This window comes from Malurus melanocephalus, unplaced genomic scaffold (genome assembly GCF_030028575.1).
Source record: "Malurus melanocephalus ecotype Western Australia unplaced genomic scaffold, MMel_1.1 scaffold_140, whole genome shotgun sequence".
NCBI classification, from domain to species: Eukaryota; Metazoa; Chordata; class Aves; order Passeriformes; family Maluridae; genus Malurus; species Malurus melanocephalus.
The window spans coordinates 991,028-1,115,723 of record NW_026623372.1 but is presented as its reverse complement, the minus strand read 5'-3'; the positions used below and the strand labels follow the sequence as shown (position 1 = coordinate 1,115,723).

The 124,696-nt window shown below is 38.1% G+C and overlaps 2 protein-coding genes across 3 annotated transcripts; one reads left to right on the top strand and one right to left on the bottom strand.

The window, feature by feature from the left end:
* Positions 1-4,888: 4,888 nt before the first annotated feature.
* LMBR1 (limb development membrane protein 1) lies at positions 4,889-74,004 on the top strand. 2 transcript variants are annotated; one of them, XM_057371074.1, is made up of 17 exons: positions 4,889-5,192; positions 20,013-20,085; positions 22,606-22,645; positions 24,453-24,592; positions 29,649-29,752; positions 47,192-47,318; positions 47,536-47,604; positions 49,903-49,967; positions 51,024-51,096; positions 56,539-56,619; positions 57,427-57,503; positions 57,736-57,813; positions 58,295-58,368; positions 58,602-58,692; positions 60,151-60,217; positions 64,362-64,523; positions 66,485-74,004. In XM_057371074.1, the coding sequence occupies exons 1-17, from the start codon at positions 5,130-5,132 to the stop codon at positions 66,565-66,567; spliced, it is 1,467 nt and encodes a 488-aa protein (XP_057227057.1). In that variant the 5' UTR covers positions 4,889-5,129; the 3' UTR covers positions 66,568-74,004. The 2 variants fall into 2 exon arrangements, with proteins under 2 accessions (XP_057227057.1, XP_057227059.1); XM_057371076.1 differs by lacking the exons at positions 4,889-5,192; positions 20,013-20,085; positions 24,453-24,592.
* A 5,798-nt stretch (positions 74,005-79,802) lies between these two features.
* Positions 79,803-87,008, bottom strand: RNF32 (ring finger protein 32). The gene is given in 7 exon segments (XM_057371088.1): positions 79,803-79,969; positions 80,172-80,276; positions 82,355-82,564; positions 85,503-85,533; positions 86,765-86,832; positions 86,834-86,886; positions 86,889-87,008. Coding segments are annotated over 7 exon segments (741 nt in total). The 3' UTR covers positions 79,803-79,815.
* Positions 87,009-124,696: the final 37,688 nt, after the last annotated feature.

Genomic DNA, 124,696 nt, shown 5'->3' with positions numbered 1-124,696 from the left:
AATCAGCCAAAACAGCCATGGGTAAGAGCATGGAGCAGATGACCCTGGGCTGGTTCATAYCTACAGAGCAATCTACAGAGCAGGTGAACTTTGACTTAGAGATGCAGCTGCAAATCCTTGAATATTTCCTTTCATTTTATTCCTAATCAGGTTTAGGCTGCAATGTAGTGTGAGTTTGGTTTTGTTTTGATTTGAGGACTGCTTTGAATGTTCCCAGTGGGACATGAAAGACAYATTAAGGGTGAATGGGAGTTTTTAGTCACTTCATGCTGCCTAGATATGGAAGAGAAAATGTTCCAGCTTCATGATGTGACTTATGCTTCCTTTACCTGACAGCACTGAACTCCTGCAGAGTTTATGCCTCTGACTGTAATAAAGTCTGCAGGTTTTCTGACTCCAGGCTCCTACCAGTGAAGGAAACCAGTAAGGATCAGAAGAGGTTTTATTCATCATCAAATTCAGTTTGTWGTTATTGAAAGCAATCTCACTAAACTTTTAAAGAGTGGACCAAGCTTTAAGTTAGAAGTAGAGCAGACTTTTTACTCAAATGTTAATTTTAAAAGCTCGTTGAAAACTGTAATATTTTGAATATTCTTTTTTCTTTTTTTTGGGGGGAAGTAAATATTCATCCACATATTTATAGAGATAAATACATCTCTTTAGATAAAATCCAGCACATATCCGTGTGATTCTATACTGAACTAGTTTATATGTCTTTTTTTTTCATGCCAGCATTGTAATTTTTAATTTAAATTGTTTTCCCTTGGCTGTTTCAAAAAATTAAAATATATCTATTGTGCCATAATACAATAAATAGCATTTAGCTGAGGAGTTATTTTTACTGGGTTTACACAAGGTAAATACAGGCTGGAAGTATTTGGGGAAAATAAAAACAACTCTACTTTTTTTTTGTTCTAAAAAAGTAAAGAAACAAAACGTATAAGTTATTAATAGAAATGAATTGTTAGTCAGCCATATTTTGAGTTGGATCCAGATCCAAGACTGATTGATCTGGATTTCTRAAGTTATAATGCAATTCCTGCTAGTTTAGCTTACCAAATACAAAACACTGAAAAAATCACCCAGTAAATAAACTTAATGTATATAATTATGATAGTAAAACATTTATTTTATACATGATCAAGGTATTTTAACTTTTCAATATTTCTTCTGGTATTCCATAATTGGCTTTGGAGGACATAAAGTGCTGGGTGTCATCTGAGGCATATGTTTACCCAAAGTTCTCTTTAGAGTCTGTGGTCATTCTTGGCACCATACTAAAGTGGGTTTGGGCTTCAACCTGACCAATTCTTATGCAATATCTTGAATATATATATGCAAGTAGTCATGTTAACTGAGAGAATAACTTCCTATTTTCTGTTTAGTCCAATCTGCATTTGGCTGAAGGACGATTTGAAAAGAAGGTATCACCTCTTTAAATGCTGTGAGATAAATTTAGATTTAAAGGCATTGTGCCAATTTTGCATTTACAGTTAAAGAATGCTTTAAAAGCCATTGGCAAATTCTGATGGAACTTTCCTGGTGAAACAGTTCCAACTTTAGAAACTTCCATTTTAGGCAATTCAAATGAATTTTATTAGCCTGAATATCCCAACATTTTTTTTTTTTTTCTGGAAAATCTCAGATAAAACSTTGTGCACATAAAACCCTCCTTGGGAATTCAGCATACCAGATAGTTACTGGGTCATCCTGAAGCTGGGAAATGATGTTAAAACTACACTGAAAARGAACAAACAGAGCAAAAATCTCATAAATCTCAACTTTTTTTGCTGAGGGGTTAAGCATCACCAAATGTAAGTTTAAAAGAAGTTGTTTTTTATTACAGCTTTTGTGTGCATATACATGTACATTACTTGTGTGAGAAAGTTTTCTATTTACACCTAAATCACATATAAGTTACAGCTGAATCACATATAACTTATACCTACACCAGGTCCCTTAGGATTACTGAGGAGGTCCTAAGAAAGGCTGAGGGCAATCCCTCTAACACTATCTTGTTTTGTCTGGGATATGGATGAAAAACATCTAGAGGTCTTTTAACCACTCTCTGGTGCAAAGTAGCGCAGACTTGCTTTGGTAGTTTTACTTCTGGTATGCTTCAAGCTATTGTTTTCTACTCCCATCAGATCAATGCATGCATCTGTCAGCCTTCTTATCAATTTGCAAGAGCTTCCTACTTTAGACTGARTTTCCTTTGGTATAAACAGATTTTGCTGCGATGGCTACTGTGACCTTCCTTTGTGATGTAGACACATCAGAACTGAGCAATAACTTCTGCTCAAGAAAGGATCGAAGTTTTTCCACCTCTCCCCTGCCTTTCCACCCCTCCCCTGCCTTTTCAGCAAATATAAATGTGTATCATGTTTCTGATGATTCATCTGCTAGAATTGGAAGAAAGAACTTGACAGTTCACAATATGAGACAAATTATGTACTATATTTCCTCCTTAAGTTTACTTCAAATTTGGTAGATTAAAAAGAAAACATGTAGCCCAAGTGGAAGTGGAAGCTTCAATCTTCTAAATCTTAATTTTAATCTCTAGCAGATAMAAAACTGCACTTAATTTTCCTTACAATCTTCCAGTGTTTAATATGTCTTCAGATAAAGTTAGAAATGCTTGAAATGCTGTTCCTGACAGTGGGTGAGTCATTYCCCAGGTAGCTCAGACACTAACCCTCACCTCAGGATTAGACTGCTGACTGAATCTCTGGTTGYTCCCACTTTTCCTCTTTGATTGGGCCATCTGGTCTCCCTAGCTCTTAGAATGGGGTTGTTCTGGTGACAACATTTCTCTCTTCATCACAAACCCAGTGAAGGCCTAACACGAGGTTCCTTTCAGCCTGRCTACCACACCATTTTCATTTATTTTGTGTGTCTTTTATATGAGGTAAAGAAAGCTGGGAACCTGTCTGCTCTATATCAAGATTTCTATAGGCAGCTCTAAGGTTTCACTGGGGTCAGGTTTGCACATACCAGACAGTTGTCTGCTCTTGCCAGCTGTGTTTGCTATAAGATATTGTGTCTACCTATAAACCTCGCCTTCAGTTACACTGTTCAGTCTGGAYCAGCTCCTGAGCATAGAAAAGCACCAGCTGCTCTCACAAGCTTAATTCTATGTCAAATTCATCTTGGAAACTAGTTTTCACCACYTTCAGCATCTGAAGAAGAAAAAGAGATTGAAGATAAATGGGAATAGGCAAAGAAAAAGATCCCAGAGGTACTGTCTATCAGACAGAATCAAATGCTGTGCAGAAAACAGCWGTGAAGTGGGACAGCTTCTCCCAAGAAGCAGCTCAAAAACTGTGCTCCCTGCTCCTTCAGCTCTGCTTTTAATGATCTTCTGTTCCTACAGCCTCAGTGAACACCTAAAGTCTCCCTCCTTGAGCAGTGGGCTTCAAGAGGAGAGAGCATGATGTTTCTGGCCTGTCACATGCAGGTTGTGATTGTGCCTACAAAMACCCTGTCTGTATCTTCACAAGTGTCAAAAGAACAAGTGTGGAACTGTGGCCATACTGAAGTTGCAGGATGTTCTGCATACATTCAGGACTACAATAAATACATCAGTCAAAGATCACTTTTTCTAACTCTAAAATTTCATAAATACTTTACCATCTGCTTTTAACCAAGAAAATGGACCAGAGGCTGGGGAATGAATACAAACATGATTATAATTCGCATTGAAAACATGAATAATGTACGAATAGTTGTAAATAAGCAGAAAATTTTTGAAATTTCTTTATACTAATGATACATATTTGGATTGAAATAAGGGTTTTATTTGCTAAACCACATTCTATAATTTATGGTGTATCCTAGATTAATAGTCTTCTCTGTATATTTAGACAATGGATCTACTCGCAAACTCAGAAACAAAGAATAGTGCCCGTGTGTGTAGAAGGGACATAGAACAACTTGGAGATGGTGCCTTCTCACCACAGCACTCAGGCAAAAACCAACGAAGCTGAAATCACTCAGAGGCAAAAACTTGCTCATGGGAAGTGGAACACAAACCGTGACTGAAGTTTTAAGCACAGTCTTTCAAACTAGARATTCTGATGCATTTACATTGTTGAGTTTGAGGAGTCTCAGCTAGAGCTGAACACCCCCGGCTGCCTCATGTTGCCCTCACGAGTTCAGTGACACTGGTGGCTGTCCTGSTCCCCGAGGGGGGACCTGAGCCCCTGTCCATGCCCATCACTGCCTGCTGCCCTGCTCCCCTCCCTGTCCCCCCGCTCAGGGTCTCTTCTGCCATGTCACCCACTCCCTGTCCCTCAGGACACACAGGGGGCTCCCTCTGTCCCCGCCAGCCCCCACACGGGCACAAACAGGTGACCTGTTTCCAGCAGGATAAGAGGATACACAGTCTTAAACTGAGCCAGGGGAAGTTCAGGTTGRACATTAAGAAGAAATTCTTCACAGAAAGGGTGAGTAGATATTGGAATGTGCTGCCCCGGGAGGTGCTGGAGTCACCGTTCCTGCAAGTGTTTAAGGAAAGACGACGTGGTACTTAGTGCCATGGTCTAGTTGCCATGGTGGTGTTCGGTCATGGGCTGGACTCGGTGATCTCGGAAGTCTTTCCGTGCCTGAACAATTCCGCGATTCTGTGAAACCCACCTGGCTGCTAAATCCAGCCCCGCCCCCTGGCTCATCCAGCCCCGCCTGTCCCACTCGCCTGCCTGCTCTGGCCCCGGTCCGCAATGACCACGCTCCCCCCGCTCCTCCACTCTCCTCCCGCCTCTCCCGCCTCTCCACGCTCCTCCCTTTAGCCCCGCCCCTGGGCGTGGTGTCAAACCCCTGGTTACCGCTAAGCCACGCCCCCCGCGTGACCCCGCCCCCATCCTTCTCCCGCCCCTCCCAGGGTCGCTGCGCGGTGACGCAGCAGGAGGAGCTGAGGCGGCGCTTCCCGCCCTTCCTCCTCCTCCTCCTCCTCCTCCGCTCCCGCCGGACGGGGACAGAGCGGCGGAGCCGGGGTCCCTCAGCTGCCGCCGGGGCCTGGGGGAACAGCCGGGCTGCCTCCGGCCATGGTGGCCCGCTCGCCGGCGGAGGGGCAGGAGCAGGCAGGGCGGCGGCGGCCGCCATTGCTCGCGGGGGCCGCGGTACTATGAAGGATGGAAGCGGACGAGGTGACGATCCGGGAGCAGAACTTCCACAGCCAAGTGCGGGAGTACACGGTAAGGTGCCGCCGTCCCCCTCGGACCTCCTCGACCTGTCACTGCTCTCCACCCCAGCCCCGTCCCCGGGTACCTGGGGGTTGTCCCGCTCCCTCCCTCTGTCYTTGCCTGCCCCTCGCCCCAGTGCCCGAAGGGACTCGGGGACTTGTCCCGGGTGGGCACAGMGGTGCGTGCACCTCCCCTGAGGTRCCACGGGGGCTGGAGGATCCCAGCGCTGAGCTCCTGGAGGGCTTTCCTCTCCTTGTGCCTTCAGCGAAAAGGGGAGATGCTGTGTGTGCTTGCGGGGCATGGGTGTGCTCCATAGGGGTGCTTTCGGAACAGGTACTGGTGCACCAACCTCGTGGGCAGTGCTCAACTTCGGTAAGAGATGACTGAGAGCGGATATMGTTAATGTGTATAAGTATCTAAAAAGGAGATGTCACGAGGATGCACCAGTCTTTGCTCCGTGGTGCCAGCCACCAGGACATGAGGCATTAGAGAAACTGATGCACAGGAAGCTCCACCTGAACCTGAGGCAGAGTTTCTTTRCTGTGCAGTTGATAATGSACTAGAACAGATTGCCCAGAGAGGGAGTCTCCCATACTGAACGTATTCAAGAACGTCTGGATGCAATCCTGTCCCATGTGCTCTGGGATGACCCTGTTTRAKCAGGGGGAKCGGACCAGGTGACCCACTGTGGTCCCTTCTAACTGTAAGCCATTGTKGGATTATGTAAACACCTCAGCTTCAGGTGCAGCCTTGTTCTCTAGGTGTGCATGGAATTTTGTTGTATGTCATACCCGTTGTCATACTGGGGTCCTCCTACCTTTTTGGTGCTATTTGCAGTGGCTGTGTGTAACCTATGTGTTTTCCCTGACTCTACCACTCTCCCAGTGGAGCACATGGCAGTGTCTGTGCTGTCCCAGCTCCCTCAGTGCTCCATAGGCAGGTGCAGCACAACACCCTGYGTGCAGACAGAGCAGTTGCAGTTTCCTCTCTGACAGCCTCATAATTGTTTTCAGGACTATTCAAAGCTGATGAAGGTGTTTTGAATGGGGCTTAGTCTCTCCTACTTCAATTCCAGGAAGGAAATACATGCTGCACATGGGAGACATGCAGCAYTTGTGTCCTGTGGACATGCTGTCCCAGCTCAGCCAGGGAATCGTGTTTTCTTTGCTGTCACTGTTGTCTGAGAACAAAATGGATTTCTCTAATTAAAATTTGATTTCATAATTTAGCTTTAAGTATTTTTCAAACTTATTGGGAGACTCTAAAATACCACTGTTAACTGATTTATGTAGGGCTGTGGCTAGGTCACTTGATAGCAGAGACTTACTTGGAATGTGTTAATTCCTCTTCTATATTTTRTGAATCCATGTTAAGACCTTTCTTGTGGTGAGATACTCTACTTCTGGGATGGTTTTTTTTCTGAAGAGTGTAAAACAAGCTTGTATGAAGAGAACAGTTGCTTTAAGAGATTTTTTGGAATGGATGTAGTTTATGTCCTGGGAGCCATGACTAGTGGAGGAGAGCAAAAAGTAAAATACTTTTTTTGTAAAGAAGGCTCAAAGTGTTATCTTAATCACCTTTGGTGTATGTACAAATCTTTTCTCTTTTCCCTCATGTCTGTTTTTCCATTTGTATTTCATTGTGTGCTAATCATCTACTTATTTTTACCAGTCTTGTTCTGATAAATCGGATGCCACCTATTGTGGTTTCATTCAGGAGGAAGCACAGATTTTTGAGTCTGAAGGAAAGGCTGTGCACAGACTCTCTGGTTACTGTTACAGATAGTGAAGGTCTATTAAAGTCTTAAAGAAGTAACTCATCTGTACTGCAGCTATTCCTCTAAAGTTAGAGGGACTTTTTCAGTTGCTCTAGAACACTTGATAAGTCTTTCTATTGGTGTAGTCATGTAAGAAATCACATAGGACATCMGTAACTCATAGAGGTGCAGTGTTGTTTTGTTTGCACAGTGAAGGCAGAATATTCTTGCACTTGAAACTTGGCTTTGATCTTAACATGGATCACAAGCTACCTTTATTATTGTTTAATCAGTGGGAATAATAATAACAATGTTGCCTTTAAAATCATACATCGGTAGAGTTGTGATGGTGTCTTTAATTTATGTTGGAACACCACAGGTCTTTATGAGTGCATAAAGGGCAGCTGCTTTATTCAGCACCAGCTGAGTGTACAGCCTCCCGTGGCTCCCACGTGGCTGCAGGAGAATACTGCAAGCATGAGTACTTGCACTTGTGGTTAGTCTGAGCATGCTGGAGCGCACAGAGTATGTTGCTTAGATGTGCAATTATGTTAACATCCTCTCCTTACCATTCCTGTTCTTGCTGCTCATGARGTTACATGGTGAATAGAATTTCTTAAAATATGCAAATAAACAGTTGTTGTGGGGGCAGTGGGTATAGTCATCAGCCCCTCAGCTGGAGCAGGGAACGTATTCCACTCTGACACATGCATGAAACCTTGCTTCCAGCTGCAGGTGGGCTGGGGGCAGTGGAGCAGTTAATAGAAGCATTTGATATTACAAGAGRTGGTGGCTTTAAACTGGGATAGTCTAGGTTTAGATTAGTTATTTGGAAAAAAATACTTTACTGTGAGGGCAGTGAGGCACTGGCGCAGGTTGTCCAGAGAAGCTGTGGATGCCCCATTCCTGTCAGTGTTCAAGGACAGGCTGGATGGAGCTTTGAGCAACCTGGTCTGGTGAAAGGTGTCCCTGACTATGGCTGGGGTTTRGAGCTAGATGATCTTTAAGGTCYYTTCCTACCCAAACCATTCCATTCCAATTTRTTGTGGAATATTACAGTGGAAGAGACCTCTGTGCCTGCAAGGAGCAGGAGAAATTTATGTTTTCTGTTAGAAGTATCTTTGGAGAGCTRGTTGCATGGCACAGTCTTTACTGGAAGCTAAAATGATACGTTCATGAGCAAAGAGAAATAAAAGTAAGCTGATGTAGTTGAAAAGAAAATCCTTTTCACTTTTCTCTTACAAATTTTCTTTGAATACATACAGAATTTCTATATTGTGCTTTCTGATGGGATTCTAAGGGCACACTGAGTTTAGCTTCAGTGTAATGCATCATTTCTGTTTCATCTGTTCTCCGAACTGGCATGCTACAAAGTTTTCCATAAAGTTGTGTCACATAAAAAAAATTCAAGGCTTGTTATGCTTTTGCTGGTGGTGCCTGTCTCTTTCTGCAGGTGCCAACTTCTGCTAATTCCACCTTCAAAAGACAAGTATTTCTGACACATGTTTATAGATTGAGCAAGGGTAGTAAAAGATTATTTTTTTAAAAAGAAATCCTTCATCTSCTTTTGAGGTGACTCAGTGGTTTAATGCTTAATTTAACTCAGGCCCGTTTGGTCTTGACCTCATTTGGAGTATCTGTATGGCACCTTGTTTTTCAAAAGGGTGCCTGTTTGCAACAAAATCATCTGCCTTGGATTTTGTTGCTTCATGAGGATAATCTTTGCTGCTTGAAGGTGGTTAACTCCCTAGTTAGGCATGGCTATAATTTTGGCATGGCTCTTCAAACATGAATCTGCTCTACAGAGTATCTGTTGTTCTGAACATTTGTTGAAAACACCCAGACTCAGACTGGTCTGAACTTTAAAATTCAGATGGAGTGAAGTAAATGTGGAGACTGTGAACTGGTGACCCAGTGTAAGAAGTGTGGCACAGAAGTTTGCTTGAAGTCATGAGATCCTTAACTTCAACAAAGCCAGAGTCATCTTCAGTTCTGGMTGAAAGGGGCATGTTTCTGAAAAGCAGCTTTAGTTGATTGCAAAATACAGAAAAGKGTTTGTGTTCTGTACTTGATCAGTATTCATGTGAAAGGGTTGTAAAGGCAGGACAATGTTCTGTTAGTTTGCCTTTCTTGGTCCTTTAGATAATTTACAGTTTGCTGAGATCTTGCACATCCATGGAAGATATTTGAGCTTTTAGGGAACTTCTTTTCCCTTGTGTCCGGTTATTGTGTCTGTTTATAAAGTGTTCCATGTTCCTCTGGTATTGTTGTGAACTGTTAATTTCAAATGGAAATGGAGCAAGTGCAATGGTTCAGTCTCTTTGTGGTCCCCTGGGTTTACTTTTTAGAATATTGTTACCTTCCCTTTTTTTTCCAGTTTGGGTCTTCTATTCTGCAGTATTAGCTTGTATTTTTAAAAGTTAAACCTACATATTTTGTTATTTTTCTACTTAAGAACTGTAGGATTTTGAGTATGTAAAAATATGCATGTATACTTGGTTATGAGGGTTCCTTGGCAAAATAATTATGCTGTGCTTGCATTTGTAGTGTGGGAAAAACTGTGGAAGAAAACAATAGAACTACTAGAGTGTATTATTAGAACCACAGAACTATTAGTTAGGAGCTTAAGAATAAATATAGTATATTTGGAGATAGGTTTATTATATTAAATATGTAATTAAAAAATCAGTCCTGGTAAAATAAGTTTAAATACAAATTGCTATTATAACTTTTAAGTGTTTCATGCAAGTTCTGGCAGATATTGAAACTGGTGTAATATGGAGTTTTATGTTAAATGTGATATGCTTCCAGTTGAACGACTAAATATTTCAGGGGTGCTGATGCTACATATTCTGAGAAACTTAGTTTCTCTACTTCTATTAATTCCCTCTACAAAAAGGCTTTTTCTTTAACCATACAACTTCAAAATATTAAGTTCTTTTTTTTGAGGGGGTCAGGTGGTTATTTTGTGTATGTAATTCTGAATCTAATTTTCAGCAAATTAGGAAGGTGTTTTTAGGTAGCTATAACTGTCTCATGTCTTTGGTTTTATTTTTTTTTTTTGTGGTTTTTTTTTTTCCCAATTTCACACTAATACATCTGGCTTTGTTTTCTTAGCTGATTTCTTTTTGTACCTTTGGTCCTCTCATTCTGTTTCAGAGTAGCTGATGTTCAGGATTCTTGTATRTGAACTAGTTCAGTGTGGCTGCTGCTGGCATTTGTCCTCTGTGAAGCTGTAAAATGAGGGAGCTGGTTTGAGCACTTCTGTTGGTAGCGGGCTCTTGTTCATGACCAGTTCTGCTTCCTTAAAAAACGGTAATCTTCACAGGTCCTTTCTTATGCCAGCAATGATGATATTCTGATGGTGGGCCAGGAAGAAATGCTGATTAGAAGCGTGGGTGATTTGTGAGAACAAACTTATTACAAAGACTGAAATGTTTTTGTTTGAATGCTTATGCAAGATTATCTCTTATTAAAAACAAGATGCCTTTCAATTTTTTTTTTTTTACCTGTACACTGAATGCTTGAGGACTACCTTAGATCTTAAATGGCTTCTTGTATTTAAAAAAAATGTCTTTGCCTGTGTTTCTCGGTATTGCTTCTTTTTCTTTTTTCTCTTGAATATTTTGGGAAAGATTTGTAACTGAATAAAGGAGTATTTGTAGTGGTGATGTGAGACAAAGCTGAGAGATGGGTGCACATTTAACATAATTAAATATATAAACTGTTGGCATAATTCTGTCATGTTAAAAGTATACTTTTACTTGTAAACATGGGTGCTGTACTGAACTTTAAGAAGTGATGAGTCACMTTCTGGCTGTTGGTCCTGGGGATCAGCACTGTAGATCCATCTGGAGTCAATAGGCATCACAAAATACTTGGCATAGGCAAGTGGAGAGAGAGATACTTATTCCCAAAACAGAAACAGCTTTTGGAGAGTTCCACTATTTCTGTTTATGTAAAATAAGCAGGGAAGGCTAAGGTGTAAAAATTTGCAATTAGTTAAAATTTGCAAAAATTCCTTTTGAGTTACTGATCTGTTTCTTTTGGGGAGCAGTTGACCAGAAAGGCAACACACTTCATGGAAATTACAGACATATGTTTAAGAAAATTTTGTATGAAGGTGTAATTAGATTTGAGACAATGTAGTGAAAAGCGAAAGAACCGACAGCAAAYAAAATCAGCTTTTCATTACACAACYAAAACCAAGCATATCCATGCTGGGTTTTGTTTGAGTAGCTGGGTGCAGAGTAGAGAGCTGGATAAAACGTCAGGGTGTAACTGGGAGATTGGAGGGKTGTAATAACAACTCAGTCTTTGCTGTGAGGAGGTTGCTGTGTGTTACTGAGTTTATTAGCACAAGATCCTCTGGGAAGAAGTGTTTTCAGAGATGTTTCAGAGGCGGGTTGGAGAGAGAACCTGAAGCATGTTGCCAGTGACATTATGATAAGAAATTCCAAGTTCATTTCTGGTGACACAGATGGAAATTTGGGTTAAGGAAGACTATCTAAAGAAAACATTCCATTCATTATACATTTCCTGCTTGTATTTGAAGATTATGCAAGTGATTTTTTTCTTCTTACTTGTAGACTGAAGTGCTTTCTCCTTTCCTGTCTTTTAGCCTTCCATATTTAACTTGGTATTTATCCTCATTTAGAAGGGCAGGGATAACTCTTGTTCAGAAAGTCTTAGCTTCTGCATCACTCTCTACTCCCACGCTCTCCYGCTTACCTTGAAAACCACAGACGCTTTCCTATAACCATGTGCTGTCAAATAACTYGGGGCACTGCCTTCTTAGGAACAATCATGTACAAGAATTTATATCACTTATAACACAGGAAGAGGAGAGACTTTGAAAGTCACGACTGGAGTTTGTTTTTATGCATCTAATGATGARCAACCCTTATTGTTGCATCACTCTGCAGGGTAGAGCCAGGTAGAGATGATCTGGAACAAGCTGCTGCTCTAACCCCCTGATTAGGCATTCATGTGACAGGTGAGATTGCTTCAGACTTTCAGCAGCTTTGACCTATGTTCTTTGGGGCCCAATTGACTCTCATAAAGATGGTTTCAAAATCATGTTGCTGTTTTATCAGCYGGCTGTTGAATATTCATATATATTAGTGTTGCTCAGCTGCTTCCCACATGTTTCTAGTGGTTTCTAGTTTTTTGATTAGCCGGGTATGTTAAAAGTTGTTTCTGACTACCATCAAGGTGGTTTCAAGAGAGAGCCCTATGCTTTGTACTGTTTTAATATTTGAATACTTAAATAATTTTTGAAAATTTTAGCTAACTGGAAAATACAGAACTGTTTCAATTTCTCTATTTCCAAATCATGTGTGCTCTCTGCAGAAGGTAGTAAGTGTATGGATGGCACTGAAGTCTGCATATGGCTGAGTTTAATATACAGAGGATAGAAGCAGTGTATGCATGTGATATTATTTCCTTATTTACCTTCTTGTCCTACAATATGTTTCCAGGATAGGCTTCACAACTGTCATCAAAACACAGTGCTTCACAGTTTTACTGTTGATATTAAGTGCCTGTTTATCCCTTGAGTATCCCATTGTTTATCTAACTATAATTTCTGTTCTTGGTATATTTATGGGAACAATTGATGCTGATGMGTTTTAGTTGAATTTGATGATAGGAACATGTCTAAAATATTTGCTGAGTTTCAGACTGTGGTAACTGATATCCAGTAGAGTCTGCATAATTGGTGACAACTATGAAAACATAAAGGTATTTCAGTTAAAATCTTCAAATTCAGTTTGTGTTTTTAGAGTGGGGGTGCCACTTAAAAATGCTRCAGGATATATGTGTGAGAAGACAAGGAAGAATATTTTTATGTGTTAGGGTGAGAAAGTTCATTAGTTCTGTCTTCTAAGATCTTCTGCATCTTGCCCTGAAAATTATTATTAGCCAAAGAAGCTGTCTTAAATAAATCTTTTACCAAGTCTGTATTATTGAGAATTTTGAGGGTTTTTTTTTTTAGAAATGAATTTTTAATGGTATGACTCTGAACTTTTAATATAACCAGTTACTGCAGCCTGACTTTCCAGTATTGAATAATGCTTTCATTCAGGGACAAGAATGTTAGCATGGTCTAGGTTGGTGCTATTGGAGTTAATTTTAGAGAGTGTTTTCAAATCTTGCACTAATGCTGACATTCTTCACTAAAGGACTGTAGGAGCTGGTTTTTATCTTCACCAGAATTTCTAGTACACAGAATATATTTTTGGATGTTTTGTACTTTGTTTTGGATCCTGGAAGTTTTTTCTAGATAAGCAAGCCTAGGCACCTGCCTCTAAAACACTTCTAATTTCTTCACGACTTAGGAAYCAAAAAAAGTGGGTCAGCCTCTAGCACATGTTTTTAAGTCAGGGAGGAGTCCTGAGAAGAGACCATACAAGTSGGGAAATCGTAAGTATGGAGGGCAGTGTTAATGAGCAAAATTAATGTCTGTAGCCATAGACCGTAATGGGACATATTTGATATTTTCTCATAAGATTAAATTTAGTGGGTATGCCAAGAGTATGAGTCTGACTGGTTTAGTGTGAACTTAATSTAATCAGAGAGTGCAGAGTTAATGTCTCATTTTGAGAAAAATGAGATTTCCAGACCAGATGATACAATGAATGCCAAGGTTCGACTAAAAGCAGTGTTACAATTTTTAGTTTTCTTTAGTGTGCRTAGTTTGTTGTAGGTCACTTACTGTTGACACATCCAAAACAGGTGGAACGCCTTGTTTGCTTTATAGATGTTAGTGGGATAATTGAGTTATTAGAAATAGACCAAGCAGAACTGCTTGTCTCCACCTGTGTTTTCTTGCTGTTTATTCCTTCCATCTTTTTTTATGAGTAAACAAAAGCGTTTGCCAAATGGGACAGTAGGAGGAAGCTTTTTAGTTGCTGTGTGGTATTTTAATGCACATTAAAATACTTTAGCAGCATTAGAGCAGGAAGATACGGATGTATAATGCTGTGTTTGTTGTTTTCTCTTACAGAAATTAAAACCCAGAAGTGCAACACTATTATTTTTTGCAGATAGTAATCACAGGCAAAATACTGTTTCATTTTCAACACTTAGACATGTAAATAGACATACTCTACATGGTGATGTTACTCAGAGTGATCTCTGCCTTYTCTCTGTACTATTTTTTCTGTTTAGGGAAAAGGACTCATTTTGTAAAGTAACAGCTAGAAGTGGAGATGTCCTTTGTTACGTCTGTTGCCCTTTTTTGTGTATCATTTGCATACAAATGCTTGCAGATGTGATAGCATGAACTTTTTTTTTTTTTTTAAATACTGACACAGCCACTTCATTTCAAAGTTATTTCCTTTCTTCCCTTACTTTTTGAAGCTTCTTGATCTTTCATTTTATACATGGMCTAGTAAAATGCTGTTTGCTGCTTGTCTGTTTTGCTCCTCCAGATTTTCCCTGTTCTAGATGCTASTATGCAGTCAAGTTGGAGGAAACCATCACTTATCTGCTTTGATGCTTTTCAAGTGCAAATGAACCTGTGTTGAACCTGTATTTCGTGCTTGGAACTGTGTTAGGTTAAAAAWCATTCCTAAGGTCTGTGACTTCTCTCTGTGAAGGAGTTCTGTGGTGGTTCATTGCTGCTGAAAGTTGTTGCTCTGCAAGATGTTTGGTTCCTTCGCAGTGGGAGGATATCCCTCACACAGTCCCACAGGGGCCTGTGCTTTCACTAATACTTTCAAACACATTCATAAATGACCTGGAGAAGTGTATAAATTATGAGTTGACTAAGTTTGTAATGGTGCTTATTTAGTCAGGATAGTAGAAAAATAAGGYTGAGTGGACTCCAGGCTCCTTCTCAGGGGAGGGTCAGCTATGGTATCAGACTAGGTTACTTYGGACTGAAAAACCTCCAGGAATGGAAATAGTACAGTCTTGCTGGGCAACTGGTTTCACTGCATGGCTCTCCTCAGGAAGGGGATTTCTTCTTACCTCCACTCTCATCCTTCCACTGACACCACAGTCAAGAGCTCTGCTGTCTTGTTAATGCCTTCCCCATAGATACTGGCAAGCTGCTCTCAGGTCCTCCTGAAGCCTTGTTGTTCCCAGGCTGAGCACACTGAGGTCCTTCAGCTGTCTGCACCAGGCCAGTGTTCCAACCTCCTGACCATCTTGTCCTTATCTCTTGATCATCCTTTCTGCAATTACCAACATCTTTCCTGTGCTGGTGGCTCAAAACTAGATACAGTAACTACACGTGACAGGATGAATGCTGCTTGGAGAGAGATAATTACTTCCTATGATTATTGGCTTCGCATCAGGTAATGCAGCCTGGGATGCTGTTTAAGGTGTGTGCTATCAGGGCACACTGGCTGAAAACTATTGAACCATTACTGGACAAGGCACCTGCATGCTTTCTTCCTTGTGTAATCTACAGCTGTMGCTTCCCCACAACATTTGGGAATAATTTCATGCTCTGTAAATARAATCTTGTGTGTAAAAATGGAGCTTTTAATTTGCACGCACACAAATTGCAGTTGTAAAAGATGGTTGAATCTTGTTTGTAAGAGGAGAAAAAGAGCAACTTTCACATTTTGAGCATAGTCTTTCTTATCATGAAAGTGTAGCTCTAACGCTTGCATCAGAAGATGACACTTTACCAATCTGAGGCACGAATTTCAGTGCCGGAGTTTTAAAGATCATCCACACGGACAAATTAGTGTCAGCTGATCTTTAGTAATTATCAGTGGAATAAGTACAATGTAATTTGACCTAGTTCTGACCTAGTTTAGTTCTGCTTGTSTTTAATGCCAGACCCTTCAATGCTGGCCCCTTAGAGGAACATGGCATGCTGGTGATCTCCAGCTTCATTCTCAGAGGAACTGAGAGCTTGTGGTACAGATCCAAAAGTGTGATATGGATCATACTTGAATGACTTTGGATGAGAGATCCAAATGCATGACTCTGTGGAAGAGCTGCGTACAAGGTACCTAAGAATGTAGTGCTGTGTGTCTCCAGAAGCAGCCTCTTCTGGTGTGTCYGGTGTGTAATCTAAGCAGGAGCAATAGGGCACTTCCTTTCCCAAATGAAGATTAAGGGCTCCAGGGGAAGACAGGTTTCTTTTGCTTGTCCTGTCAGAGGTTTTACTTAGTCCATGGGAAGACGTGAATGAATTATATGCTTGAGGTTTGAAGACTTCTTAATGTGCCACCTCTTAAAAAGGAGCCCCTGGATGAGGTGCAGAATCCATATGCCTTGTTTTCAATTACTGAGTGGTGTGGAGGAGACACACACACAAAAACATTAAAAATTACTAAGAATTGCTTTGGTTGACTGTTTGGCTATAATATAGTCAAATCTTGGGCCCCTCATGATATCCTTTATATTTTGATCCATTTGGTCAAACATGGACTGAGTGTATTTCCTCTGTAAGGTCAGAATGTGCTATGGATATGTTTAAAGTAGCTTCCTGATCTAACTGTGGCAACAGATCCACAACTACTTACCCTCAAATTTGGAATGAATTTAAGGAAATAAAATTTAAGTTTGAAAGGTATTATTTCTTGTGAAGTGGGGAACATCAGAAATCCCTACTCATCACAGTTGGGTACATCTCTGCACAGTGTCTTGACTTCTATAAGTCAAACCTAGAGAAGCTTCATTTGAACTCCAGTGAAAAACTCCTTGCAGAGAACTTGGGTATCTGAGGAATACAGCTTGTCCTAGTTTTTCTGTATTTCCAGCATCCTTAATTTTTGTCAGCTGTTATTGTAGAGRTGGGTGATGGCATAAACCACTGCTTTTTGGTTGGAAATAACTTGCAATATAATTTGGATTCAACATTGTATTCCATTGTTGCCTCCAATGACACATACAGTAGTTTTCAAAAAGAAAGATGAAATTTGCAGAATACAGGCTCTTTTAATTATTTTTTTAAAACTGAATATATCAATGTAGTTTTGTGTATGGTGTTTTTTGTGAGTAGTGCCCTATTTCAGTATGACTACCTGTGCTTTTTAGTAAGTGATTAGAAATAGAATTGACAGATGATTGTATGTAGAGTGACATTGAGGTGTGGTTTAAAAGAAAAGAAAAAGACATGGTGACAAACTTGAACCCTAAAACCAAGTTTCTACTGAAACTTGAGAACTACTCAGTTGTAAGCAATTGGGGAGGGCAGTGCTGATGGATTCAGTGACCAGAGGGTAATGCTGAATTACCAGTATAATTCTCAGGTGAGCGTGGAGAAGCATTTTCAGTGCAGCAAGAAGAGCTTAGTGCTGCTACATACAGCTGTGAGATTGTACCTGGTATGCTGCACACAAGCCCACTTTATACTTGAGAAGCATAAAGTGAAACTACAGCAAATACTAACAAAGCTCATATTTTCTTTTTCTAATGCAAACATGTCCTGAAACAAACAGGAGTATGGAGAATAAGAACCCAGGATTGCAGTGTGACAGGGCAGTGGAACCTATTCTTTGGCTATCACAGGCAACACATTCCTTTTCCCCAGCTTAACTAAGTTCCCCTCTAAAAATAGGTAGGATGCTGACTTGAGCTGTTTCCTTTAGACAGCTATTCAGAATGCATGGCTAGAAACAGTWCAGGATCAGAGGTTTCACTGAGTGTAAATTGAGACTGCAGTAATATTTCTGAGTTTGCTGTTTGACTTGTTTTGGTCAATATGAAGGAAKTAATTGTATGAAGTAATTTAACTTTTTTTTTAAGATCATAAAGCTTTCACTTAGTAGCATGTACTTATTTTCTTGGCAAGAAATCATTTCAAGATTTTGTGAATTTTCAGTAATAAGCAAGTTTATCAAGCATTTATGAAGTTTGATTCTCAAATCTGACAGAAGTAGAGGTAGAATTCTACCAAATTGTAGAGTTGCCCTTTATTGCTGGGTTGCAGAGTAGCTGTTACCTAAAACCAGAAAGAAAGCATTTGACAGTTTGTTTACTGGACAGCTTTCATCTGCCGTGCCCTTAAAATATCTTAGTTATCTCACTGGTACCTTGTAAGTACAGACCCATATTTATTTGTAACCTTGCTATCACAGATAGAATAGAGGTCATCTGTTTGAAGRTGTAAACAAGATTGCAGTAATTTTTATTCTTGTTTTAAATAAAATTAAACAAAAAATGAGCTCAACTGTATTTTTCTTTTACATGGATTATACCATGTTATTTGCATCTGACAGATTTTTATAATTTTTATAATTTAATAAAATTAAACCAAAAATGAGCTTTTTTTTTTTATATTTTACATGGGTTATACCATGTTATTTGCATCTGACAGATATTTCAAGAATTCACTTACCGTGTATATGTGATACCTGATTTTCAAAAGTGGATGTCTAAAATTAGATGTGTCTGGCTGTAACCTTGGTCTAGTTTTCAGAGGAACTGGAAGCTCAGAGAAGGATTCTCTTTCAGCACTGGCAATGCGTTTTCTGACAGTGACAGGACGAGCTGTGTCAGAGTACTCTGAAAACCCAAGGCWGTTCTCAGTTTCTTTTGTTCCTCTGGATTAAAAAATATACCAACTTTTAAAATTAAATCTTAATAACATTATTTATAATTAGAATTATTTATTTAAAGGACTGAATTCTTTATCAAAACCTTTTCCTCAGGAAAGTTTGAGTAGTAAGCTCTATTCAGATTAAAGATTGGAATTCAGAGATCTGGTTATGAAAYGTAATTTTCAGTGGCTGTATTTTGGGTGTTGCTACTGTTGGGTTGCCACTTTGAGACTTACCGCACTCTTGTACTTCTGGGAGACACCTGGAAGTCGTAAGCACCTGAATCGCATGCTCAGACACTTGTTATTTTTTAAATCTAAAATGTCTGACTGCAACAGAAAAATAATCCTCTGAGTTTGTATTTATCAGTATTTCTTAGAAAGTCTGTCTTTCATGAATAATAYATTCTTCAACACTGTGATTTGCTGATTTAGATCCAATATTAKTATTTAGATGCAGATTTATCAGAGTTATCATCACTACCTTCRCTTTCACTTTTCCCTTTCTCTCAGGGTAGCTTTTTCACTCTTAAGAACAGTGAGTTCTTAAAGGCAACAAATCTACAAGTGACTGATTACGGAAATAGATCAGYTGTTACCCAGTGAAGTAGTTTTGCAGCACAGAATGGCATGCCTCCTTGTCACATTTCTGACTCACTCACGTTCTTAATAGGCATCACCACCCAGGATTAAGGAAGCAGAGTTGAGCCACTGATGCCTCCTTCAGGAGCAAGTAAAATATGTAGGGATTTTTTGTGGGTTTTTTTTTTTTACCCTACAAAGGCTTGGAGGGTTAAAACTTTTCTGCTGTTCAATCCCTTTCCTCTAAGATTTCCAACATTTTTGTGTTTTAATCTTGTCTTACTGTATGGAAATTCTAGTGCTAAATCTTGTAAACAGCTTTATCCAAGTCACTCTGGGCTGAAGGTACATCTGGCCTAAATAAAYCACCAACCGTATGAGAAGGGAAGTTGTGCCCTTGGCTTCTGACTGTAAAGGAAATAACATGCTTGATGAGCTCATGCTTGGACATGCACTGTAGGCACATGAGCCTCTCTTGTGTGTGTTGTCACCTGGAATTTGTTTGTTTGAGACATAACACAAGTAGTAAACATGTTTTTTTTTCTAAGTGTGTTGATAGCTTAGTCTAAAATAGATCCTCGAGAGCTCATTATATAAAATACAATTAAACTTAGGTTAAACGTGAAGGGGATATAAGGCCTGATAACTTTTGCAACTCAAGTGGATTCAAACTTCAAAAAACAGCCCACTCCACTCACCCCTTCCTCAAACAAAAAAATCACACTGTAGATARGACTTCTTTCTTAATTTTGGAGTARAACTTGCTGTCCATGTAATTGATGCAATACCTGTTTCTCTAGCCTAACTGTTCTTATGGATTTAACTTTCTGTTAATAAGATATAAAACATAAGTCTTAAAATTTACATAGAATACACTGTTATTGATCTGAATTAAAGTTTAAATTGTTGAGACTAGATTTACTGTTTCTTATAATCCAGGTATTTCACCATGAGCTCATGAGCTAATAAATGCAATTTTTTTTTCCAGATCTGTTTTCTCCTGTTTGCTGTTCTCTACATTGTTTCTTATTTTATAATCACAAGATACAAAAGGAAAGCAGGTAAGCATAGAATTTTTAATTTATCAAAAAAAATTGTTTTCAAATAAATAGATGTTTCTTTTCCTCTCCATCTCCACAAGGAGAGTGGAAGAAGCAAAACTGTTTGTTAGGCTGCTGGTATGTGGCAGCCTGGACTGACCTGATTCTGTACACTGCTGTCTTGTCCTCTCTCTGCTCCCTTTGTCTCTGAGCCATGAGTTCTCAGAACGTCCCTTGTGCCTRCTCTGGCACCTCTCAGGCCCTTCATGGTGCCTGCTGATATCACCAGCCAAGGCAGGAGTGCGCTGGAGCATCTTGGGAAAGGATCAGGGAGTGCTGACACTGTCACTCTGCTACTGARGGCCACAGCCCCCTCTTCTGTTGTGGCCTTGTGACAAGCCTGAGTGTGAGCTTCTTCTGTTGTGACCCTGTTCTGCTGAGTGTCCCTGAGTGGGAGGGAGGAAAGGAGTTAATGTCAAGTAGATGCTTCTGCCTCTCTTGCCTTTAGATCCTGTTTTCCTTTCACATCTGCTTTTCCTGAATAAGTATCTTCAGCTGTGTTTTAGCAGCAAAATCAGGTTCAGGTCTTTTGCTGGTGAAGTCAAAGGTTGCTAGTACTAGAGGATGGAAGTGCTATTGTTTTTAAAAGTCTTGCTCTACCCAGGTACAGTTATTTCAGTGGTCTTAACCTGTTTCTTATGACTTTACCACTGAAGTTTAGATAATACCTTGAGACAGTACTGTATTTTTTTTCCCTTTAGAAACATTGCCTAATTTCCGTTCTGAAACTATAGGAAGCCCTGTCATTTTCTTCTATATTTTTTCTAAAGACAAATAGCATCAAACTCTGTATAAAATGGCAGAATTTTTGACTCYTGACAGCTTATCTGGGACCTTGGTGCTTGATAATAGTCAGGATATAGGAACATTCTCGTTTATGGTGATCTTGGTTCTTTGAACTTTATTGGAAACTTTTATTGAGCTGTAGTGACCTGTATTATAATAGAGCTGCTTTTGTAAATGGATTCATGTTTTTAGAAGTAAACATTTTGTAGAATTTAATTCTTTAAAAGAAAGGTACATCCTTTTAAACATAGGAAGTAAGACAAATACTATTTCTGAYCCTGAAGATATTTTGGATACTTCAAAGCTGCTGCCATTTGGAGATGGAAAAGAGCAGGAAGGGGAAACTGGTTTGGCAAACATWGTGGATGCAAAGACACTTTTATTACCTTTTTTTGGCAGTTGATCTCCTCAGCTCGGGAGAGGAACTGCTCTGCAGCTGTCCTGACCTTATGAAAGCATTGTGAGCACATAGTTAGGCTACRATCTTCTTGATGAGAGATGTTTGAAGAGTTAACACATCTGGAACTCTTTCAGGACAAATTGTTCAYTGCTTCTCCAAAGAAGCTCTTCAGCCAAAATGATTCATAAGAGACCTTGACTTAGGCTTTCAAAACATCATGAGGTTTCCATCAAAAAAAACAACTCCATGTCTTTTCACAGAAGAATTTCAAAATAGCATGATGTTATTGGCTATGTGTTTATTTCAACTGTGTGGATGGACTCTTAAGAACTTAAATTTATTTTAAAATCTAATGTCAGGTGTTTTATCTCCTGTGGAAAATAGGAGAAACTTTAGAATGCTGAGTGTAAAATTATTTCAAATTCAGAAGTTTTTATTTCAGAATGGTTACATTATTTCAAAATGCTTACATTATTTCAAATTTAGAAATGCTTACATTACAATGCTTACTGATGTGCATAGAGAAGGCTGTAAAGAAGAAATGAAATAYACATTAGTGATTCATCTCTGAGTTAAATGTTGATACTGTTTCAAAACTATTTTAGTGAKGTATTCAGTGGGGAATAAGTGAAATAAAAATGGTTTAAAATGTGAAATATGAGAAGGGAGTCGTGTTATCTTAAATCCAAAACAAGTAGTGGGAGTAACACCTCTGCTCCTACCTCCCCTTCCTCAGATCCTCAGGAGATGGGAAGAGGGGTAGGTAAAGGGAAGCTACTGAGCAGTCATCACTGTTGTTCTGGATATGCTTTCTTGTTTTAAAAAGACATTAATACTGAAATGATTTCTAACAGAAGTTAGTATGGACTCTGAGAATATCCTGTAGCTTGCCTGCTCTCTGTGTTTCCAGAGAAGCCAAAGGAAGTTTCTAGCAGCAGCCATGGCTGTAGGAATTTGAAAGCATGTTTGCCATAGAGCCCTCTGGAAGATGTCTCCACGAAGTTTTGATCTGCATATTTAAGTAGAATGAAATAACTTCTGTTGTTACATTGATTGAGAAGAGTTTCACTAGCCTAAAAAAAAAAAGAGGCAAGTATTAATTTTTGGAAGGAACCTTCTTAAAATATTGATGCTGATAAATTCATCAGTATCGGTATGTCTGATTAYAATTAAAATTATTTAATAATATTAAATTAAAAATTAAAATTATTAATGTTATTCCTATGTATATACCTTTTAGCCTGAGGAAAGATATTGTGACTATTGAATATAACCTGCTGTAATTTAATTTTCAGATGAGCAAGAGGATGAAGATGCCATCGTTAACAGAATATCGTATGTATAGCTCTTCTTGGCTGAACTTCTTTTTTGGAATATATTGTTATGATAGGAATCTTCTATASTCCCAAACAAGCAAAAGTCTATTTYAAATGTGACAGCAAATAGAGTGCTGGACAGCCAGGGCAAAAGACTTGGTTGTGTTTTGAAAAATGTTACAAAAGTTTGGTCTAGGGCCTTTTTCACCTGATGCATGATGTTGGCCAGAATATTGCATGAGGACCTGATGCAAGAGGTGGAATTGAGTGTAAGACCTGCATTTAGGTCTCTAAATCTAGATGTTTAGATGGGAGGTGCTGTAAATCCCACAGCAGTCAATGGAAGCCCTGTCACGTGAGGCAGTGGATCCTGGGAAGAAAGTTAGCTCCCTCTGAAGAAGACACCTTTGTCTGATCATTGTAAAAGAGCTTCAGAAAGGTGATAAGAGGAAGACAAGCACTTGCCAGATCACTGGCCTGCTAGCAAGTCTCTCCTCATCCTATTTCTTTATAAATCGACATGTTAGTATCTCCTGTTTGAATATGCCTCAGGGTGTACAGAACCTCCATGGGCTGTTGCTGCCCTCTCGATTACATGATTGGCTGAACTCTGTGAATTGGTYCCTTGTGTGTTACAGGGTTCTTGACTCTTCCTTGGTGATGCTGTCATCCCCTTGGAAGGAGACCTTGTAGAAAAGTGTTGTTGTAAATATAAAATGTTCTTTTCTTTCAGCCTAAGCTTCTTTACGTGTGCATGGTTTTTTCCTAAAAGCAGTAACTCTCAAACATAGGTAGATAGCTTTTTCTTCAAATGGCATAATTATCAAGCCGTGAGATGTGGAGGGAGGAGAAGACAAAGCCAAACTGCTGTAGCATTTTGCTGTTGTTAGTTAGGTTTCACAATTCTGGCTTAGAATATTTAAACATCCTTAAAGAAAAGAAAAAACTCTCGGAAGCCAACAACAATAACTTAAGAATATTTTCAAAGATAAAATCAGTCACTCTTTCTTTCTTTAAGTTTATTGTGTGAATGAAAAATGACTTTGTAGACTGTTGAGGAAAAGCAAAATTTCTGTAAGCAGCTTACTTATTCCTTGTAGGAATATTCGATCTATTTTTTTTTGTCATGCAATTTTGAGAGTTATTTCTAATTTTTTATAGCATTAGATTAGTTCTGTAAGAATGTTTTGTTGATCTTATTTAAGAACACAGTTCTTCTTAATGCCACAAGATGGCATTTGGTACAAGTTGTATTTGGGATCTTAAAAGAATAAGCTTAAATATTTTAAATATTTCTGACAATTTCTGTCTATTGACTTTACAGGTATGAGATGATAACCCAAATAACTGTGAATAAAACCATTTTTTTCAGTTTGGTGTTAAAATATTTATGTATAATTTTACTGACTCTTTAGTTGTTAGAAGGTTGCTCTGCTTTTAAAAATTGTACTAACAGTATAAAAATTGAATCTTTTTTTCTCGTGTATGTGTCTATCTGTGTCTATCTGAGAAATTAAAACTGGAAGAGGAGACTTGTGGAAAGATATTTAATGAAAGTTTAACCTTTGTATTACATTGKAATTGAATGCATGTGCCAAGAGAATAATTATGGTAGTTGGTAAAAACGAAATAGTTTTATTGGGTTCTGTAAACTATTTTAAATTTGCTTTTCGGAAGTCAAATGTTGTGGAAATCACAGTTTCCCCTGCSCATTTACAATGTAAGAATGTGTTGCCTTTAGACACTGATTAACAGGTAGTTTAATTACTTTGTTCCCTGCTGTTCAGAGCWTGTTGGTAACAGTGGTACATTTCTTTAAATTTCAGGCTGTTCTTGAGCACCTTCACTCTAGCAGTTTCAGCTGGTGCAGTCCTGCTTCTACCTTTCTCAATAATCAGCAATGAGATCCTGCTTTCTTTTCCACAAAACTACTATATTCAGTGGTTAAATGGCTCACTAATTCATGGTTAGTACTCAGCATAATGTAATTAAAATGGATGTCTTCATTATACGTGCACAGATAAGTTCTGATTTTCAAACTCATAACTCATTTTCATTTAATATGCTAATTGTTAATGTGCTGTTGGCTAGTTGGTTTTGCTGCTGTGTGAGATAGCACAAAAGTCTGTCTTAAGTGTTCTGGGTTTTTTTTAAGGATTATGCAGACTTGATGGAATTAAACCAAATTCACTGCTTTCAATATTAATGTAAATAAGAGCTACTAGAAGCTAACTTGTAACATGCTGCTCAGACTTCTTCCTCATGTTGATGCAATATTCATATACCTTTCTTTTTTGATGATTCTTATAAATTTATTCTCAAAATGAAAACATGTTTTTAGAAACTTGCTAGCTATGGGCAGTTCGGACTAGATAGTTAAATTCAGCTATTAGTGATCTGTTTGTAAACAAGGAAAATTATGGAACATAAATATTGTGGTAAAGATTTGCTAGGTTAGTCTGGAAGAAAGTATGTTCACTATGTCAAATGACTTGCTAAATCTGGTACAGATAATTTTACAGTGTAACTGATGTCCTTTTTAGTCTTGTGAAGAGATAGTAATTTGGCTTTGGAGGATTTTTCTCTGGAAAGTGTATGCTTTTTGCTAAATGTGTAATAATACTCGCATGTAGCAAAGTCAAGAATCTCCAGGTCCCTAACTTGCAGCGATGTGGTTTTTTTTTTTTTTTTTTTTTTTTTTTTTTTTTTTTTTTTGTTTTGTTTGTTTTGTTTTGTTTTTTGTGAGGTGAGAGGCAAGAAGTGATGTTTGTAGGACATAAAGGGATAATTCTTCTGTGGGGGTGGTTGAGCATTGGAAAAGGTTGTCCAGAGACACTAGGAGACCTTGAAAGTTTTCCAAAATTCAAAACCCTGGGCAGCCTGATGGCACCTGCAGTTTGTCTGTTTTAAGGGCAGATCAGGCTGTGTGACTTTACAGGTTCTTTCTAGTTGAGTTATTCTATGATCTGTTTTGTGACACTTTGTGGGGTATTGCCAAGTTGGTATGTGTTGTCCATGGGAGGAAAAACTCAAGTAAAGTCTCATTTTTCACGTGGATGTAACTGCTCTGACATTTATATTCTTTACTGCCAAACATGAAAAAAGTAATGGAAAATAATCCTTCCTTTTGCGTTTGAATTGTCTTCGGAAAAAGGACTAAAAATACGTCAGATGCTGAAAATTACATAATAACCTCTTCAGAAATTTTTACTCTGTCAATTGTTATTTCAGATAATTTGTGTTAGTAAGAAATCTGCTGGAATAGTTGCCGTTAAATAGGAAAGCTTTGAAATTGCCAGTGACAGTCTTTTGATTTAATGTTTGAAAGCATCACTTTATGGATACACAGTATAATTTATATTTTGTAGTAGTTATCAAGGAGGTGGTAAATTCGGCACGTCGGTGTTTCCAGGTGTGTGTATGGCAAAGGGGGGGTGTGACCGCAGTAACCCTTGGGTGAGTTSAGGCGGTGCGAGCGCTCCGGGAGCCCCGGGAGCTTTCGGCTCGGGCTGGGCCGGGCTTTGGCCGCCAGGGCCGATCCCTGGGGCAGGGGCTCCCCCGCGTGGCACTGCCCGGGATCGCCCCGCTCCGGGAATCCCGCTCCGTTCCCGCCGGGACCCGGCACAGTGAGCGCGGCAAAGCTGCGCGGCTGTGGGAGCTCACAAACACTCAGAAAAGCTCACATCCCCCTAATGCTCTGCCTAGCACAGCCTTCACCTGTGGTTTGTGTACTGCTTTGCAAATGTTATCAAATGGAAGCGTTTGTGTTGCTTTAAAGCAACACATTTTTTTCGGTATACAGCTATAATTTGAGGTACTTGAACCTGACTCCGAGGAGTTTTATGCTATAGGTTGTTGCATTACTTTTAGCAAATAAAAAAGCAGAAAATATATGCCTCCAATTTTGGAAACTAGGCAGAAAGGCCAAACCTGGATCCAGTATAAACACTCTTACCTAATTAAACGTGCTGAACTAATCCCAGAACCAGTTCTGACAACGGTGCTCCCTTGTGCTGCTGTTTAGTACAACCACCAGGTGGGGGTAAAAGGTAATGAAACTGCYGTGAATAAGAAAAATGGGAAATTGCTCAGGGGCTAATCTGTTTGCCAAAGACTGAGAAATTTTTAATTTTTATGTTTTATTAACTTGTTTTATGGGGGACAGTCTTAGGTCACTACAAAGGCAAAGGAAAAAAATCTAATTGRCTGCTTAAAGCTTTTCTTTATGTTGATGTTCTGCAAGTGCCTTATGCAATTTTTTTATGCAGTCAGTGTGGTAGAAAATAATTCTTTTTTCTGGGTCTATTTAAATTTGATTTCTGAACTACCAAATTAGGGTAAGAAATACAGAGGACCCTTACTTTGAGGAATGTGCACGTGTCTGTCAGCAGCAGAACAGCACTGGCCTTGCCTCTCCTAACTGTATGTGCATATTGTAGCTCTGTAAATGTGATTTCTGKATGTTACTAATATATTAATTTCTGGATTCTAACTTTTAAAAAAATCATCCTGGATGTGCACCACCCTTTCATTCCTTAAAATGCTTTATGTACTCTGCTGTTCCTAAGCATTGTTTTATGTTGTAAGATACATGTGTAATAGAGCTGCTGAAATTGGGACAAGCAGGTATTCAACTCTGCATTAGATAACTGAATGCACTCTGTCTTCAGTTAGAGAAAACTGCTGAAATAAGACTCCTACCCCCATCTAGCTGTATTTCTACTCTTCCTCTGGTGTCTTTCCTCTTTTTGGGAAAAAAAAAAGGCTTACTGCTCGAGTTAATGTCCCCTCATAAGGRCTGTTAATGACATTCTTGCTGATGTTGCTATGCCTGAATGTTTCTCGAATGGTAACAGGAGCTTCCTGGCAAAGCAAATTCAAAAGGAAAAATCCCCCTCTTTGTTAAGTGGAGTTTAGCCACCTTTAGGCGGTCTGTTTTCTTTAGCAAATGAGTGTTATATTTCACGCATCTTCTGGAATTTTCTTGTGTTGTTTTCTGTAGTCTATTTGGTTAAGTTTGGTTGCTGGTGTCCTGCTGCTGTTAATTGATGTTCTCTTGGCCCCCTGTCCCCTCCTCCCCTCTAGCTTTTATTTCTCCTTTAAGTTTGAATCCTATCATTTAAGGAAAAAGGGAGTATATGGTAGAAGGATTTTTTGAGGGTGTATAGGCAAAGATCACTGCTAACTATTTTGCATTTGGATCTAACTACAGAAATGTGTCTTGATAATGAATGCCCTAGACATCCAGTAAATATCTCTTTACTTTCCTTTTCTTTCCAAAATGGACAATATTTAAGAAAAGRAACAAGCCTCTACATGACAAGAAGGAAACAAAGCTCTTAGTTCAAATTTTCTTATCATAGGGTATTTTTTTTTGAGTGATATTCATGTAATATAACATAGTTCTGCAGAATTGTGTAAATGTGTGTGCTTTGGGGAGGGTGGGAAACTAAGCCTGTTTTTCTCTACAGACTATTTTTTTTAGGATGCAGAACATGTGATAGTAGTTAGACCTGTTGGCTACTGAATTGCAGATAAGCTTCTGCTTTTATAAAGAAGAAATGTYGCATCCTGCACAACTACTGATAGGATGATTGATGATGGATTCATGTTTAGGCACCAGAAACCGGTTCAGAAAATATTCAGCTTAGAAAATCTTAATAAAGCAGATACCCTAATGGAGATTAGCAATCAMTTCAGGTAGTTTTCTAAATCCTTTTTCTTCCTGCAGATGTCACATGTGTCTTACAGATGTCCTTGTTGTAGTCAGTTGTTGATTTTTCACATAGATCACAGAGTGACTGAGGTTGAAAGGACTTCTGGAAATAACCTTCTCCGAACRGGGTCAGTCAGAGAAGGCTGCTCAAGGCACTCCAATTTTAGATTTGAGTATGTTGAAGGATGGACATTACAAAACCTGTGGGCAACCTGTTGCACTGCTTGAGTGCAGTGACAGTGAAAAATGTTTGGGATTTTTTTGTTTGGGTTTTTTCCTTTCCTTTTATGAGTAAGTAGATCTTCCAGTTTTCCAATTACGCTCATTGCCTCTCCTCAGTTCAGTGGATACCACTGTGAAGATTTGACTGTTTTCCTTTCTCCCTCCCTCTTCAGATATTTATATACATGCAAAAAATCCTCCTAAGTCCTCTCTTCTCTATTCTCTGTCCATTTGTTTGGCCTGTTGAGGTTCATCAGAGTTGCAGGACACTGCTCCTCCTCATCCTRTCTCTTGAGCAGATTTGCTGAGGATGTGGCCTTTCCCATCGCCCAGGTCATTAATGAAGGTGTTTAACCCACCAGCAACCCCTTGGGGTGTAGATAGCTGGTGAGTGGCTTCCAGCCTGGCTTTGTCCTGCTGGTCACAACCCTGGGAGCCAAGAGGCTCAGCCAGAGTTCAGTCTGTTTCAGTCTGCTTACCTTGCCCACCCCTCATTAATTAGACTATGAGGGGCTTCATGGGAGATGATGTGGGAAGCCTTGCRAAGTTGAGATAAATATCTACTGCTCTCCTCTTGCCAACTGAGCCAGTTATCCCATTTTGGATGGCTGCTGTTACCGTGATATCTTGTGATTTGGAGGCCATGATGGCATTTGTTTACTGCTCGTGTTAAAATCCATGGTTTGCTGAAGTTTCTCTTGAAAAAAATATGGGAGGTAGGTAGTATACAGAGCTGGATTTTGTGAGATTAACTGAGTGTAGTAAAGTCCTGAAAACTTCTACAGTGGTTCTCTAAAAACCTTCAATGGGGTATTGTGGAAGTAGTCCACCTGAGCTTGCAGGGGTTTCACCTTTTCAGGAGCTCCCAAGGTTTCACACATTTGCTGCTGGGTAAGTTGGTATCCAGTTTTTATTTGAACATCATTACTCAGAGAAATGGGTATTTTTCAGCAATGACCTGTAAATGACTAAACCCCTGGCTCTTGTACATATATTGCATTGTTCAATGTAAGGGAGGAAAATGTCATCTTTACTTGTTAAAGCTTAGAAATTTATCATGTAAACTTTTTCTTGTTTGTTGCAGGTTTGTGGAATCTTGCTTCTCTTTTTTCAAATCTATGTTTGTTTGTGTTGATGCCCTTTGCGTTTTTCTTCCTGGAATCAGAAGGTTTTGCTGGCTTAAAAAAGGTAGGAAAACACTATCAAATACAGACTAATTGCACTGYATATGTCATTTGCAGCTCTTGTTTCTGATGAAACTAAAATTGTAGATTGGGGAGGATTTGGTCTGGGAATGTGAGTGGTTACATGAGGGTGTATATGCAGCTGCACACTCTGACACAGGCCAGGTATTTGGGGGAAAAAGGACTCCTTAAAACCCACATGCACTRAGATAAAAAACATAATCTTTTAAATTTTTTTTTAATGAAATGATTCAATCAAAATTTTATTTTTTGGAAAAGAATTTCATTGGGGTGTTAAAAGGAGAGAAGGTTCAACGAAAGCACTAGAAATAAAATAATAGGAAAAGAAGGACAGGTTTTTTCCTAATGGGAAGGGTGATTAAATAACAGATGACCCTAAGCAAACAAGCTTGGTTTGTGAATTTTGAAGATCCCAAAAAAGGTTCAAATGTGTTCAGTGTTAACAATAATGTGTCAAGAAAACATCTTARAATAATTTGAAATGGTTTTAAAATAATTCAGCTTAGCTGAATGCTGAGCTGAATTTTCAGGTTGAGAGGACCAAGTATTTCAGTGAAGCYGGGAATCTGGCAAAGCAGTTTTTGAACAATAAGATAATAACGATTGTGTTAATATRTGAATTAAAGAAATACAATGAAAAATTACTATAATGGGATGCATGTCAAAATTAATTTCAAATCGTAAGTATCAACTAGATTAAACTGGAWTGATCGTCTGGGGACCAATTGTAGCACGTTTCCATTAATCTTTATCATCCAAATGATTACACTTTTGTTTTTAATGATACTACACTTGAGGGAATTCTGCTCCCTTTGGATGACAGTTGTCAGAAAGCARAAAGTATTGGAAAGTGATCTTGAAATCTGGAGAACGAAATGAATTAAAGATGGGTGCAAAAGACTATGAGTCATTGATGCATGCCATGTAATGTAAAGCCACAAGGGGATGATTGTGTTTGAAGGGAAAGCATCATTCCTGGTTGCATTGACAGGAACTGGCATGGGGACAATGAAGTTGCCATTTTGGTTCTTGGTAGGATTAGGGAAAACTCAACTGAAGTGACTCATTCAAGTTGGGATTTTAGTGTTCTCTTAAGAGTGAAAACAGGACAGCAAAACAAAACAAAAAACAACTTAAGAATTATTGTGTGAAGGAAAATTTTAATTTACAGAGAATAATGTGGAGAAACAGAGAATATATTCCATAGCAGAAGGTACTGGGGGATTACAGCAATATAGCTGTGTCAGAAAACGACTGCAGAGCCTGGCCCAGGTGGTGTGTAAATTTGTCTGGTGTTGCCTGTGCTGAACTGATGCTGCTGCAGTGTTGCTGTGCATTGACCGAACTGCAGAAGTATCCAGCTCACTTCAGTTATGAGTTCAAGTGACCAAACCAATGCATTCAGCTTCCAAGGAGTTTGCTGATAGGCTGCTGTGTTTAACTCTACTTGTCCATCTTGGCTGRAAAACACTTCCTTCTTCCTTCACTTAAGGTATTTACAGGGCAGAGAGCTTTTAGCAACTCCATTTGTCCTTACAGTTTTCATGTGAAGGCCACTCCATTTTCCTTCTGACACTTAAGTATTTACTCATAGCTAATATTTATCTTTTCTTCTAAAAACTAAATTAACTGATTTCAGTGAGCTTTGTGTCCTGCAATCCAGCAAAACCAAGGATTCTCTTCATTAGCATACTGGGTAAGGTACTTTGCTTGTAGAGTTCTGTTGGGTCCAACACATACTTTGTGTATTCCAGCTACATGAAACTTGCACTTTACATGAAACTTTTAGTAGTTAAAGTGTAACTYAGGGTAGTGGCTGTCTATAAGTCCCATTCAAGATAAATAATATCACCATTACACATTTATGCTTGAAAGCAATTGTGATATGAGATGGTKAAGACAGAACTATAGTCTTCTGCAGAATGCTAGGGAAAAGATGATTGTTAGTGCTTTAGAGTAGTTTTGCTTTTTCATGGGGGGCAAATGAGATGAGATTTTAGTATCAAAACCCACTTATTGGAGGGGAAGGAATTCCATTTTGGAAATTTTTTTTTAAACTTTTAATTCTGGATGTTTTTGGAACATCCCAGAAGCCAAGTGTGGTTCCTGGTACAAATACTCAAAGGCAATGTCTGTTCTACTTCMCTGCTCTATTTAAAAGTATCCAAAATGGATGGAATTATTTTGCCTGTTTTGTGTGAGCCTTGAAGCTGCTGGTGAAGATTCAGGAATTGTGGTCAGTTGTGATATGAACATACCTTGTCTTTGATTGCTTTTCTTGGAAAATAAGTGGCAGATGGCACTTCTGGCCTAAGTTGATAGTTAAAATTAAATGTGCTGTTCTGTTCAGATACAGATGTGGATAAATGATATTGTCATAATTGCTATATGTTTAAAGAATTACATCACGTAATTGGTTGATTAGAATCTGGGAAAATCCATGATTAATCAAATGCAGGATTTCATCTAAGCTTTTCAGTTTTAGCATCTGTGAAGGAAGGGTGTTTCCCATCAGTTTTTACTTTCTGTAGATTCTTGTCATGTTTCTTACCTCTTTTCTGAGGCGATTTTGAGACCATGATTACTTTGTAGAATTCTGGCATTTGAATAAATTATAGTTAAAAAATTATTTTAATTTTTTTAGAAAGTCTTATTTTGTCATTCATCCCATCAGACTAATGGACCAGAGAGATGAAACATCGTTCAAATGCTATTACTGTTCACTGGAAAAATCAGATTTTAGTGACCTCTATTTAAAAGAACACTTCATACATTTAGCAAAACTTGGAGCTTTTAAGAGAAAACATTCAGTAAGGAGGTTTGGCATGGTTATGTAATCTTTAATCTTTCAGTTTGGGAAGGCATTTKATTCTAGATACCGAGTCAGATCAAAATTTGGATAGGAAGACTGTTCCAGTGGAAGCTTTTATGCAGATCATCTTGAATAGGTCACTTGGGATAGATGTGTAGAGTGAGGATGTCTATTTGAACATGTTCATATATGAATTACTTGTTGGACTTTAATAAAAGTTCTGAAAATGCATAATGAAAAGAGTTCCATTCCTGAAATTGAAATGATTTTTWAATTTTTAATGGATGTCTTTGTTCAGATTAAAGAGCAACAGTAATTTTAGTCATTATCACATATGTGTCTAACTCCTGAAGATTTTAGCCATCTGTTTGTTTATCACAAACTGTGCTGTAAAAGTTGATTTTGTGTATTGAGTGTAATGTGACTTTTTGCAAGCTCTCATACTTTAAATGGCTCATAGGTTACTGTTACGAGCTTTGTATAACTTTACTTTCCATGTTCCTRAATGGTAGGATTGCTCCCTTAACTGTACTGAGCCAGAATGGGTTTGATTAACCATCTTCCAGTTTACTATGACTCTTTTCCCTGGCTGCTAAATGGCACATGGCCCCTCTTACAGACTCACTTGGATTCCCCAGGGCAGCAGYTTAAAACAACCAAAGACTTGCATATTGTGCAGAGGAAAGAAATAACGGAAATGAGGCACTGGCCATGGATGGATGCAGTGCTGCACTGGAATTCAGGCTGATTCTTTGCCTAGCTTTTCATTAAAATTTGATATGTGAATTCAAAAAGGTCATTTTGGGCCTAAAAGGGTTGATCATGGTATTTTTAAAGAGTTTAAGTGCTGCTTTTTGCTCTTGTTCATTTCYGTTTAATGGCACTTGAAGAATTTTGATGTCAGGGTTGTAATAATAATAATACAACCAATACTGGAGTTATATAGTAYACATATSCAYATATATGTATGTCTGTGTATAGGCCCTGTGTGTGTTTATGCACACATGTATTTCTGTGCACACATGTKAATTGAATTTTTCAGGACTTTGAAGTAACCATTGTTATACACTGCACTTCAGCCAGTGCTGTTAACAGAGCTTTGGAGTACCAGATATCACTTTAATCTCTTGCATCAGTATTAAAAACTGTTTTACATCTTTCCCTGTTCTTCTTGTCTTCCTTTGTAGAGTCTGTGCATACGTGTGTTTAGATAATCTTTTAATTCTTTGTCACTAATATGCTCAGATTCTATAGTGGTTATGAAACAAAGTTGTCAACCATGTTTCTTAATGTCAGAATTAACCTCATTCTTTATCATTCTCTCCAAAAAGAAAAACTGCTATTTGCAGCTGAGGATCTGTAAGTCACAGTGCATGGTAACAGACTGCACAGAAAATTACATATGTGCTGCTGTGTGAAAGAGGCAAATACTTTTGAGGAGATAATTGCCATACCTTTTCTTGGCTTTTAAAATATGCTTTCTCTTGAAGTAACTGCAATGAAAATTTGTATTTATTTGAAGTTGACAAAGAGAAAGATGTTTAGGGTAATTTCCTTKTAAGAAAATACAAAGAGTGCAATTTACCACTGTGAGAAACTGGAAAAACTAGGTATTGCATAATCACAAGTGTAGAGTTTTAAAAAGGCTTTATGAAGTATTTTACCTTAATACTGATCTTTGAACTTGAAGTCATAGCATAAAGTTTAACATGAGCGACAGCAACATCCTGACCAATTATCCAAATTATCCAGACATCCCAAAAYGTTCAGAACACAACACACAGAGTCTGTGGATTAAGAGGTTAACTCCTGGAACATCAAAAGAAGTGCATGMTAATAAAAACAAATAGTACAAAAATTTGAGGTAACTTCCTTGCTTAATTAATTAGGTAGACCAGGTGGAAGCGAAGAGGCCAGAGCTGGTGCTCAGAATGTCTATAAAGCTGAGCAACATGACAGCACAATGGAGGAGGAACAAAGATTTTTTTAATATACTTCTATCCTGTGTCACAGTTTGAAATTGTCCTGGTTTATGTCCCTTTTGGCAAACTTACATAAAAGTGACCCTGTACTGTATTTTATGACCAGATGACTTTTTTCCCAGTGGCTAATTTGTATCAGACCCCCATCTTAAAGAGACACAGAAATGAGTAGGAAGTCCAAGCCGGTTTGTCTCAATGAGCTTTCATTGCATGCTTTCATTATTTTTGCTCGTTTTTGCCACTGATCATCCATAAATTGTTGGAAATGAGTGATTAAGGAAGTGCTGCTTAGTGTTAGTGGCACATGCACATTCTTGGTATGTTTTTTGTGGGTGAGAGGAAATCGCGTACTGCACAAACAAAAAGGAAGACTCCTGCTGGGAACCTTTCAAGGAAATTTAACTTGCRTAATGTTTTGATCTTGGCGTTTATTACAGAAAATAAGAGTAATATTTCACCAGCTATTGTTATGTGTCAGCCAGTCTCTCCATCTGCTTGCCTTTCCTTCGGCAGCTCTTCCCAAATTCTCAGTTTATTTTAATAAAAACACCACTTAAAAATGTAGCAGTTTATTCATATGCTGAAGGCAGGTGAGCTGGGCCAGTGTTCAGAACATTTATTGTGTTGTACTTGCTACTGTATAAAGATTTGGCTGTTGTGGCTGCAGAGCCCTGCCTGTGTTAGCAGCTGCAGCTTAACCCGTGCAAATAAAATGTGGGATGTAGGTTCCTTTCCARATAGTGAAAAGAAGGGGTTTCTGCTCTTAAAGATTCTTTCCTTCATTTCTTTCACTGAAGCATKGATTTTAAAAATACGTTTTGTAAGTAAAATTACTTATTTGGGGAGAGGGTGAAAGATTGAAATTTTGCAAAAATATTGTCATTAACATTTTTTTTGAAACTACTTCTGGTTTTGCTATGCACTGTTGTTATCTTGCTGAACAACTACAGTGTGTGTCTTCCATCGCCTCAGTATTTGATTTGATCCACTTTATAAATAGCAATGCCTTTTCCTAGTCATGTCACTATGAAATCGGACTGAACTTAGCTTTAGTTTCTGATGTATTGTGTTGCAATACATTCTATTTGCAAATTCCAAGTAGCTAAACACAGTAATAAATATAGTGAAAAGTGAACCTGCTGCTTTTTTATTTCTTGTTGGGTATGGAAATTCTAATTTCTGTGTTTTTCCATGTGGAAAATCTGTACACCCCAGGTTTGCTGTTTGTACCAGTAGAAATCTGGTGCAACTGTAGGTGTAGATCACTGTAAAAGACATTTTCAGTGTATGATGACAATGGAGGAAGTRTTCAAAGTTAGCTTTAGAAACTTTTTCACTGATCTCAAGACAGATTTCCATGGAAAGAAATTGTTCTTATATGGCAAATAAATGGCTTTGAAATATTTACCAATATTAAATCATCTCTAATTAAAATCAGTTTTAAAATTTGCCTTGATTTTTTTCTGTAAAAGGGAGAGTTCAGGAATCTTGGTTGCAAACAGCATTTGACTGTGCTTTWTGCTTGCATGTACCGCAGACTTCAATAGCCGCAGGCCACTGTGTGCCATGGATCACCAAATAGTCTTGAGGTTCCCTGTTAACAGTGGATGTTTATTTGGCATTTAAGCTCATATTTATTTGTCTATAAAATCATTCAGCATGAACTGAGACTTGAGTGCTCTGATCTCTATGAAATGTTTACTAGTATGTAACTGAATTATTGTATATTRTATTGCAACCCATTTACTCATTCCATTAGTAATACCAGAGACAAAAGTTGTTTAATCATTTACATCAAAGGCAGCTGTTTGGGTTTGTATTTTTGACATAARCTGACATGTTCAGTTATGAAGACTATTTTTTAAACTGGAGTCCTTTAAAATGACACCATCTCAAACTTTTGATTTGACAAGTAGCTTGATCATGGTTTTTCCTTCTCCCTGTTAAAATAAAAGTWTACTTAGCTGACAATAATCTGTAGRATGTAAGGTGCAGAGTTAAGGACTGTATTTAACTGTAAATCTTGCACTAAGGATGATGTGTGTCTGGAACCTTTGTGTGGTTCMTGCTTCTACCAAAGTGTCAGAAACAGCTTGTACATGGCTAAATGTACAGTGTGTAATTTGTAATGTAGAGGACAGTCCCATCTAAGTGTTTGAAGAACTTTTAAAATGTCTGGAAAGGGAAGATGAGAAGATTTAGTATAACTTGTTAAAATGTCATATTGACAAATGTTACACTCAGTTGTGAAAATGTGTTAAAGTTTCAGCTTTACACTACCAGGTCCTTCATTTGCAGTTCTGTAGAGGAAAGAAAAATATTCTTATCTTGCAGGTATATATATCAGCAAATTAGTGTGTAAAGAACTTGGTGAGTGTATGGCCTGCTTTCATGAATCTGGGACTGAAATGTGTAACTCTACTGTAGATTAATGTGACATGAAAATACCTTTGTATGTAAAAGTATTGTAGTGATGTCTGTTTGCTGTCCTTTCACAATGACTGTTACAATGAAAATTACTACACGTAGGTCAAAAGAGGATGTGAATCCTGGTTGTATTATTTTTTTGCATTTCAAAACTTTGACTTCAGCATACAGGCATTTAGGCCAAAAAAAATTGTAGTTAGGCATTTAGGATCAAAGGCTAGGCAGGACAGGTGAATAACATGGATGTATTTGTCAGCTKAAGGCCCCACCATGTTTCACTGAGAGTAAGATAAAAAGGAAATTCAAGAATCAGCAGCCAGGAAAGAAACTTGCGTAAGACGAGAAATAAGGGTTCAATGTAAATTTGGTTTTGTAGATATATAAAATATTCTATCAGGTTTTCATAATACTTCTTGCTTAAGTCAGTTGGGGACATTATATGCAAAAATCTGTCTTTTTATGTTGGCATARGATCTGTGGTTTGTTGAATATAAGTAACAGTTCAGTATCTGGAGACAGCTGAGGGGGAAACAAGGGAATGTTGGTTGTTGCACACATTGGATCAAGATGTGATGAGATGTGATCTGTGCTCCGTTTCATTGAAGTAGTTAAATGTCAGTTGGTTGCTTCCRTAAATTAGGTGGTACTTCGTTTAAAGAGGCCTCAGTGTAAGGTACAAAAAAATAGGCTACCAGGAGATAAGGTGAGGGTAGAGTTTATTTGGCACAGCTTTTCTGCACTGACTGCCTCACTGCCACTTTGTTATCTGAGCAGTGCTTCAGCCTTTCTGCAGCAGTGTATGGGATTGAGGTTCTAATTACTTTTTTGACCAACTCTGTAATACAGATAGAAAACCAAAATGTATCAGGTTACTTTATGTTCTTGCAGCATTTTAATATATTTGTGCTATGGAAATTTGTAGAGTAATGAGATGAACCAAGTGTTGTTAGTAATATTGGGATGAAAATACTGCACAAAGAAAAGGGGTTATTTGGAGGTGTGGTTTCCTGTGACTTCTCTTGCAYGCCATGAGAATCTGCATTAGGTGACACAATATGAGTAGGTAGAGGCATCTGTACAGCTACTCAGTTTTGGAAGCTATCACTGGAGCTTTAGTTATTCCACCTCACCCCGCCAGGAATAGGCTGCRTTGTTGAACTTTTGTGCTTTCCCCACGCCTACGTTGCCCTGAACTTGCACATTTGTGCTGTATGTAGCACGCCTATGTAGACTTTCCACAGTTTTTGCTAAAAGCTGTAACACGTAGCTGGAAGCCTGCAAATGGAATAAGATGAGAATATTTTCCTTTGCTACTCTCTTAGTGGATAAACTGAGGGTTTTTTTTAACATTACAGTTTTTATTTGGTTTTAGGATAATTTATGGAGTTCTGCATGAGCAAAAATAAACATGTTAAATACTTTTATACTTGTAAAGTGTAGAGATTGCACAGCTACCAATGCTTAGCTTGAATCTCTGAGTTTATCATTGATGTAAACTTAAGCACTGGGTTCTCAAATATTTTTTTCTGAAGGTGCTTATTTTTAGGTAGAAATAAGTAGCTTTTATATTTTGTTTGGTTGGAGCATTCTCAATACCCTCTGTAGACCCTTTTATTTCTGGTAGATGATTTTTTGTGTATCTAAAAACGCTGAGATGTATTTCTTTTTTCTTTTTTTTTTGGTTGCCAGTTTATAATAAAATTCATATAACAATGTAATTTAAAACTGAAATGTTTCATGGAAAAATTTGCCATCCTTTGGGAAGTGTTCACACATGGACGATACCWGAAATGGCTGTGACTCAGTCCCCCTTCTTAGTCAGTGGAAAAAGGTAGATGCCTCTAAGAATTTGGCATGTCTGAGTAAGAGGCTTCAGGAGGCAATGTGATCATCTTCCCATCTCAGTGTTTGGATTTATTTCATTAAATGGTCAGAAACATTAAGTGGATTTGCTCTTAGTTTTATTTGGAGGATATGATTTGTTTTATAAAAAAGGCTGGCTTATGCATGAGTAATGTCTTACTAAGATTTGAATATTTTCACATCAGTCAGTGTCTTCATTTGAGTCTCCATTGACATCAAATAGTGACTGTTCAGGATGAGCAGAAACTTAGTCTATTTATGCACTTTYGTTACTTTATATTAAAATTGATAAATACTTTATAGATGTACTGTAATTGTAATTTTAATTCACAGAGAAGAAACTTCCATATAATTTTATATTGGTAGTGGAAAGTTTTAACATAATTGTTTTAATAATAGAAAGGCAATGAATGTTTTTCTAATAGATTTTAATTTATTAAATTAAACTTTACTAGGCAAACACCATTTTCATTTCTTCTCTGAAGACAATGGTTTTTTGATACTGATAACCATATGATATTTAAATCTTTATATTACCTAGTTAGTATTACTAGAATTACTTCACATTAAGGATTGCTTTCTATTAAGAGTCACTTAYTCTGAACTGACATCTCAAGGAAGGAGGTTACACATCTGTATTGGCAATTTGTGAGGCAGTCAACACTTTATTTACAAAGGACAGGAGGATGGAGAACCAGAGTTTCTCTCACCCATGTCCTTTTTTTTTTTTTCTTTTTTCTTTTTTTGGTAGCTTATTAAGAGGAACTTCCAGCATTGTGGTRCTTTGACTAGTTTCTAGACCTGTGCTTTCTTCTTGGTCTTATTCACCCTTTCAGGGGGTTAGTAATGGACATGACTTCGGGGGATTTACTTATTTTGGAACTTTGAAARTGACCTGTGTGCTTGTAACTGTCATTTGTTTTTGGTAACTGTCTTCAGGGTTTCTTTCTGCCAGAAACACAATTACAAATTCCAAGTTTTTCTTTATACTTTTGCATTACTTATCTTAATGCTCTGCCAAGCTACAAAGAAGTTGGAAAAAATCTATTTATCTTCCTATCAGTCTAGTCTAGCAGGAAAGAGTCTTTCTGATCCAAAAGTAAATGATTAGAGGRATACTCATAGTGTCAGAAATCCCACAGCTCCCATGTTGTTGTTGCAGGTGGCTTTGGAAAGTCTGGGAATCTTGGTAGATGGAGGGAGTGGAGCATCTGAGTGTTAATTAGTAAGGGCAGGGCTGGTGAATGGAACAACAGAGCAAACTTGTGGGGAAAGGGGTGACACTAGGACAGTTACCATTCTACTGTGATTATCCTTTCATTGCTCATTTCCCTTCTTCCCAGAATGTTTGGGCTGTATGTCCTAAGATCTGCACCCGTCCCTTTTAGGGTAGGAGGCAGCAGGGTAGTTGTGCACATCTGACAGCTATAGGCTGTAATTATTTTATTCCAGCTCTGCTATTCTGTCTAGCTTTTCCTCATTTTAAGAAATTTGTATGTATTCTCTATTCTGGTATGTATTCTGGTACAGAATTTGGTCGGAATAGTGTTTCTAATATACTGTTTCTGTGTTAAATCTATAAGACTGGTACCTGATATGGAAGAATTAGTGGTATGCTCTTTGAGTAATTTGAATCCATGTATTTGAAACAATACCTTAACTGCTAAACAATAAATAAATCCCACATTATCATTCTCACTGGAGTCCATCTTGTGTTGGATAATTAAATAATCCCAGGGAAAAAAAGTGAGAGCAGTTTTTTTATCTCAGTCATGAGGACTCAAGCCTGCAAGGAGTCCATGCTGGTTCTTATGTTATTTCGCTGAGTTATTTGTGTGCAGGATTGTTTGATTGTATGCTATAGCGTTGTGGTTTGGATACTCCTCTGGGACTCTGAAGAAGGGAGGAGTCACTCCAGTGGGTGTACTGTATCCTGGATAGATGTCCTTCTCACCAGGCTRTTAAGTAAAGACATTTTTTTCTTGATCTCTAGTTGAGGGATTTTGGTCCTTCACTTCCAATTTGGCAGGCATAACTCGAATGCTTATTGTTAAGCATCTTTAGCCAGTACCCAAAGAAAYTTTTTTCCTCATCAAAACTTTCATTTGTTTTTTCTCTGTCCAATTCTTTGCTTCTTTTTGAATTTTCTGGTTTTTTTTTTTACTAATCCGGTGTAGCCATTGAACTGTTGAGTTCTTATGGTTAAGTGATTTCAGCCGCCTCATCTTGCTCCATTGGCAGCATGGTAACAACTGTGAAACCATTTGAGRAAAGGTACTAACAGAAAAATCAGCTGAAAGTTGCTGGGAATGTTTCATGAATGAATTTTTTAATGGTTGTATTGTGTGGAAAATAAATATAAACTTCAAAATATACTTGTGATGAAAAGTGCTCCTTTTAATCTTACAATCCCCAYGGGCTGGGAAGATTCTGTGAGGGAAGAAGTGGGAGAAGACACAGTCAGTGCTGGTCACAGTCTGAAGTATTTGGTACTTTTATGAGCAAGGAAATTTTTTTTTTTTGATTATTTGAATCTGATGCCTGAATATATTACTTCTTGATTAAAATTTTCTTAGCTTGCTTCATGAGGGTTCTGAGTCATTAGCAGCTCCATTTTTAAAATGAAGTGAGTTTTCCTTTAACTACAACAACTATTTTTGACAGTAACTACAGCAACTCTTTTTTTAATTTGTGTAGTCTCATAAGGYAATGATTCTTTGCCTAAATATCAGTGTGTTAAATGTGATATGTGTTTTAATGTTGCCTGATGCAAAATGGTTCTCCTTTACCTGTTAAAAAACTTGTTTGTGCACTGCCTTGAATAGGTCACGACAAGGATTATTCCAAGTCTAATCATAGAAATGGATTAAATGCTCACCTCTTCACTACTACTCCCAAATTGAGAAAGAGGGGTGTCATGCTAAAAATGTAATTTGGGTTAATATATAACATCCCCARCCTCATACCCAGTGTAATTCTCCCTTTTCAGTGCCTCCACTTTTCCTGCAGATGTTATCATGTGTGTTTGTTGCCATCAGTCCCTCACTGAGCAAATCTTGAGGTAACTAAGACTCCTTTCTGTCATGTGAAGACAATGGGCGTCATGTGTACTTTAAATGTGCCATGATTGCAGAAATGTTTCCCAGGCTTTCCCCATGGGTCAGGGCATGGTCTATAAAGTGATGTTTACCTACCTCGCAAGAGGTCAAGATGTCCAAGCAGAACTCTGTTCAAATATTCAGCACCATAGAAACTTAGTTARCACTCTTTGGTTTTGTGTGTAATGTGTAATTTTTATGTCATTGATGATAGGGTGTTTTATTTTTTTTTCTGTGCAATTTGCAACCAAATTAAAATGTGGAATTAACAAAAGCCATTCCATGGCCCTGATCAGCAATGTAGTTCCAAAAATACTCATCTTCTAAAGTAAAACCAATCTCTAGGTGTTAACTGTGAACATACATAGCAGGAAATGTGTCTTAATGTGTTGTAACTGGCATAAATAGTCATCTCTCAACATGAATGTATTGTAGGGAMGAGGTGGTTTCCTTGGTAATTATGCTTTCTGAGTTGTGTGACATCTGTTATCCCTTCAGTACTGTTGTTGCCATTTGTACTTCACTGGGTTTTTCAGATGAAGAATTACGTTTTTTTGGCCATGTGCTGTTTTTTAAYATCTTTTGGCTATTTGTCATCCAGGATGACTTATCTGTGTTAATTGTAATAGAAAAGAAACATGGTAATATTTGGATGATRCCTTCCAGAGTAGCAATTAAAAATTTGTCAGAACACTTATAAAATAATTAAAACCTTTCCTGTTAAAATTAGGCTYTTCTGGAAACATGAACCCTTAGGCCTGGTGCTCCAGGCAGCAGAAGTAGCTGAGGATTAAGCTGTAAAAACTTCTGAATGTCTTGACAATTGAATTTTCAAGAATTAGAAGTCTAAGAGTCAGATATCTCTAAAGCTGTACAAACCACAAGATCCTTAGAATGTGTCTGTAGGACAGCTTTTATTTGTAGGCAGGCCTTGAGAGCTTCAAATGGTCTTTTTTTTTTTCCACTCTCCCCATTAGTGCACAGAGAAGATGACAGATACTACTGGGCTTCTGGCAAGTTGCAGTCTGCTGGGATTGATGTGTTAAATATCTTTCCTTTAATAAAATACCTCACTTGGTTAAGTGCTCATGTTAAAGAACTAGGAGGATTTTGAAAATATGCTGTGAGTAAAAGTGTAGGTGAGCTGTGGACTTGTGAGATGTGAAACTTTGAAGTTTTTTCAAAAAAAAAGAAGGTGGGGGTTTGAGGGTATAATCTGTCARTCCTTTTCCCCAATTTTCTTGGTAAACAGTTTAATTTCAGTTTCAATGGGATTATAGTAATTTGCTTCCAAAAGTTTTTGTTGATATTTTTTTCATCTTCCACAAGAGATTCCTTTAATGTGTCAGTCAGCCTGTAAGATGTCAGACTTCTGCTTGGGGACAGTCGGGAGCCACACAGGGAACTGACTCTCAGGAGTGGCTATCCATTGCTTTATGGATAACCTAAAACTAAACTGGAGGAATTTGTAAGGTGTTGGGTGTGTTTTGTTTTCCTGTTCAGCACTTACCCAAGGTATTGTTGTGTGATTGTGGTGCAGTGACAGTTGATGCTCTGGTCTAGAYACCTTCATAGCAAAATACTAAAATGGAGAGCTACTGAAATGAAAATCACTGTTGAGAAAGAGAAGTACCACCTTCCTTCAAACTGTGGAGGGTGTTCATGCTTCCCAAACAACAATCCTGAGTCCATTTCAGGAACATCCTTCTCATTCATTGACATGCAGAGAAGTTTATATATGAAATCAAGACCACCGATGAGACTCTTCAACACTTCCGCCTTTCTTTTTAGCTTTCCTTTTCCTTTTTGCCCTTCGTGTTCTAGTTTCTCTGTTTCTCCTTAGTGTTTGCAGCCTTCCCTCTTCTCTGGATATCSCTGGAGCAAACCCCAACATGTACAAAAGTGAGGGTTCTTTATGAGCCCCTTCTCTATAATAAAAAAAGCTGTTCATGTCAGTCTTGTTTTTTTTCTGATACCTTCAGGGAGTTTCTGAAGAACCAGCCATGCTTTATGTTGCTTCATCTGTTTCCTTTGATGAAAATGTGTCTTGTTTACAGATTCAAGTTTTCTAATCTTTGGCAAATAGCCTTTCTAATCCTAGTCTTTGTTCTATGTTAGGTTTTTTTTTTTTTTGAAGGAATATATTTTTGCTTCCCGTATTTCTTTCCCACTCCTTTCTCCTCATGTCCACAAGTGTAACCTGAAATCATAGCAATATTGTTAGTGTATAGGAATGAGTGTGTGAAAGCCCACTACTTTAACATGCATTTCAATTGTCCACTTAATTTTATAATTCAAGCTTAATTATGTTTTGTTAAATTGAAGCCAGTGTATTTTGTACATTTTTAATTTATTTCTTAATGCTATGGTTGTGTTCATCTCTTAAGTCTATAGCATGGGATGCTACTTAAGGCTGTGAAGTTAATGCTAAACTTAAATCTGAGTTCGATTTTTTTTTACTCGCTAGTGGTGTTGAGGTAGTTCTCTTTACACCCATCCTTAATAAACTATATAGATATTTGTAGTCTATTTCAGTCTGCATCTTGTGTTTGAATTCTTCTTTAAGTACCAGAATCCAGGGCAGCTGCAAACCAGCATTTTTTCCTCACTGGAGGCATCCTAGTGTTTTGCTGTGATACTTATGCTCGGTTTGGAGTATGTGTCCTTTAAGGATGAAATAGTGTTTGTGTAACCAAATGCAGTTTTGAAAGATGAGATCTAGAACCACTTTCTGAAAATCCTGATGCAATCTGGTTGGTTGTTTACTGTTGTGTAGACTGTTTGTCCTTTTGCTTAGAATGCGGATTGGAAGTAATTTTCATGTTTTCTTGTACTACACTGATTTGTTAGTTCTGTGCTCAAGGTAGAATCAATGGTGTAGACTGAGCATGAGAAATAGATGTTCTCTACAAGCTAATTTCAAATCTCCAGTCTTGGATGGGATTGTTGCTGGTTTGGAAGGTGTCAGGCTTTAATGCTCCTTTTCACATACACCAGAAAAAATGAGAAGAGTAAATGGATTCAAAAAGTGCAACAGGTAATTTGTGAAATAGAAGTGGCAATGTCTTCTGTGCCGGGATGTTTGATTCATCTAAGAAATTTGAGTAATATRATGGTACTGTGGGAGAGAAGTTAAGTGACTCAAAGAAGAAATGTTAAGTCAAAATCAAAATGCCACAGAAGGTTTTTGTTCAGGAAAAAAAAAAAAAACCAACAAAACACTGAACTTCAAGGTTTATTTGGATAGTTTGCTTAATTGAAATAAAGTGAAATGTTTCTTGCATGTATCTGTATCTTTCTCGAAGTCAGCAGTACAGATTTTTGCCCAATGTTTGAATTACTTGTGCTACTACTGATAATGTTCAAGCTTTCTATTTTTCACCTGAATTAACAAAACTACCCTCAGCAAAAATAAGAAGTACTAAGTGTTTCTAAGGGCTCATTTCTTACTACTTTTTACTGTGAGGATGCCTGAGCACTGGCAGAGGCTGTCCAGAGAGGTTTTGGAGTCTCCAAGCTTGGAGATGCTCAAAAGATGCTTGGACATGGTTCTGGCAACCAGCTCTAGGTGTCTGCTTAAGAAGGGGATGGACCAGGTGGCCTCTGGAGGTTCTTGCCAACCTCAGTCGTTCCATGATTCTCCAGAGGTTTTTTTTGTGTGCATGGGGGAAAAATTCTGTACCTTTCATTCCTTTCAAATAKCAGCTATTTGGCAGGTACTCTAATGTATATAAGTATGAACTAATGTACCTAGAACATTAATGTTTTGATAGGGCACAGTCTTATGGGTGCCTAATTGAGATTAAGTAGTTACCTATGAGTTTTAAGTGTATTAATTTATTTTTTTATCCTGGACTTTTACCAAATATTCATTAGTGTCTATGACAGAATATTTCTATCCAGTCCCTTCACCAAAGCTCTTAAAAATATTRTTTCACTATCTTAAATGATCATCAGAGTGTGAATCCTAGTGTGTGTGTGCTGWCCAATATAAAAATGGTTCTACCCTGAGGAGAATGGAGTGAGTTGYCAGTGGTAACCTTACTGTTCTGCAGAGGATTGGTGCACAAGAGGAACTGGTGTGCTAGAAGAGATCACTGCGTATGGTTAGGACGCCTGATGTCCCCATTCATGGTTGGATGCAGTGATTATGTACAGAGGATAATTTTCAGGATAAATGCCATATAAAKATTACCTTTAAGTAATCCCCTAGTTAAGTAATGAGGAAAGAGGTGATAAAAATGGAAAAAAAATACTAAGTAAATAAAATTTTTTGCTTTTAACTATCAAGTAGTCTTTGCAGTGAAAAATCCCCAAGTTGGGGTGAACCTGTGTGAGAAACAAGAGTTGGGTTTGGTTGTGGAGCAAGCAAAGAAAATAAGTAAAATTTTTATTTCAATGTCCGTTTGATTGTCCCTTAATGGCCTGTATGCCTGATGAAGGGGTCCCAGTTACACTGTTGCTCAGAGTTAAATTAGTGATGAAAGCACCAGTAAAAAGTAAATGAGTTTTTGCRTGTTATTTGGTATATTTATATGTGCGAATCCATCACTCAGCTGTTGGAGCGTTGTTTCGTGTTCAGACTGGAGCRGATGCTCTGTGACAGACGCGTGGTTTGTGTGTTCGGAGGGGCCGGGACGGGCGGGGTGGGAGCGGTGCTGCAGCCGSAGCGGGGAGCGGCAGTTCCGCTGCCGTGCGCTGGAGGGCTCCGCAGACTGACGGCTGCGCCTGCCCCAGGGATTTTAAGGGAATTGCTGCATTGTACCTGCGCAGGGTTTAATGCTTGCCGGGCCATTTGGCTATTTGCCATAATTGGCTTTCCATTCCCTTGATTGGAATCATAGATAAAAATTTGCTAATCCACTTTCTTTGCTGAAAGTATTAGAAAAGTAATCCATCTTTTAAAAATGCTCGAACAAAATCGTGTRGTATAAAGAGTACTTTATGGAATAATGAGATTAATGAGAACTGTAAGGCATATGCAATTTAAAACGTTTTTCTATGGGTTTAAGGGGAAAAATGCAATCTGGGCACTATAAAGCCCATAAGTACTTCCTTTTTTTAGGCACTACATTTTAAATGTGCATTACATGTTATGCTTTTGTCTACATGATAAAATGTGGATATATATTTTGRAAGAAGGATCTGCTATTTATTTGTAATTTAAAAAATGTTTGAAAATACCTGATTCAAACTTCTTGGCTGTGTTTTTTCATCCCTTTCCCCTCTTCTGCCCACAGGGCATCAGAGCACGCATTTTGGAAACCCTTGTAATGCTTATTCTTCTTGCACTGCTTATCCTTGGAATTGTATGGGTGGCTTCAGCACTCATAGACAATGATGCTGCCAGTATGGAGTCTTTATATGGTATGGAATGCAAAAGAACCTTCACACCAGTTTCATTGTAAATACAGAAATGGATTTTTTCCAGTTAAGTGTATTTCTAGTACATGCTAATGTGAGCATTGCACAGGTTGTGAAGAAGATTTATTAGTTCAGTCAGCACCATTTTTTCTGTTAAATTCTATAACGTGAGTAGTCTGCTTGGAATAAGCTAAACCTGTGCTCAATGTTTTCTTTGCAGACCTCTGGGAATTCTACCTCCCGTATTTATATTCCTGTATATCACTGATGGGATGCTTGTTACTTCTGTGTAAGTATTTTCCTCATTATTCCAAGAGATGAATGGTTTTATGGTGGAGGTAGTTTTTTGTGTCTAGTTTTAATTTTTTTTATGTTTAAAAGAAACGTTTTTATGAAAATTGAGTGTGATTTTTTTTCTGATAAAATTTAAATTCAGATGTAAATTTGTTAAGTTTGGGTTCTGAAGTTTATGGTACCTTACATTTTCCAGTTTTGAAAAACTTCACACCTCACCAAAACCAATTTCAACTTCTAACTTGTTAAAGCAGGTAGTTGAAAAATAGCGACTCCATTCTGCAAARAAAAGCACAGTTTTTAAATGAAATATCTGCAGGAGGTTGGTAGTATGGTGAGAAAATTATTTTGGAACATTTTGTCCTRTATTCAGTAAACTACCATTCTGCCTTTTGTAATTGAAATTGTTGCTGTATAGGCAGGAGTTGGAAGACAGTGCAGTCAGCTTTTGTAATCACTCAGCTGGTCTCTGGCCAGTCTGCAGATCAGTTATACAATTGCATTTGGAACAAATGCAGTAAAAACCCAACCTTGCACCAGCTAGACCTAACCAGAGTTTGGTCATCTGTGTTCAGGAGAATGGAAAGCTCCAAATCCCATTTATAATCCCAGTCCCATCCTTGATAATTTCTAGAAAATTGCTGAGAGGGACAGAACATCTCCCTTTCCAGACTATTATGGTTTCATCTCTTCTCCAGGCTTGACAGATTCAAAGCTTACATGGGGCTGTCACTGTGGAGAAAGGGTGGGGAGTGGTAATTTGTAGTATCCTTACTGTCTCTGAAATTCAGAGACCTGTGRGTCTCCTCAGGTTCTCTGTATGTTCAAATTCTTAAATCTACTTTGAGGTAAGGTGGGAGAACTAAACAATATGCTTCTCAATGTCTGGAGCAGGCTGTTCCAGAGTGGGATTCACAGAGGTGCTGAATACTATAATGGGAAGTTGGTTTACCAGACTTCTACATCTGCTCTGCAGTTTGTTTCAGYAGASCTGAAAACACAGTCTCTGTTCTGGGTCTRTTGTAAACCAGTTCACCAAAAGCATTGCAGCTAAATGCCCATTTCTGGAAATGTAACTTAGATGAGCAAATCACTGAGGTTAAAGCCCTCCAGGCTGTTAGATCTGTGTAGCTGAAAGGGCAGCATACAGCAGTAGGGCAGCTGCTAGGAGTAGAGCTTCTTTAGATCTTCAGCTGGTTTAATTCTGAAGCAGTGTTTAAGTGAAGCCTGTTGTAGTGGTGTTTGGGGCATCATTTCCTTTCTCTTTCCTCCTTTTCCTGCAGGCTTCCTCTGCAGTAAAGAAAGACTGTCTTAAGTTAGATTTTTGAATACTTCTGTATTTTTCCTGTAATACATAGTAGCTATGGTGAAACACTAGTTAATAAAAATAAATGTAATCCTCACTATAAAATCWTGTCTCCTTATTTTGGCAACACTGTTTATACATGCTCATCCCTATTATAAATTTCTTCATCTCCTACATGTTTCAGTATTTGAAGGCTGTTTTCCCTAAACCATTGTTTCCTACTAATAATTTTYTGTTGTCATGATTGAGCCTTTCTCTCAAGAAGCATGTATGTACCATTCCTGAAAACCATCATAGCCTAGGATCAGAAAGGCCTGTTGTTGTTTTATAGAAAATAACTAAAAACTGGTGGCTGAGCCTACTATCAATGGAARTTGAAGGATAACTTTCAGAGCAAAGCTGCTTCAGGATCTCTTGGCCTTGCAGCKACACCTGTGCTAAAAGACAAAACAYGCCTGATATGTTCTCCAGTGCTGTTGCCAGACAATGTCATCCCATCCAGGATATTGCAGTTGGCAGGTTGTGCACATGCTGCCTTGTGATAATAGTTCCTGGGCTCCATGAACTCCAGAACTGCACAGAGGATCTTTTGAGAAAGTGCTAACTGGCCCAGGGCAAATCATGCCAGGAATAGTTCTAACAATTTACTGGTGTAGGCAATCCAATCTTAAAGCCCAGGAATGCATCCTGGCACTGTTGAATTTACTAGTGTAGACATAGCCTCTGGTGCCACATGCTTTGAATGAATAATTAAATAATTGAGATACCTGATTATATGGTGTTCCWTGTTGACAAAAAAAATCACAGAGTCTTGTTCAAAATTCATGTGATTGCAATGTGCTTAAAAGTTCATATTGGAGCTTTAAGCTCTTGCTGTTTTTTTTAAAACCAAAAAATGRTTAAATGTGGTCTAGCACACTGAGCATCCAAATAAAAAGCTGATCTTTGACTTACAAATGACTGCCTTGCATACTCTTCCTTCTGCAGTGTGCACGCCAGTGGGACTCTCACGGATGTTTACAGTAATGGGTCAGTTGCTGGTGAAGCCGACAGTAAGTGCTACACAGTTCTGTCCTCCTATGCTACCTGTGAGAAGGTAGAATGGTATTTGGGTGCTTTCTTTTAGAATGCTTATTACATTTCTGTAGAAACTCTTCAGTTCACCAGAGTTCCTATAGCCATTATTCATGTACTAATATAAAATTTTTCATATAGCACAAAAGCCTGTTTTTTTCCACAGACAGTTTTTCTTATAACAATACACATTTCCTCTGATTTTTCAGTTTATGTCAATGTTATTAGTATTATTTATTGCCCATGTTTCTTGCTGTGTTTTACCAATGCCTTGTTCTGAGTTCAGGATCAAAGCATACTAGAGCAAACAAAGTCTGTATAACAAGAATGGTACCTCTGGGGTACACAGAGATGGATGAAATCTGGGTTTTTATCATCTTTAAGAGCATGTTATACACAGATRCTCTTTGCTTCATGTTCTGAGTGCTGTGAGGGAAGGGAGAAGTTTGTACCATATACAAGTGCTCTAGTGACTTGGGTGCACATTTCCTAGTTGGTATTTATTAAATTTRGGAGCACTTAGATCTTGCATTCTTTTTTATTAGCCAGTTCAACTCTGGAAATACAAAGAAAATGTGTACTATTTCTTATCTGTAAGCTTTAGTCTCAAAGCAGTTGACAGCAAGGTAGACAGATTCATTCATTTGGTTTTAGCTTCCAATAGCAATTATTTGCATGAAATACTGGCTTATATSAAAAGTTACTTTTTAATACTATTTTTCAAAATCTGCAGTTATTGTTGCATAAATTGAGTGTGAAGGTTGACATGATTTGAATGTAGGTCAGACATACTGTTCTGTCTCTTTGGATTGAAACTGAACATAAAAACCTTAACTTGAAATAAAAGCAGTGACTTTTCTTACAGCTGTGTAACAATGAAATAACCTTCTCTGAAGTTCTTATTAGGGGCAGTATTGTGAAGTTGTAGACTGTATATTTAAWGTACAGGTTACTGGAGCTAAGTGAACGTGGTTACATAAGTGCAGTTAGGAAAACAAGTATCTGATAGTTTGTGTTTCTTTTTCCAAATACAGATCCTGGAAGACCTAGATGAGCAGATGTATATCATCACTCTAGAGGAAGAAGCAATTCAGAGGAAGCTTAATGGTATGTGTGGTATACCTGTAATGATACTGCTTCAGATCCAGTATTTAGAGTAGAGTGATTTTGATTGGACGTATTGGTCTCACTGTTGTGCAGCCTCTTCTCTCAAAACGGAAAATTTCAACATCGTAGCATGAAACAAATGTTACAAGGGTGCATTTGCTTGCTCACTAGGTATTTCAAGATTGKCTCTTGTGTGKGGGGGGTTTGCTTYGGTTTTGTTTYTTGATTGTTCATCAGCTCTAATGTGAGAATATTCTGAGGCTGAGAGRGCAATTGAGTAGCTGTCCAAAACAGCCTGGATTGGTAAATGACTCTGTTTCAGAGTTCTTGTTTGAAGGGCAATGAACTTACATTAGTAGGAGGATTGACTTCCTGCGGTATGAGTTTTGTTTTTAATTTGGAGGATTTTTTTGTGTTTCAGTTCATTATTATTTAGAATCTTAGGTAACAGACCATTAAACGTCAGAGCATTCCTTTATATTCTAGGAGCTATTTGGTGGATTTAATAATTAAAAAACATTCTATTGTAAGTGTAAGTAAATGTAAATTAATAATTACAATAATGTTTTWRRMYTWWTYYWWTTWAWYYTACAATWYTGCATTTCTTRATAAGGTGTTTCTGTTATGAAGTATTTAAAAAACAATATAAAGCTTTAGCTTATAAGAGAAAGRAGTATTGCAGTATGGCAGGGCACCAATTTTGGAAAACGTATTGGTTCTATAAACCTGGCAGTATGTTRTACTTGCTTTTAACTGCATGGATAAGCCATCCATCCATAATTTATCCAATTACTTCAGTTTGGAAAACCAAAGAATATCTGTGTCATGACACATTCATTGTTTTGCTGTCTTAGGACTTACTTTGGCTTTAATTTTTAAAACTTCCTGCTGCTTCTCTCTTACTTTTCAGTCTTCTGTCATATATCTCAATCTTYCCTTCTCTGAGGTCTCATTAAGTCCTTTCAAAGTTGCTTGGTTGGGGAAGTACCTTTGATAGCAGAGATCACAGTGGTCATCTTTATTCCAGTGTTCAGTATTTGTGGAGGAGCAGTGACTTCTTTGTGCTAGAATGAGCCATCATTTTAGTTTAAAAGTTACTTTCACCTTTTCTGTATTGAAGGCTCAGGTGTTTAACAGTGACACACATGTGTATATGTCTTCATACACAGTCACACAAAAAAAGGTGCATGCAGTGAGTGTCTTTGAAGCTGTGATGGGGTGATTATAATCATTCTGGGTGTTTGATGTTAGCTGGGAACTGTAAAATACTTGTTACTGAATATTTTATGTTGTCATGGTGTTTTTGCTTGTGTGCAACACAGAGAAATGACCCAACAGTTWTTCAGGAATCTACAGGAAGTAGAGAGGGTAGTGCAGAGAGGGTTCTGCTGTTCAGATGGGCAATGGGATTATTTAGGTGATCCTTAGCTGTTCTTTTTCTTGCAGAAGTCTAACAGTTGCTTATATCACTTGTGAGCTGGACCCAGGCTGTTTGTAGATATCTACTAATTGGATCTGGATTTAGGATCTGTGCAGGGGACTCCCCTAACCACCACCCAAGAGACTGGGTTCTCTTTCAGCACGTGACTTGGTATTCAGTGTAAAGTAGAACTACAAGCCCACCCATATTCCATGGAGCATTCACCAGCCTACTCTTGAGGAGTGAAAGATGTGGGGCTTAATGAATTCCCGCAGTTTCCAGTGCTGAGGGGATGGCATTGACACCCCCGTCTGAAGGAATGCTTGAAATGTCCTTGTTTGGTATATAGAGAAAATTAATGGACTGAAGCTGAAAAGTAAATMAAAATCTAAACTTGAATATAGCATGTAGTTTGGGCAAGATACTCTGCAGGATTTTTCTAAGTAGTTACTTCAGTAAATTTAAGCATGGTTTTCACATAATATGGCAAGCATGAAAAGCTTCATCTTCTCTTCCAGAAGTCTTTCTAATACATACAAATTATGCCAGAAAAATAGACATTATTATTGTCAGAACTGTGAAGGGTCATGCTTACCATGTTTATTGCATTTTTAAAAAATGTGTTTAAATGGGGGTGATTCGAATTACACCAGTAAATGCTGTGCTGTGATGTTAGAGACCATAATCTGTGTTTTAGCACATAGATTGTGTAAGATTTTTGTTGTTCTATCACAGATACTTCAGCTACCACACTTCCTGTGTCATGGCTGTTGCAACTCTTCCACACTGTTGGTGGAAATCCATGTGCTTAAGTAACACTGTTAGGCAGGTTTGCAGTAAAGTGCTCTGAAATATAGTCTTCAATTATGTTTATAACTAAAGAGTTGAATTTTTATTAAAATGATGAGGACCAGAGCAGAGGCTTAAGTGATACTTGATGATGGTAAATCTCTTTATATTTGAAAATAAATCTATCTGTGAAAYAGTAGATCTTGTTTGTGGGAACTAATTTTCTCCCTCCTCAGGTGTCTGCAGTGTCTAACTGAAAATCAGAGGAGGAGGGAGGGGAAAGCTTGATTATGTTATCTACCTTAGTATTTTTATCTATTGAAGAGATACTGGGCTTTGGGAAAATGTTTGTTTCCAGTGTATTATATTTCAGTACCCACATCACTCCTACAGTCGAAGAATAAAGCTGGGACTTTTTTATATTAAAAGAGRAAAGTTGCCTTCAGCTATTAGTTTTCCTGAATCCAAAGAGACGGGTGGGGTAGGATCAAAAATACTTACTTGATCAAAGTTATTGGCTCTGAAGGTATCCTTACCTATGTAAGAAAGATGAAAGGTGTTGTTTTTATTGCACACTAGTAACAGTGTAATTTTGAACTAATTGGTGGTGAACTGCCAATCACCTTGGGGGAATGCAAATAGATACTCTTACAATTTCCTTTGAGGTACTGAAATCTTATGTCGGGGCTGGAAGAAAAACAGAATAATACCGTTAAATTGACCTTAAATGAGCTGCTTTGTGGCTTTCTCGGAGAATCCCTTCTAACTTTTCATTGCTAGTCCAAACAAGTCTTGTCTACCAATTTGATTTATTGGCTAGACAGCGCTGACATTGAACTTTGTGCGTGTTTGAAATAAAGCTAATGTTGGAGAGCTTTTAAGAATTTAGCTGCATCCTTTTCAAATACTCTTTTGACTGATCTGAAACTTTGCCTCTCTCGTAAAATATCCTTTTGTATAGCAACCTGTTGTTTGTAACTGTTTTTAAGGAGGAACTACAACAGCACTTAGATATGATTCAGAATTTCTGCTGACCTCTTAGGGACCTAATGTGATGACATTGATTTTCTGGATAGACTCCCATGAAATTAGTATTTTGAGCTCTGGATTTTTATAGTGAGGGAAGAAAACAATATATATATTTTAAATTGAGCTTTTCCTCAGAGACCCCTAAATCAGCTCCAGAGAAGAAAATATCAGATGCTGACTTGAATTTTCCTTCTTGTTTAACTGCCTCTATGAAAGTTCTTTTCCCACTCAGCTCTATACCTATCCTTTTTCCCACCTCACAGTAATTAATCATTCCATAAAACAGATGTTTTAGGCTTTTTTGGGGGGGGGAATGCATCAGCATTAAACCTTATTTTCATAATTATAATTAGCTTTGGAGTTTTTTTAAGATGTAACTTTCTCTGAAAACCTGTGTATTATGATTAATCATTAAAAACCACTGGAAAGTTAAACTGGCGTTCATATTTCAGGCACTTCAAGTGATTAGATGTTGTTATGGAACAGTGTCTGTAGGTCTTATTGGGTAGTCCTGAGATTAGAGATATTTCTATATTTGAATATTCTATATTTGAATATGTAAATATTACCCCATATCTTTATGTCACTGAAATCCAGGATAAATGTTCAGACATGGCACAGAAATATGCAAAAATGCATGTGAAAGAATAATTTGATTAATCATGTAAAAATTGCAATTTTAAACAGTTAGATGTTTCATTAATGATTTGACTGCATTGGAAAAGTCAGTATTAATAGTCTGCAATAAAAAGAGTAACCTTTTTTCTTGTATCGAGATTGCTGGATGGATGAGCAGACAACAGAAAATAAGGAAATAATGAGACTGGACTACAAAGTAGTGGTGCTGTGCCAGCAGACTAAGTGCTGTTTAGATTTTGTGGGCAAGTGATCAGATAAAAGGCTGGACAAGAATATTAATCTCATATAAATTTATTAGTGACTGTTTTTAAAAGTACCTGGAGCACAGTGCTGTTACAGATTAGCCCACAACCAACACTGGGGCCAAGGGTAGGGAATGGCCAACAGGGGAAGGGTGAGAATGGAAATTGAGCAAAACAATAGCAGAGAAGACTTTGGGTTTGTTTAGACTTTGAACTGTCACTGCCACAGAGTTATTGCAGAGTGAAATTGGCCTAGAACAGACAGGGGAAATGTGAGTCCTTAATTTATTTTCGGGTGAGATTATCAGAAATAAAAGTGATGGAAGTGGGGCAAAAGTCAGTGKAGAGTGTTTCTAACTTCACCTTTGCAAGAATATTTGCCGTTTGTGATTGCAGAGTGTGAAAGCTAAATGGGATAGGAACTGAAATAGCAGATCTCTAGTCAGCATTGCAGAGCTGTGTTAGTGCCTGAGCACTGTGCAGAGTTTGTGGAGGAAGGAAACCACAGTGTGCTTCCCACAATGGGAAAGAGGAGTGGTTGGAGTGGAAGAGAATAAAAGGTTGAAGAGAAAAAGGTTGGAGAAGAAAATGGGCTGGGTTTCCCCAAGGCTGTGMAGGGATAGGAAGAATAGTTGCTGAGGAACTTTTAGGCAGAAAATTAGTAGGAAAAAAGGAATTAATATTATGATTGTCAGGGTGTAGAGGAGAAAGGATGAATTGCACAACAGTGACATGTGTATGCTGTAAACTGGAAGGTGGAGGAGGATGGTCTTGTGGGTGGTTGTGGGACTGTCTGTGGCACAGAGAGGCTGTCAGAGCAGGCAAACTGGTATGAGCAGAGGATCCATTCAGCAAGAAGGTCAGCAGTATGGGAACTGAGAAAAGGGAGGGAAGGGCAGAAGCTGAATCTGGAGCTCTGGCCACATTGGAGGCAAAAATCACCTTTGAGTTGTTAAATAATAATGCTCCTGAAGGGAATCCAGGGATTCTTTACATCTTGGTGCAAGAATCTTATAGGAATACCAAATCAGATATTTGAGACATCCTGTCTATCATGCTATGAGTGGTCACTGTACTTGTGTGAAAGTTCAGCATCATCAGAACAGGCTGGGATTGCAGGAGATGACACTGAAACCTCCGTGCTGAACTCTTCTGGTTTAGACTCATGTTTTTGAGAAGTAGTTGAAGAGTCGCAAAGAAAAACCTGGAGTTTAAAGTCACAAGTGCTGATGTGATGCTTCCTAAATCTGAATTGTCATTGTGTGCCTTACAGTACTATTGTCAGTTACATTCAAAAGAAAATAATGTCTCTTTTTTTAAAAGGCGTGTCTTCCACAGTTGAATACCAGACGGTAGAGTTGGAGCGTGAGCTTGAAAAGGTGAAAAGCAAGAAAACAAATCTAGGTAAAGAACTTTCTAGTGTTTTGTGTAGATTGTAGTTTGCTACATGACCTTAAGGTGCAGTGTTTAGCTTGGAGCAGTTGCTTGATTGATTCCAGTTCATTCTTAACCAATTTTGTGAATTTGCGAATATATTACATGGAACCATTGCACCACTCCAACAAACATTTAAATAGGGAATCTGATTGGATCTTATTTTTAATATAATTTTAGAGAAGTTGTTACACTTGACTTCTTTGCATAGAGTTTTTCATATATAGTGATATGCTTTTGATTATTTGGGCTAATCTAGGACGTTGCTTTTTGAATGATTTCTATGAAATTCAGATTGTGGATTTTTTTTTTTTTTGCACATGCTAATGATGTCCAGTGAAGTTAGTTTTGTTTTTTTTCCCTTATGAGAAGAAAATGCTATTTAAATATCAGAAGTTCTGTTTTGTCCCTTTAGGTCATGCTGAATACACAGCTTATTTGTAATATGTAATACAATATGTAAACAGCATATTTTAAAGTTCAGATTTTAAAATTTGAGAAACAGCTGTGTGCTAGGGCAAGAAAAAAGTTATGATGAATAAAAGATCCCTCTGAGAAAAGTCTGCTTGTCTCTGTCTCCCCAGCCTTTCTCTAAAAAGGTTTCATGTTTTGGCATTTCTTTGTACAGCTCTACAAGGTGGATGTTYTTATGAACTGGTTGATGTTTGTTCCAGATCAGGTTACTGTTGTTACTTATAATGAGCTTATAGGTAGCTGAATGATTTTTACTTGTTTTATTCTATGGTGTTAAGCTTCTGTTTTTTCTCTTGTGAACAGAACGGAGGAAAAAAGCTTCTGCTTGGGAAAGGAATTTAGTCTATCCAGCTGTCATGATATTGTTGCTGATTGAGACGGTAAGAATTTTCTTTTTTTTTTCCCCAACAAAAAATATTAAGAATTCTTTAGTAATTTGAGGGAATAGTTTTAATTTTTTTGAGTGATGTGTATTTGAGCAACAATYTTGATATTCTTTTCTTGACCATTTAAAAAAAAACTTGACCTTGTGGAGTCTGGTGAGGATAAATGTGTAGATTTCAAAAATGTGTAATACTTTTCAATAACAAGACTGTTTCTACTTTTTTATAGTCCTTTTCGGTTCTCTTAGTCGCTCTCAACATTCTATACCTGTTGGTTGATGAGACTGCAATGCCAAAGGGATCAGGGGTAAAGTAAACTTCTCTTACAATTTTTATAACTTTAATAAATCCTTGGAGGCCTTACAGAAATGCAAGTGAGAACTTTTGCTTTAATAATATGGAAACTAATGAGCCTTGACCYTGACTTTGCATCTAGGTTTTATTCCTGTGCCCACACAAACATTTATTACATGTCATGTTGTAGTGAGTTCTTATTTAAACTAATGCAGAAGCTTTATGTAGCTACAGTGATGCAGTAAAGCAGATCTGTAATCTGCAGTTTGCAGTTCTGACTTGGCAATACATTGCACTGCAGTTTGAAAGCTGCTGATGCCATTGCATGGGGTGGGGGGACTTGAGGGGTAGGACATCAGAACACGACTTAAACGCTGAAATGAGACAAGGCTATTTTTCATGTGTAAGATGTTACGTGTTTTGTTCTTGCTACAAGTTAACTTTATGAACTGCATGYATCTCATTTAATTACACAAAGTATCTTTTGCTCATAGGGGCCTGGAATAGGAAATGCCTCGTTATCCACCTTTGGCTTTGTGGGAGCAGCACTTGAAATCATTTTGATTTTGTATCCTTTCTGTAAGAATTCTGTCTATTAACAAGTATTCTGTCTAGTTTTCTGGGACACTGGTAATAGACTAAGACACTTGCCTGTAATGAGAATGAGATAGGTTAGTCCTTCTCAAACACTTGAAGTGTTTTTGTTTCTTTTTTCTTTAGTTCTTAAGACTTTTAGGGGACTGCTGAGAACTTKAGTGAAATGCACATTCTTGGAGGTTCCTTTTTCCTTGATTCTCACAGCTATCTTATGGTATCTTCTGTCGTCGGCTTCTACAGTCTTCGTTTTTTTGAGAATTTCACTCCCAGGAAGGATGACACAACTATGACAAAGGTAAGGTGCAGTCTGGGATGGGGATGGCCCCCTCCTCTCTTTCTTGCCACCCAAGACAAACTGACTCTCTTAGTAATTGCCCTGAATGGCTCATTTGCAGTGATCAGTATTTGTTTGTAAGCTGCGTAAACACAAACTGGAAGATTTTCAAAATGCTGAATGAGTGGGAAAAAGGATGTGCTSTGTTTAGTTTGGATGGCATCCATTCACTTGTAAAAAGCCTGGAATGGCAGAGCTTGTTATCTGGCTATAGAAAAGCAAGTGAAAGAACTTTCTTCAAAGGAAACTTATTGCTAATGAGTAACTTTGATTGTTGTTAACTGTACTTCAGGGAGCTTGTTTGAGATCTGAACAACTTAGTTGCTAGAAGTAATACAAAGTAATTCAAATTTGAATAATTAAACTRAGACTGAGGAGGGCTATTCAACATTTTGCAATCTGAAGCTAGTTTGACTTTCTGCTATTTAGCACCAGTTTTGGAATAACAAATGCTGTTACCTAATTTGGAGGAACATACCTAGGTTTTTGGCAAAATATTCCCACAGCTGACAAGGGGAAGTGATCAGTAACCAAGGAACAGATGCTGAATTTTATTTTTTTTTTCAGTATGTTTTATTGTTTCTGATTGTTTAGGGTTTTTATTTAAAGTAATGAATGAAGATATTTTTAGTATGAATTGTTGGAAGTGAGAAAGTGGGTATACACACAGAATGATTATAGTAATAAGTAGAGAATTGCAATGTTCTTAATGTTWCTTATTGATTGTTTACAGTACACCAGGAATAGTAAAGAAATAAATAGTGAATGTACAAATRTCTACTTTCAAGTTTTTCTTTTTTTTCCTTTCTTTTTGCTTTTGGATTCTGATGAACTAGACCCGAAGAAAATGATCCCTTTTGAAAGAAAGTTTCAATTACTCTTTTTAAAGGCTTTACAAGAACAAGAGTAAAATCTAACAGCTGTGAATTTTTCCCTACTATTTAAAGCAGACARCAGGCATTGAATTGAAAGGAAGCTCTTTGTTGTAATTTTTTTAATAATGCTAATCCTGCAAGCAGTTACATCCAAGGCTTAAGCTGATGTATCAGTCATCTATTCTAAGCCCATGGAATTGTTCTTTTATAAAACATTCACAGGAAGTAAGTAAAACAGTTGATGCTTTGCAACATGGTGGTTTTGAATTATTTTGAGTCTAAGCATATATAATACTTTGATTAAGAGCACACGATTACATATTTGATTTTTTTCTTGGATCATTTTTGTCGTGTTTAACACCATATGGAGAAGTGTGACAGAAGTCAGCAAGACTAACAATATGTTACTGTAAATTGCTTTACATTCAATTTGAAGAATTGAAGAATTTTGAGAATTCTTCGTTTTCATCTTGACCACTRTTTTCTTGTGTTCCCTTCAGCAATCCAATTTATCATTTAAATACTGTTTGTAATTTTCAAACAGATTATTGGAAACTGTGTCTCAATCTTGGTGCTGAGCTCTGCTTTGCCAGTGATGTCAAGGACATTGGGTAAGTGAAATGGAACTATAACACATCATAATAAAGGATGTTTAATTGAGTTTAAAAAATGCAGGAAAAAAGAAGAATCTGTAGCTGTGTTTCCTATAGTATATGTTTAACTTGCCATCACTTTCAATGGAAGGAGCGTGCATCTGTGGCCTTTGTTTCTATGTCAACAAGAGCTGTTGAACATACATCTACATGAGCTACAGAACATACTTTCTAAAAAAGAAAAAGATACTAAGCATTTTTAGAGAATGTATTATTTTAAGATTTGCAACTTCTTAAAACAGCAGATGGTAAGATGATGGGAAAACTGATTGTCCAGAGCAGAAACACTGAGCACAAATGGCTTTTTAAAAACAGTTAATGATGACTCTTCATTTATAAAGTTTTTGAATCAGCAGTGATACCAGGCTACTTTCCTTTTCCCTATAATAATGTGCTTGTGTTTTTGTTATCTCAGTTTTCAAATTTAAGAATTTGGAGTTCACCCTAGCAGAACTGAAGAACTTCTAATTTTATTGCTAAGAACTGGCAGTAGCAATTGAAGTAGTTAAGCTGTTTTAACCATTTGGAAAGACTTGTGTCTTCACTTTAATTAGGTAATCTTCAGCTTGTATTCTTGAAGTTAAATTACAAGGCTATTACATGTTTAAGTAGTGCAGAATCCTTGTAGCTAATGTGAATTTCATTGGGAACATTAAATAGAACAAAACAAAAATCTTCACCTCRGGCTGTACAAGTCTTAAGTACAAGCTTAGAAGTTTGAGCTCAGGCCCAYAGACCAGCAGTGTGTGCTCAATAGTTCTGCAGCTGGTTTTCTTTTCAGTGAGAATACTCTTGAATCAAGAGTAGTTCATGTTTTCCAAGAAATTAGGCTGTATATTCTCATGCTGTTRTATCTACAGATGAGGAGTTTTAATGGACTTGCTAGGTCATTTCTGTACCAAATGAAAAACCCTCTACAATGAATTTTGGAGTGTYGAATCTTACAGTATGCATTCTAAAGCTCATTTAAAAAAATCTGTAGTAAAACTTCACAAAAATGCAAAAGAGTAATTCAAATATTTAAAGCAATACAGTTTTAAAATATAACCGGTATGCTAAAGGTCTAAGAAGTAAARTGGTTCTAGCATGTGGAACCAGATATTACATTGAAAAATCACTGTTTCAGAATGGAATTGTAACATAAGTTTCTGTCCACTAAGTTACTGCATTCAAGACTTGTTTAAAAGAAAATAAAATTGATTGTTAATGATCCATGAGATTAGSAGTTGATAATAACCAGATTCTGTGGCAGTAAGTGTACATGCTGGGTCCATTGTTGTCTCATAGGAAACAGATTAATGGTAAAACTCACTTAAAAACCAGACTAACAAGTGAAATTCCTGAATAGTTTGCCATAGAGATAAATAAAAGAAGAAAAAAGATGGAACAATTAACACACAGCTAACAAATGCACAGTCACAGCTGTCCAAACAGGATTAATAGAGTGTATTCGAGTACAGTGAGTCATGTGGTGCTTTGCAGAAATATCAATGTGTGTTGCACTATATGCCACTGCCCTGTGGCACTGAATAGATGAAAAGAAATAAATATGTTAAGCAGATTCATAGTCTTTTCACTTTATTAAAAAAGCTAGTTTCTAGACTATACAGAAAAGACTAGACTTTATCCTTATGGGAAAGGTGAAAAAGCAAAAGTTATCTAATACATGTACTGACCTTTTTTAACTTTAAAAAATGGAAATAGAGTTTCTTACATGTTTCATTGCATTCTAATTAGATTAGAGGTGGTGGATATGTCTGATCTGTCATTCTTACAGAACGTCATGGAAATTTTTAACTATACTAAGTTACTTTACYTAAATAATATAACTTGTATTTTTCCAGAACTTTTTAGCCTTTTAGTAGCCCTTCAGAAATGTTTCCCACTAGCACCATATTGCTAATCACAGAGAAACAAATTGGTAACAAGGCACTTAGTAGTCAAGAATACAAAACCAAAGAATTGCAGAGAAAATTGAACTTCCTACTACAGAACAGATTTCCTAGAATTCTACACTTGAGTATTATGTGCAAGTAAATGGGAATTTTAAATTTATTTTTGTGTGCTGTCTAAAACCTACTATTTGTTTTTAACCTGAGGAATTCTTTAATAGTTTGCTTGGTAAAATTTCATCAGCTTTTGTGTGTATATATTTGTGCCACTAGATGTGCAAGTTTTGTTCAATTACTGAGTAGTGATTAAACTTCTTGGAGTTTTTGTCTGTGGGCTGAGTAGATATTGCTTCTGTAAGAAAGTAATGAAAACCTTTTTAACCTTTTTCTCCCATGAGTTTACAGACTGTTACTGTGTCAGATCTTTTCTAAGGAGCAGTGACTTTTTCTGTTTGKGAGAAGAAATTGAATGTAATTTATGGACAATAATTTTCCCACCTACTCTAACAGAAGAGTCAGGGTTCATTTCTGTTTGTCCTTATAACACTACTCCATGGCTCACTGTTCTTTYGGACCTCTATGTGTCAAGGAATGTTATTCCTTTTCCAGAGAACTCCAGTGCTCTGCCTGTTTTATTCCTTTTCCTTTAAAGTTCTGTACATTCAAACGTGACATCCTTAGTTTGCATGTGGCTCCACAGTTTGACTAAAACACTGCTGCTTTGGAAATGTTAAGGACACTGTTTGCCTTCAAGTGGAAAGCAGCTCTGTGTTTGTTGTCCTTCATCTCTTTGCCACTTAATTCAGACAGCTAGTGTATTTTCTTTGTGCTAAGACCTTCTATGCTTTTTCAATATTTCTCCCTGCCTCTTTTGCTGTTTTGATCAGTAATTGTTTTGCTTCATCCTTTGAAACATCTTTGTTTAGGAATGTTTTTCTTAGATACCAAATTTGATTCCCATGTTTTAATTTAAAKGATTGAATACAAGAAGCATGTGTATCTTTAAGCATTGTGATGCCTGGCTGCAAGTCTTTGGTGTCTGGGTACAGTGAGATTCCTAAGAGTCAGGTTTACTCTTGGGTGTAGTGTAATTGACCCTTAATTGTCTCTTCATTTGTTTTTACTTGTGAAGTCAGTTTATTAAAAGSCCCAAAATTTTTTCAGAATAAGATGATAGAAAATCAGGAGCYTCCAGGAATTTCAGAGCCAGGGCTATTTTGTCATTGCCTTGTTTGCTGCTGCCATTTTAGCCCTGGGACAAGGTCAGCTTCCTTCTTTTGCACTGTTTAGAGGGCACCTTTTACTTTCATATCATCTATGCCAAAAGTTTTTTGGGAATACAACAGCTTTTGAATCCTAGACAGTGGTCATGTGTCAGTCATCTCAGTGTTCTGCCTTATATTCAATGCAGTACTTGGTGACACCTGATAAAGGAACAACCTGTGGCTCTTCCTCTTCAGCCTTCTGGGATGGGCCCTAAACCTTGTAGATGTTTCCACATTTTGGAAAAATGTTGTTCAATTAACTGATGATTGACAGGCCTTTGATCAGCACAAAGCCCAAGTGTCAGGGTTGGAGGTGCACTGTGAAGAAGACCTGTCAGCACCACCTTTCAGCCAAACCCTTTTGCTTCTGTACAAATGCTCCATGGCTGTAGTGGTGGGCAGATCCAGGAGAAAAACTGTGGCTGGAAAGATGTCTTTAAACTTTTGTTTCAAAAGCAGTGCTCTGGAAAAACACTTAGAAGGCTTAGTGTTTACCATGAGGTGCTGTGTCTCTCATAGAAAAACTGTTTGCTACCTGTATTTTTAATAAAAAAAGCTCATGGTGGAGTTCTGGAATCAATAAGGATTTCATAGAAACTGAGATTTCAAGCAGTTTCATACTAAAGCTGATTTTTTCCTGRTTATATTTATTGAAATTATAGAAAGAGTTCTTATCTGGATAGACAATTAATATCAACTCCCATTATTCAAGCATTTTACTATGAAATTTAAAAAGCTTTTTGATAAAGATGTCTTACAATTTTATAGTGACCAACAAAGTAGAAATGACCTCAAGAGCATTGTCTTGTGTGTTTAACCATTGTCTCCTAGTGTGTTGTCTGTAGGAATTTTGCATTCAAATTTAAATGTAGTATAATGAGATTTTTGTATTTCCTAAAAAATGTAATTAATATTTTGATYTAAATCTTGCATGCAATTTAACAGGAATCACCAGATTTGATCTGCTTGGAGACTTTGGAAGGTTCAACTGGCTGGGGAACTTCTATATTGTGTTGTCTTACAACTTGCTCTTTGCTATCATGACAACGCTGTGTCTGGTCAGAAAGTTCACTTCAGCTGTGCGAGAAGAACTCCTGAAGGCATTAGGTAACACAGCTCTGAAAATTCAGTGTGTGCTTGAACATTGCCTTTCTCCACCATTAACACCTTGATGTGATACTGATAAAGTTCTGCCACAGCTCACTGGAAACCTTTTTCAGTGGAAATTTCTCTAAGTTAAGGTGTGAGGGTTAGTTAAGGTGTGAGGGTTAGTTAAGGTGTGAGGTTAAGGATGAGTTTTCTTTTGAAGAGTCCAGAGCCAAGGTACTATGTGGATTTGAATGATCCGCCTGTGATACTTATTGTTCTGCAGCTGGATTTTCAGTCTTTGGAGAGCACAGAAACATTCTCATTGCTGTGAACAATTACTCCAAACTAAAACTTCAGCTTTTGTGTGGATTAGCATTTAAAGCAACTTATTAGTTCCCTAAAAATATTTGGTAGAGAGCTTTATTGCTCTGTTGTCATGCTTTTGTTTGARTGTCTATTCAGAAAATCTTTATACRGAATATACAGAACCTTAGTAACTGGCTGAGTAAAACCTGTATCTGATATAATCAAAAATTGGATCAAAGTTTGCATTGGTATTTATTGACCATAGAACAAAGAATTGAAACACATTTGATACTAAGAGGGTAATTTTTTTTTAAATTTTTATTGTTGTTGCCTCACCTTATTTTTGCTAATTAACAAMGCTTCTATCCTATCTTTAGATCCCTAGAGTAGTAGTTGCTTAAATTGAGAGGATTAATGGTGAAACTGTGGTGTTTGTAACTGAGGATTCAGTTTGCAGCATCTAGGAGTTACTCTGGTTTTCACTGCTTTCACAGTTGTGATGCTGAAACAAAATCCAAGCACTTCCAGAGTGCTAGTAGCAAATTAGGTTAAAATTATTGTGAAATAATWGAAATGTTTTATAAAAAGTTAAATGTGTTGAAGGCAGATTAATAAACATAAAAATGCAGGCATAATAGGGTAATGGTCATTGAATTTGACACAAGTAGGGAGTTAKGAACCCTAAAATGTACAGGTTCCTGACACAAACTGAGTTTGTTTTCAGTGCTGTATATAACAAACTCTGTCTGTTAAAAACTGTCCCATGGAATTCAAAGAATGAGAACTAAAATTGGCCTGTGACCAAAAAATTCACATAATATTGGGACTGCAAATAAGACAATATGGAGATTTTGGTTTTTCAGTAGKGCAGTCAATTTTTGGAATTTCAGCAATGCTAGAAATTTAACTTGGTACGTCATGGCACTTCAGTAAAACATTCAGTATAGTCTACCCTAAATGAATAAGAAACTCTTTCCAGTTTTGATCCTTAGTTTTAGAGACTTGATAGAAGACTTCAGAGAGAAACTCAGCAAGCAAGGAAAGACTAACATCATGCCTCTTSTGAATAAATATGGTTAAACTTGCCATCTTTCCTCATTTCCCCCCTCAAAAAGAGGAATTTAACTGCTTACGTGGAGCAGGATGGGAGATGTAATCATCACTCACAATAAAGAATTGTGCAGTAAGAATAAATGGTTGRAAATGGAGATTAATCACTAATAGTGTAGTTCTGAAAATTTAGACATATAAATCATTTAGAGAAGTGATCTGGTCATCACCAGTGAYATTAAGATCAGCAATTCATGATTAACAAAAAGATGCTATAGTTGAAAAGAAATATTTCAGTTAATTATTTAGGTCTTTGTAGGTGACAGGGTAAGTTATTGCAAGTCTTTCTTGGTTCTTAACATCTGAGTGTGGGATTTAAGCAATGGGAAGTTAGGATTCTCTGGCTTCCATGCTTGACCACTGTAATGGGCTTTTCTCACTTAAACACCACTGAGGGAATTTACCAGAGGCAATTCTTACCAGAGTTAGAATGTCAGTTCTGGTTTTCAGCAAATGTGAAATCCGCAGTCACAGAATTTGGGGGTTTTTGTGTCCTTTTGTGTTCCTGTGTGCATGAAACAAGGGTGAGTCTCAGTTTTCCCTTATTCTGTGATGTTTTGCAGGATTAGATAAACTCCATCTATCAAACAATCCAAGAGACTCDGAGACAAAGCCTTCTGCAAATGGGCATCAGAAAACACTGTGATAACAATCACCTGCAATCAACAGAGCTGAAAACATCAGCCTCACGGCATTCCTGTCATCTCATCAGCGTTTTTATATTGCTTTTAGTTGTTAGTTTGGGTTGAGCCTTGTCTCATTTTGATGCTGTGTTCATCTGAGGAAGTTATGTGTGTCAGATTCTTCTCTTTCCAGTGAACTTTTGGTCTGCTTGTTTATTTCCCAGTAAGTTAATGCAGGAGGTGCCTTGAAGACTGGAAGCTGAAGAGAATAATGCATTCCTTTTTATTTGTTGAAAGTCTCACATCTTTATTTTTAAACTTGCTACCATTTGAATGCACAGTACTTCCTGTGTTACACAAACACAACTATAGAGTAACTTTGGGACTTGATTTAAAAAAAAAAAAGAAAAAGAAGAAAACATACACTTGAAGGCCAATATGATCCTTACTGGAAATGTCAAGTACCTGGAGTAGGCATCCTTGACAGGAGGTAACAGTTCTACTGAGAGTCAGTTAAAAATGCCAGTAGAGATCACAGTTCCCTTGGTGCTGGATGTAGGAGGCTGTGTCATGAAGCTTTCTCAGAAGGCCAGTGTTCTCAGCTCTCTGTCCTTAGCACTAAATGCCAGGTTGCTTTACTGGTGGTCAAACAATGTCTTATTGAAGTCCAAGAAGATGAAGATTAACTTCAGTGTTAAATCTGAGCCTAGTATGCTTTGTAAAAAGCTGTGTAGACCCCCTGTCACAGCTCTTACAGTTCTGTGAGTGCCGTGGAGGTCCCTTACCCTACCCAGTACCCCCTGTGAAATTCTTGATGAACTACTGTGTCTGAGCAGTACCTGGAATCAATGCAAGTAGCACAGGCCTAGGAGGCTGCAGTTGCAGTTTTCTRGTCTTTAATTTGAAGCAAATTTCTCTGAATTTATACTTCATTTACCAGGATTTCTGTTCAGTGGCATAATCCCRTTGTCTGTCACTATCCTGTTTTTTAATGTACACACAAAAATGTATATAGACCTATATGTGTAGATATCGTAAATTAAATTCTAAGGTTGTAGAAATTACATAGATGGTTTGGTAAGTATAATTTGTGTGTTCAGTCTTGGTAGTTTGAATTTCTGCAGTGTTACAGTTTAACTGCTGAGAGGCCTTAGGTTCAGGATGGCATCAGTGGGTGGTAGTGTCCTTTTTCGTTACATTTACTTCACCCTTAGGAATCCCTTCAACAGTTTATAGTAAAGAAAAAACCAAGTAAGTATTCAAAATCTGGTTGCACTTTTGTCCTGCTCAGCCACAAGTAATCTTCAAACAGATTGGAATGGGGACACCTTCAGTGAGTGCCCATCATGTAGGGAGCCAGAAAATCTTCCTGTTTTTTTCCCTTTTCTGTAAAACAAGTCTGCCTGTCTGTAGTTTGAGGTCATGTATCAGTTGGTGACAATTTGCAGTGTGGTTCTGAAATAGGTAAACCTTGTGTCAGAAACCCTTTGGCTGTTCTCCTGAGATGACTGCTCTGGGCTGTAGACCTTATTGCTGTGTGTGTGAATGTCTGTTTGGTTTTTTTYCCCTAAAGTGCTTCAAAAATCAAGCTCCAGTACATGTGAGGATTTATGTTTTTTCCAGCTGCCTTTTCTGACTTGAACTGGGGCATAATGTAAATATTTCTGTAGTAAATACAATTCTAGAGAGTTACATTTTGTGTGTGTGATTAGTATAAATTCAAGGCTTATTGAACTGACTATTGATGTGTTGTATCAAGTCTTGGAAGAAAAAGTAAAATTGCTTGATTTCACTAAGATACAAGCATCTTTTCTGTTGTTTARTGCTGACACTTTAGTGAGATATCTTTATCCGAGTCAAAGTTCTTCAGTCAATAACTGGGAGCTATAATTAAAAGTTGTTCTAAAATGGGTTTATRTTTAAAATATTAGGAGATATATTATTAGGGGCATCATTCAGGTATTCTCAGAGCTTGTAGCCTTATGTATTGGCATCATAGAAACCAGTGAAAGGTGTCCACTTCTTCATGCAAGTCATTGTATGATCAAAATTGTCCTTGTGTCTTAATTGGGCTGGTGAATTGTGATGTGTGAGGCCAGTTAGCTTTATAGAAAAATTTCTATTACAATGCCAAGACACTTAATACACTCTGAAACTGAAGAAATTAATCTTAGGAAGAAACCTAGGAGTGTGAATAATCATACTTAACCAGCATAGGTCTTGCTCTTCGTGCCTTTGGAGAGATGTTTTTCCTGGTATCAGTGACCCAAGAACACAGAAAGAGGTGGATTATAATATGTAGTGGCTTCTGACTTGGGCAGTTACTTCAACTGAGTATGGGCAGTTCCTGCTGAGAAGCAGTCAAGCTTCAGACAAGACTTTAAAACTCTTTTTCAAAACAAATGTTMCAGCCTCAGCTGTCCCTACCCCTTCTGCTGGATTCTGCAAGCAGATGTTTGGGTTAAGGCTGCRTTAGGGAAGACTTTACACTGGATTCTGTGGGATGGTTGAGGTGCCGTGGGGTTTCCAAGGTGGGCAAGAAATTCAGAACTACCCCGTGCAACTACTGACAGTGTTTTGTTTTAAAATCAACTGCTGATATTGTGACATTGTCCACATTAAAATACACCTTTGGCCTTGAAAATGACATGCTTTTGCAAAGCTTTGTTACTGCATGCAAGATACAGGTCACTGTATATTTTTCACAGAAGCATATGGTCACTTAAGTACAAGCAACTGGTAATTCATTAATGGATGTTGACAATACATTCCTAGTATTTTGACTCATGTAGAGTCAGGTGGTCTATACCTTCAAGGTATATACAGCTGATCTTAGTAACATTAACATCTGCCTCACTTCTTAAGAGGCAAAAAGCACATTGATGCTTCCATCTTCAACTAGATGCCACGCAAGACCAAAAAATAAGTGTAAACTGAGTGTTTTAAGTTAGCCTTTTTTGGACTTTATTCCATGTTGGTAGCACAATATTCAATGCAGTGGCAGAACTGTAATATTTGTGGGGTTTCTAAGCATAAAGCACATGCTTATCACTTTTAGCTAAAAAATAGTAGTATTGGTTACTGTACAAGTAACAGTTTTGCATTCATAGGAAGCTTTGTTTACTGTCTATAATGTGATGTTTGTCTTTGGCCCTGTTCCTCCAATACCTTTGACTCTGTTGACTGTTTTGGTGTCATAGAAATTAAAAGACTTGACAAGTTGTTTTCCTTGYCTGGTTCCCAAGTATCACCTGCAGCAGCAGTGGAGGGAGGCTGGGCTGCCTGTGCAGGCAGGAACTCCTGCAGCAGGTGTTCGGCAGGATGGACATGGATCCTGGGGACACATCCTCCCAAATGTCACCAGGAGTGACATGTCCTCCCATGTGTCACCAATAATGACATATCCTCCCTGTGTCACCAGGAGTTTCGAGTGCCCAGGGGCTGCAGCCCCTGTCTGTCCCACCGGGTCTCTGCCAGTCACCTGTGCAGCAGCTGATGCTACTTGAGGTGCTCACATGTGCCTAGTGCARTGTAGTGAAGATATGATGGCCCTTTTAAAAAGAATTTACTGTCTAAATTAGAAAGGAGTAAGGCAGAAACAGACAGCAGTTGGCCTTGTCCTGCATGTGGCTTTCCTTGAATTCTTTAGGCATGCTCCAGGTTATTTCCCTTCTCTTCTTTCTCTTCCAGAATTGGGGTATGATGTATGTACAGCTGCTGAGCCTTACCCTTAGTGGGCTAGCATTTAAAATTTTGAAATAACAAATACAATTAAACTGTTAAATCCTGTTTAACATATTCTCTGATCTTGAAAATAGCATTTTTTTAAAATCRAGGTGAAATAATCCAAACAGAGATAGGACACTAAGGCCACATAAATAACCTCTTAAAAAGAAAGTGCTTAGTTTTGTTTAAAAGAGTGTTGATATGAACTGTGAACCTTTGTTTTGATGAAATAACATTCCCTACCTCCTAGCATTAGGATTTTTGTTGTTATTTTRGTGCTAAATTGAGACAATATTACCTACCCTGACTTTGCAATCCATGAAAGCTGAATTTGTTATTGATAAGCTGGCTGGTTATTTCAGTCACATTGGCAATATTTGAACTTTACTAAAATGCTGCTCTTGAATTCATCCCGCTCAGCAAGAGCAGACTAAGACCACAGCCACCACCCAGATGGTGATAGAGCTTCTGCCCCCTTTTCTTCCTTGTTCCCCGCCCTTACTTCAGGCAAGGTTGGCGTTTTACAGAAGCTTCTCTTGTATGAAGTTGAAGTGCTGTTCTTAGAATGAAGGTGCTGAACTGGGTGACTTTTGGTGGGAATTGCAGACTCCTGGGATTTTCAGGTGATAGCTGAGGTGTTCTGGAATGGAGCATGGCACTTTCAGGTGTTTTGTTTGGGCTCGGAATTTATTCAGGATCTTCTGTCTGTACGTGACTGTGCAGCCATTCTGTGTTTGAATGGCTTCTTGCTKTCTCAAGAGCTGTGTGGTTCTCAGAGGAACTGTGACCCTCCACACCACAGCCAGAGAGGATCTCCAAGCTGCTCTTGAGCAATTAAAGCCCAAAAATATGGGTCAGAATTGTAGGAAGGAGAACACATCTCATGGGGAATCAACACCAAATGTGACTTCCAGAGTACCCCCTGTGCCCAATAATTGGATAAGGGTGGTGGCTGAGGGAAATGACATGGAGCTCACCTGTGTAGACTCTTTGGTTATTTTTCTAGCCAGTCTTTAAAATTCTAGATTACTAAAACTATTACGTGGAATTCACATAATAGAGGGGCTGATGAAACTTGTTTTTATAAATCTGGCCTTAATTCTTAGAGATATCCCACATCTCAGTTTGCTTCCCTTTAGTGTTTTCAGGTTATTCACTGTCCTACTCAGTGGCCTTTGTGCTAAGAACAGATACTCTTGAGATGGACAAAACAAGAAATAGYCGAAGAATCCATATAGATTTGATACATGCACTGTAAGAAAACATACCAGAAGGCAACTTTAATGGAAGGCTTTTGAAATATTTCATAATTGAAGCACCTAAAACTCCTCTTCYAAAGAGAAAGAAATGTGTATCATTAGTATACAAATGTCAATTATATGTTCTCTAAATAAGCCAGTAATTCACTGACACTGAAAAGAAATTAATCCCTACCTAAAGTGTCTTTTGGGATTCACAGTGATAGGGTATTGTGAACTTTGTAGAAGCCTGTGAACTTCTGAAGGTATCTCTTGTAGCAACAGAAACCTGAGGATGCTTGTTAGTTTTGTGTTAATTACCGTATTTTCTCAGTAACTTTTTAGTTTCTTTATTATAATTTTTAAAATATGTGTRGCATTAATTATTTTAACAAATACAGGAGGTGACTCCTAATAGTCAAAGAGATAGTATGAGAAATACCTTGTAAATGCTGATATTCTTGACATACTGAATTCCAAGGTATTTAAAAGCTGTATCTGTATGAAGGCCTTGCATCAACATAGAAATTTGGAAATCCTAATTCTTAAAGGCTTTTAGGTATCTGAATGGTGGTATGTACCTACATGAGCACTTTGGGATGCTGCTTCTAAGTGTTTGTTGCTCACTAACCCCAAGTGTTGCTGTTGCTTTTCTCACTGCTCACCATTACATTGTTTTATAGTCGGCGTCACTGGATGAAGCTCCTTTCCTGAACGGGGCTTTATTTTGCATTCCTYCAGCATCAAGGCACCTTTGATTTTAATGTATTTCTTTTTCCCATGTAGCTTGTACACAGACACTCCCTAGTTAGAACTGTTCTTCCACTATAAAAATGTTCACTTTTATTAGTTAATTTGTTTTCTGCCACTAGATTCGAATTAAGCAATCCTGTCACTAGAAGGTCCTCTAATAAATTACCAAGAGCTCAGTTTGAGTCAGTCTGAATTAGGAGTGAGAGGGTTTAGTCCTTGCATATATTTGTGCTTGTAGCTTCCAGTAGGGTACAGTCCCRCTGCCCAGCAAGGGGAACAAGCTGGTGCAGCCATTCAGAGCCCATGGGGTGGCTGTCACTGCAGAGTGTCCCATGTGTGGAGCTGCTTTGCAGCTCATCTCAGTGGGATGTACAGAGAGAACCCTCAGCTCTYGCTGCCTCCCTCAGGGGGAGATGGACACACTTTGTGTCAGCAGCGTGTAGCTCTCGTGTTCTCATCAGGGCTTTGTGAGGTGCCGAGGTGAGGCTCTTCACCTGTTTTCTGCATTTTTGTATTTCATGTGTATGAGCATGTTTTGGGCCTTCTCTCGCCATGTAAATTGATCATTCAGAGAAGTGGCATGATGGTGATACCTGTGCAGTGGATTCAGTGGGTGTGTTTAAATGCTTAAGAAGAAAATTAGCTGGTGCATGATTTCCCTTTTTTCCCTAACCATGAGTTTCTTTCCAGTCTGGACCAAAATTCTAAGAGTCACAAAATCTCTGTGAGTAATTTTCTCTTCCTTAGCTTTATATAACAAAATAAAGTTGAGTCACTTTTACTTTCTTAAAGATAGGTTTCAAAGTACTTTTGCCTTTTTTGGTGTGACTTCTGTTGCTTTAAAAAGAAGTGGATAGATAACGAAGATACATTTGGGTCATGGGATTTGAAATCTTGAAAGTGTGTGTATAAAACACACATACACAATAAAAGAGTACATTTCTTTTCTTGTGGGCTTTGGGACCCAACCCTGCTTTATCTAAATAGRAATCACGTGTTGCTCTTGTCTCCACTAAGTTTTGTGTTTAAAGTTCCCAGAGAGGAGACTGAGGATGTCCTCAGGGTGCTGCTGGCACCCCAACCCCTGTCACATTGAATTGGCTTCATGTGGGCTTGTGACCATAAAATCACAATTCTGAGCTGGCGTTTCTGTGGCTGTTGGTGCTGCTGGCTGGGCTGTGACGATGGCAGCAGCTACCTGCACTGTGCACATTCAGCTTTTCCACTGCAGTGTTACTGGTTAATATCACAGTTTACAAAAAGAGTCATAAATTACGCACAATCTAACCTGTGTGAGGCTGGGAGGTGCTGGATGGAACTCGTGGTGCCCTCTTGGTCTGATTTGTGCTTTAGGCTTTGTAAACTCCACAGTSTTGAGCAACTGAATTTTCTTTCACATGGATGCATCTGACCAAGGTATAACACAGCTGAAAAATTGTKCTTTTAGTGTTACTTTAATCACAACAGTTTTTGATGTAGATACCCTTTCCCCACCAACCCTTCTTGGTTCATTTTAGGTCATCCAGAATTCCTGTTCATAGTGTTCTCTGTTGTGGATATTTTGTTGTGTTACAAAAATAAATGAAAATATCTTCTGCCTTAGCTAGGCTGATTTTTTTTTTGTTTGTTTTGCTTTGTGGAAAGCAGTGGTAATATGTTTTTTTCCTTTGTTTGAAATGTTACACTGAATGTTTTGTAGGAAATTTTTTTTACTGTGTTTTCAATAAAGTGTTATTCATAGCAGAGTTTTGTACCTTTTTATTTTAAGCAATGAAAAAAAAGTATCTTTGTCATTCTAAATTATCCTGTCAGTAGTTGTAATATTCATGTTTCTCTCTCTTCTTTCCAATTTAGTCTACTTTTGAGGTTCTCAAATGGCTGCATTTCTGAAGCAGCTGATGAAGGGAATATGGTGGTGATTCCTGTACATTCAGAGGAATCACAACTCTGTTCTAAGGTGTGCAACTGATTAGAACTTGCTTTAGGCCAGTGGGGATTGTTTATAGGAAAGTGTGCTCATTATGCAATTTGTAACTCATTTTCAATCGCTTAATAGTTTGACTGAAGGGCAATTTTTATCTCTTAAACCCCTGACCACCATGTTTCCTCAACTCTCTGAAACTTAAACAGTTTCAGACTTTAATTTCCATTTCACAGGAGAGTTTAGGCTGTTTTTAAAGTTCAAGATTCACGTGGCTGGAAAGAACCGGGAGATGTCTGATCCATCCAGCTGCACAGGATCAAACGTAGCTGCATTATTCCTGATATTTAACCAGCCTGGCAGGGGCTATCTGTGATATGATTGCTGTGCTGTCTYCTGGCAGTATATTCCAGTGTTTAATTGTCCAAGGTTCCATAAATGTCAAATGTGAAGGGCCCTTGCCACACCTTTAAGCTTTAATTTTGTTCTCAAACTTCCTTAGTAAAACAAGCCTTTTTGCTTGCACCAGCTTTTTCCACACCTAAAAGGTTCCATTTCCCTTTATTTTCTATATGAGAAGTGACCCCTAATTCCCTCAACTGTTCTATGCAGGCCTCTAATCATCCTTTTTGTTGTCTATGGGGATATTCATGCATTTTTGGAAATGCAGAGCTCAAGTGGACACAAACCTCCAAGCCTGAGGTCTGGCACTGCATCATGTCTTCAGTGCTTCTTTCTTTGTGGTTTTTTTTTTGTTTTTTTTTTTTTTTTTTTTTTTTTTTTTTTTTTTTTTGATAGGCAGTGACAGAAGAGGCATCTCAGGTGTTGTCCTCAGTATAGACTTTGATGCCTTTTTACTGCCTTAAATATGTTTTTGCATGTTGCATATAGGCCTGGCCAATCTCATCTTCATATCTGAAGATGTTCCCACACAGGCTCAACAAAATAAATACCTGAAGTGATTGCTTTTTTTTTTTTTTTTTTATTTAAGTGTCTTGAATGAAATGCCAGCTCACTGTGGCCACTTTCTCCCAATGCACCCCACTATCTGAAAGCTCTGAAGGGACTTGCACAAGACTTGACTTCATGTCTCTGCCCATAAAATGCTTGCAGCAGTTTTAAGGAATGTTTAACACCTTGACAAGACCAGGCAATGTGAACCTTTCTCTCTGTGCATTTCCTGGGAGTGAAAAACTGATAGGAAAAGGAGCCATTTTTTCAAGGAAAAAATGGGTTGGGAAGTGGGAGATGAGGTGGCAGAAGGCTCGAGCTCAAGGTGAGACAGTCTGATGGCACCTGAACACTCTCCTTTTGTTTCATTTCTGKTTTTTTTCTGTTTTGTTTTTGGTAGCTTTTCTCTGCCAGGACATGTGCTCCCTTCCACCTGCAAAACTCTTCATAGCATATATCAGAATATTTCAATGAACTTTTCTAGAACCAAAGGAATCAAGAGTCCAAATTGCACAAGAATCCCACAGAAATGATGTGGAAAGCTCACTAAGAATTCAGAGAGACTTTAATTTCCTAAATTTGCTGCTGACAATCAGATTCAATCTTGTGTATTCTTTTTGTTCTGTCGTCTGATTCACTGCTGAGAACTGTTATGGCTCACTGTGTTCCCAAATGATCCCTAATAAAACAGGATATTGAAGGGATGTATCCATTTGTCAGTACAAATTGGATTTAGTTTCCTTGTTAGTAAATGCTGATGTAGCAATTTAGCATAACAGAAAGAAGTTCCCCGAGAGCACTTGTGTTGYGGATGTATTTAAATCCCAAATTGGTGGGAAAAGCTGCAGCCCYTCCTGTACTCCGTGAGAGAATTCTGTGTGGCAAAGAGCAGATGGGGAACCTGGTGCTTCCCCTCACTTTGCTCACTGTCAAGAAAGAAACATTCCAGTCTCTCCCATGCAGACGTTCACACTGACCTTTGGTGGTATGAGTAGAACAAAAAAACAAATAAACAAGAGTCCCTCCACAGGCCTCCTCCAATATTTACACTTTGTGGTCTCCAAACAATCCCAGCCGGCTCTTTGAACAACTCGTGAAACGCTGCTTATACCTTTCATATTTTAATGTGATTATGTGTTTAATCAATAACAACTCTGGTAAGTTGTWCCTGACTCTTGCTAGCTAGGTTCTAGAACTGAATCTCTACATTGCAATTTTAACTGCCCTTACTCATTTCATGTTAAAATCTGGCTTCAAGAAGAACAAGTTACGATCACACCCATAACCTGTGGTTTTTGTTCACCATCAAGTAAAGGCTGATCCATTTGAAAACACTTCTGGCCCTGACTTATCCTTGGTCTTCTTTATAATCATATCAGACTTGAACAGACCTGACATGGTTTTGTAAGCAGGTGAGCCTCCTCCAGCTGGAACTGTAAAAATAGAGGAAAACTCTTCTCCTGCATGAGACAGGGATCCATGAAGTTCCTGTGCTGCTTAGATACTATCTGCTTTAAGCTTCTCCTGGATTTTCTATAGTCAGACCTGACCCAACTCGTATCCATCAATCACTAAATAACGTCTAAGGTTGGGAAGAAAAAAATGTAACTGAAATTTAAGCCAGAAATTTTGTCACTGTTACATCAGCATRAACTACCAATGTGAATGGAAAGGAAATCAGCATATTGAGTAATTTGTTATTGTTAGCATGTTCTAGGATTTAGATATGAAATCCTGCTCTGTTTTAATGCATGATACTGAATAACCTTTTTTATCCTAGAACAAGTGAAACATAACAATTGAATTTATTTCTAAAAACACCATACCCTGAACATTTGATGTCTGTGACTTCCTAAAGCTGGAACAGAGTGGCACAAAGTGACTCTGTGAAATCCCCCATCGGTATGCAAAGCTGCATCAGTCATCTGTACAGCAGCACAAGACTATGATAAAATGAAACGATGAAACAAAGCGCCGAGGTGAACTTTGTCCACGGGGAAGCCTTTTTAAGTGATCCAATGTCAGCAAATTGCTTACTAATGTGTTGACTTATGGCAACCCTCAAAAGTAAAATGAAAAGGCTGGAATTTACAGCGTATCAATGAATCAGTTGATAAGCTTTTACTGGTTTAATATCCTCCTAGTTTTGCTGCTTGGAGCCACTTCAGGTTAGCAACAGAATGTTTACCATCTCTGTGTGATAAAGGAAGTCAAATGACTAAACAAATTCCAGGACCATTATACTGTTTGGTGAGATTTAAATTAAAATCGTTGGGAGAAATCACGTGGGGAGGGGGGGAGGAAGAAACTARAGTCAACTGCATCATTTCACAATGACTTACCTCGCTTCCCAAACAATGGCAAGATTTTTAGCAGAGCTGGAGATAGTGTAATGCATTAGAAAAGATTTAATTGCACCAATAAAAGGCTATACCACMGTTAAATGACATGCAGAGTGACATTTATAGGTAGGATCAAAGAAATTCACTACCTAACATGCTGAAGCAACACCCCGCTCTCTGTGTATAGGAGTGCTAAAAAGTAGCCTTCTTTGGTTTCACTGACCTTTCTTATCTCCTTTGATCTAAATTATTAAAAATTTTAATGTCAGGTGCAATAAGGGCTACTGTAGCAGCCTGAAACAAGTAATATGTGTTCTTCCTAGGACTAATATTTCCGACCTTGTTTTTTATTTTGTGATATTTATTTAAGCATATGAAACTTGACATTTAACCTTTGTGATCCTTTCAGAGGTGGTGGGGTTATTAAAAAATAGTTGGGTTTTTTTTTCCTATTGTGATGCCATTTGATTATGCTAATGTTTAGGGAGTGACATTTTAAAAGCACAGTTCAATTTTGAGAAGCAAATTTTATTTCAGAAAAGCTTTTTAGTGTCTGGAAATGGATAGCTCCTTATGAAAATTTCTTTAATTAACCAACATTGAAAAGTATGAGTGAACAGCAGGAAAACTCATCTACAGTTCCCACTTGAAAGTCACTAAGAAAAGTAAGTGCTTATCCTTTAATCATGACTAATACTGAATTTGTTTAAACCTGGCTAATTGTTGTGAGAAGACTTCATACATTTATTCTTAATAGAAGGTGGAAAAGTGGTGCCTGTTTTGTTCCCTGTAAAATCCTGAAGTGTTACATATGAGAATGAGTTCCTGCTACTGAAACATCTATATGGGAATTGTGTTAAATGAAGACCTTCCTTTATAACTGTGGGGTGAAATGTGGGCAGCCAGGCACCAGAGACCCTAAATCCAGCCCAGGGGAGGTGGCCTGGGGGGTTGCTGCTGTGGCMATCTGCAATTCAGTGAGAGAAATTTTAACCAACATTCAGCTGCAGCTTTCAGCTTATTTAGGAGCATTCTTCCACCTCCCATTGCTGAGACCCTGTTCATARCTTACCATGGGGTTTGGGCCCATGGAAAACTGACAGCCTTCTTGGAAAAGAAGCATACAGCTGCTTGCCCAGACTGTCATGCAGAAAAATACAAGAGTTGCTGTTTTCTGTTCCCATCGTACTTCTTGAGGACAGTCAAAGTCCACTGACAGATTGATTTATTCCAAACTTAAGGGCTTGGGCCCTTTTGAATGTCACATCCATTTTTTTCAGTCACYTTCATATTCTCTTTCTCTGCTGCATGGAAGGATTTTGTGTTGATTCCAAAGGCAGCACAGCAATCTGTCTGTGTTACAGCTGAGAACAGGATTTCCTCTCTGCCCTGCCAGTGAACAGCAGCACCAGTTTTGTGTCTCCAGTCTGCCAGATAAACTCCAGGGTACAATGTCACCATCATACAGAAATGTCAAATAGTAACAGCCTTTTTCTTCAAGGACTCTTTTGTTTCGCTAAAGCAGTGATTATAAAAAACTGAACTCAAACACCTGATTTAAGTATTGGTCTAAATCTAGTACTGCTTTTTTTTTTTTTTTCTAGCTTGCAGCTTGGGTGAGAGTGTTTTCCTGTCTGCACATACCAGCAGCTGCTGGTGTGGCTCTGGTCTCTGAACCAGGCTCTGGTGACCCTGGCTGGACCTTGGCTCCCCGTGCTCCCCGAGGGATCATTTGGTCATTGCTGAGCAGTTTCTGTTCCTGAAAAGCTGAGCTGGGCTGGCTGTGACTAAACTGAGGAAGACTGAGAGCTGGCAAAGGAGAGCGTGGGGCTTGCCCAGGGCTTGGCAGCAGCAGCTGAGTGCTGGAAGGCACAGCAGGGTCACTGCAGGATGCTTGATTTGGCTTCCTTTGTACAGGGTCACCCTGATTTATTACCCTCTGATTTGCATCTGAGCAGAAGTGAAAGAGGGGCAAAGCCATGGAATGGAAGTACCCAGTGAGAGAACAACAACAAAAACAGAAGTTATGATTGTTTACAGATTTCTTTCTCCCCTTACCATGCCCTCTTTATTTAATTTTCTAGGGAAATAGATCATGTAATTTATCGAAAATAGAAAGGAAATAGCCTCACAAGAAGTGAAGTATTGTTGGTTTAGGCAAAACACAGGGCTTAGAATCAGTTATTTAAATTATTTCCCTTTCTTTTAGGTTCTGAAGAGGATGGAATGAMCAGACTGACAAAACTGAGTGGCTCCAATGCTGCCTGTTTCATATGAATAAGAAAGAATAAATGAAAAGGAGTGAGCTTCCTTAAACCAGGAGCTCTGGTTTAAGGAAGCTCAATCACACCAAGAGAACAGACCAAGCAACGAAATGCAATGTACCTTTTTATCAAATAATTGCTTTCTTAATTTGCTGTCCTTAGGAGGCACTGCTTCTCTCCGCTCTTTATACTCTTTTCTATCAATATATCCTCTCCAGGAAGCTTGAATTCTCTAATTCATGCTCAAGGAGAGAAAACTCAGGGTTATATAATTTAATAATTTCTGTGAAACAATATTTTAATGCATTTTTTCAAACTTTAACTTTTATAGYGCATTCATTCTGTCTAGTTTCTTGCTAAAAGTGTAATGCATTTGGAACATTATTAAGAAATCAAAATTGCCCAATGACACATCTGTAGCAGAAGTAAGGCTTAYCTAATCCATTCATTTTAACTAAACATGCCTTATCATGTATTACCCTGGTCTGAGACTGCTCTTTTCTGTATACAGTACTTTTTACCTGCAAATTTTTCAAGGGTTTTCAGGCCTGACTGAAAAAAAAAAAATAATAACAATTATTTACAATATATTTAATCTTATTGATAGATATGAAATAGGCTCAATTACAGAATGTAAAATAGTTAATTTATCAATCCATGAACACTATACAAAGATGTATATTTTTAAAATTAAAATGTTTAGAGAATTTTGTAAATCTCCACATATTTGCAGGAAATTTCATGGATTAAATTTTCCAGGTATACCCGTCTATAGTTCCGTTACAAACTATGTTTTCCCATATGCTTTTAAAAAWGGTTGTAAAAACAATAAAGTGCTTCATCATAAAATAGCTTTAAATTATATTTCYTACCATAAAAATCTGGAATCAAAATTACTTTTCAAGATGATTATATTTAATTCCATAAGATATTCACTTAGATAGTTTAATTAAAAGACTCATGTATTATATGTTTGAATAGTTGTATAAAAATGTACTCCCTTAATGGACTATAGGGGAACATGAATGCAGCACCTGTTTTTTCAAAGGAAAAAAACAACCCCAAGAATCAAACCTGACTTTAAAGCATTCTAACAGCTGAAAAGGAAAAAATTGCTGACAAGAAAAATTCTGACTGCCTGAAAGGTCATCAGTTTCCTTCTGTGAAAATAAAATTATTTTGTGAATTCATGAATTTTGTGTTAACAACACRTGGGGTGGCAGAAAGCAAGAAATGGCAACTGCTACTGGCTGGAGGAAAAGATTATAAAATAGATACTTAAAATGAAACAYGATTAATTTTTCTTCTCTTTCCCAACAGAGGCATTACACTTCAAGAAGTGATACACATCAAATACAGTGTTTCCCATCTACAATAAAACAAAAGACAAAGTTTGCTGACAGGCTACAAGAAAACTTCACCTTTATCTGACCTAAATTCCCACCAAATGCTGATGATCTCCATCCTGATAAAAGATACAGAGTTGGACAGAAAAAGCAGCTGGCTCTTGGAGAAAGAGAAAATGGAGAAAGGAGTGAAACCCAGAAGGAGCAGTGAGCACTATTGAGCTGGCAAACACCAGAGGATTTATGGCCAGCAGCCAGCTGGAGGGAAAACTTTCAGATACAGTGGCTTTTCCCTTGAGGGAGGAACGCTGACGAAACACCGAGGGCAAAAAGAATTCTGGACGTATTTGCATTTTTGTGCCAAATCTGAAGTAACCTTTTTAGTGAGTGCTGTCTTTTGCTCTCTCTTGTAAMGCTTCAGACCCTCAGTGTAGCCAGAAATGGGCAGATCTTTCCAGACCTATCCCACCTGTCTGTGGCCAGTCGTTCACCTCCAGTTAATGTGGATGTAAAAAGAAGCAAAAGCCTGTATCTAAGGTTATTCAAAGGCTTTGATTCACAACACAGACTTGGCTGTGAAAAGTCTTCCAAAAAAAATGTAATGGGAGAACAGGCAGAAAAACTACCCTAAAATGCACAGGAGAAAGAAACTTGCCAGCAGTTGGGATAATTCTAATTGCCATCATCACGTCCCCGAAGCAGCTCTGGCCTTCCATCAGTTTCTCATCTCTTTTGCTTAATAATTCCAAGATGATAGATGAGAGAMTGTAATAAAGCAGGATGAATTTATGCTTATGCTACACACAGGCATTGAGCAAAGGCATCAAGGTGAAATGCTGGCATTTCATCAGATGTCCTGAGGAAGTGACTGACTGGCATCAGGTGCACACCTACTTCATCTCCCAAACAGAAATAACTGTTGTACTGAACTACAATTAACAAAACTTGTGAGAAGAGAAAAAATATCTTGAATTGTACAAACAGCAAATGTTTACCATTCTGATGAATGAAGGCCAGAATCACATCTMACTGGAGTTTAAATGAAGCAGAAAATAGCCTACACCTGCTTTGCAAGAACAGATAAGGCTTCTCTACTGACATAACTTCAGAAGTGAAGAAATRCTGCCAATCTTCCTCTACCATGTCATATTCAAAATAATATTAGAATTGGCCACTGACAGCTGGGCCCACTTATTAAAAGCTAAATTAAAAGCCTAAAAGTAGAATCTTTCCTTCATTTCTTCCTCCAGCTGATGACTTTAGCAATACTTCAGAAAAATRAAATAAGYAAATACAATTTTGCAGTCCACACARTTATTTAGTTGTATTTGTACCCTGGGTTGAATTGCAAATTCTGCCCTGAATATTGCATGAGGCTGCATGGATTCTCCGTGCTCTGTAGATCTCTGCTTTCTTTTGACCCATTCTTCAGCAGGCAAGGAAGGATGTTCAACTACTCCTGATTCCTGATTCCTGACCCTTTGGACAATAATAGCAACAAATCACTGAATAAAACCCATTGGCCTTTACAGACAATGGATTTTCTTCATATGAAATTCATCAATAGTGCTCTTGCTGAGTATASAGATACTTCATCTAAATCTATCATTGAACAGACCACCATCAAGCAAGACTTTTTTTACTATTAAGTAACCAAAGGGGCTACAGGAGAGGTGGAGAGGGACTTCTGAAAAGAGCATGGAGAGATAGGACAAGGGCGACTCTTCAGACTGGAAGAGCGTAGGTTTGGATTAGATATTGTGAAGAAATTTTTCCCTGGGAGGATGGTGAGGCCCTGGCATGGGTTGCCCAGARAAGCTTTGACTGYCCCATCCCTGCRAATGTCCAAGGCTGGGTTGGATGGGGCTTTGAGCAATCTGGGATARTGGGAGGTGTTCCTGCCCAYGGCATGGAGTTGGAACTTGATAATCTTTAAGATCCCTTCCAACCCAAACTATTAATGGATTAACTATCCAGTTATTATAAGATCTTCTTTTACATACAGGATTTGTACAGGATTTAAAAAAAATGTCTATTTTTATTTGCTGAGTAATTTGAATTTATTTTGATACGTTTTCAGGATGGTTAAAATGGGATTAACTAAAGAATGTGACAATATAACTTCAAATCACCAATGTAAATAAAATCTCAGAACTGTGAAGTTTTCCTCAGCATTGCATTTATAAATAAGTAAAAATAAAAATTAGTCAAGTGGTGTAATAAAAAACTGTTGCTGCTGCTGCAAAGTACTGAAGTTTGATGAGGCTTTGACATAAACAAGAGAAATAAAGAGCGTGAAGAGACAAAGAGATGGTCACAAGAGACCAGTGATGGTGTCACTGTGATAGCTGAACTTGTCCATGTCCAGCAATGACTGTGAGGTGCCATGCTGCATGTACACCTGAAATCTCTGCTTTTKTAAAGAATGAACCAGTGAAAATACTTACAGTACTCCTGCCTGCCCCCACAAATGGCAGATAAAGTCCAGTGTCAGAATCTCAAGGGTAAAACCCATGTGCTGGTAGGTACAGCAGAGAATTGATCTTCATCATCTTTGAAGAGCAGAAGAAGCTGCTTGTGTGGATTGATCAAAATCCATGGAGAAATGTCCAAGTTTCATGTAGTGAGCCGTAACATAARTCCATGATGAGGCCTTAACAGTATTTGGCAAAAAAAAAAGAAAGGAAAAGGGACATACAGTAATTGCAAAAATTACAATGCAAGCTGATGACACCTAAATGAGAGTTCCAGTCCTAGATGGGAAGGAAAGGGTCAACTCCTTCATTCATACCAGAATCTTTGCATAAATCCAGCATTACTATGCAGCACATACTTATTCTGTACACACTTTCAAAACCCCATCAGGCAGTTTTATGCATCACCTTTTCTCATGAAGAAAAAAGGGATCCCTGCAAATCACAGGGTTTTGGTGATCCCCTTGCTCAAGTATCTCATTATTCTAGGGCAGGATTTGTTAATTTTTGAGGCAAAACCTCTCCTCCTGAGCTCATCCATCTACAGATGTATATCGTTAATCATCTGAAGTTTGCACAGACTGCCTTTGATCTTTTAACAGAACTTTTGAGAGGTACTGAAGGATCTATCAGGAATACTGTCTTCCCTTTAGTAGAACTATCTGCCTAACCTATTTCCTTGTGAGGTCATGACATCCTTCAAATTTAAATCAATCAGAATCCAGATTTTAGAACAACAGGACAGCTTTGAGGTTTCAGTTTGTGCTTTTGGGACAGTGTGGGGAGTGATTTCCCTGCATGTGGTTTGATTCACACAGACCCCTCCTTGTTACTTTTGTTATMCCCTTTTGATAGCCCAACCTATTGGTGATGGTCCCTGTGATGAGAAAATCTGGATACAGGGGGAGGGAACAAGAAATAAAAGCAGTGGCAGCATGAAAGGCAGTATCACGACATAAAAAATACCTGCTCTTGATTTCTTTCCAAGCAGTGTGGTCAGAGATTGTTTTAAGGAAGAAATTGAGATGACTTTCCACTTCTGAATACCCCCAGGGTAAGAGAAAATGCTTGTTTAAAGCTTTCACAAATGGATCATTTAAACTGCCAAACAAGAAGGGATCGGCGGCAAAACTGCACTTCTAAATAATACAAACCAGATGGGACATTTGTGAGAGACAGGTTATACAGGTGTTTAGGAGGAAAGCTTTTACACAACAGAGTTTCTGGAGGAAAACTGGCAGCAGGACACATGAGGAGGGATGTGTGCACAAAGTGAAAGGCTCCATGGAGATATTCTCAAAGCAGCACTTTGCAAAAATAAAAGCAATGGAAACCTACATTTATCACAGATCAAGACATCCAAGAATTTTCATCTTTATGCATCAAGTTTAAAAGCCCAACCCATTTACTGGCACATCCATTTACAACCAAGTTATTTATCCTAAAATGAACCTCATTAAAATATTAATACACATTAACCTTTAAACTATGACTGCCGGATTTTAGTAATCAAACCCCTATTGAAYAAAATGAAGGATAGATACCTGTGAAACTTTGCTTGATTGCCCCTAAACGAAAGAAGAAAATGTTGCATTAAATTACATTTTCAAAGTTGTTTTGCTGTTCTAATGTGTAAACCACACAACCCTTATTAAGGAAGAGAAAGCTTGACACATCCATTTTGAAATAATCTGAGAGTATTGGTGAAAATACTACAAAGTGAACCCCAGGAACAACTGAAATTTAAAAAAATATTTCAACCTAGTCTTTTGAGTTGCACAAACATTCATGTGGGACAATTCAGTCAGTGCTGTGATTAAAGAGAAATTACTTTGTCTTTCTAATAATGGTAGAAAACCTGCTCACACCTGGGCTGCACTTTTTCACCTCAACCTTTAGCTTCTACAATCACTCATTATTGATGTTTGTGTCAACCCCAGTACCTGTCTTCTGTTTTCCCCCCTGCTATCTTTTCTTCAAAATGAGAAAATAAGAAAAGAAAAAAACCCTCCAATCTTTAGAACAATAACCATGAAAATAAAGTGCTGATCACCTCATCTTGTTACCTTTGTCCTGTCMCTGGTTACACTCACTGGTTGTGCATTATCTGGAGTTTCCCTCTGAGCCTTCAGCTGATTCCAAAGGCAGATCCCTGGTTTTATGGTTCCTTCTGGAGCTGGGACTGCTGTGACAGTTCCTGGGCAAAGCCCACCTGATCTTCAGAGAGGCCTAAGGATATTTCTATAAGAAAGRATAAATAGAACAAATCTTGATGATGATGAAGGTTTATTTTGCTTAAAACTGCGAATTTTAGAGTCAGAAGGTTCTTTAAGTAATGTCTAATCAGAGCAACAGAAAGGATGGACTCAAGAAGATGTTCATGGCAAAAAAAACCTCTTAAAATCTTTAGAAAAGGGAAATACAAGACTAAAACTGAGAGGCAAGGAACATATTTGGTCTCCTGGTTTGTTCAGATACTCCTTGGCTTTGTTTTTCTAAGCAATATCATCTGTCGCTCCTTCACAACTGTATTATTATAATACGATTTAAAAGTGAGTTTTCTCACCAGGCATCATTCCAAGCCCTCACATCTGTGACTTTTATCTTACTGCATGTTTGCTTCTAAATTTGAAAAAGATATTTAGCTACAGGTGTTAATTCTTCCCTGGTTTAGCCCCAGGACCTTTGTAAAAACAAACCTTTTTAACTTTGAGCAAAGCTGGGTATATATTAACAAAGAATACATTTCATGCAGCATTAGTAAATGCCTTTTACAGAATAAGGAATAAAACAAACAATTTCAAATAGATTTAAAAAAAATCTGAATGCTAGAACCTTCTCCCAAATAAATACAGTAACAAAATCACTGATGTTTTTTCGAGAATAAAAGGTAAAGAAGGTTAAGACATTTAAAGCACTTCTTGCATCTAATGAAGAATTTGTCTTCATCAAGATGCATTAGTTTCAMCTTTTAACCTTCATTGTCATAAGAATAATATTTTAAATGCATTTCAGATATGAAAAGACACATTTAAACTACTGCTGGCAATTCCACTGTTTATCTAATGGCTTAAAGTGCTGAATTTTGACAAATTTTAAAACCGATATGCTGTTTAACATTATCATTTTACTGAACAGAGAGCTTATCTTCCACATTTTAGTTTACTTCAAATAAAAACAAAAATTACAAATCAGAATGGTTTACCTAGTGTCAGCTGTGGATGATTTGGCTGAAGATGATACTCCTTTTYTTGATCTTCCTTGTTTTTATGCTTTTTTTCTTAGTCCAGTCTCTACTTTTATGCTGATTATATCTTGTATTAATGGAATTTGTRAAAGTTCTTGGTATTCCTTATTCTTGACTTAGAAGAATCTGTTAATGAAAGATCTTGCAGCTGATGACTCTCTATTTTATCATCCTGTAGAGCAACTGCAGGAACTGCTCTCATCTCTCATYTGCAGGAGCAGCCCTAAAAAGCACAAAACCTAACCAATCTTGAGTAATTAATGTTATAAATGATTTAAAACCATAGATATTATAGTAAATAAAAGAAACTCTGCACTTAGCCAGTACTTTTGAATTATCAAAGGCTTTTACACACGTACAACACCAGTAGTTGAAGCCTAACATGCAATTACAGTAACATGAAATTTAAGATTGATGTTTCTGACACATCTTAGTTTTAACTTATAAAAAGTCAAATGAAATCTTTGATTTATCATTTATATTAAATAAAATAGCAGCAATTTTTCAAGTTTTAATTACTGAGCCCATAATTATTATATTCAATGAACTCATTATGAACTATTAGAGTCTGGCATGCCCAAACACATTTTAACTTCATATAACTAAAAACAATCCCAAAGGCTAATTTTACCATCCAGAACACTGAATATAAACAAGGGTGTATTAGTTTTATACAGGGAATGGGCTTATSTACCTGTTCTTCCATTTCTTCTCATGCTTATGCTTTATTTTAAGAGATGTAAAATAGTACCATGTGAAATCATGATGTTCCATTGAGAATTTTTAGCTGATTTGACAAGAGTAGTGTGCCTTTTACAAAAAGACCTGTACAAGGACTTGATTGCTGTTTCTCATGAGAGGCAGCCTCATCAATAGCAGACAAGAAATCTACCATTTCTGTTGTTTTCTCCTGGGGATCTCAGGGGAAAGAGCTTAACATCTGTTCCAGGCACTGAAGTTAACTTTGGATCCATAAATCACCAAGTCTGTTTCTCTCCTGCCAACCTCATTTCACCCTCASTGGGCTGCCTGCAATGTGCATGGAATGGATTAGGAAGAAATGGCAGAAATCACAAATTTCAGGCTGAACTGGGGAAAAAATGAGGGTGGAAGGAGCCATAAAGATCACCTTGTTCTAACCCCCCTGCCATGGCTGGGGACACCTTCCACTGGACCAGGTTGCTCCAAACCCTGTCCAACCTGGCCTTGAACACCTCCAGGGATGGGGCACCTGCAGGYTCTCTGGGTAACCTGTGCCAGGGCCTCACCACTCTCACAAGAGTATTCTTACTAATATCTAAACTAAATCTACCCTTTTTCAGTTTAAAGCCATTCCTCATTGTTCATTCCCTCTCCATTCCCTCTCCATCTGCCCCTTAAGGCACTGCAAGGTGCTGTAATGTTCCCCCAGAGCCTTCCCTTCTCTAGGCTGAGCGGCTCCAGCTCTCAGCCTGTCTCCACAGCAGAGGTGCTCCAGTCTCCTGATCATCATTGTGGCCTCTCTGGACTCCCTCCTGCAGCTCCAGGTCCCTGTCCTTCCCATGCTTGTGTCCCCAGAGCTGGGTGTTTCAGTGTCAGGCTGTTCCTCTGCTACCACGGCCAACCCTGCCCCTGTCCACTCCCAGCTCAGGACAGGGTGACCAGAAGGGCTGTGTCTGTGTACGTGTGGCACCTGAGGACATGGTTTAGCACTGGACCTGGCATTGCAGGGTTGATGATTGACTGGACTCAATGATCCTACAGGTCTTTTAAGCTCTAATGTTTCTTTTTAATCTCTTGTCCCTTTTCCCCTCCCAGCCCTGGCCCCACAGCCCTGCTCTGAGGGGAGGGCAGCAGTGGGAGGTGTTGCTCCCTTCCCCTCAGAGGGTGGAATGGAGCCTCTCCTGGCTTGATCCCAGTCACTGACTGTAGGAAAATCCCTGGGAATGGTTCCTCTCTGATTTTCCCTGCATGGTCCCTGTATCCTGCCGTCCCCAGGCAGTGTTTTCCCCTTTAGCTCCATGTCTGTGTGGTACTCTGGGGGTTAGTGGACATTAATTGTGTCCCTCCSTGTGCATTTGGATTTGAAGACCATTTGTCGCTCTGTGTTTTTCAGCTTTTAATGTGTACATTTAACTTGGCAGGTGTAAGATGGGAGGCAGGGCCTGTGATTATCACAGAATAAAAGAATTGTTCAGGTTTGAAAAGACTCAAAAAATGCAGCCATTAACCCAGCACTGCYAAGTCCACCACTAAACTGTGTCTCTAAGGGATCAATGCMTTTTTTTAAACATTTCCAGGCATGGTGATTCCACCACTTACATGGTCACCCTGTTCGAGTGCTTGACAGCCCTTTCAGTAGAGAACTTTCCCCTGATATCCARTCTGAGCCTTCCTTGACCCATTTTGAGTCTGTTTTCTCTCATCCATACTGTTTGCTACCTKGAACAAGAAACTGATCTCACCTGGCTGCACCCACCTTTCAGGTGTTTGTGGAGAGGAAAAAAGTGTCCCCTGAGCCTCCTTTTCTCCAGTCTGAACACCCCCAGCTCCCTCAGTTGCTCCTCACAGGACCTGTGCTCCAGACCCTTCCCCAGCTCCCTCCCTGACATTTTGGGTGACCTCTGTCTTTGGCCACTCTAGAATAGACTCACCATGAAAAAAAATTATACAAGGCAGTAGATGAAAATAACCATAAAGATCTTTGTTTGATCCTTGTCACCTAGTGTCCCACTTTTGTCCAAGGCAAGGAAGAAAACGGCTCAGGGAGATGATAAGAATGCATTTAGTACAGCATCAGCTCCTTCAGGGGCTTCTCAGGCTTTAGTGCATGGTTTGCTGAGCCAGAAGCACTGCCCAAGTCTTTGATTAGCGCTGATGTGTTTCCTTCAGACCCAGAACTATGTGAAGATACTTCTAGAGGAGTGTGGGCTTCCCCTGGACATTTCCCTGGTTATTCTCAATTGGGGGCCCTTTATTTTTCACRGGGAGGACAGGCACAGATGGTGCCTCAAACCCAGGTGTGCCATTTCTTTAATTTTTCTGGTTTAAATACTTATGAGAGTCCTTCTCAGCTGCTGCTGACTTGAGAGATTTGTTTTCCTGTGAAAGTGACATTTTCTGAGCAAAAACAGCAAGGCTGTCCTGAGAGTAATCCTTCGAGCAGCATATAAATGGAGTGATTAATCCGCTGGATGCACTTCTCTGTAATTATAAGTAATTACTTTAAAGTCAAATCTGCAAATGAGAATACCTCTCTGTACGGTAGGGGAAGATGTAAAGAGCAGCTGAAGTGGCTATCTTTAAAATGACATTAAATCACTGATTGTTTCCCAAGRCAGGAATAAAGAGATAAAAAATGCGGTTTTTAAAGTGAACTTGCAAGTTAGCCTGACACCAAACCTGATTCAGTGATATGATGAAGGGATATTTTACAATATAAACTTTGAGAGATTTTTAATGTTAAATTTTAATTAGCAAATAAAGGTAGAAAACATGATTTTTTGCTGTCTGGAATTAAAATTAAAGTATAAATGCTATAATATTTTCAAAACCCAACCCTCTGATGTGTAGAAAATCACTCATATCTATCAATTTAAATATAAARATACTGAACAATACCTTTCTTGCACCTATTTTGGTTTCACTGTTTTACGCTTGAGCATGGTTCAACATTCTTGCCTTTTCAGTATTGTATGGCTTTTTTTTTAGAATCTATGACTGAATTTCCTGAAGTTTCTAATAAGCTTCTTTTTAAATAATGTTTGCAGTTTCTTCTATTTCTGTCATGCCTCATTAAGGTGATCCTATACACATGTTCACTTAATTAAGGCTTTTCATTAAAATAAGCCTTTAATCCAGAGGTGCTGGRCCTTAATTGAAACTCAGAGAAGATTAGTGTCGTCTCTTATTTTGGTTTTCACTTTTACTGTACTTCCCACTGCTTCTGAACTAAAATRCCTGTGTCAGCCTTAGCTGACACATGGTCAGGAAGAAATGAAAATTCATACTGCAGTCTTCTGGAGAGTAACTTGCCTTAGTAATTGCCATTTCTTATTAAGTGCCACCTTTTACCAAAAGCCTCCACTTCAAATGCGAAAGGTTCCTTTAAACACTCCAAACATCAACATAATGAACACGCTGCCTGTTTTGAAGGTGACTAGTAAGTGACTAATGATACCTGGTTTTATCCATGTGTGTAATTTTAAAATGTTAATTGTATGTTTAAATAGTGCTGAAATCACGGATCTGTCTGGAGTGATTGACTTTTACAGAATCCTTTTTGAGAAGACTTAGGAAAAAAGAGGATTTTAGCCACAGGTGAGTTGCACTCAGCTGAGACACTGTACAGTGTAGCAAATTTTGAAACCTTTTTGGAGGAGTAAGACACAGACTCAACAGCTTCTGATCTTCTGGAATGAAATGCATCAGCCAAGGAGCAAATCTATTTYCTTCTTGCAGATCTTCAATTGAGCATGGTGCTGCTAATTAGCAGAGGCAGGTGGCCTGCTGTCATCAATGGCAGGAGAGTAACTTTTCAAGAAGAGCTATTAAATGATGTGGGCTGAATAAATCTGATACAGAAACAKCAATGCTAGGGCAGAGGTTTGAAGCAAACTTTTTAGTAAAKGAACTGTAATGAGCTTCACTGATATTGTGTCTTTACATCATGGGATTTGCTGCCTGTAATGCCTGTTTTTATGCTTAGTTGTGTTAAAAAGTGTAATAAAGTATGATTTTTTAAAATCAATATGTGATAAGTGAACAGAATGGAGTACCGTTGTGCAGGTTGGTCCAAACTGAATGGTGGTTTTGGAAAGAACACGTTATAATCATATGTGTTGACACAATAAGTGAAGCCTTAAGCTTGTCCCTGGAAGGGTTTTTAGGTTGTTCCAGGGATGCTGGGCTGTGTCACTGCCTCCAAACCAGGCTCCAGGGTGCAGACATTGAGAGGATGGATAAACCTTTGCATGTGTAAGCACACAGGTTTCCTCTYCCACTGGAAATCAGGATATTTATGCTGCTGGAAGTCTACAAGCCARTATTTGTTCTGAGAACCAAGTGCACTGCTGTCATAAACAGTGAGAGCTGGGTCTGAATGCTTTAAAGAGGAATTCCAGCTTGAAATACTTCTGCTGGCTGGGGAGAGCAGGTTTTGGCAAATCTGCACATGTGAGCCCTGCCTTTGACTCAGCAAGGAACGCGGTGTCACAGAGCTTTGTAGTTGCCCTGTTAAAGCTGTTTTAAGAGAACTGAGTCAGACAACCTTAATTATGAAAATACAGCTTCTGCCCTTTCTACTCAGGAGTCTGAAAAGTTTTACCTCATTTGCTCTTTGTACACATATATTAAATACGTATCTATTTGTATACAGGCATGCTGTGTATTTTTCATTGTGCTATTTGCTTACTGTGTGCATTTTCTGTGGATTTCTCTTAACTTTCAGGCATGTGCTTCTGACTCAGTAGGAAAGCTGAGCAATTTTAGTTTGTAAGGGTGGTACAGATGTTATTAGGCCTCTGTTAAAGCCCTTGCAAGAGAGTGAAAAAGCTGTCACTTGTTCATAGCTGAATTACAAATCTGTTCTGTTAAGTAAATATTGCTTCCTGCTCAGGGAGAAAGAGCTTAATTTAAGTGGAAATTTGTATATATACATTTTTGGATCAAATTAAATTCCAACCAAAATGTRATTTCACATATTGATTTTTATGGAGCATGTGTCTTAGTGAGAATCTTATTACTCCAATAGTGCACATATAGTAAGGATTTATACATCTGAAGTTCTTTATATTTATGAAAACTTTCAAGTATTTTATAAGAACATATCAGCAATTACTTAGGTAGTGTTGCTGTAAAAAGAACAAAACATCCTGTTTGCAATATTTCTGATGCCAGAGCATCAGCCGTGTATGGTATGAGACTGTGTCATGTGGTAGAGGCAGGAATGTTTAGTTTTGGGTCTGTCTGTGAAGTGCTGAGTACAGTTCTARTCTGTAATTTCCAGCCAGATTAGTATTTGCTTAATGGAGATATTTTTCACTATGTGGGAAATCCRTCTAATTATAAAAAAGGGGAATTTTCTGCAAATGTGTACCATAGAGTGCAAGCCCCAGATTCATACCATTGTCACCATTTAATGCTCTGATATTGTTTCTCCCTTTCTGTTTGTCTTTGGAGAGGTCCTCATTCCTTGGGGATGAAGTAAAGCTCTGGTTCCATCGCTGCAGCCTTCAGAATTAGCACTGAAAACACAGGATTCTTTCCCTGGGTTGATGAAAGTAATTTCTTGTTTGCTGTGTCAAACAAAGCATGCTATTTGTCACATTGTGGTTTGTGTGTCTTTTAAGAAGCTTTCAACTTTGATCTGAGCCAAGGTACACTCAGTAGCACAGATGACAGAAGTAACAAACCAGTGATGTGCATTGTCATTCATACAAACTCTTTAAGTCAACAAATACTGAGACTTAGATGTAGAAAACCRTACTGCTTTTGAGGGGGCTTGTGCATTCTTGTGAGAAAATGAAGACCTTTGCTTTTCTTGTTTCAGACAAAGGTGTGGAACAATTTATTAGTCGAGGATTCAGTTCAGTGTCTGCAATCAAAAGGTGCCTCATCTAGTCCAGATTGTGGCCCTTGCTGATATTTTCTAGGTAAACAGTTGCATTTAAAAGACATTGTAGCGATGGGCTCAGGAGCACATAAAAGCTGCTTTCTTCCAACTGTCATCACAGAGGTTTTCAGAGCATGCTTTTAATACTTCCAGAGCTGCTGTTTGTGTCTTTTTCTCCTCTTCTCCCTCTCTCCCCCTGTCTCTCTTCATGTTAAATGGTATTTGAAAAAGGAGTGGTTTTTTTTTTTTTTTTTTTTTTTTTTTTTTTTTTTTTTTTTTTTTTTTTTTTTTTTTAAATACAACTTTCACCCGCTTTTTAGCTGATAGGTCTGAAGGGAAATTAACCTTTTGTGTAGCAGGACCAAGGGTTAGGAAACTGTTTCACAAACTTAGCATTTTAAGAGAATTCAAACRAGACAACTATAGAACATCAGCAGTAGCTACAAATGATTTTGTGATTTTGGAAATTTCCACATGCTAAAAGTTCCAGATTTAAGGCACGGTTTGATCACACACTTTGACCTTCTAAGATTGTGCAAGGAATTTTATGCAGTTGTTTAGAACCCAAACCATTCCAGTTTTCATCTAAAAATTTCATAACTTGGGGGGGGGCCTGTTTGTTCAAGTGATTAATCATCATGACTGTTACTCTTTATTATATCTCATTTGAATTTGTCTGGCATCAGCTCCTAACCATTTGCTCTTTTTATGCCTCACTCAGCTAGGCTGAAGAGCTCTTTATTAACTGGTATTATTTTCTCCTTGAAAAGATACATTAACGATGTCATCAAGTCATCYCTCAATTTCTGTTGCCAATCTGAATAGATTGGGTTTGTCAGACCGCTCTTGAGACATTTGCCTAGGCCTAGAATATTTTTCTGTATTTTCTGCACCTTGTGAATTATACAAATTTTCAGCTTAAAAAAAATAAGGTACTTGAAAAAATATACTGTTCTTTTCTTTGTTTCATCAACAACTTTTACAGACCAAAAATGTATCTTATTTCTGCTTGGTATTACACATTTCCTCACAGAAAAAAAAGTATATGCAGCAAAAAAAGATCTTTGCTAGAAAATACTTTCCCATGATTTCGCTTTTCTCCCCTTCATGTTTGYAGATGAAAATGTCCCATTTCTTATGTGCTGCTCAGCCCTCCCATCTTTTCAAAATGCACCCAAGAATAGAAGATGTGATAAAAAACCACATCTGYGGTGCAGCCAGGGTGAAAAGACACTTCTGAAGAGGAAGATTTCAGTAAAATAATAAAACTTACAAATACTAATATAAGGAGCTTAAAGGAAACTCTGAGTAGGGCTTAATGTCTGGCATCAGGATAATGTATGTGTAATTCATCACTTGTGAAATATGGTGCTAAGTTAAAAAATCAATGAAGTACAATAATTCATTTCTCTGTACTGTGTAGGAAAGAGATTGGGATGTGGAAGTGGGAGGCTGTTCTATAAATCCCATGGGGTTTTTTTTTAGACAAGAAAAGTGAAGAATGCACAGGACTACGAGAGAATATATGGGCTAAATACTTCCTTTAATGGGTTATGAGTGACAGTAAAGAGCAAAAAGTAAAAACTGTTTTCTTCTCCAATGGAATTTGAGGAGAAAGTGAGTAAAGGTAGATGACATAATTGGTGTGTATTTTTAAAAAATAGGGCTTTTTTATTATTTCAAAGCCATTTTCTTGTAATACAAGTATAATTCATCACAAATACTTTAGAGGAAATTTGAAGAATGTTTAGAGTTAGTGACAATGGGCTGAAAACACAAGAGGAGTCACCAAGGCACGAAGGGAACAAACTGAGAAGACAAAGAGCTCATGCAGAAACAAAGAATTTTGGTGGCTTAGAACTTCAGCTGAGCAGATCACAAGGAACCACTTGCCTTAGCATTTGCTGTTTACAAAGAGCAAGTGCTGCCAAAAGCAGTGGTGTTTGCAGCAACCCAAGGAACTGAATGACAGTGAAAGTCAGAACATGTGGCATTCATCCAAGGAATCTGAAGGAGCTAAAGAATTGCTAACTGAATTCCTATTAAAACTTAGGCAATTAATCAGCAGAATGTGATACAATAGATGAAAACTGAAGGTAGCCAGCTTCATACAAAGCTGTGTTGGGGTAAGTGGTTCTGAAAATGCTTCCAGGAATTACAACGGTGAACTTTCTTTTGGTGTAAGGAAACTTAATTGATAAAGTTGTTAAAGATAAAAGACCCAAATCTACAAAGAGCCTGGATAGAGTAGAATTCTAAGGAAAACAACCCTGACTGTTGAACAGACTTATAGTATATTTCAAAGATTAGCAATTTAATGAGAAGTTTACAAGTACATATATAGTTTTAGCAAAATGACATGAGTTCCTCAAAAAATACTAGACAAAATTCTTCCAGAGAAGCTGCTAGCACAGCTCAGCATAAAAATAAAAACTTAATAGTTAAGGTGAGACAAACAAATCCAACGAGGGGGAAAACTAGATTGGTGATAGAATAAATCAGTCAGTAGGATGCCCAYGGATCATTGTAGATGTGTTTAAATGCCACGGAGACAAAGCATTTTTGTCACCTTTTTTTCTGACAGAGCAGCTCTTAYTCCCTGAGGTGCCCTGGGTGTGTCCCTCCCTGCACCTCCCCAAACCATGGAGGTGTCACAGACCTGCACCTTATTGTGGATCTGACTTTGGAGGAGAGTCTAGAAGTGGTGACTGAGGACATCCCAGTTTGCTGATGAAACAAAATAATGCATTTTCTCACCGTGTTTCCAGGATAAAAGCCCAGCCTCAAACACAGGAAGGGTCAAGGGGGAAAATAGAAATGATTAGAGGCATGTGGGGAGCTTCTTTATGAGTAAATTATCAAGAATGGTCCAGATTTGCAGCTGATGAAAATTGGCACAGTTCCACGGGAATCAGTGGCTCTGTGCCAGTTTACACCAGCAGAGAACCTGCCCAATGTGTCTTAAATATGAAAACCAGAGTGATTGTAGCAGAGACCTAGAGGAAAAGAGTGACATAAACACAGAAACAAGGCAAAGGTTGTGTCTTTAGAGCTGTGGGGTTTTTTGAGCGCAGGTTAGCATCAGTTTTCCCAGCCAATGCAAAGTTGCTTTCTAATTTTTGCTGCAGTTTSTTCTGTCTGCTCCAGTCTTCCCCTTTCTCCAGCCTCTTCCCAGTTCCAGTTCTGTACTCCGTTGGCATCAGGGAGGGTTTTTTTAACTGTTCCACGGCACCACAGAGCAAAAGGGGAGCACTGAGAGTGYAGGAGGCAGTTCAAAAGTCCGTACAGCTTAGTGGGAGCTACAAAACCTTTCTGGAAAATGCAGTGAATACTTTTATGGGTGGCCCACAGTGTGCTCAAGGCAGGCTTGGTGATGTGGTTGAACTGCCCAGGTTGTGCTGCCCTGGGTTCCACACATCTCAGGCTGTGTAAAAGCCACAGTTTTCCTGATCCTGGTGCCTGTGTTTTCCTATTGCAGGAAAAATTCTGTGCAGGCTACTAGGATGAGAATAGAAACCTGGGGTCAACTGCTGGGGTTAAAATATGGTCCAAGTGGTTTCATTTTCAGAGCTCTGGGAAGATGGAACATCTTAGCCAAAGACAGAGGCTTTAAACCTGCCAACTCTGACCAGACTCCCTAGAGCACACGTAGGGCACACCCAAATTTTATCTCTTTTTCTCCAATTATTGCATCAACAATATCAGAGAAAGGCAGTTTCTTGAAAGTAGACAAAAGAGTTTTTCCACTCRCATAGAAAGTTTTTACAGAAGTTTTCCAGAAAAGTTTCTTCCTGAGACAGAAACCTGGCATGGAAAACAAGTGAAGTTTGGCAAGGSGTGAGAAACTAAAAATATGTAATAAAGTGGTGTCAAACCACTTAACTATAAACACAGTTACCAGCTAAATAATTTGTGTAGTGMAGATGTGCTTGATGCAGCTAATTGCACTTCCTGATACTACCTGAAATAAAAGGTGAATTAATGAGAGGGGRAACACAAAGTTAATGAGAGTTAATAAGAGACAAGAAAACGTGCAAGTTGTTCCATCCACATGGGGGAGAGAGAGAGGGAATCCCCTTGGTTCTGTAGGGCAAGCCACTGCATGGAGCAGTAATACCTTCTGTAATTCRCTTTTTCCTGTGAGATTTTTAATTGTTTCACCAGTCACCGTTGCTTTAAAAACTCCCATGACAATAATTTTTGCTCATCTTCTCATTTGCCCTTGTCTCCTCAGGTTATTATTGTTTTTTGYTGGTTTTGGGCTGAGCAGAAAGTCATCCAAGGAGATCCTGTGCTGATCCCAGAGAGGGGAGGAGGACAGGGATGCTTTGGGTCCTGGCTGTGCCTGTGCTTGGCTTTCACTGCCTTTTGTGTGTGACCATCATGACAGGGATGTGCCATCCTGAGGGACAGGTGCTGCTGAAGAACAATTTCAGTTGACATCATTAATGTCCAAAATTGATTGTTCCAAGTCATCGTGACTACTACTGCCATATAAGCTTAGATAAAACCAAGTTTTTTCTCCTAGCACTGTATTGCACAATAACAGATCTTTTAAAGGGACTTCTTCTAAACCAAAAATCACTTAATATTTTAGATACTGGTCACTGGGCTATTGGTGCACACTGATRCCCTAGTATTTCTTGTTTTAAATACATTTTTCTCTCTATTTTTTAAATAAACTTTTTTAAATGCTTATGAAATGCATGTTTAAATGTGTGTTTATTTTCTAGTTATTTTTTTTTATTAACAGAGTAATATTTCCTAATGATCCTCATATTTCTAATTCGAATTTGTCTCAGAGGTGAAAGCACCAGTGTAATATTTGTTGAATAGGAGACACAAATGCTGCTGTTAATAATGTGATGTAGCTATTGTGCCTGTGTAAGGCTTATGTGCCTGACAGAAAATAAGTATTTATTCCAAGTATATCTGCTAATTTGACAAATATTATTAAATCTCTTTACATATATTATCTATCCTAAGTAGAGCTTTGCATATTTTTTTTTCTAAAATTATACTTTGGATTTGAAAGAATGAGAAAAATCAGACATTCTGTCAGAAATATGCTAACATTTATGGTGGTCCATACAATTAAAAAAAACAAATTACCATTCAGTTTTAGTGTTGTCAATACTGATGGAAAGGTCTCTGAGTAGTTCTTGTTGAATGAGATTTTCTCTAATGTTCAAGCCACCAATAAAACCTCCAGTTAAGCCCTTCAGAGGAAACTTAAGAATTGACTGATGGGAGTCACATGGTTAAATCAGTGCTTGTTATTCATAATTTATTCAATGGTTGATGGAAAAAAATTGTCCAATTATTTGACAAATACTGCTTGGCAAGATGATTTACAGAGAATAATGCAAGTATTTGTTGAAGAATTTAAAGTGACAAAAACTGCTAAAATTACGGCCTTTATTCTCAATGCAGTGATTAGAGCTGATTGAATGATATTCAGACAGTTTGACTAATTTTGAATAGTCCTTACACAGGCAATATTCCCATTGACTTCAGCTGGAATTTTGCCAGAGTAAGGACTGCAGGATTGGGCCTTTGAGTGTAATGTCTTGAAAGGGTCCCTTTATGAAGCAGCAGCTTAAATTCTGAACTGCAATGAAAACCCRTTTTCACTTTCCTCTGTTACTCTGCCTGCTCTGTGGAATTGCTCTGTGTGGATGTTAATCCCATTCCCTCTTTATCAGCAGAGGGTGCTATGGGAGTTTTGTGCTCCCCAGTAGCCTTTTGTTTATGCACAGTTCAATCTAATTTGAGTTGAACTGACCATTTCAATGGGAGTCAAGTGTGTATTTAAATGGTGTGTGGGAGAGCCATCGTTTAATGGCAAACCATTTCCTTAATTGAGCCAAGTTAAAGAGGGGAGACATTTTAAAGTGGATATTTTCAGATTCCTGGCCTCTACCCCCATAACCTCCTAAATGGGTCAGTGAACACGGTCTTACACCTTTGCATGATAAATGATAGCATTTGAATGTGGATTTGAAAGGCAGGTTCAATATTCCAATTACTAAAAATGAATAATAAACTAAAATTTTTGAATACAATCTTCTGTGACTTTTTAAAGTTCCTGRTTTTTCTAAATGTTTTGTGTAGGACTTCAACACAAAAAAATTATGTTTACGAATCCCTGGCATGGAAATCCTCAAAAATGGGAAAATGGTTTTTGATAAGTCACTATATCAGTATATTATCTTTGTTACAAGACTGTTAAGGTTGCAAAGTCAAGTGTAGAGAAAACAGAAAATATACAGGCAACCTGAATTCTGGTTATTTTTTCAATTGTTCATCATCATCCTGGCAGGGATGTTAAATTACATGATTGCATTGCTACTATTTTTCTCTGAGRTGTCTGTGCCTTTAACATATACAAAAGGGATCACTGAATAGGAGCTTTATGAAATGTTTCTTTTTATCTGAATTGCTCAGTGCATGCCACTGACTTATTTGCTGCACATCATTCTGTCCAGCACTGAATGCAAGATTATCAGCTTATTCAAGTATCTTTCTATAGTGTTGCCATAAGAGGGTAGTTTATTAATCCTTTGGTTAATTACTGTTTAATATATTTTTGCTATTTAAAGCACGAGGACAGGAAAAAAAGGTGAAATGCAAAGTAGAAGTGATCAATTTTAGTAATTTGAAATGCCTTAAACCTCTTACATTTCAGAATACTTTGCACTTCTTGTAGTGAAAGAAGATTTGTGGTCAACTGCTGCACTGTTGGATTTTCAGCCCTTTCATAAATCAGATTCTATGATCTCAGGTGATTTGGATTTTTGGAAAGAAAGGGCCAGACAGTCAGAGTTCAGCAGTGCACAGGTCAGGATGATCTTTCCAGCATCGTACAGGTTGTGGCCAAAACTGACCAGACTCTGCTACTTGACGATTATATTTTTTAGTTTTAAGACCACATTTTTAGCTTTCACATACACTATCCACCTTTTAACTCCTGTAAATGAGAGAGGATCCTAAAGATGGCATTCTCATTTCCTGCACATTTCCAGCTGTGATGGGTTCCCAGGCTCTTGGCTTCTTGGTACACGCAATGAAATATCTTCGTGTAGATGAATATCTCATGGCAAAAATCTACTGAGGTGCTGAAACAAACTTATGGAGGGGTTTCAGAGCACTGGGTCTTTTCCAGCCTTATTATATATAATRCCATCCTGTGAAAGGAAGTGAGACKTCATTRGAAAGGTGATTGTAAAGCTGCACCTAGAAATGTGCTGATTGCTTGAGACACTGGCAAGGATAAAATCCTTGGATGTGCTGGACACTGTGCTGCCATTTGTTGTTCATCACTTGGCCCAGCTTCAGCTGTGCACTTTGCAATTGAACTTCTTTATCCAGTCATCATCAAACTTTTCTTCCTGGTTCTCATTCCACTGGGATAATTTTCTAGCCATGACCAAGGAGAGGGGGGATAACTGATAAGAAACAATAAAAAGTACAAAATGTGGAGATTTCACTGCTAGGCAGCGAGCATGGTGGGTGCACACAAACAGAGAGGCTCACAGGGAATGGATTTGGGGTTTAGGAGGACAAGGTACACACAGCTTCCTCAGCAGGTATCAAGAGGTCCAGCTTTCCTTTTTGTTATCTGCTCTGCAATCAAAATTTCCGCTCAGTCTGTGTGGGCAGATGTGCAGAAGCTCATCACTTGGCTGAAATTGTGGACATTTTCACAAGAACAACAGAATATTGATTCTATGGCAACAGCTGTGCCGTGTTTCCAAATCCTGGTCTGAGTCATGGAGGGAGCAGTAGCATCTCCACCAAGCAGCTGTRAAAGGTATATTTATTTAAAATGTAAAAAGTGAGGGGAGGAGGGTCTAGGGAAAGAAATTTATTYATCCTCTCAGCCCTGAGAAAAAGCAGAATYCTTTTAGGCCAAAATTTGTTAAAAWTTTAATCCTTAGCAATTTTCAAGCCTCTCAGCCCAAATCCTTACATCTGAAGAAGCTGTGAAGATGGTATTTTAGTGGGAAGTCTGAGACAGCCTTATTTAAGAGCACTGTGCTCTTCAGTCTGTTCTTTGCTATAAAYCATCTTCTGCCAGCATGAAAGTTTTGTTCATTTCTTTTGTAGTGCCTCCTAACCACCTTAGAAATATCAATTTCGATTAACTCCAGTTAAATTCTGTTTCCTCTGGCATCATCAAGAGCATTTTATGTTTGTGTCTTTTTGTTTTAAAAGTGCTTTGAAATCCTTTATTGTCCAAGGCTATTGCTAGAACAGTTGTAAGATGATGAGTTCTCTGAAAATGTATTTAATAATATAAACAAATGTTGGATTTCTAAACTGAAGACTTCCCTCTTTTCTTTTGTTTTTGTTTGATACTGCAACTAATCAATGTGCTTCACTTCCAAATGTGTTTAACTGAAAATTTTGCTCATTTTCCCAGTTGTGTTCTTAGTTAGCACTTCCAACAGTAGAATTTTCTTGTAGGTCAAATTAATGTCATTCTTCCTTACTGATCTCTAGAAGCAGATATGGGCACATGTCGCATTATCTCTCTACTTTATAAATGCTAAGGAATAAGGATGTTATTGTTAAGGATATTTTTACTGTGGTGTGTCTCTTAAGTAAAGAGATGAATTTTTTTCGTATTTAGATGGCTATTTCAGAAAAGTGACACAATGCTCTTAAACCTAGTGCTAGAGGAAAATATTTGACTTGCTGKTTTTTTGCTTATATTCAGTCATTGAAAAGAGGATTTTAAGTGGTGATTTGTACTAGAACAAAACAGATTTGGGGAAAGTAAGTGAAAAAAATTGAGCCTGAGAAGATTTCCTAGGAAATCTGTTTTGCCTCCTCACATAATTTCTTCTGAAGAGACTGATACAGAGCACTCAGTGACCAAGCTCATCATYATTTGAGTAGAAAACTGTGCAGTTCAAATCACATTTGTATCCTTWGCTCAGCTGTGGAAGAGTGAATAGTCAGATTTGGTTGTGTTACAACTCTTCTTTTCTTCGGGCCTGATGTTTTTCAGTTGCTTAAGCATGACAGTTTCTGTGGAATGAATGCATTGTCACTCAGGACCAAAAAATTTCTTGAGCATGTGCTTAGGTTCCATCCTGTGAGCCAGCTTGTTCATTTAATGGGTATTTAAACATCTGGATGTGATTCAATTCCAGGCTGGTCCCTGTGGCATCCCCTCAGTCACCTGCTGTGAGAATGAGTGTGGGGGATCAGTGTCTGAGGTGTTTGACCAGCAGGGCCTTTGTCTACCATTTTGTAAACCATTTTTCTTATGCCCATTGAGAAGGTTAAGTATAGATGGAGGTTTTCTTTTTCTGTAAATATTAGGATGTGTATGTGTTTTTACTACTGCTCTAACTCCCTTTAAGGGTTGCTGAGCACTGAGACCTAAGCAGTCAGGAGAGACTAAACAGATGATACTGTACTTACTCATGAGGAAGTGCTTTCTTCCAAGTTTTGTAGCACAGAATGTGGTTTTTAAAATTAGTTTTTACTGTTGTGAAAGTCTCTTTAACCTGCTTTTATGCAGCTTGCAATAAGGAAAATTTGTTTGTCCAGATCACTCATAAAATTATTGATACCAAATTTTATACTGCTCCATCCTTTTCTTTGTTTTAATTCTTGCTAAGCTCTTTGCCATGCTGTGTGCTCTTATTTCATGTTAAATCCACTTTGAGTGAAGCTGTCCTGGTACTGATCCTTGTGGTGACCCCCCAATCACTTCACTTGGCCTGCACCTCTCCACAGTCAAGGGCCTGCTTGGATATCCTCCCTGTTCAATCAACAGCTCTTTCCAGTTCCTGGGATGTTTAGCTTTTAGAATAGGCTATCAAAATGCTTTAAATCTCAGGCAAATTACGTGCAGGTCTGTTTAATATAGATGTTTATCAAATCCATCCATTTTGTTTATCAAAAACCAAATGGTTTTTCCCGTTCTGTGTCTCAGTTCTTTCTGATTACATCCCACTGATTTTATTCCTTCAGTCCATCAATAAATTAGATCCCTTATTTTCAATGATTTTCATTTTTTTTTGTTACATTCTCGTGTTAAAAATATTTGAGCATTCTTTCCAAGAGGGATGGGAGCAGGAGATATTACAGAAGGAAAGGCTTAAATGGGAGAAGGAATTAGAAGAATGAAAGCAGAAAAGAGAAAGAAGTCTATTATCTCCCACAGAGATATGATTTATAATTAGAAGTAAGAGTTCCACGTGGAAGGAATCTTTGTTCCTTCATTACATAATAAATGCAATGTAATGTCCTTAAGCCAGGGCAGGGTACAATATATAAAGTATAYCTGTGAAGAATTTATTAGGCATGAATGCATTTGGATTCAGGCTTAAAGACTAAAGTGACCTAGAATATTTTGTTCAGGATGATCCAAAACCTGCAGGGGGGCAGATCTTCGCAGTCTGAATCACTTAKATAACACAACAAAATCAAAAGGCTGGATGTTCAGAGGACAGAATGTAAACTGGAAAAGTACAAAAGTGAGTGTTCCCCTTCTGATAAATCTTCATGAAGAAACACATTTCAAATGAAACAAAACAATCTGGAAAAATATTTTGGAAACACAAATTGGAAAAACTTGTGTTTCTTAATGTGGTTTAGTGTCTTCATTAGTTACCTTGCCRTCTTCTGACCTGGAGGAACCTGGAGACATATGTGAGTGTGGTTGCTCGTTATTTTGCAATAAAACTCTGTAAAGACCAGGACTTCAAATTCCAAATCCCACCAATCTGCTGTTTCTTTGATTCTAAAGGAAGCTTGATTGGGAACTCCTAAAATRTGGCCCCATTCAGTAAACAGTGTAGGAAATTCCAGTTTCTCCTGCTTTATGGAAGCTTAGTCCTAGYCTAAAGACCACCTGATGCCATTATGTATTGCGTTATCTCTCATGCCTTTATCCAGAGCATTCCAGGAAGTCATTTATCTCATGGTACAATAGCCTTTGGTCAACAGCTTGCACCCTTTGTACGAAAAGCAGATAAAGGTCAGTACTGATGATATTGTCCTGGTGGTGTGGGCTGTAAATCCCTTCCAGGAAGTCTGGCAAATACTTGGGTATTTTCATATGAGTATCCAAGCAAGCTTTGTTCAGAACAGGTTGTGGATGGCTTTGTGCATGGCAGGGGCTGTGTGTAGACASTGTGGCAATGCACATTGGTTTGAGCAGATGTTTGCCAGCATAAACTCCACTCATTTAATTAATGACCMGGTTTCTCCAGTGCAGGAGTGTGCTGGTGAAGATTTGTCACGGTACACCAATAATTCCATTACAATTCTTGAGTGGTAATYAAGGACAGCTGACACCTGGTCACCGTGAGCAATATATCATAATGCTGATGTTATCAGGTGGCTGCTTAATTCCTCATCTGTCACCTTCAGCCTTATCCTGCTGCTGGCAGAATAAATACACACCCTTCCTTTGGAAGCATTTCTGCAGCAAAGAATTTTCTTTTTTTCCATTTTTCTTTGCCCACCATCATTCTTTAAACATCCTGTTGATGTCACGTTTGTATCGTCTGTGTAAGTGAAAGAGCACCGCTGAGATCTGAAGTTCAAAATCATGGAGTGTTTTGATGCTCATTTTTCCTTGTTCTACTGGATCTGAAACCCCAGACCTGTTCAACTTCTGCTACTTTTTGCTGCTTTTTATTTAGTGCTTGCAGACCCATTGGGAATTACTTTCCTGGACATGCCAGTCTCAGCTGAATGAGCTGGGGAGCAAAATGTTGTGTGTTGCACTACACCATCTCTTCCCTCTTCTTCCAAGGCTCTGTATTAAAACCATCATTCCTGGAGGAACATTGTGTGGATCTGGACATGGAGAGTCATGATCCTCACAGCCTAATCTCCACTGATTTGAAACTTTCTGTCGCTTGAGAATCCTTGAAAGCCCAAAGGCAACAAGAAGCTGTTGAGCTGCAGGTGGAGTTTGGGCTGTAAGAATCTGGCCCATGAGACCTTAGAGGTTGAAGTATGACCACCAGAGAAACCCCAGTGTTTTTTAGAGGTATTGATCGGAATGGTCGAGGGTAAAGATGCCCTTTTTTGTTAATAAATTTAGAGATGTAAAATACTTGAATAGTAAGATAGTAACAGCAATTGGCAGCATCTTTGGGCTTACTTTTGATTGGAATGGTCACCTTAGAAGACAAGATCTGTATTCCTTCAAACCTGGGTATTTTAGAGGTGTGTCCTGCTCACACAGTCTGCTCTTTATCTGATCTTTGTCACTACGTTCCTGTTTATCTGCTGCAGTGAAATTCTWAAATGAATTAAACTAATTGGAAGCCACCTATGAAAAACATACCAACTTGTCTTGAGTATCCACATCTAAGGCTCCATGGGTGGCAAAGCGATTTTTAATGTTTTCATTAAGAAGTGGGAAAAATCTGTGCTGTAGAAGAGTTAAGGCACAGTGTTCCTTGGTAGTTACATTCTTTAATGAAATACAAATAAATTTTTTTAATGTCTTTGCAACCTATCCGGAAGAACCTTCAGATGGATTTTTCTGGGGTAATGAATGTGTTCTGTATCCAACCCTTAAGCAATAGCATGATGCTACATAATGCTACACTTCGTTGGCAGCCCTAAATCTTTTCTCTTCTGGGCAGAAATTTCCCAGACCATATTCCCACAAGAACTAAGTTTTAATATGTATCTCCCTGATCCTTTTTTTTTCTTCTGTTCAAAGAAAATGTCAGCTCCCTTTACAATTGGCCAGGAAGCATTTGCAAGAGGTTAAGTGATACTACAAATATTCCTTAATTGAGTTTAGATGCATTCCGTGCATTTTTTACACCAGCATCAAAGAAAACATCTTTCCAGAGATAAGCAGGTCCTTCTCATATTTCAAAAAATCATCACGTATTTTCATCAAGCTTTCAGGAATGAAAGCTGCTGGACTGAGGTGTTGTCATAATAAAAAGGAAAGGTGCACACAGAGGTTCTGTGATCCAGAGGTGACAAGTGCTGAACAAACAGCGCGTGAAGACGTCTTCCTACGTGACAGCATCCGTCTCCATCAGTTATTGCTCTTGTACAGGCTCAGATATGTTTGATCAACTTTCAGATGATTATCCTGGCAGGAGCAGGTGAAAGCAGTCRTGATACTTTGATTCAGAGCAAAGTACAAGGCAGTCTGAAGGAACCTTTCATTAGCAGTTGATACTCTGTTGACAGTGGGATTCGTACGAGGAAGTTGGGATGAAAACAGTTTTCTATCTCTCTCCTTTATGAGACAGGTATGGCTAGGGCAGCRTGTGTAGGCAATTTCTGCTCTCTGACTCGTATATTAACACATCTGTTATTCAGATTTATCACTACACAGTAYTAGTCTGGTTTATTTGCACCTGATATTTCCAATTAAGTGCCATGGTTATTCTTTCACTTGGGTTTAGTTTATTAAAAGCTGCTTTGAAACCTACCTGTTCCAGTGACAGAACCAAGGCAATTCTTTGTGAGAAATTTGAAATCACTACAATTTAAAGAAACTCAAACTTAAACCTGACCTGAACCTGTCCAAGAAGAAGTTGATTATATTGGCAGCATACATGTGCACTTTGGTATTGGCTACCTSATAATGGCTTTGCTTTCTGAATTGACTACATTGAGCTGTTGATGCACATCCCAGCGTGTTCACATCAAGTGTGACTGAAATATTCTCCATTTATGCAACTGAAAATGAGTTCAGGTGAATGTGCATGAATGAAGAATAAAAAATTAGATATCTAGTAAGTCTGAATAGGTTTTGGAATATGAATGCTACTTTTTTTCTGTATTTAACCAGTTCTAGTGTTAACTAATTAAATTTTATTGAAGAATAAGATTTAAATTCTTGTCAGCACTGAAGCAGATGAGGTCATGCTGGTAAGTCCAGTGGGGTTATGGATTTTTAATTTTCTTCCATTCAAAGCCACATTAAACAAACAGAGWGAAATAAAGACTCCATAATACAAATGAGAATCRGGMCAGAGGTGTATTTTTGTATTCCTARTATCTGTCCATCTTTTCAGCATTCATCTTATACTTCACATCCTACCATTTGTGTCTTTTAATCTGCGTCTATCTCTTCATCACCTCTCATACTYTACAATATTATTTGACCCTAAATTTTGAGTGACATGACCTTAATCAGATGGTTGGATTTTKCTGGCTGCTAATATTATCTGCAGACACTTATCCCTTAAAGAATAAATTTGATAAAGAAATGCCTTTTGGATTATAGGGTTTACATTTCACTTTTGCATTTTATCAAATACTCAAATTTTGTCACTATTATAGCCTACTAAAATTCTCTCTGCTATGAAGAAATGTGATTTTTAAAAGGAAATAGATGCTCCTGCAGGCTTTAGTGACTGAAATCTTTGCACTTCTTTCTCCCAGTTCCTTCAATGAGAAAAAGTCTTTAGTGATTGGGAATCTTCCCTGGCCTGTGGATTGTCAAGGGTGAGGTGAGATGGAGCCACGCTGGTTTACCGTGAAAGACAAAGGTTGGTTGGAGAAATTGAGCACGGAAGTAGAGTAGGAAGGGTACAAATGGCAACCAAACCAATAGTTTGAACATTTCACTGCGCCAGCTTCACAGAGTTGCATCAAAATTGGATTATCTCATCGCATGAATTAAAGATAATGAGATAATGAAATAAAATTCTACATGGCTGGATTCTACAGGTCCTGTCCTGCATTGTTATAATAAAACCRGGAACTCACGTGAATAATTTACCTTTTCTGTAATACCTTCTCAGTTCTTCCTGCAACTGAACAAGACTTACCATAAATCAATGTTTAATTACTTATAAAATTGTAAAAGGATCCAAAACCTTGTTCTGGATGCCTTGGTAYAACATTCTTCAATAAGCATGTGAAAGTAGAGCTCTCTGGCATCAATAGATGGCTATGGTGAGCACAGTTAACTAAAATGTGCTCCTGCAGACAACACCTTCAACAAAACCTTTGCTTTAGAGACAAAATCAGGAGCTAAAAGGCCTCAGWATCTTCATGACTGTTTTGAATTTGCACACCCGGGCTCACGGCGAATGTCTGCCTGCGAACCCTGAAATGTTCAAAGCTTATTTTCTTTGTCATCCATTTATATAATCTTTRTTYATTGCACYTGCAAATRCCCCTCCTATGTTCTGACAGACTCCTTTAGCTAAARCAGAAGTGTACAAGAAAAAGYCTTAAGTWATTTGTCTTTTATTTGMCGSAATAACARGCCCCATTTTTGGCTTTTCATTGKTTTTCAGTGAAGACACTTTGTTCTRATGTATCTTGCATTGCCTGGTTGTACTGTGATGCTCAGGCCAGCTGCTGTAAATTAAACATACAGCATTGGCCTCATAAAGGATACCTGGTTCTTGATGCAACGGGCATGAATAAATTAATAATCTTTACCCAAACTCTTATCAGCATACTCTTGATTCTGATAGTTTCTGACTACACTGGCACTGGTCTTGAAAGTAATGAAAAGCTWTTTGCAAACAGGAATAATTTGTGAGACACATTTTATGAGGGTATTTTGACTGTGAAATGGATTTAGACACAAGAAGGTACGCACTGAATGTGGAAACTTTGAAATTCCAACTGTGGCAATTCCAACAAATATCACAGAGTTGGACAGTCTTTATTTTTCATACAGGGACACATTAGAGAGCAACTGAGAGTCTTTGATCTATAAATGGTCCTTGTTCACACTCAGTGTTAAATAAAAAAATAATGCAAGGGCCAAAGGCAACSAAAACTGCATCTGTAAAACTTTCAGGCACTGTAACAGTCAAAGAAGATGGGGTGTTCTCAAGCAGATTTTTTCATTCCCACAACAGATTTCCTGGTTTTCTTGCAGACTGTATCATTTCAGATGAGACTGAAACAGCACACAGAAAAATGCATCACAGACTCGGGGCACCTTTTCTGTAAGGGGGGTTTTCCTTACAGTGACATCCCCTGCCATGGAGAAACCTGCCCAGKTTCAACTCTTTTTGGGTACTGATGAGACATCGCAATGGTAGCACAGGCACAGAAGATTCTTGCACTAAAAATATGTACGAATTTTATTTTACCTGCATTTACTTCTGGCATAGTCATTTGCCTGTACAGCTGAAGAGATCATTCTTAATTAAAGCCCAATAAAATATGTCCCATTTCTCAGTGTGACATCCAGCACTTTACTGCAAATGGGAGGTGTCACATTTGGAAAATGCTTGTCTGCTCCCATGCCTTAGGGATAATTATATACCATAGAATTCTTCATGTTTAACTTGTTTTTTTTTTCTTAATTTTATTATGTTTATTTCCATTAAATAAGTTTTTTTTTTCCAAGGAACGTTTTTTTGGCCTTCCTCTGAAAAAGGAGGATACCCAAAGCTTTTCTTATAKTTTATATGCATGAAAACAGGAAGAGAGATAAGGCAGAAAATTTAAATGCCACCACTTGCATAGTCTAAAATCCCCACAAAGTAAGGTTAATTAAAGTCTCTGTCTTCACTGAAAGACAATTCATACTCTGTCTTACTCCAAAAAAGCCACATACGTGGTGGATTAGTGAGTGTCTGCATTAGCAAATATCTGGCATCAGGTAACCAAGCAAGATGCCCAAACTCCTGTGTTTYACTGGAGCTGTTTATATTTTTCCAGCTGGAGTGGGCATTTAGCTCTGGGAAAGCAGAGAGGGAAATGCACCACACCTTCAAATCCCGTTTACTTTCTCCTTTTCCACAGGAGAAAATTGTTGAAAGACAAGGTGGTTAGAAGTTAATTGCAATTTAATGACCCCCCTGTGCATACTTTTGCAGCTAAAGAGAAAAACAGCCTCTCAGTTTGTATCTTCATGCTTTCAAAAATAGCCCAGTCAGGCTTTCAAAAAGCTCTGTAAAGTTGGGATGCACATTTTACACTAACAGCCAAGTGGATCCCTCAGTGTTGCTCCCACAAATGCCTTGAGGCAGCGTGTTTTCATTTATTTTTTAAAGATGTTTTGTTTCTGGTTAAAATCTCTGAGACCAAGCTGAAGTTTCCATTGATCAATGAACACAATATTGATGAAAATATTGCCTGGGATTTTTTTCATTATTCCTGTGATGTTGACAGGAAGGATGTTGACTGCTATAAAAAGATTAAATAAAAAGACAGCCTTCCTCCAAAACCTCTTAAAATCWTAAGTAATCATTTAAGGGGAAATTTTCAGATAAACCCCTGAAAATCTAACCTATTGTGAGGCCATGGTCTTTTTATAATATGGYATAGTTGTTAGGCTGATAAGGACTGCCTATTAGCAGCTCTTTATTTTGCCATTAACATGAAAATATGATTATCGTCATATGATTTTTATTATTACTATCAAAGATTGTTTTTACAGGATGGGGTGTAATTTGGTTTATAGAAACCTTCACAATGAAGTTCAAATATTTGTCTGATTTCAAAAGCATTCATGTCGGTATAAAATTGCAGTTTACTCAGCATACCTGATACAGAGGCAGAGTGAAAACACGTGTAACAAAGTAAATGTTAAAACCAACATTTTCTGGGGAAGATTGATGTGTAGTAGGTCTGGCAGAAGGCTGAGCTTCAGAAATCAAGCGCTGCTTTTTTTTGTTGTTGTTTTCTTTTGGAAATGGTTTAAATTCTTGTGTGAAAAGGCCTATGGAAATGCTTAGTATTGGCTTGTTCCCAYTTCTTCCACGAGCTCCTTGTTTAACCAGGGACTAATAATCACTTAGCTTTTGTATGTCTGGGTTTACTCATGAATGTAGTCACTATGAGTATTTTGACAGAGGTGTCTTTACGTTACATTCCTTTTCGAATCTGAAGATAAAAGCCTTTATTTTAATAACTGTCTAATTCCTGAAGCCACACTGACATACTAAGTAAAACAGTAGACAGTTTTTATACTGCCTTTTATTAAAAATGCTAAGGCCTGAATACATTTTATGGACATATATTTTCTCCTTTATATTTAAAAATATGAAAGATTCATGCTGCTAGAATTTTTGAAGTGCAGGGAGAGCTGATGATAACATGCTACATCTACAATGCTCTGCAAGGCTCTGAACCCTGTGGACTAATAATTTTAAATGCAAACCACAAAATTTAACCTTTGGCATCTTACAGATGTTACCTGAATGAAGTTCTCAGGCAAAGAGTGTTTTGTTATTTCCATATTTATAGAAAAAAATATTTCTTATTTATTATRCAAGATTACTTCATATTTCAATATCATTTTGCTGAAATGGCTCTTAGTGATTTTGTAGAGGGGGAAATTGGAATGCAGAGGAAAGGCAAGGCTTCAATGCAATGAGACCTTAAACTGCATCTTTATTATGAATTACTGTTCTTAAATATACGCTCACATGTTAAACTGGCTTGGGGCTGAATAGTTTGTTTGGGGTGGCACAGCAGACCAGAATGAAGTTCTGGTCCAGTATTACAGTTCCAGAATTAAGGCTGTTGGAATCTGTTGATTCTCATTACTCTGTTTTTTACTAGATTGTGGTTAACATCAACAACAAAGATGCGCAAATGCAATCAGAAAAGAGCAAACCTGGCCAGCAGGTGGTTAACACTTCTACAGAATAAGATATTTTCCATCTTTATTAGTGTTAAACAACCAAGTGACATCGGTGGTGATGGAAGAGAATATACAAGAAAAAGGGGCATTCCATATGCAGTTCAAGCATATATGTGCATTGAAAAAATGAGTGCAYTGAATTCCCCTGAGTAGTTTTTAGAAATAGTGTGGCATTGAGAGATGTTGTGGTTATTAYGTTCTTTGACATTAATCCTCATGAATGCTAACTAAAGTTTTGTGCATGCAGCTCTATGACATAAATATGTGCATTTGCCATACAATTCCTGCAGATCAACAGCTTTTTTCACAAATAAAAAATGTGCAGTGCTCAACAGACACTTTGAAAATGACGTATTTTTCCTGCTGTTATAAAGAAGTTTTAAATTTTTCAGCGTGTTTGTACAGMTAAGATATTTTATTGATATCACATTCCACAATGTCCGGCTTTGGAAGAGACCAAATGGTTTCTGAAGGTTTGTTTTGGTTTCTTTTCTTATTTTTTTGGACAAGATTAAAGAATGTAAACAACTATTTGTATTAAACAGATTAAGCTGTTAGTAAACATGTCCCCTTTAAATTAAGTGGTGGTGAAGACAAAGAAAGTGCTTTGTTGTTGTCGGATGGATTTGTCTTAAGTCAAATGGGCAAACAAGTTAAACATCAGTCCTCTTTAAATCCCTAATGGCTGTGCAGATTAAATCTCAAAAGGTCTGTAAAATAAGTAAAAAAATTAAATTGCTTTACTTCTTCCTGTCGTTTACTTTGGCTAAAGGATTTTACTTCTTCCTTTCCTTTTTTTCTTCCCTTTTTTCTTCTCATCCAGCTTTTGAGAACTTTGTTTTCAAACTGCATTAACATACAGACACATATTAAACAAGAATTTCACTTCTCTGCAATCTTGTCACTTGTGATGAATACATCCTTGCTCAGTAAGTGCTGGTGACACATCATTGTGGCAGCTTCTGCCTCTCAACAGAAGGATAATTAATCTTGCTATCAACACTCCTAAACAGGGGTAGCTGGTTCAAAGTTTTTATTCCGTGGAGATGCTTTGTGTGGGGTGGGATTCCTTCATTTGAAATGGCTGCCTGTGAATCATGGCTTTTCTGATTAGCTTTCCTTTAATGCTGGGGRTGTTGAGCTGTGTGGGAACAACAAAATGAGCAGGTTTTGTGCTGTTCTGACCCGGCTSTTTGATGCCTTAATACGGTGGGTGGGTGCAGCCTGTGATTCAGAAAATATAGCAGGTCCTAAGGTGGCCTCATGGGAGTGTGAAAGAGAATTCAAGGTATCATTCTACAGATTCTTCTTCCATTTGACTGATTGCAGTGGAAATTTGGGTGGCTGGGTTTCTGCCAGGAAGACATCTGAGGTAAACGTGTTGCTTGTACACCCCAGATCTGAGTGTGAAAATATTTTCTGTGCACGTCCAACAGCTGTCAGCATCGGAAGAATTGGAAAGGGGGCAGAATGCTGGCTTGCTATGCATTTGGGACCGACTATTCACCAATTTTTCCCTCAAGAATTTGATCAGCCCAGCAGCTCGGTAATGATGAAAATCAACCAACAGAGTATTTGCTCCAATTGGATTTTCATTCGGTTTATTAATGATAAAGACRCCCGACTTCATGCATATTAAAAGAGTGCTGATTGAAGGTCACAGAGGTGTTAGCTGTGGTGTCCTGGCTAAATTCCAGTTGGCTAATTACAATCTGCCTTCCTAAAACTCCCTTGCAGTTTCATTATTTAGATCATTATCTTTTTATATTTAGCTCCAAACTCTGAGTAGCAAGGCTCTGTTTTTGTTAAAGGGCTCTCACTGTTGGTCAGRCTGAGTCCTGGGAAGGCAAATGGTGAAGCCAATGTTCTGCCTCCTTTGAGTGCAGGGTTGGTGATACAGATATGGGATTTAAGTGGGAATATATCTAGCTCCAGTACATGGGAACTGAGGCGTGTTTTACACTGTCATGTCCTACTCTGTGACTGCTGTTTGCTGTTCTAAATCAGAGGGCACACAGATGGAAAGGTGTATCTTTTTTGCCATTGTCTTCCATTAACCCAAACACGTAATTTGACGTGATTCCCCCCTCAGCTCTTTCATTTTTGAATAGTGTGCTGCTCACTCCTCCTTACCTGATACTTTCTACCTTTCTGGCAAGAATCCTTTGACTTTTTTGCAAAGGTTTGTTGCACCAGGCAGTTCAGATGGACAATCTCTTCTTTCTGKTTTTCTCTTGCCAGTTGTTTTTTCCCAAGGCATGTGAGCTACCTGTGACCCTACCAAAGGGGTCATGCTGGGAAACACAGATAAAATTTGGCTGTGGTCTGTCCTGGCTTTACCCCACACTCCATTCGTGGTCTTTGGCTGCTGGAGGTTCACTGTGAATGCTGAGGAGAAACAGTGAAGCAGCTATTTGGACATGGGTGCAAATGCAGTTGAAATAATTTGCTCTAGAGATTAGGCCCATGCTCTTAATTGAAAAAGGGGAGGAAAATGATTTATCAATTATTCAGTGTGTTTTCTTTGTATGAAACACTGAGGTTTTTTGTAAGCATGTGTGTCTTAATACAGTGTTTTTATTGAACTATTAAATGTAATKAGAAACCAAAGGTAAATGGTGTCTCAGTGAGTCAAGAAAGCCACAGAGGAGCTGAGTGGAGTCTGCAGCTTTCTGAGCATTGTCAGTTCCCCAGGAAGCCTACCTAAGGGTGATTAGCTCTTTACTCAGGCTTACTTCAGCTTGTTTCTAACTAATGATGATTTACCATTTAGCTAAATGCTAAGCAGCATTTGTTTGACAGAGTGCAAAGTACAGGCTCAGAGAAAAGCAGGTAAAGATTCACTACAAAGGGCCTGTCAAAATACTTCTAACATAGACTGTCACAGCGTTAAACAATTTATTAATAAGCCTATTAATACCCAAGGATTTTTTTTGTGTGTGTCTTGAGGTTCTGTTAGAAACATCAGTGTTTAAGATGCTATCCACACAGGCTTAATGCCAGAGAAAGCAATCCCATTAAATTGGACCTCATAAATATTTCATGAGGTCCAATTTAAAATTAATCTTGGCATAAAGCCAAACCAGGCAGTATATTTGCTACTGTATTAAAAAGAAGCAGCAGATGAGGTATTTTTTCTCAATAGTAATCTGACTGGATTTTTTGCACAATCCTATCAATATTTTTAATAATACAGCTGTTGGTTTTGGCAGAAAGAAATGTGTTTCTTTCATCACCCGTTCACGCACGAATCGTACTGCAACTAGTGTATTTCAAATGTTGTCATTCTAGAAAATWATTTTATTTTTCTGGTGGTGAAATCTCTGTTTTCTGAAAAAAATGTCACCTTGATACTTGAAAGAAAATAAATAGTCAGATCTGTAAATTGACAGGGAGAGTGTAGGTTTCTTTGGAAAAGGGCTACGAAGCAGTCAGTTTTGAAAAGGGATTTAGGCAGATAGGAGATTTCCAATGTGATTTTAATCTGAAGTGCCTTGGTCATCTGGGAAATGAAGTTTAGGTTTTTGAGTAATTTTGATTGTGAAATTTATTTCTTAATAGGCAACTAGGAAGAAATGTAATTTGACAGCAGTTGAGAATCAGTAAAAATATATCCCTAGGTATGCTAGAAATCTTCTAGGGAAGCTTTTTTATATTTTTGGAGATGATGTATCCAGATTTTAATGCCTCTTTGAGTCATTCAGGWCACGGAGTCAGAACACATAAGACATATGCAGAGAAAAGAGAACACATTTACATTGCTCATTTAGGAGATCAGATGATTCTGGGGGACTGACTGGCTGCGAAAAAATCATTGCAGAAAGAAAAGGTCTCCTACTCTTGGCAAGAAGCATGAGATGACCTCTCTAAAAAATTACCAATTTTTGACAAGAATATTAGGACACTTTTTTTTCTGTCTTTTATATATTGCTTGTTTTCCTAATCATTGTCTAAATTCCAGTCTTGAGAATTTCCTTTGTATATTTAGAAAACATTTGTAACTCTGTGTGTGAGGAAAGGGAATAAACAATAAATAAAAGGACAATATAGGAGCTCGAGTAACAGTTTGTGTTTTACGGCTTTAAAATTGCTGTGAGGATGAAGAAGAAAGCCTTTTATGCTGGAATAATTTCTGGGAGACAYTGGTAAGGAACAAGATTACAGGGTGCTTAGAGATGTGCGTTTCAATAAGGAGCAATCACCATTCATATGCATACGTTTCATTTAAATGCATTATATACACTAGCAGATTGGGAGGCAATCCTGAAACATCGAACAYAATTTATTTGGATGTGAAGAAAGCCTTTGCTTTTGTGCCTTACAATGGATTTGATTTACTAAGTCAGGAGACACAGTGGAAGCAAATTCAAATGGACTTGCATTTGGCTGAGGAGAGGGGAATAGTGGTTGTGTGGACATGGAAATGGACAAAGATTGTGTGGAGGGAATGCCATGGAGTTCAGCTCAACTTGAACTTGCTGCCTGAAATTCTTGTTTAGGTGTTACAGAGTGAAGGGGAAAGAGGACGCTTCTTCAGGAGCCTCCTGTCTCAGAGATGAGTTGAATCCTCTTGTGAAGTGCTGCTCTGCCCCATTTACCACAGGTGGAGCCTACAGACCTATCTTGGACTAGAAGAGGTGAATACCAAATTTTTTCTTTCCTACAGGTGTAACTTGTCTCTTTTCTTGATTGCAGTAAGTGAGAGACTCAGGTGTCCCTTTGGTTTTTCTGGACTCTTCTCTARTGAGTTTTGGGCTGAGCCCTCTGTTGGTGGCAAGGAAGGAAATGAAATGTTTCCTGTCCAGGAAAGACGACCTTGATCACACACTATCTATACTGCAAGACTGGATGGGTTTTGCAGGGCAGGAGCTCTGGAAAGCAGCAGGGATTCACTGAGAATGGGTCAYSTCYAAGCCAATYCCASCTCAGCAGTGAGATGTGTGTGTGTSAGTGCTGCAGTAACACCCAACAGTCTCTGAGATCTGCRTTTTAGAGTCTGAGACAGATGAATAAAAGGGCACCAAAAAACCAAGATGGGTTTGATCCTTCCAAAGGCAGGTTTTTCAGTATGGAAAAGTGAAAGATGCAGACTTTGGCGAAGTAGGGATTTCACTACTTCAAGGAACTCTGACTGYGAGACTTCTATTGTGCAGTAAAATCTGGTCAAAAATGAGCCCTGTGTAGCTTTCAATTTACTTCTCCAATTTAGAGAGACACAGAATGATTGAGGTTGGACGGAACCTCTGCAGTTTGTCTGGTCCAGCCCCTCCTGCTCAAAGCACTGAAAGAGTCAACCAGAGCAAGTTACTCACGGCCATGTCAAACTGGGTTTTGAACACATGCAAGTATGGAGAATCCACAACYTCTCTGGGCAACCTATTGCGGYGCTCAGTCACCCCTACAATGTAAAAGCTTTTTCTTATGTACAAGTGTAATTCCTTGCTTGCATTTCTTGTTTTCTTGGATACCATTGAGGAGAGTCTGGAGCTGCTTTGTGTACACCATCTCAGCAGAAGCACATGCAGGGCCATGGTAGTGCCATGGTTGAATCCCATCATTGCTTTTAGCATTCTCTCCTGCCCAATCAAGGTGCAGTTCACAGTATCTTTCTCTAGATACCAGATTTAAATCCCCAAATACAAGAATTAGGATAATCAGCTTTATCACATGCTTTTTCCTGCTTCTGTCTTTATCGTTTTCTCTCAGCAGAAAGAAATCCTGTTTTCTTTTTGTCCCAGAATGTAGATTCTGAATAATAAAGAGCTTCTTCAGTGATGCCAAAGATTGGAGAGCTTCCAGTGATTAAGAGTGAAGGTGAGACCTTGTGTCTTATCAAAGAAAGGTCATACTGGGTGGTGGTATAYAGATATCTTAGTCAGGCATATAGGAAGGAAGAGAAAGAAATTAAATAAAACATCATAATATGAAAAAAAGTTAATAAAAAGACAAACTACTGTAATCTGGAAGCTCACCCACACAAAATGACAAAGAGGGTAGAAAGTTGGAGTCTGGTAGCTAACGACAAAATGACTGTGATTCACCCAAGTGACTGCAGAAAAGGCAAATAGAAAATGTCAGGTACTGTGCTTCCAGTAGTGATAAAGACCATTAATGTCATCCCAAAAAGCACTGTTAAATCCCAAGGTTATTTAGCCTGTCTGCTCTGGACACCCAGCAAGGGAGGAAAAACACTGGTGCTGGTGAAGCTGGAAGACGTTTGCATTAAAGAAAATGGGTTTAATCATCCGTGAGTAAGGCTGGATGTACAAACATTTGTAAGTGCAAAAAAGAACAGGTGAAATTCTGGAGCCASCTCCCTTTACAAACTGTGAGGAAATAAGAGTGGAGTTTGTAAAAGAGTAYAATTCAGTATAATGGAGTGGCTTATTCCAGATCATACTGCATCCCAAGAGCTCCCCTCTAAAGCCTTTTGGGACATCTTAGGGTGTCATGGCTGTCCTCCAGGTGCCACCCCTGTGTCACAGTTGATGGGTGGAGGGTGGATGCTGCAGAGCCTCTGTAGTACCTCAGATGSCATTAGGTCCTTGTGTCTGGGCAGCTGAGGCAAGCCCTGACAGTAGAGAAGAATTTAGGAAAGCTGTGCTGATCTCTGGGTTGTAGGGCTGGTGAAATAGGATATTGAGATATTGTGCTGTTGTGCTCTTCTTTCTACTCATTGACCTTGCTAGGTGTTGAAGGGATTTTTTATGAATTCATTAGAAATTAAGGAATTAAAACTATAGGAAACATAATTTGTAAGTTATGTAATGAAATATCTGTTCCTGCTGAGTACTAAATTATTCTGTAYAGGGCAATTTAGGAGCAGCTAACAGATGATTCTACACAACACAAATATTTTTATCACTATCTGGAGTCTATACTGTCCCCTTGTCTTCTGCAACTCTTTCTTCAGTAATCAGAGTTCTCCTACATTTTATATTGCTGAGTACACAGTCATATCTCCAACCTTAGTTATGAGTGTCAACTTCCTGAGACATCATTATATGTGATTTGTAATAGTGTGAGAATATAAGCCTATTCTAGACCCTTGGTGCCAGTAAATATTTGTCTAAAACTAAAGTATAGGATGACTCCAAAGCCTGCTRAATGAAAAAAACTAGTTGAATATTATAGTGATTGGGTGAGAYTTAGGAAAAGCTATGAATATGAAAACAAAATCAATTGATTTCTGTTGAGTGCAACATAACCAGAGAAAATTCTCCAAGAAGTGGTAGAGGTGCTCTTAGAAGTGGGACTGGCTGGTATTTAGTGAAACTCTGGAGCTGATAGTAGATAAGTCTGGCACTCTATGAAAGGAGATCAGCATTCCATTTAAGTTGTCATACTCCCCGTTCAAAAGCAGACTTTTATCTTTTGCCATCAGAAGGAAAGAATGCGATTTTTGCAACCAGGTGTTTCTGACCATATGCCAATATTATTAATATCAACACATTAATAATATTATTAGGAGATTATCTTCCATGCATAAGGAGCTACAAACAATTTACAATTTCGTATGGTAATGAGTGTTGGGAATAAGTTGTAAGTTGGAGCAGATTTGTATCTACAGTAGTGAGCAGCATCCTGACAATGCACCACTACCAGCACACAGGGTTGATAGCATTATCTTTGGCATTCTATATTTATCTTTCTATATATTTTATAGGGGATTTTTGTTRAATAGAAGGAAGTTGCTTGATTCTAGATAAGATTTTCTGTGGAAATTACAGAGCCAYGACTCAGGTAATTCCATTTGTAAACTACACCTGTAAAAGGAGAAAGGATTTGACTGGATGGCATGATGATGTCTACTTATGATGTTTCAAGAATGTGTTTGAGATGCAGGTGAAGTACCCTGTAATATCAGAAGTTTTGTTTTAGGAACGACTTGGTGTCTGTTCTGTCAACGCTTCACTGTTGCTTCGATTCGTTCTGTGGAGTTTCAGGGATGAGGYCATTATGGAATTATGGGGTTTATGGCTTTGCTAATTTAGGTCTGCAGTACTGATCTAGATATTGAATCCACTCTTGAACTAAAGATAATTTAGATTTTTCATGGYACATCTAGATTCATCCAACACTTTTATTTTGACTCATTTTATGGAGGGGAATTTTCTGTGCCTTTGAGATCTGTTTCATTCTCTTCCTCTTCCCCCCTTTGAAATAAACCAATAAACCACATTGACTTTAGACCTATTTCCTCTGCAGATATATTTTAGGATTGACTGGTGTCATGTTATTGTTCCTTAACTTGCAGTCTCCTTTGTTTCCTTTTGTGGTTAGAGCATTCATTTTCCTTTCTTAGAGCAAATACTGGAATATGCCTTAGTAGACAAAGAAAGTAATTCAACTACTTACCTTCTGGAACACATTCTTGATTTAAATAAAAGAATAGAAGTTCTCTTGTGTAAAATCCACAGTTCAGTTTAAGCTGAGTAAATATGAAATATTGAAGCGTAACAAAAGGGAAAGCCAATTTGGACCCATGTTTTAAAAATAGATGGAACCTAAAATGTGATTACAATTTGGATTAGTAGAAAACACTGCTTGCATAGACAGGCTTAGGTTACAGCAAAAGAGCTGGTTCTCACCCTAATTTTATGGGGCTTATGTACTAGAGATAAATGAGTATCCTTAAGTGAAGTCAAATGTCTTTTGAACCCTCTCTGGAATCTCAGAATTGAAATTACATTGTTCTTCTGGTGTAGATGGGTATAGGCAGGTAATGCAAGGCCAGGTGAATTGTATCAAGGAGGAATTTTTATTAATTTGGCATGCTTACAAAATGCTTTTAATCTGGATGGCAATCAAAGCCCTGAGATCTGAACCAATGTCAAACCCTTAGGACAAGATTTGGTATTACCACATAGCATGATGCTTGCAGAAAGCTAAAGTCTAGAAAGTATCATGTGTTCAGTGCTTTTGGTGTACCAAAACCTTTTTTTTTTTCACAAGAGTAAATTTTTGGGGAAAATTAGGTGCTCATTTTCACAAAAACGAGTTGGTATGATGCTTGGTTCTGTTAAAGGATTATCTGTGGAAKAAAATTTTAAATGCRTCTGGTTTTAAATGTTGCAGGGATCATGGGGGATTCCATTCATATGCTTAGAGGTAGGATTGATTACTTCTTACATACAGTTTTATTATCAAGATCAAGATTTCTTGAAACAGGACTTTGTGATTTATCTTCTTTAAGGACATAGATACTTTCCCAAACATCAACAGCATGTTATTAGATCTGATGTCCATGAATTTATGCACTCATGCTAACCCAAATGGCTTATATGTCTAGTRAAGGTGAAGTTCTTATTCCACAGATGAAGAAGGAGGGAGAGAGAATTTGATAAATAATTGAGTTAGTTCCAAACAAATTGGGTGGCACAAAGTAAGGAATATACATGAAAGGTGGTGAAGGGCATGGATTTGCCAGAGCTGTAGGAGGAGATGAAAGTAGAGATGTGYCTTTGAAAGAARGCTTTGAAAAAAAGAAGAAACATARATGTGGGTGATTGGAGGAGATTCACTGAGACAGAGGAGCCAYAGAGAGCTGAGTTTCAATGCAGCTGAGCTGGAAGGGTTGAGAGTGAGAATGTGTTACAGAAAATAGGAAATTGAGTCTTAGGAGTGAGGATGACAGCAGAGGATGCAAATGAAGATGTGGAAAGTAGAGAAACTTTAGGGTCTGGATRTGAGGGCTCTGCAAAGGAAAGTGATGGGGATTTCACCAATAAAAAGGCCAKTGTCATCAAACAAGTAATAAGGAAAATAAATATGATATTATTCCTGTTGGGTCATATTTTCTGTGAGCTAAATGGGCTTCACCAGAGTGAGTTTACCCACCAGCTGCATTATGAGGTGAAATTGAGGATTAACAATACAATAAAAATATAGACATTTTAGGATTAGATTTTAGGATCCACAGGATCCGTGGAAGGTGGGGAGACAAATTTTCAAGATATGGCAGAGGAGGTCACCTAAKAGACGGAGAGAGGTAATTAGAGTGGAGGAAATTGTCTGAGAAAAAAATCAAATTAAAAGCTTCAGAATGTAACCTGAGACATGTCACTGTTCTTCATCAGTTCTGYCTCTCCTAAAGATTTATAAAAGACATTTATTGCATCAAGCTGTTGCTACTGGTGGAACACAGATACAGGAACAGAAAGATTGTTGTTTAGAATAACGAAATTGCCTTTTGAGAAAAATGCATGACAGTCTGCTCTTTTCACTTTGTTTTTAGAAATGGATTAAATGAATTTGCATCTTCCATTAAAGGAGAAATAAGCTGAATCCTAATCTCATTTTATCAACACTCTGGGATTTTGGAAAAATAAAATTGGTATTTCCTCAACTGTATTTTGAAGCAGCATGCATTTTGAGAAACCCTCAAAGCTAGGCAGACATGGCTGCATTTTTGTTTTCTTTTACAAAGTGTGTTTGTTTGTGGTAGATATGTTCAATTAGTCTTTTGAACCACCACATCTCAGGAAGTGATCTAACATAAAGCCCATAATGTCTACTCTTTGTGTTTTATAAGTATGAAATCACTGACTGCAATTTCTTGTGAAAAGAATGTATTGATTTCTTAAAAGTAGCTAGAGAGTAAAGATACTTAAAGAAGGGTTGGTGGTTTTGAGATTTTTTTTGAGATTCTTGGGATGTCCTGCAGAGGACCAGGAGTTGGGCTCAATGACCCTGAGGGGTCCCTTCCAACTCAGTAAATGCTATGATTCTTTAAGTCAGAGAGTAATGGGTTTTTTTTGCCTCTTGCACAAGTTTCATTTGCTTTTTCTTGGATTTAAAAAAAACCATTGGGAGAAAGCTGATGACTTTTTGAAGACTTCACTGTATTACCTTCCTTCTATAATTGCACTGACTTAAATCAACTGATTTACTCCCCTCTGAAACTAAGTAAGCCTTACCCAGTCTTATCACACATATTCATCAGCACAGTTCTGTTTTCAAAAGTTATTGGCTGTAGCAATTACAGTCTTCATAATTTATAATATTGTAAGCCTTTTTTTGCCTGGAGCACTAGAAGTTATTTATGTGTGTTTGTATTTACATAACATATTTATTACTTATGGAAGAGACTTCAGTGGTAATGCTGAAGAGTAACACATGGAATGCGTGCACAGATGAGTGGTTTTAAGGTGTGTGCCATCTTCTTGTGAAGCTGGCAGCTCTGAACAGTATCTAGAAATCATTCATGCCTTTCTTATTTTCCAGTTTATTCCTTTTTCAGTGAACTACTTCATGAATAGCATGTTTCCAGGATGCTTTTTCCATGTGTGTGTAATCTGTGGACTTCTGTGGACACCAGCAAGACTCTTCATCTCAATTTCTGTRCATGCATCCAGAAACGCACACCCAAGAGAATGGGACCATGTAGGAGTGTGTCTGGTATTGGTGAAGACATTAACTTYCTGGAAGTTCCCTTGGCTGCTTTATAAACATTTAGGGCTTGAAAATAGAACCAATAATCKTTGATTCATTGCTTAATGCCTCCAGACTGCTGATTTGATAGTGCAGTTGTGAGGAGGAGTACACCTTCTTGCCTAAACTTTCTGAGTTATGGATTCCTCAGTGTCATGTCTGGAATCCATAAGCTGTTGGTGCTCCATGAAATTTATCCTCTCTTAGACAACTAGACCAACATTAAATACCAAAGAGGCAAAACGAAGTYGCTGGTCTTGGTCTGAAGAACAGAACTGCTATAAAATTGAAAGTCCTTAACTGAATTTAGTAAAATTGCTCCCAGAAAAGGAGCTGGTTTTGGCATGTTTGTCATATAAGACTGTGTAATGRGAAGTTCATGCAGGTCTAATCCCAGTTTTTAGGATCTGTTCCTTTCATTTAGGAGTACTTTCAACACGTGCTGCCCCAGGGAAAGCAGCAGGAACGTTGAAATTGTTAAGGGTTCTCAGGTTGAGCCCCTACTCATAATAAGAGAAGTGGGTTCATCCCAATGCAAACAAAAGCACATCAGTAAAAAAGAGCGTGGTTTCCGTGGACACAGCATCATCATAATGAAAAACTTACACTTAMTCTGTATCTTAAATTCCAATGGAATATCACAAATTCTCAAAATGTGATCAATAAGGTAGCCTTAAAATATGACATTGAAATACAACATAGTGTCTTGCTTTCAAAAATGAWTGGGATCAATACATTTTGTTTAGATGTCCACAGTCATGGAATTGATGAATCTTTAATTCTGAATGGTAAGTGAAAGTGCCTGAAACATTTAATATAACCATACATTAAGACRATCACTGTGAATGCAGTGAAGTTTATGCCCGAGAGATGCCAGGAAGGATCTCCTCAGRCAGTGCTTGTTGTTCTGGATGCAGTGCTTCCTCTGCAGGTCACCCATCCAGTGTGACATGCTAATGGCACTGAGTGTCTGTTCAGTGCCACTGACTGTTGTTTTTGCACSGTGTTGTGTCATGGGTTTCCAGAGTGGTGCAGAGCTCCCAGATAAAGAGTAAGAATTGAAGCTCAGGGTGGAAGTGTTGGCATCATGTTTGGGCAAAATAACTTTCCATGGTTCCTTGCTTAGACTGATGTGGCTGCTTAGGAAAGTTYTGCTAGGAATTAATATTTCAAAAACTAGCAAGGTTTACTCGGTATGACTGCTTCAGGACCAGTTCTGTTCTCATCAGTGGAAGAGTTGTACAGAATTTAGCAGGAATTTTTCTTTTTTTTTTTTTTTTTTTTCCCC